This window comes from Tauraco erythrolophus, chromosome 9 (assembly GCF_009769465.1).
Source record: "Tauraco erythrolophus isolate bTauEry1 chromosome 9, bTauEry1.pri, whole genome shotgun sequence".
Lineage (NCBI taxonomy): Eukaryota > Metazoa > Chordata > Aves > Musophagiformes > Musophagidae > Tauraco > Tauraco erythrolophus.
Window position 1 is genome coordinate 5,159,528 of NC_141473.1, and position 142,764 is coordinate 5,302,291.

Below are 142,764 nucleotides of genomic sequence, written 5' to 3' on the forward strand. Positions count from 1 at the left end.
TTATAGCAGGTGATCTTACGGCTGGCATATTTAACTGAAATAATTATTGTAATGCCTATTTGTTAGCCTGGAATTCTGGATTCACTATGCATTGATGTTTGACTGTCTCCGGGGTGGGGTCGGAATGAACTCTTGTTTCTTTAACCTGCGTGTGCAGCTGACCATGCTACGTAGCTCCAGGCAGCCAAATCCAGAAGAACGACAGTACTCATCATGCCTCTCACCTAGATCTAGACCAAGGAGTTACACTTCAGAGAAGACAACTCCTTGCAAAATGCTCTCCAACAACTGTATTTTGATACAACATAAACCGACAAATTTGTGTGAAAATTCTTTGGGAATCGTATAATACATCTTCATCTGCCCGTCAGCTCTCACTTGATTTGTGCCTCTGCCAACAGTTTGCACAGTGGTAACGTAACAGGTAAATATTTATGAAGTACTTGTGATAGCTGTTAACCACTTCCATGCAATTCTCTAAGGGAAGGTCTATCACATCGGTACACTGAATACATTCCGGGGTTGAGGAAAAACATTTCTTCAGCTTTTGTGGAACCAATAAGCAAGCTCAGGAAAGTCAGACAGCTGCTTCTGAAGCAGACCGTGTTTCAAATCGAGATTTGCTTGGTAGGAGGAACTTGAAATGCGTCTCTCACCAAAAGATTTCCAAATAGAAATGCAGTAACATGTTAATTAGAAAATTCTCTACATAGCAAAAGGCTCCCAATGAACAATTACTTTATATTTCGCATAAGCCTTTTCTAACACAATCTTTATACAGGGAAAAGAAAATACAGAAGAAAGAACAACAGCACAGAAAACATCATATAAAATGTAGTGTTTGAGTATTTCCCAAATAGTGGTTACAACTTTCTGTGGAAATCTGCCTCAGACCTTTATCACAAACCAGAATAAAACTAAACAAACCTGACAGATGACATAGTCATTCTCTCCCGGTACAAAAACTGCAAGATGTGGGAAAAATTTTAAATGACAGATTATTAGAGAACCATCACTTGATATACACGATTAGCATTGTATCAAGTCATATAGAAAATTCAAGCACTTTTTAATACATTCTCAATACAGGTCTTTTCTTCTCACTGGGGAAGCCCAGATGCAACATTTGATACTGAAGATGCTGTTCCAAGGCAATAGACCGGATTGACTGGGCTGACTGAAGGCAAATAAAGGGAAAACCCACTAATATAAATACTCATTGTGTATAAAGCAGCTTTGAGTCCTGCCATTAACACAGAAAGCTTCACAGTGTTCACAACACCAGCTCTGCAGCCCTACACCTACTGGTGCAGCCAGCCACCATCAACAGTCCTGTGCCCAGAGTGCCAAACGTAGAAATGCAATTTATGCCAATCCATAAACTCCCATCCCAAACTGAACAGGGGGTGGGGAGCACAGGCAGCTCTTAACAGCTCCCGGACAACAGCACAGTAATTTGATTACTAAACCAACAGCTGCGTTAATGCAGCGATGGAATCGGACTTCAGGGGATGAAACAAGTTAACTCTTCCCAGAGCCAGCGACCAGAACACCTAATGCTCTCCACGGTGGCACGTGCCCTTTTAAAACAACAATGAAGGAAACTCCGTGGTTATAATTCATTTGTGCGCGTGCTCCTCCACAGAGTTTTGTAGACAAAAAGATCAAATACAATACATACATTTCTTTCACAAGTTGTTGTGTACAGAGTACAGCACATAGAACTGAGATGTGAAATATTTACAGCTTTAACATTAGTTAAAGGCTTGACCTTGCTTTTCTGAGAAGAACTGTCAAGCAGCTGACAAGGCCGCTCAGATTGTTTCCTGGAGCATGGCATCCAAGTTCAGACTGTAGGAAATCACATTATTTTGATTTTTTTTCCCGATTATTTTTTCAAATGGGTAGCTGACACAGTTCTACACAAAGAGACAGTTCTTTTACATAGTCCTGGATGTCCAGCCCTTAAACAGTCCTTCAAAGAGCTCTGCACTTTCCACCACAGAGTGTGCTTTTAGCACTATATTAAGTCAGTTAAGTGTTGTTACTCACTTCACAGCCTCATGCAAAACTACAGAAGCCAAGCTAAGACACTGTCTCAAACTAGGAGACCTACTAAACAGCATGAATCAAACCCTGATCTCTGCTGACACTCCTGTTAGCAAAGCAGGCTAAACTGCAGCCACTAAGGACTGCATCTCACATTAGGACAACTCATCACATCCTTCAACGTTAACTCTAGTGTATTGTGATGTGGTTATGACCATTTTAGACTCACAGACAATGCTGAGCAGCATAACTGTAGTTAACTGTTGCAGTGTCTGTAGTCTTAATTATAGTCTAAGAATCTCCCCAGACATTTCAGTTCAGCTGAAGGTAAGCCTGCAAGCAACCTGAAACGCATTAATACTACTACTACTACTAACAACAACGATAACAGTATAGCTAGAATAAACCTTCAGAAATCATCTCATCTACCCTCTTACTCTCATATTTTTCAAAATCTCAAAGCTGTTGAGCAAACTGATATGAGAGGTGCTTTTTTATTGGCATAAGGATAATTATCGCATTAATTCTTCGCCTACCAACAGGCAAAACGTGCATGTGGGGGGAGATATTCACTGAAGTAGTTACTTCCCTTTGAAGCTCACAGCAAGTCAGAAAACTTTTTAAGAGTGCTTTTCCTCCTTGCTTGTTTCTTTGTATAAGGCACTGCAGTCTGTTTTACAAAATCATACTTGTTAAGTGTCATTTACCCTAGTTTTTCTAGAAAATCCTTTAGGAATCTCAGACTAACAGTCTGAGCTCCACACAAAGTGAATCATCAGTGACTTGCAAGCTTTAAAAATAAGATTCTTCTAAATCAGCCAAAACCAGAAAACTAATCTTTCCCTCCCAAAAACACTTGAAACAAATTGCCAATTACAGCAATTAAAATAATTTTTCATATACTAAGCTTGCTGTCTCTTGATTTCTAGTTAATTAGCTCCCCAGCCCTGAAGAGGTTTCCTGCAGTAAATAATTTTAAAGTAAACAGAGATGGATAAAAAAAGCAAATGCTTCTCTGAATGCCCCTCTCTTTTTCAAAAGGAAAAAATCTTTGCGTTTTTGTAGAGAGCCACTAACTTGTGAGTTTTCCAAGCTGCAAATTAACAGTCCCTCCCCAACTCCCAGGAAGGATCTGAGGATTACAGTTTGTAAAACGCATTGAAGATGGAAAGGCCACTGTGAGGTAGTATCACAGCATTCCTATTACCTAGCTTAGATCTCTGTCTTTTTGCAGAGCTACTAGAGCTTTTTTAACCCAATTTCACAAAGATTTCAACTCAACCTTTTCTGAAAGAAGAACTATAAATAACCTCTTAGATTAAAACCCTTAACAGCTGAGAAGGCTGGAAAGGGAGGTAGGTATTATCCACCTTTCAGTACCACAAATTGGGGCTGGAAGGGCTTAATTACCAAGATATACTTAAGAACACGCTAAGGGCCGCTATAAAAATTACTCCAATTACAGCAGCTCCACAGACTTCGCTCCACCTGGGAGAGAGGAAACCATCAGGTCTGTCTCTTTCCACATACCTCTTCTGTACCTCATGCTAATAAAGGGCATCACGAACGATCAGCAGCTTCACATCACGCAACAATTCTGCTGCACGTGTAGAGTCCTTTCTCCCAGACCGCTGAACAGAACCTCTCCCACCACTCAAGCTGAAGATTTGGCTTGTTTTGTTTTCCACTTTGAAATCTCATAGTGGAGACACACTGTTGCGTAATCTGAGGCCACAAAATAATTTCAGCCAATGTATTAGCTCGGAAGTGTCTCAGGCAGAAAGAGATACTTTTAACCCATGATTTGGATTTGATTGTGGAATTGATGATTTCACCTGAATTACACACTTGCTGTCCTGAAACGGGGAATTCAAGGTTTTCCTTATGAGTTTGTCTGTGATGATGCATTCTTATTTATGATTTTTATAATTACAAATAAGCATGTAATTCACAATGAGTGTTCAGTAAAATAACTTCCGTTAACAGTCAAGAAGTCCTCATGGTTTCAGTACTCCTTTGCTAAGCTCTTTGCAATGGTGCTCAACTGGATATTTGAAGTTCCTTCATATATTGTACCTGAAATCAGAAAAAAATAAATTAGAAGGCTATAAAACTACATTGAGTGTATGATGAGAGACCAAGATATTGTTCTAACGGTCCAGTTAGAACATTTACAATTATGAAGTGAATCAAGTTCTAGAAACAGAATTATTATTTACATAAATGTTCATATTTTATTATCTGAAACAACTAAAATACTCTTCTGCTGGTACAACATAATGACAAGCCATTTTCCTGAAAAGCAATTCCTAAATAACCAACAAAAATCAAGTATTTACAAATGCTATCAGCAATAAAAGTCAAAGGGTAATATTGTTAGAAATGTCAAACTGTTAGGTCCGGGGATTATACAAGGAAGTCTTGAAAATAAACTCCACACAGATTCTGCTCTTAAAACCACAGAAAGTTTTTTTCCTTTTTTTTTTTTTCCAACTGGAATTTTCCTAATAGAATGGGACACAATGTGTATGTATTTTATTGGTATTTAATGAAACACTTTAACCAGCCTTACATACACAGGTGTTTAAACCTAAAGTTTTACCTTCTCGTATCTGAACCTTTGAATCAGTGTTGATTACAGCCTCATGGAAAAAAAATCTTAGAAAAAATCGCCAGTCATTCACCCCCAAACTTTATTACTACTGACGCTACAGGAAATACTTGTTAAGAAACCATCACTCACCTATCTTGCAGTCACGATAGTACTTTTCTATTGGATAATCTTTTGTGAATCCAACGCCACCCATCCACTCAATACATTTACTAGTTGTCAGTGTTGCAACCTAGGAAAATAGTTTCAGAGTTACAATTTCAGGATTTGACTTCATGCAGGTGGTAGTAGATTTTATTTTCTGTAGCTATTTAAAGCAAAAAATCCCAGCAATTCTTTAATGGCCTATTTTACATTCCATACACAGACAGAGAACAAGAAACAAGGTAAAAGTACACCCATAGATCTCACAGCAAATCATGAATTACAAGATACTCACTCAGTAGCAGAAGAAATGTTTAAACAGCAGTGAAATAAATCCACTGCATAAAGAAACTGCAGGTTACCTCGGCAGCGTAGTATTTGGCCATGCTGGCCTCCTTTATGAATGGCCTTCCTGCTTCTGCAAGACGCGCTGCGTTGTAGGTCAGCAACCTCGCCGCCTCCAGCTGTGTGGCCACCTGGGCTATCTGGTGTTGCATCCCCTGTAATAACCACAGTGCAAGTCAGGCAGAACCAGTATCTAGGACTCAACTGGAATTTCTAGCAAGAACCATTCTTTTAGCCAAGGAACACGCCTACACTCTGAAATAGAAATACAAAATCTAGATGGACTAGTAATTCTGCACATCTCTGCATCTATGACATCGACGCTGGAAAACCTCTGAGCCTTCAAAGTCTTTTTAGGAACTGCACTCCCATTTTGTCTTTCCCTTTTCCTGGATTCGGGAGTACTGGGGAACTTCTTGCCTGACTGGCCAGACAGGAGGGTCCAACATGAACCTATGTGCACCATGAATATCAAGGAAAATTTCAGCCAAATCTTAACATTCTCCTCGGCTTCACAGAGACGCAGGTAGGTCAAAGCTCTGAGCTTAACCAAAAAAAACTTGAAAAAAGTACCTCTTAAATAAAGTGGAGAAATAGCAAGGTGAGAACTACTTCTTGCTACATCCCATAACCATGAGACAAGAGCTAGGAGCAGCCTAAAAGACTAGAGAATGTGACTGATGAACGAACTCAAAGGGAAGGAAAACGGTGATGAAGCTCACCTCCAAATGGTAGGTATTACTGAAGAATAGGTTCATTTCAGGAGACTCAAACATTATGATGACTGAAAACGAACATTTAGTTGTCTAACTTGCTCCTAGAACACAATGAAATCTTTCATCTTATTAGAGCATTAACACTGCTCCCTAAAATTTGCAGAAATATATATGCAGGTCAAAATAACAAAACGATTCAGCAATTATAAATTCCATTTCCCATTCAAAAGACGCAGTTCCAATAGTTTCCTAGCTATCTGTGGGTGCTTCCTAAAATTTGTATAAATTATGAGTAGCGCTAATGTTCTTTCCCTTCACCCAAGATGTAGGTTTCTTTTAAGAAGAAAATTACTATAGTAATTACAATTATATATCTTCCTTATTAAACTATACATCATTTTTGCAACAAAGAGTCTTTTTCATTTTAAGATACAGATATTATCATGGAAACTAAACGCCTTTGTATAACACAGGAAATCTAATAATTCAATCGGTTTTCCTCATCTTCTTATAATTTCTAGTGTCTTCAGAAAAAGGCCTTCCCCTGCACCTCATGAAAGGGTGTAAAAACTGGAACACATTCAACATACTGTGATATTAAAATCAGAAGAGAAAGGAGTTCCATGTGTATTATTTTCAAAGGCAGTGAACTTACTATCAAGGAAAAGGAGTTATGTTAACAACGTTTTGAAATTTTAAATGATTTATACGGTACTTGCAAAAGCACAGAGCACTGAATTTGTATATTTTACATGGCAGATAAATGCTGATCTGAAATTATTTTGAACAATTCTCAAATATTGGGAAGTAGAGACATGACACAAGGTGAAGCACAAATGATGCAAATCAGATTACTCCTTTTACTGACTTCATCTACTGCAGTAACTACCACTCTCCTGGAGGAAACTTCCCATGTGTTCATTAACAAGTACCTGGAAATCAAATATGCTCTTCCCAAACTGGACTCTCTCCTTTGTATAGGGAATCGTGTGGTCAAAACACCCCTGTGCCAGTCCTAACATCTGTAAGAAATAAGACATATTGAGGTGAATTAGGAGAAAAAAAGCCCCAAACTTTGAGGAATAGCCTATTCCATACTCTTCCATTCCTGAAAGAAGCCTTCTTGCTACAGGCAAAATATTTGTGAACATACTATCACTAATTTTTGAACAAAAGTATGGGTCAAATGTGGTTGCACAAATATGAAGTGTTTCTGGAAAAATTCTTAATTACATGGGAAAATTACTGTAAACTAAAGATCTATACATTCACATTACACTATTAAAGGAAAAATAAGTTGAATGATTATTCTAAGCTATTTCAATAATAAAAATATCTCATTTTATAGAAGACACTAGATTGTCAGAATTAGCAATTTATTTTAGAAGTTAGAAAATCAGTATAGTGGAAGAAGAGATAGCATTTGTTCCAGTATTTTCAATTAAAAAACCAAAACAGAACAATTTTAGAACACCCATTGTCTTTTCACACACTCTCTTCACTCAGCACTCCACATTTATAAAGAAGTAACTCGCATCTACCCTACTGTCTGATTTGTTAGCCTAGAGAAACATTAAGAACTCTGGAAAGTAAACTAGTTTGATGTTTTTTTAACGATCAAATTTTCAGAAGTTCCAAACAAGATCGTAAAGAAAGGACCCTGCCTTTCATATATCTTGGAATATACAGTTATTAGTAAATAAGATCAGTTGTTTCATGATATAACTACCATTCATCTGAACGCATTCTTTCTACCTAGTTTCTTCCCTAGGAAAAACAAAGATAGGAAATTAGATTAGGAGAAGGATCAAACAAGAGGGGGGAAAAAAAAGGGAAATGAATGGCATGAAGAACTATCAAAAAGCAAGGTAACAGTATGTGGTAAAATTGGAGTCTCATAAAACTTTCCCAAGTCAAGCCAGGATCGTACAACGTGGCAGTCAGCTGTCACATCAGCAGCGCAGTGAAACTACCTTTGATGATGTACAACAGGGTATGGGTATTTTTGGACAGACCTACATATTAAATTGAAAGCCAAGGGCCCCAAGAAAATAAAAACATGACTGTGAGTGGATTCAGATGTCTACTCCTTAATCATTTAAGATTCTAGAAGAAAAAAAACACCACAGGAAAATAAGTTTGTGGGAAAATAACAGAAGAAAATAATGCAGTCTGCTGCTCATCAGCCGTATTACCAGATTCGTTGCCTTCTTATGTAAACTCAAACAGATGAACCAAGTCTATCAACTTATATTATCACATATAACAACACATGCAGCTACCCTGCGCTAAAACTATCTGAAACTGCTTTCACAGCCACAATTACATTTTATAAGACGTTCATTATCTTTTAAAACTATTACTACTGCAAAACTGAATTCAATACTACAGGGCTTTAGAACTGCTCTTCTTGTCCATTCAAGTGCATTTCCCTTCACTTGAAGGTGCCAAGAAAGTAGTAACTAAGATATAACAACTTCCTGACCTTAACTTTTAATTAGGTTATACGTGTAACTTGGAGTAATTAAGAGTAAAATCCAGACCATGTATTTTACTGCCAGAACTTCTATATTATTTATATCTCTGGGAACAACAGGGCCCACAGCTCTAGTTTTTAAATGCCATATCAGACTAAGTTTAATCACAGATAATCCTTCAGAAATGACGGAAAAGCCAACCCATTTAGCAGCATAGTATACTGCCATGTGGAAAATCTAAATTTCATGGGGACTATTACTTCTGGTTTGTTTGCAAATTAGGGCAAAAGATAAGGGATATTGGTAGTACAGACACACTACACCCTATATAGCACAAGTACATCCACAACAAAGTAGAAACAAATAAAAGATTACTTTCAAAAGTAAATTAAAAGTAATAAAAGCTTGCCATAAGTCATTTTATTATATGGCTGAACCTGATTTCCACTGAAGTCAGCAGCAATCTGAGATCTAAACTGAATTTACAACAAAATACAACATTTCAAAATAACTCCAAGGTCAGCAAATATTTTCCCTTAATATGCTATAAGATGCAATTTTCAAACACAACAATGAACTAGGATGCTTCAGCTATAAAAAAATCATGCTTATCTTGAAAATAAGTTAACTTTTAAAAATAAGTTGTTATTGAAGTCTCAGTGTAAGGTCACATTTGCCAATCCCATACAATCACAACTGGAAGCATTAACATTACACATTTCAGTGTGTTATATTTTTGTAAAATAAATTTGCATAATGTAAGATAAAAATGTTGATATATTTCAGCAGCAATAAGTTAATCACCAAAGACAAACTAATTGCCATTTAATGTTTCTAAATCTATTGCTTATGCCACTGAAGGAGAATTTTACCATTTACAGTTGTTTCAGTATTTTACTGTAACTTAGGTACAGGAATAGTGACATCTAGTGGCAATTTAGTTTTTAATAAAGTATCACAGAATCACAGAATGTTATCTTCTAAACAGTTTAGCCTTATTAGCTTTAAATATTTTGTAAATTTCAATCCCAATTCGAAGTTTTGTACTAGTTGTACTCAGTATTAAGCAAAATTACGCACCTGTGCAGCAATACCTATTCTGCCAGTATTCAGCATTCCAATTGCATGCTTATAGCCTTGTCCAACCTGCCCCAGGATACTGGTCTCAGGAACCTAAAGAACAAAACCACTCAATTATTCCTGTTCTGTTCTGCTTTGCAATTGCTAGTACGGTTCACAAGTGAATCAGTGTACATGTTTTATTTTTAATGTTCCTCATAAGTGAAGGCATAGAACATAAACCAGACGTGATTCCTAGAACATCTGATTAGAATATTCCCTGGTACATCTGATTATAAACTAATGATTGAGAAAAACTGTATCAAAATTTAAGAAACCAACCCCTCAAGACTTTTGTGAAAAAACAGAGAGGAAAAAGTTAAAATATGCCAAACAATCAGTATCTCTAAGGAAAAAAAAGACCCAACTGTGAATTTAGCTAACATTCTTTCCTTAGATGTGGTCAGGCTCCAATTATACACAAAATACACTTCAATAGCCAAACAACTTGCAATACCTTAACGTTTTCAAATGTTACTGGGCAGGTAGAAGACGCTCTGATTCCAAGCTTGTCCTCCTTCTTCCCCACATGTAGTCCCTCTGTGTCGCGATCTACTATGAAGCATGTAATTCCTCTGTATCCCTAGGATTAATTAAAAATTAATCAAGAACTGTTTTTTTTAGATTAATATCACCAAATGGTGGTCTAAACATCTCATTCCAGTGCTGGAATTTTATACCTGCTGAATACTATATTCCTCAACAAAACAGTGGCACCGTCACCTGTTCCCTCTGTGTCTGCTAATTATGGTTTGACAAAGGCCAGTGATGCCTTCCTATTGAAATATTCCATGTGGAAAACAATCAGAACAACCTTAAAAGTTCTCTAGATAAGACAGGGGACTGGTATCACATACATGAAACAGACAGGAGCGTAGTGCCTGTCTGTACTGGAAATGACTGGGAAGGCCAGTTATTGCCATGCAGTGAAGTTGTTGTTGAAGCTGTTGGAACATATGTCACAGTCAAACAACGGACTGCTAACACCCAGAATTGGTGCACACAGTCACCTTGTGATTCCAGTTTGCAGAGCATTGACATCACTGTCTCTTGACTTTAGAGAAGCAGTAGGAATATAATCAGTAGTCTGAATTCACGATGGTGTTATCAAAAAGCTCAGAGTTGACTTGGTATTCAGACAATGACTTGGACAGGACACTAAATAATGCACGTGACAACACATAGATTGTATCCCCAATCTAAATTCTGGCATCTCCTACATACAGGCCCTACAATCGTCACGTCTTTGAAGCCTTAGACTAGATTCTTGAAGCACAGAACAGTGATTCTTCACAGCTGTCACCTTTTCTTTTTCCCTCTGTGTAATTCTTATTCCCAACGCTCTCTCCTTTCCACCACTCATTCTTGCTTCCTCAGCATTTCCCCCAGCCAGAACCACAGTAGTGTCTCCTATGGACCTTGTAGTACGTTGCATCACACAGAAACGTGAGGTGTTCTTGGCCATGTTTCCATCTCTTTCTGCACCTAACGTCCACAGCACCTCCTCTCACTACAAGGGTGACACTGAGAAGCAGGAAAAGTCCTGTGGTTCTTCCAGAAAAGTTGTGAAAGAGAATGCTGCTGTTTCAGTCTTACCTCAACGACAGCCCATCTCACCAAATGGGAGCTGCTAGTGGAGAGTGCACATTTCAGTACACGATTCTACACTGGTCTGTTCTCTCACTTATACTGATGTCAGCTGTTATTCAATCTTTGAGCAGCACTGACTTTTAATCCCCCTCCTGAATATTTAAAAGCAAATTTCTAACTTTAAGAAGACAATGTATTACATATTTTTAAAACGTTACACTAATACAGAACCAACTCCAGATTACATGGCAATGCATAGCAGTTAACAAAGATAGAAACTGGCTTATCAAATGTATTTTCATTGTATGCAGTACTCAAATCACCCACCAGCTTGCGAAGAAATGAATAAAAATTCAGAAAGCAACACAATCTTCAATTGTTTGATACAATGAAAGAAAAACCCCTCTTCTTATTTAGTCAAAACCTGAAATTTTAATTTTAAAAATAAATATCTTCGAGTTAAGTTTTTAAGAGAGAGATGCTGAAATAAGTTTTAAAAAAATAAATAACAGTTTTAAACAATTTACTTTTCTACTTGATTATAACTACCATTATCAGTATAGTATGTTTTAAAGCCTGCAGTTGACTTTTCTGAATCTACTACCTATAACCAAATCGGCGACAAAACTTGAAAACATCCATACTCAGGTATATTATTTTTTCTACCTGAATATACTTTGCTGTTGTAGTCCTGTTAGTTTTCCAGTGCATGTAGTCTAAGCTCTATTTTGCCTTTTAAAAACAGCAACTTGTCAGGTAAGTCAAAAGGGTCAGAAAGACTTAGACTATCCGTTCTTCCATCACTCAGGATGATACCGATGCATGCTGTGCTCTCCATCTAAGCAATTAGGATTTTGACATTTTTATTTTCCCTTGTGGGAGGAATTTCTTAAATTGCTCAGCAAGTTCTCAATTTTTTGTTGGGAAATATTTTTCAAGGCTTGCTGTCAGCTAGGAAAAAGTTCAAAGAATATTAACCTTTAACATCAGGTTATTAATATAAAATCCATAGTTTCATATATAAGCTGTCACCGAAATGCAACTACTTTTCTGCAACTTACTAAGGAGGGATCTGTATTTGCCATCACAAAGAAAACTCCTGCGTGTTCTGCTAAGCTAATCCACATCTTTGAGCCATTGATAACATAGTAGTCTCCCTTCTTTTCCGCCCGAGTCTTCAAAGAAAAAGCATCGCTGCCAGATCCGGGCTCCGAAAGACAGAAACTGCCTATCTGTCAAGAGAAGGGAAAAATTCAGGGTTTTTTTTACTAAACATACAGGCACAACATGTACCAAAGTCTGCAACAAAAGTAGTTACACACAAGCACAAGCCTCTCAAATTCAAACATTTTAAACCATTGCATCGAAGTAGCTAAGTTTCAGGTATGGAGATTAAGAATAGAAACACTATGTAATTATGTCTCTCAGTCAACTGCTTTAAAGTTCTTTTCCACAGTAAATTAAATTTTAATGAAACAAATAAGCACCTTTCCACTTTTACCTCTCAACTACTGATGACAGGATGCATCACCATCACCACAGATCTCAGCTTGAACCAGTGTTTCAAAGTTCACACATATTTGCCAATGCTGCAGTCACCCATTCAGTTACTGCAAAAACCCACCCCATTAACATTACTTAACTATTAAAAATTATAATTTAGTAAAGTGAGACTTTGACTCACTGTATCTTTAGCGACTCTGGGCAAGTAAGTTCTCTTTTGTTCTTCTGTTCCATACGTGGTGAACAACCTATTCGTTAGTGTATTTTGGAGTTCACATAAAAGAGCTACAGCTGCATCAACTTTGGCCAATTCTTCCACCACCAATATGGTTGCAAAAAATGAAGCTCCAGTTCCTCCATATTCTTCCCCGAGCTCAATACTCATCAGCTGAAATGTAAAAGACGCAATTGTATCGATCTGTTAGTTCCTGTCAACAACCTGTTAGTCCAAGCTGATACTTTAAATAGATTAAAATAAAAACCACAGAACGTATTTCCAGATCCTTCCCCAAAGACCTGTGTTCCTTGAATACTCTTAAAAAACTAACAGTTCTTCACAGAAGCTGACAGTCAATTCGTGCAAGAAATAACTAACATGAGCAGTATGCAGGCCAATCATCACGCTAATTTGATTACATTTTCCAGAACAACTGTAATCTCAACAGAAGTCTAGTGTTTAGAATTGTCATTATATAAACTGACATTCTAAACACAGACAAGCTTTTGGGTTGATAGCAGGAAAGGCTAAAACTGAATCAAGGAATGATCAACAGGATATCTGCAACACAAGTCCCTGTGGTTGCCCAGTAAGGACACAGAGGACTCCTGATACCCTCTTCCAGCAACACTTATCAGAGCCATGGAGGTTCTAGCATTGTATGCAATTATACTTATCCAAATTGAAAACAAAACAAACAAACAAAAAAAAGATGGGGGGAGATAAGGAAGTCAAAGACAAGATGAAGAATATGATATGGGAGTGCGAGAGATGGAAAGAATATTACAGGAAAAAATGGAGAGTGATAACACAGTAAAAAAAGGGAAAGTTGCCCTGCTGCTGATAAATCCAAAATTTGTAATGATTCATTAGTTCATTTGAATTATATCCCTCAATCTTTTAATCTAAAAATCTGAAAAGCGCAGTTGGAGATTCATAAAATGATATAACTTTCTGAATAAAAGATTAAGAAAAAGTGTGCAGACCCCTTGTTCAAACAATCCCTGTATTACAGAGTCTTCCATTTTCGAATTCTCATCCATTTTTCGCACCAAAGGTGCAACTCGCTCCTGAGCAAATTTTGTCACTGTAACGAAGAGAAGAAAGACTGTAAGTATTCCAACACCCTACTTGAAGACCAACATAACAGCAATATGGTACTTCTGACAGGTTATGCACGTATTCCTTGGCTCTCCCAGACAAGTTAATAAAAGGACAAAAAGTTGCCCAGTGGAACAACGCAATGTGCCACAAGGCTCAATTATAATTTCTTTCTGGACTCACCTACAACCCTCTAAACCAAAACGAATACTTCCTCTAAATTCAGAAACTCTGAAAGCATCTCAGCAACACTTACGTAACGTTACTTGACCAAGAAAATTATAGAAAATATTTCAAATACACTCCTTGTTCTTTTAGCTGTGGAGAAATAATGAAAATTGGGGAAATGGGAGAATATTGTCCCCCGAAAGTTCAGCTTATATTTTACACAACTGCTACCTCAGATTAGTGCTTTGAGGTGATAAGACAGCTGCTGTTCCCAGGAACAAAGTGTGCCTGGAATGACAAGGTCTGCACCTGGCCTGATGGAATATGTGCATATCCTTGAGACTGGGAGTAGAGTGGTACCAAGGCTCATCCCTGTTATCCAAGACAAAGAGTGTCCGGCGAAGATAACATCAAGAAAGAGGGATCCCAACTACTTCCTCAGCAGTAAAGGTGAGATCGTGCCCTGAAGCTGAACTTTGCTCATGATAATGACATTATAATATGACTAGAGTCACTCAAGCTCCACCTGAAGGTAAAGAAATAGTATAAAATGGTGAAAGAGAAGGGGGATGTCGGGGAAGAGACCTCCATTGAAACATCTGGGATCAGTCCACAGGCTGGACCTCTCTTCCCCCGCCCCCAACTAGGGATGCCTATTGGGTAAGAGCTCTGTGTTATGCGTGTTTACTTACTAACACCTTGCAGCTATTGAGTAGCATCACTGATCAGTTCTGGTTTTATATTATTCCAAATCAAATCTGTTCTCACAGTCAGTCCCTATCACCGGCTGTCTCTGAATCTGTATCCTGTCACGAGCATCAGTAATAAAATTTGTTATTTTAATATAAGTTTCCAGACACTTTATAATTGATATAATCCAAGGGAGGATGATCCATTGCGCCGCTGGCGGGGTCCCTGAACAGGTCAGGCAAACACCCTCCAACTTAGCGGGCTGCCCAGGGCAGGCAGGCGGGTCGGGTACAAGGGTCTCGTCTTTAAATCTGCAGTTTGGGAAGATGGTCTCAGGCTTTAACATAGGCTATTTTGAGTGCACAAAGTCCTACACATAAGACTGTTTCTGTTTAACTGGAGCCTTTTATAAGCTCTCCCAGATGCGCAGGTCCTCACTCTTTTCACCTCTGCTCCGAGGATTCCTTCGGAAACAGTCTTCTTCGTGCAGGCCTGGCTGCATCGCAGACACATCACATCTGTCACTGGTCCAGGTGTACCCGAAATCTCTGAAAACCAGCTAGAGTAGTTAACTGAAGCTGAACTAAACACTTTAGGAAAGGGCACGAGTCAATGCCAGGCAACTTCACTGCTACGATGGCAACAGTTTTAAACAGCTAATATTTATTTATGCAGCGTACACGGCACTGTGGTATGTGGAACTGTGCTATGGTAACAGGGAAAAAAGAACATGATGTTATTTTCTCGTGAACTAAAGCAGTTTTAACATTAACTATAATTAAATAATGAAAAGAAATTTAAAGCTAAAATTTCTCTTCTGATCAGACATTTCTGAATTTCAACCACACAGATAACAGGTACCCATATTTTTCAGCATCGCCTCCTCTTCGGTGAATGTTTGAAGTGGAGCACAGACAACTCCATTGCTGGCTAGATTTGGCATAAGTTCTGATTTGGAGGATCTGAAGACACATGGAGAAGTCCTCCAAGGAGTCAAGCACGCTGGAAAATTTCTTTTCAGCTGTTGATAATAAACACAGAACATGCAAAGAGTTAAGAGAATTTGTATTTGTATATTTGTACATTTGACAGCAATACACAATTTTACCCAGTGTTTTTATTCAGTAAATGAATAGGAAACTTACATTTGATGTCTAGTTTGAAAGTTTTTTGAGAAGATATAACCCCCGCAGTGTCCTAAAAGAAAATATCCTTTAATTGCTCTTCTTTTAACCCCAGGCAATTTTCTTTCTGGAAGTTTGCTAACACAATGTTATTCTAGAAAGTGTTCACAAACATTAATGTTAGTAAATTTTAGTGTGTACAGCACAATAAACCCTGCTGACAGTATTTTTTTTCACAGATGATTTTCAAGTCTGCTGAAATATTCATAGTAGTAAGTGTATATTTTGATAGTATTAATATCTTCACTAACAAATATTATAAGAGTCAATGTCAAATAGATATACGAACATTTTTTACAGAAGACCTGTCAACTTTAATGATGGATTTAGCTTTCTCCCTGGTTTTCAAAGGACCAGCAACTCCTGTTTCTAAAGCAATTTGATAGCACTTCATCTGGCTTATTGGTGTTTTGCTGTGAAAGGGCATAACTTTTAACAGCACTGTGGATTTTTGTATTTAAACTGAGTTCTTATCCACCACTTAACAATTTTTGGAATAAGTACACATTTCATAGACAAAGTCCTGGCATTTGAATGCCTCTGTATAGTTAATTTCTGTATAGTTAGTCTAAAGCCTATAGTTAGTATGTTGCTAGTACTATGTAACTAATAATTAACATGTCTTATTTGGTTAATTTATTAAAAAAGTAGAGGAAGGAACTAAAATTGAGTAATTTATGCTTAACCTCTCCCCATTCATCCACAATACGAAACAATTTCACATTATATAAAGAAGCACTGATTATCCAGCCAAGAGAGCAGAGGTGCTACAGAGTGTTTTACTACAGGGGGAACGGTGTAAAGTGTATGTGGCAAAAGTCACAAAAACAAACAGAACAGACTGTGGCTTTTGGGATCAAGCCATGCATAGTGATTGTCAGGTGGGTCGACATAGATACTGTGACAGGTAATTAGTTTTGTACCTTGGAAAAATATAAACTACTTGCTCAAGTAGATAACTGCAGGCTTTAGAAAGAAACACGTTTGCCTGCCTGACCTCAAAAGAGGAGAGACAGAAAAAGGGCTTTGCTCTCATAGCTCCCCAAATCCAACTTATTCTGTGGCTAACGTCTACAGGTCAGATCTTTGCGATGGATTTCTGACACTTTTGCTATGTGAGTCTAAAACGTGGAGACATTAATGTCTTTCCAAGACAACTGCTGACAGAAAACCCCAGTAGAGAGACAGCTGTGCCATAAAAATAATGTACCTATAAGCATATGCCTGCCAACATACATTTCTGCCAGCACGCACTCTTAACCCCACAGCGAGCAGCCCGACTGACTGTGCCCTAACCAGACTGCTATTTAGCTCACAGAACGCAGGACACTTTGGCAATGCACACTGTGACAGCAGCATTCCTCAAAAAACGGCAGAAAATTTGGGGTCAGGAAGTAAAAATTCCTTTGATCCTTCTAATAATTCACTCCCTTTTATGTTGGCTTTCAACACTTGTCATCCCCCTGGCTGAAGAACTGATGTAAAAACAGATCTACAGACTCTTTTTGTCTTAGAGACAAGATGCACAAGTCTATTACGGTAAGGAAATTCTGACTTTAGCACACCTAGTCACGCGTGACAAAAAAAAACCCAAACAAACAGTAAGAAGTGGTAATATAGAAAACAAAAATTGCTGTGAACATTCAATGTTCATTCACATTCAACACCCCTGGTCACATAAAACAAGTACTGACTAGTGGGGCTGATTCACAATACAAAGTCTGGATGACCAGTAACGCTTTCACCTGAAGACTATGTTACTGGAGTCACCATAGGTCTTCACAGAAAACCAAAATATGAGTTGCTTTAACAGATTAAAAATTCAAGGCAACCATGTTCTGGAAGCTGTCGGAGAGGAATGGCTTATTTGCAGAACGTCCAGCTATGGTAGGGTCACTGAACATCTAGATGTGTAAGACCATTAAACATCCACCTGCGTAAGTCCATATTCTTCACAAAGTCTGAGAAGGAAAAACCCAAGTATAAACGCACATAGATATTTAACTCAGTATGCTTCCTGAGCAGTTCTAGGATTATAAATCACACATACTTCCTGTGTCTTCCACTACTTCATTTCCAAGTACAAAGAAAAGGGCATTTTTCTTTCACGGTGGCATAATTAGAGGTGAATCACTGAGGACGTTTCAACAGTACTGACCATGAGCTGCCAGGAAAAACACACGGTGCCCTCTTAAGAATACAAAAAGTTTTTGAAAAGCTCTAAGTAGGTACACTCCATAGGCAATAAACCAGTACTGCTGAAACAACAACTGGTAGTACCCTGGGATTACCTCTACTTTTGCTCGATGGCACCTGACACTTGGATGTAGAATTATCGACCGCACAGAGGAACACATCACAAAACAAACACATGCAGAGGACTCTGCTCCATCCAAATGGGGAAATACAGATCTTGCAGACCACAAGAAACAGACAATTTTTCTCACATGCTTTTATGAAAACAGGAAGGTGGCCAAACTTGATTAAAAGCAGCTCAGCAAGGTCAAGCACAGGCACACAGTGCTGTACTGGCTGAGGTGACCTGCCAATATTCCTGGCTAGCAAGTAAAAGCTTTCCAACACCGTAAACAGCTCAGTGTTTGCTACAGGTTGGAGATATTATAGCAGGGCTGCTCTTGGCAACAATGCCAAAGGTGCTGAGAAAATTAGCACTCACACTAACGGTCCCTTAGCTCACTTCCCCTCCCTCCACCTTAGTGGAAACCACCCCAGGCTCTCCCCGCTCCCCATAGCTTTCTCTGGGAGGCTCTTCCACTGCAACCAACCCGCCTGAGTGGCACGAAAAGGTATCCCACCACGGCAGGAGAAACAAAAGAAAACCCTTAGCATTCGTATGCAGACGTGGTTTGATAAACACTTCTTTGATACCCAATTGAGATGGCACTACAGGACAAAAGGAATACTTATAACATGGTTTACCTTGAAAAGTCTTAAAACCAGCTGGCCTCAAGGGATGGGAGCTACATGGACAACATCCACAGGCAGAGCAACAACCCACAGCTGTTAAGTATTTCACTCCAGAGTAATACCACAGTGTAGAAGTGATTTGGTTTTAACTTAACATTTAGATTGAAAAAAACTCAAGCAAGTCACTACATTATTGTTCATATTTTTATTCTTTGAAGTCATGCAGTCACATAGTATTACTAACTTTCAAATAGTTATATAAAGTGCCTGTATGTTACTCCAAATGCTTTGATACTGCTTTCTGCTTCCCACCTCCTCCTTTTTCTGTAGGTAAGGTAATGATTTATGCTGCTACAGGATTCCGGCTGCTTGCCCTACTAAACACATGCATTCGAAAACTGGTCTCTAGGTTGCTGATAACATTGATTTTTTTATTTATCTCAATTCCCACCTACACCTCAGCTCTTTAACAATTAGTTCTTTTGGTTTCCTTCTGTGTAGTTTGCAATCTAAAAACGAGATTTTAACGCTGGTGGACCTGGCAGCAGCATTCAGATATACATAAAAAAAGGCCAAAGCAACATGTCTTCGGAAGCTCACTTTGCTTTCCTTGATGACTTACGCTCCTGCGCCTGTCCTAGCTGGTTTCCAGCCAGCTCCTATTCCTCAGCAGAGAAGCCCTCTCCCAGGAAGCTGGCCTGCCTCACCTGTGGGGTTGGTTTTCTTTATGTCGATTGTCACAACACACTCACGAGTTGCCATAAGACACCAGGCCAGCACATCTTCCCACTCTGCACAGTAAAAGAGCGCGGGTGGCACAAACTCAAGTTTTCTGCTTGTCTCCTTTGTCTTTCGATTGCCTCTGCAGTGACACAAGTTTTTGTCCGCTTAGATAGGCAAAGGAGACACCAGAGCTCTGCTGGCATCTCACAGGCACATCGGCCATGAGCTGCTCCAAGCTCGAGCCGTTTCACAAGACTTGCAAGAACTTTTCTTGGCAAGAAAGTCACCTAATCCCCCCCGTCCATGGAGAAAAAACGAACGGAGAAGGAGAAAAGGGCTTCCCAAACTCAGCCTGGCCCCCGGCAGAACTGCTCCTGCACCGGCCCAGCACACCCCGCACCCCGCCAGCGCCGAGCCGGAGCGAGCGGCTCCCGCGGGGGCAGCCACGGCCCCGCAGCCGCCTCGGCAGCCTGAACGGGCGGTCTGAGCCGCGAGGCGAGGCGGGCTCCCCGCCATGAACCTCCAGCGCCCAGTACCCCCAGCGCCGCCCTGGCACCGGGCGCAGCCGCACCCACAGGCTCGGAGGTACCAGGAGACTCCGGCACCCGGTTACGGAGACACCGTTGCGGCGGGGAGAAGACGGCACACCACCCCCTCGGCCGCCCCGCTTCACCTTGGCGCAGCTCCTCCGCCAACCTCCCGCCGCCGCCGCCATGTCACCGCCCTCCCGCTCCCGCCCCGCCCCGCCCCGCACGGGCCCCCGCCGGCCGGTGCGCGCGCAGCGCGGCGACGCGCCGGCCACGCCCCCGGCGCGGTCTCGCGAGGCCGGGGTGGGCCGGGCCGGGCCGAGGCACAACAAATATGGCGGCGGCGGCAGCGGTGGCGAGCAGCGGCCGCGGCGCGGGGCGGCGGCGGTGAGTGGTGTCCTTTCCTCAGTGCTCCCCGCCGGGAGCGGGCTCGGTGATGGCGGCAGCAGCCGTAGCCGTGGCACGCCCGCCCGGCGGCCGCGGGGTCTCTGCTGGGGCCTCCGTTGGGTGTGAGGGCGGCGGAAGCGCCGCGCTGGGGAGGCGGCTCTCGGCATCCCACGCGAAAAAAAAGGGGGGAAAGCAGGCGGGGGGAGCCGAGCCGCGCCGTCCGGGAGCGGGCCAGCCCGCGCAGCCCCTCGGCTCCTCCTGGGCGTTGAGGCCGGGGCATTCCCGGGTTCCCGTGCAGGGCTCCGGGGGCCGCGTCGCTTCCCGGCCACGCGTGAAGGCGGCGGAGGGAGCGCGGAGGAAACGCGGGGATGTTGGTGCCCCGGCTGGCGTGGGAAGAGAGCGGCGGAGCGCCCGGCAGCTTTCCGTGGCGGGGGTCGGCCCGCGGGGCTCGGCCCGGCGCTGCCATCCCTCTTCCCTCGTGCGGAACTCCGTGAGGAGGAGTAGGAAGGGCTCGGATGGGGTTTGGGATCCTTTCTCCTTTGTTATTTTAACTCATTTGCGTTGGAAAAGATGGGACTGAGACAGAGAGATCCCTGCCCTCTTCCCCTCCCGTTTTTTTTTTTCCTTAATTTCTTAAACGAAAATGGGACGCATACATGTGCTCTTAGTCACGTTATTTTATTCTCTTGTAATTACTGCAGTGTTGAGCACTTACCGTGTGAGTTAAACTACTGATTTTACTGTGTCCGAGTTGTTTTCTTTAGCAGAATTCCTTAGGGAAAATATTTATGACGTGTTTCAGCCTTGCAGATCCCTTGGTGCTTTTTAGACAGTAAACTTAATACACACCGGCAGTGTAATTAATGTTAAATCCAACAGTTGTGCCTGCGTAGAAAATAAATAACTGATGTTCGAGCTGTCAGTGTGTAAAGCTGGAGTAGTGGTCTGTGCAGAAAATGTCCTGTGTAAGTAGAACTCGAGGAGCATCTGGTGTGAGCAGCCTGCTGGATGTGGGAAACAAGAGCTGGTCTGCTCAGGTTCTGATAATTAAAATTGCATTTACTGGTTTGCAGTAGAGACACGGTAAGCATCTGATCCATATCCTCCTTCCCTGAAAAAGGGAACTGCTGGTTGTATAGCTGTGAAAAATACCAGGTAAAACCACAAAAAGTTATTTTGTGTGTACAAATGTAGAGGATTAAAGCGGTGTGCCAGTGGGGCAGTTTACCTACATTGACGTGAAAAAAAAAAAAAGAGATGAGTATTCTCAAATTGGTGAGGTAGAGAAAGGAAGTTTTATGCAGTTGATCCCCAAAATAATGTCTTTTCCTCGCTCAGATTTTAAAAATTTGGTGTAATTGTCTTTAAAAATTAAATTGTCTTAAGTAACATTAATTTTTACATTATAAAAGTAATCGATCAAATAATTTTTTGTGCCTTACACAAAGGGGTACACAGATTCTTCTGTGAAAATATGGCCCTTTAGCGTTGTTTCATGTTGAACCATTCAACATTTAGAATGGTTTAACTTTAAATTGTTGTTTCTTATTATTATAATTTAGTGAAAGTTGCCCCAGTCAGTACTGTACATTACCTTGTCTTGTATTTCTCTTCCATGTCTTTAATTGATATCCTCATATCTTTGTTTTATTGCAGGAGACACCAACAAATGGAACACAAATTAACTTAAGCCAACACAAGGCTGGTGACACCTGAAAGAGGGTAGGGAAAACTGATATGGAAAGATGTGTTCAAAAGTAATTTAATGGGGGTTATAACGGTAATAGGTGAGCACGTGCGGGTCTGATGTGAAAGAACATATTTGTCTGGATGCCAAAAGTGAACTAACACGTGTAAATAACTTTGAAAATACGGGAGAATGTGTTTAAATGTGGTCTTGAACTCAGGTCTTGAGTTTTTGTAAGTCACCTGATGTTTTGTTTAGTGGCTGTTGGAAAATGAAAAGATATTCTTATTGAAAACGTAGCATTATAAATTATTCCTGATTATAATCTGCAGGATTAATAATATGACTGACTTATTGCCCTCTTTCCAACCGAATCCTAAGTTTTGTCTTCACAAATTCGTTGCAAATTGAGACTCTAGAGGCTTGTCATTTGCAGTCCTAGAAAAGACCTCGACCAATGTCTTCCAGTGAATAATTAAATGGATTAAGACTTTTATGCAGGATAGAAAACTAAAATTTTGGAAGAACTGTGAAATACTGCTTTCTATAAGGCTTCTTTCCGTCTTTGCTAATCAGCGACGTTTGGTTGTTTTCCCAACATTACGGTTGCCATAACTGACTTACCCAACTCTGGGATTTTTTGAAGCCACATGTTCACCAGGGAAACTATTCAAATGCTCAGTGAGATGGAGGTGGCTTTCAGTGAGATACATGATGGAGTGGATGCAGTCTTTGAAAAGTTTTTGCTGAAATTGTAATTATTTTAGTAAAACTTATAGCAGTAGAGTGTTAGAACTCATCTTTCAAAACTTTTTTTTTTTTCAAGTTTCCTTCTTAAAACTTATGGGGAAGAACAATGGACTTACATTTCCTTTTTATCCTTCCAGGGAAAGTGGAGAAGCTGTGCTCAGTGCTTTCTATCTGGCCTGTTGGGAGTACATTTTGGAGCATGTTTGCCACTTAGCAGGGAATTAAAATTCAGGTACGATCCATTAAAAAAAAAGGCAAGCTGATTTTGATTATGATGTCATTTTGTCCAATTTGATATTGTCCTTACGTTACTGTTGCTGAAAATGGTTTTCCACAGTAATATGTGTTTGGTGATCTTCTAAAAATAATATTCTTATGGCTGTGGATTTGTGCATTGAGTCATGCTGTATGATAAAAGTAATCCTTCACTTAAAAAACCCCAAAAACTTGTTTTTATGAATGCATTCAAATTCAGTGACGTTTGCGGTTTGAAAATATTTTTCCTTCTAGACGCAAGAGGTTGTAAATGTAAAGAGTTAATATGGGTGAAAAGAAGCCAGAACCTTTGGACTTTGTAAAAGATTTTCAGGAATATCTTACACAGCAGACCCACCATGTAAATATGATTTCTGGATCAGTTAGCGGAGACAAGGAAGCGGAGACTCTTCAGGGAGGTAAGCTAATTTCAGTGCTATCAAGTTGGTTTTTTTTGAGAATAACTGCTCTGTTTACATTCCAGATAGTTATGCAGACTACTACAATTGTATGAAAGCATTTCTGATAGTTGTTTTCACATCACAAAAGATGTGTACGTACCTTGGTTTTAATCAGGGTTTGTTCATAGAATCATAGAATCGTCTGGTTGGAAGAGACCCTCAAGATCAACGAGTCCAACCGTTCACCCTGCGCTGTCAGAGTCCCTAAACCATGTTCCTCAACACCAAATCCACACGGTTTTTAAACACCTCCAGGGATGGGGACTCCACCACCTCCCTGGGCAGCCTGTTCCAATACTTCCCAACCCCATCTGTAAAGAAATTTTTCCTGATATCTGACCTAAATTTCCCCTGGCGCAGCTTGAGGCCATTCCCTCTTGTCCTGTCATTCATAACATGGGAGAAGAGACCGACCCCCATCTCCCTACAACTTCCTTTCAGGTAATGGTAGAGAGCGATGAGGTCCCCCCTGAGCCTCCTCTTCTCCAGACTAACCAGTGTCAGCTCCCTCAGCTGCTCCTCATAGGACAAGTTCTCTAAATCTTCACTAGTTTTTTTGCTCTTCTCTGAACTCGCTCCAGCACCTCAACGTCCTTCTTGAAGTGAGGGGCCCAAAACTGGACACAGTTGTGTCTATTGAAAGACCAAGAGCATGCAGAAGCAAAAGATATTTGGCCTGTTCTTACAGTATGGTAGATAGTATCCCACTGATTCTTGGCTGAAATCTGCTGCATTGTTCACAGCTGGGACAGAAGGTCATCAGAATGGTCTGGATCATCCTTCCGTTGAAGTTTCGCTGGATGAAAACGCAGCAGTGTTAGTGGATGAGTTTGAACGGACATTTGATGGAAAGTTAAAGTGTCGATACTGCAACTACGCCAGCAAAGGGACAGCACGGCTCGTAGAGCATATCAGAATTCACACAGGTAGGAGATGTTTTGCAGTACTTTGCTCTGAGGCATCGTGGTGTTAAGTCAGTGTTGTGATTTGTGTGTGAAGAGTTACTGTCTTCAAGCAGTGTGATCGTTCTTAGAGTTACTCAAAAATTAGAACTTTTATTTTTAATAAACTATTTTTTAAAGATGTGCCATGGTACAAAGGTGTGCCAAGGTATTTAAATGCAAATTCCTACCTACTTTTATTACCACAGACTACTGAATTTGAAGTAACTATATATGGGAGTAAAGTTTGGAATGAAAGCGTCAGTGTAAATTGAAGGGCCTGAAATGTAACTTCTAGTTTTTCCATGCTAATCAGAAAAGTGAAAAACGTACATGCTGCCACGTGGAGATATGTAGGGGCTTTTATTCCTCTGTTGTTTAACTATGAAAACATTCCTGTTTTGTACAGCGTTTTTGATGTGGAAGTACAAAACGTAAGAATAAAGTTTTCCTATTGGTAGGATGCTCAAATGTGAGGGCATAGCATCAAGTAAGGGATCAATGACAGTAATGAAAAGAAAAAAGACTTGCTGTGGCTTGCTTAAGAGCATTTGCCACCGTTGGGTTTATAAAACGGAAAAGCGAAACTCTAAATAAAGGTTAGAATATCCTAAACTGTTTGTGGAGTCAGCTCTGACTTCTTGGCAAATGAGAGAAAACACGCAAAAGGTCCTTTTGAAGTCTGGCTTGGGTGCTGCCGAGTACGTTACACCAATACAGAAGACTTTATGGCTGTTAACTAGAGCAGTAAGAAAAAAAAAATTGTATTCTGAAAAAAATGGAAGTTTTTACATGTTTCCAGTTTGGTATGGACTGTCCCAAAACTTTTCAGTGTTAAGGTTTCAGTGGTCTTGGGTAGGTGGCATTCTGGGGCTCGCTTTGAGGGAAACGTGTTGTTGTAACTTGGGTGTAACTGTGTCTTTCTTTAGGTGCAGTTGTTAGTCGGATTCTCACTGTGCTGTGCACTGGTGCTTCCACATGGTCACTCCCAGGATGTGTTTAGAGGAAGTCAGTGCTTCTCACACTGCTTTCAACAAGGAAAATGTGCAACCAACTAGGAATCTGAGAGTTCTGAGGTTCAGACTGAAGATCTTGTTAGTTCTGTTGTGCTGCCGTGAGCTACCTCTGTGTGTAGCTGTTGCTGTTTTCAGATTCCCAGGGGAAATTTTGTGTAGTTCCAACAGTGGCTAAAGTAACGTGAGTCGTGTACCTGCATTTGACGCGGCGTTAATGCCACGACTTGCCGCAGCTCTGCAAAGCTGCGGTGTGTTTTGGAGCACTTTTTTTGTCTAGTTTTTCATAAAGCAGTTACAGCTTCACCTACCGTTTGCCTCATATGGTATGTGGACAACGAGAGAGATTTTTCCTTTAACGACTTCACTCTGTGCAGTGCTGTTTCTGAGCTTGTGAAATGAGGCTGATGTGGTGGGAGGAACTATACTGCAGATCTGTGAACTGTGTAATTTAGGATGACTTTTAAATGGTACTTAAAGATGCAGAAGTAACATCAGCTTTAAAATTTCATGGCTTTTCAGTAGCATATAGCTATTGCCATCTAAAAACTTGCATCCCCAAGTCCACTGTTACTACTGGCTGGTTGTCAACATGAGCAGATGAACTGTTAGAGCTGTGATGAGAAACTAATTGCTACTAGAAGATGCTGGTATTGAGTGTTTGCTGATTCTTGAGATCGTTTTTGATGGCTTTGGTGTGCATGGAGTTCCTCAAACACAATGACTGGAGTAGTGTGTTGTTACTTAAGTCTAAAATTTATGACATTTCATATTAATAGAGAGCAAAAAATCAAATCTTCCTCCTTTAAATATCAAAATGGGTCAGCATTCCTTCTCGTACTCTGGGAAGTTGCCTACCTTTTGTATACTCTCAGATCTTAGGCTAACAGTTCTTTTGTGTTTTCAGAATGGTTTCTTACCCTGCTGCTGCTTTAGGGAGTAGAGGTCACTAAGTGGCTGGAGCTAGCAGGACAATACCTGCTGCAGATGACGAGCATTTCAACGTGGTTGTAGCATGATATGTACAAAATCGAGAGATTCCAAACAAAAATTGGGATGCTGAGAAACGTCCTCAAAAATCTCTGACCCAGTGGTCGTTATGCAGAAGCAAACATTCCGTGAGCTACACAAATTCTGGTTTTAGAGCAAAGCATGATATTTTGAGTCGTTCCTTATGGTTGTAGTATAGGATATTGTTAGTGTTGCGCCAGGAGAACGGAGCTTTACACGTGGGATGACTGTTGTCCCAGTGCTGCTGCAGATATTCCCGTTACCGGAGGGTGGACACATGACTCATTTCATCGAAGAAACTTTCACAAAGGTGCAAGGAAAAGGCAGCCAAATCGAGGGCGCACACACATCACTACTGCAAAATCATGCTGTCTGAATGATTCCCGATTCAGAAAGCTAGCTAGCAGTGAGAGAGGGACATAGGGGATGTCAGCCCACTCTGCCGTGGAAGAGCTTCAGCGATTTGGATGCACCTTCACGCAGTGAATGCTTTATAGCCAGGTTACTGCTCCAAACAAGTCTGATGCCTGATGAAATACCGGTAACTGTACAAGGGTAACAGTTCTTTTTCCTTAGCAGTCTATTCAGATTTATAACATAGACAAGATCTCAGGCTGCCAGAGGCCTTTTTCTGTACAGTTTCTCCTTTGCCTTTTTACAATACGTTTCGTATCCTTCATTTTAACACAGCACTCCATAGTGTCCAGATGGCAACACCATTTTCCCGTTACTTTAATGGCTCTTCAGAAAGCCCTGCTTTGTTCCTTTGTAGAGACAGGGGACTCCAAAACAAGGAAGGGTTTTTTTTGGGTTTGGTTTTCTTGTTTTTTTTTTTTTTTTCACTTAAGGGCAAGGAGATCCGAGACCTGAGTGTAGTTTTGCTCAGAAGCATGGTGGGAAAGTGTGGCAAAGGGCCAAGAAATGGATTGCATGAACTGTGAAGGCTCCGAGTGACTGAATCAGCATGAAACTAGGGCAGTGATAGCTGACTAGTAGCCTCAGAGCAATGTAAGTAAACAGATGATGCATCCTGGATGACATGCAAGTGCAGCAAGAAGCCTGCCAAAGTAATTATGACCCAGGCATGATCACACAACCATTATTAAGTGCAGTTTACTGCAGAACTAGCTTCATGCTGAGTCTGACAGCAGTGCAATTAGTAGTTCGCCAGCTGAGTTGTATTAGGGGCGTGCAACATGGGATGCAAATCTTGATCTCTGTGTAACCAGTTTAGAATGAAATAAGACCATTCAGGTTGTCAGTTCTTTGTGAATGCAGGGAGTTTGTCTTTTTACAACATTGTTTGTATCAAATATCAAGATCTTTACACGCATATTCATATCTGAATACATACATGTGCTTATGCAGAAATCATGGTTTCAGTTGGTGTAAATAAGGTACTTAGTGGTAGCACAAAAATTGCTCTCTTTCCTCTTGAGGAGCCAGTGATGTAGGGAAAAAAAAAATCTTCTATTCAATACCCCAGGCTGTGATTCCAAAGTGTGGGATGCTAAACATGGGAAGGACTTTCCGCGTCAGCCGCGTGCCATCTTATGGGGCCTGTCCAGTGCTTGCAGTGTAATAGCTGCCCTCGCTGCGCTCAGAGCTCTGGCTTTTACAGTTGCTCCAGATGGATTTTGAAAGATGTGTTGCCTTGTATATAAAGGAGTAGAAAATGCTTCAGAAAACCCCATAAAGGCTGAAGGGAAGGAGCCCACTCATGGTTTTTTGAAGTTTGTTGTGCTGTGTGGCCAGAGAATCAGTTGCACAACAGTGATTTAGAAATTGAGCCGGCGTTCTAGATAGGAAGATAAGCTGATGTTTCATTTCGACACCTGAACATGCATCGAATCCTTCAGGCACTTCTGACATTGTGGACTTGGATCTAAAAGCTCCTAAAAGATCAGCCTATGAAAGGAACGTCTCAAAGCACTATGTTACAAATGTGTTGGCCTGCAATTATGTTTGAAAGTTTTCTAAGTACTTTTAAAATGTTAATGTGAATATCTAAATATAATTTAATAGAAGAGCAAAGTCCTACCTGTCAGAAGGGAGAATACCTGACTGAGAGAGCACACAGCTTCTCCAGGGATTAGCTGGCTTTTGTTTTCTTTAATAACTCCTTAGCTACAGGGTTCTTTTTCAAAATCCAGCTCTTGAGTGGATGCGTGTGCACATGGGTTGTTTAGATGACAGTTCCAGGATGTTTAAAAGTAGGAATGTGTGTAAGATATCGAAAGGATACCCTCCCTGAACGTTAAACCATAGTTACCATTAAGAATGATTACATTGTGGTGGTACAGACATTCCTGTAGCCAACTGCTCCATTCTTCCACCAAATACCCAGCTAAACTTCAGCTTCAGAGTCACTGCAAGTCTCAACTGTTTGATTAGCAGCTCCCAGCTAGCTTTGTTCCCTGAAAAGCCTTTTCCAGGCACTCTGAGATGCTGTAGTATAACCTATTCTAATTTTCCAGGTGAGAAGCCACACAGATGCCATTTGTGTCCCTTTGCATCAGCTTACGAACGCCATCTGGAAGCTCACATGCGATCGCATACTGGTGAAAAACCGTACAAATGTGAATTGTGTTCCTTCCGCTGCAGTGACAGGAGCAACTTATCTCACCACCGCAGGCGCAAACATAAAATGGTGCCTATCAAGGGTGCCAGGTCTTCCCTCAGCAGCAAGAAGATGTGGGGGGTTTTGCAGAAGAAGACCAGCAATTTGGGGTACAGCAGAAGAGCGTTAATTAATTTGAGCCCGCCTTCCATGGTGGTTCAGAAACCAGACTATCTTAATGATTTCACTCATGAAATCCCGAATATCCAGACTGAAACGTACGAGGGTATGACAAAAACAACCCAGAGCAGCGCGTTGCCGAGAGATCCACAAGACCTTATGGTAGATAATCCTTTAAACCAGCTCTCTACGTTAGCTGGACAGTTATCGAGCTTGCCACCTGAAAACCAAAATCCAGCCTCTCCCGACGTTGTTCCATGTCAAGAGGAAAAGCCTTTCATGATACAGCAGCCTGCTGCCCCCGCGGGAGTTTCGGCTGCGTCAGCAAATATTCCTCAAAGTTCATCTCCAACCAGCCCAGATCCTCGTCCTGCACACAATCAAAGGAACTATAGTCCGGTGGCAGGTCCCAGCAGTGATCGCAGTGCCCACACCAGTACTCCCAGCATAAGTAACAGTCAGCCAAGTACTCCAGCTCCAACCCTTCCGGTTCAGGACCCTCAGCTTCTGCATCACTGCCAACACTGTGACATGTACTTTGCGGACAATATCCTTTATACTATTCACATGGGATGTCATGGATTTGAAAATCCTTTTCAGTGCAACATATGTGGGTGTAAGTGTAAAAATAAGTATGACTTTGCTTGCCATTTTGCAAGAGGCCAACATAGTCAACATTGACTGAGAACACGCCTTTGTTTAGTTTTTTAACATATTACAGTATATTTTTCATACTTGCTGAAGGAAAGCTTGCACGTTCCCGTAAGGAATGTTCACGTTAATCAGTTCGACAAAGGAGGCAAACTTATTTCTATGTCGTTGTAAAACTTGCCAGGGAGATTTTTGTATAGGATGTGGTTGTTATTTTATATGTAGCCTTTCAAAAGAGCTGAGAGTGCTATAAGAATTGGAATTCATTTACATGCTTTGGTTGCTAAATTTAAGTTGCTTGCACATTAGTCAACGTTCTAAAAATGTAGAAGCAGAGCGTGTGTCCTGAAACACAGGATGCAATTATTGGACTATTTACTAGGCAAAACGAAATATATTAACCATAAAATATGAAAGGTTAATGCAGTGATGCATATGGGTACTTTGGAGACATATTTATCCTTAAAAACTTACCCACCCTAAACTAGAAAAACAAACAGAAGCAACTTTCACGTACAAAGTCAATTCGATATAAAACTTGCTTTAATCCGTTGAAGGTTAATATTAAGTTTTTGCTTAGTATAGTCTAAACTCTTCATGCTAGGGCTCAAACACTAATTTAACTATTATTTTTAAAACATCACAAAACTAGAATATAACAGGTTTTTGTGAATGAGACTCTGGTAGGAATAGCGAAAGAGTTAAAAGCTTGTCATTCAGTAGTTGTACAAAGGAATAATTAAACATGACACCTCAGTTTACGCTTACCAAAATTTTTACACGTCATTCTTTTTAAAAGGAGGTAATTTTTAAACAGTCATAATAAAGAGCTTGTAGAACTAATATATATTCCGTGAGATTTTTAACTGCCTTAAATTAATTTGTACAGATATTTAAAATTTGCACAATTGGACTTCTGTCTTGCTGATAGAAGTTCTAATAGAAACAGACAAGAGGTTTACAAATTAAAAATCACTCGTTCAGTTTTATCTCGGGCCAGGCCACAGCTGATAGGTTGCCTGTATGTTTGAAAGTTGTATAATCTGGTTTATCGTGAACTTCGGATAGATTGGAAGTCAGTTTGTCTCGTCCTCTCCCCCCAGATTTGTCCTTTTGGTGTACTGGGAATAAGGGGAAGGGCTTCTGGGGTTTGTGAACTGTTCATGCAGTAGGCAAAGGCTTGCTGCTGGCTGCGTCTGAAGTCCTTGGCATTAATGATCGTGGGTGGCAAAGGGTGGCTAAAGAAAGTCCGTTGCACATGTTTGGTTTTTTTTCTGCTGTACATCTTAGAAGCACCTAGGCTAACGGACAGGTACCTTGATATAAACTGCAATAAAACATCCTGGCAAAATTAATAAAAACTCTTTAATATGCTACACAGGAATTTGTAGTGTTTCCAGAAAGTGAAGAACTGTTACTTCTCCCGTATTTAGACATGCACTTTTGCCTTAGTTTGTTTTACTTGAGACAAATTAAAGCTTCCCTTATATATTCCTCTTTTACTATCAGCAGAATACGGCAGCGAATGCGTTTTGTTAAAAGCAGGAAGGTTTGATCCATGTTCTGCAAGCCAGAGGTTGGAATCTGAATAGCGAATGTTTGGCTTATTTAAATTTATATTGTTATGGGAGCTAGAGTTTCCTGAAGCCAATAGGAAAACTTCCAATGACTTCAGTGTAAGATCAACACAGGAAAAACCACCCTTCTGAGAATTTTACCTTTAGAGGTGATTTTGATTTTAATGAATTAGAAATTTGGGAACTAACTATGTTTCTCTCTACCCAACTTACCTACTGTTGAATTTTCCGTGCTTAAGCGACCAGTTGAAGGAACTGGATTCTTGGCTGCACATAATCTTGTAGTAATGAGGTCAGAAATATGCCATTGAAGTATTTCCAGTGTAGTGAAGACGAATGATAATGCACTATCGCTCGTAAAAACACTTTTGGTTTCAGGCCTGGTTCAAAATCCGTTTTGGTGGATTTGTAAATCAGAATATAATTTCTGTCCTTTCATAGTGACGCTCTTCATAATTCCCAAATATCTCTTTGTTGCTTTGTACTTTTACAATTTATAAGGAAAACAGCAACTCTGTGTGCAAAAATATACAGTCTCTTTTATTTTAAGGACTAAAAGTTGACTGAACTAGAATCCAGTAGGAATTTACTGCTCCTGTACAGCTTTTATAAAAACATGACGCTTCCAGTCAGAAAATAATGTAGAAATGAGAGCAGCTCTCTTTTGACCCTGTATTGACATGTCCTAAAATCTGAATTTGGCTCAAATACGATACTACAAACGTTACTGTTAAAGACCATTACAATTAGAGATGCATAGAGGTCATTTTCCTTGCCCTTGGATAGACGATGTAATGTTTCATTCCTAGGCTTTAGCAACTCCAAGGAGACTTCTGAAATGGTGGTGCTCCAAGGAGCACCTTCTAATACTGGATGATGCCGATTACAACAGCTAAACTCTCCTTGGTTTGCAGCTCCCACCTTTCTTCCCCTTGGTACCAGTAGGGAGATTAATTCCTGTGTGCACAAACGTTTAAGATGTTGTCCTTCCATTCCGTTGATGCGGTTTCGGATCCATTAGGACTTTCATTGGCAGTGCCTGTAAACATTATGCTTTTCTTTTTGCGTTGGCTAATGATTTAGAAAAATGGCTTCTGAACCATGATGTCCCTGAAGGGAATTTTAGGTGGGAGAAAAGTTAGGTCACTAGTAGAGGTGGTGGTAGCAAGAGGAAGCCTGCAGGACCTTACTGAAAAAGGCCCTCATTTAGGAGGTGATCCTCTGTTGCGGAGGAGTGTGTGTGCTTAATAATAGAACTCAGTATGAAAAAAAAAAAAAAAGTACTCCCAAACCTTACAAATTGTTGCTCAAATGTATTTGAATTCTGCTGACTTCATACCGTTGTTTCTGCTTCAAAGTACCCAAGGAAAATTACATTAGCCTGAACATCTAGAAACTGTTGGACAGAGATAAAACTGTTGTTCCGTCGTTCCTTGTGCAAGCTCCTGTTGGCAGGTGACATTCTTAGGCAGCAGCAGGCTTCGGTGTTCATCCCTTGATTCTGCAGCCAGATCCGTGGGCAGATCCCTGCTAGGTAATGCGTCCACCCAGAGGGTCACCCCCTGGATTGGGATTCTTCACTTTTCACCGTAATACTGTGTGTCGGGTTGTGCCAAACGGTCCCGCTACTAATCTGGTTCCTTCTGTCTACTGAGCAGCTTGGAAGGTGTCTTTTTGTATGATTTTATACATACTGCTTACTATAATTTAAAGACCAGGAATTAGTACTGGGAAGTTGTTACGGAGTATGATCCTGACGATTCCCTGCACAAGCAGGCCTTACTCGGAGTCAGTGAGAGGTAGTCAGGAATCATGGATGGAGTCCTCGGTTAGTCGGACTTTTCAGATTGAGTTCTCCCTGTGCTACACTGCACTAATTAGTTCTTTTTTTAAAAAAAAAACATTAATTTGTTTGTTTTTTTTTAAAAACCAAATCCTTACGAGGTGGTGATTAGCATTTTAACTTGTATTAACAGGCAAGTTTGGGAATGAGCTGAAATTTTTCCATAGCTTGACTCTGTTAACTTCTGTAGTTGCGAAACATGAACTTTGTGGGGGTCTTTGTTTTGATTGTAATAGATTATTGTATAGATTTGTTGACATTTTTGACCTGCACTATTCATAATATTCTCAATACAGACTTAATATTTTGAGACTGAGTATCCCAATGAACGTGCAAGTATTCGACTGAAGATCTTGGTGGATTATCTCAGTTAATACTTAAACCAACTGTGAAGCAGCTAATAGGGAAAAAGTTGTGGGTTTTTTTCACAGATACAATGTTTAGATGAAGAGGATTTTGACGTAAAATGTTGATTGGCATTTTAACATAAAACTCAGTGCTGGAGGACGTGTTCCAACATTGTTTCCTAGCAAAATGATCTGTTGCTGTTTGTTTTGTTTCAGAATGTTTGGAGGAATTTGGTCCTGGTTGGTTTTTGTTTTGTTTGTTTTTCTTTTTGACGAAGGGAATGTAATTTAGAAGTCTTCACTGGCAAGTTTTCTGTTAATTTTAAGCTTATTTGAAAATCTACAGCAAATGGATGTTCTGCTGCAGGAAATCTGTTCCCTGCTGAAGCATTTTTCATTGAGCAATCTTTGTGTATGTGCTTCGAAGTCCCGGCTTTGTTAATAATATGTATTTCAGTGTAAAGAGCATATTTTGTATGCAAAAATGAAACCTGTTAGAGTTACTGTAAAATAAATTTTGTGTAGTGAATGTTTTCAGATGACAAGGTTAATTCTGAAATAACTTGACTCTATCTAGTGTAGTTCATGTTGTGAAGCTTTGCTTTTGTAAGATACGAATAAAATAACACTTTCTAATTAAGCTTCGTCTTAATTCTTCTTAATTATGTATGCTTCGACAGCTGGAACTGGTGAACTGCTCATGACCAGCTATGATCTAGATGTGGTATGGAAGGTAAGCTTACCTTTTGTTTTTATGTTACAGCCTGCTTAAGTTGAAAGTGCTTAATTTTAGTGCTGAGCCAGGACATTCTTTTACTTCTTTCCACTGTTGATCTTGCACGTTTGGTCATCTTCCAGATTCTTTGTGTCCTCATACTTTTGTTTCTTTATCAAGTGCTTGTGTGCCAGAAAGTAGAGTTTTTATCACGGTAAAGCAGTTGTCACTGCGTGCGGAACTTCTGTCTATGTTGTTATTAGCAACCTTGAAGGCAGCACCAAATGTTAAGTTCCTTTGGACACTGGAGTTAATCCTACGTGCGTGCAACTCTCAAGGGCCTTCGTTTAACTCTAATTTCTTGGTTTTTGTGAAGCTTCTGTCACAAAAACAAGCAGAGAGGCCAAGAGCCTGATCTAAAAATGGGGCTTAGGAACCTGAAGCAGGACTTGACTTAAACTTAGGTGCTGACATCCTGACTTTGGATGCTGTCGCTCATTGTCAACCTGCTTCGTGCTTGAAACACTAAACTCCATCTCACTTGTTCTGATACCATCCCAGGCGCGTATTCTCAAAACGTGCAGCCACCTGTCTGGCAAAGCAGAGCAGATCACCATCCAAGGTGCTCCTCAAAACCTCAGCTGGAGGAAGCTCTGAGAAAACTGATCCAGCTTGAAGTTAGTCCCGCTGTAAGCAGGAGAAAGGACTGGATAGGTGCTCCTCCCAGGCTAACTTTTCCTGTGATGCTGTGAAATTTGAAATCTAAGGATGGTTTGTTGTTGGCTTGATCTTCAAAGTCAAACACTGTGCTAGACTGTATTTCTCTTCCATAATATGGGGAGAAGAGTTAAGGAAGGCACAGGCCTCCAGAGAAGGAAGCCGTATCTCTCAGGTGTTTTTAGCTGTACTATTGAAATCAAGTATTGCATTTGAAACGCTCTGGACTCTTTAAAAAAAAAACCACCCAATGCTTTCTGTGTCATTATTTTGAAATGTATTTATTAACTACATTGACTGCCTCCTGTTGGAATGAAGAAATTACACTTGTAGCAGGGTCAAAACACTGATTTTGTATACAAATCTGGTGTTTCCAATGATTTCCTTGCCGCAAGTCTTCCAGGAATTCTGCTTTAAGTTTGTTGAGTTCTTCTGCCAGGCTCTTCATCTCACTTGGGAGTATGTTTTTATCTAAAAGAAAATTAAAGCTCAACTTTTTTTGTCTAAAGACAAAATTTACAGACTTTGACTCACATTCTATAACTAACTTTGACCAGAATTCTGAAGGGGACTGCCTCGGTTACACCTGCAGGGTTCGGATTCCTTAGCAATTTACCCCAAGGGAAGTTCATTGGGAATGTGTTGTGTGTACCTTTTGCGTCCTTCATTGCCTGAGAGATGATGCGTCTGCACGTCTGATCAGCCTGATGGACAGCACTGGCGGCACAGATTGCTCGATCTGCTTCCTGTCCAGGGTGACCAACAGAAAGAAGAACACAAGTAAACACGTTACATTCGATTCAGACTGTCACCAGCTCTGAAGTGCTCTTTGAAAACAAGGAGTGCATTAGCAGCAACTCGGTGACTGGCACCATGTGTGTCTGCTTCTCTGAATTCAGAGGTGGGTGTGCGTATCCGGGTGCCTGACAGAGTCAGATTCTTTGTGTGAAGAAGGAACAGCAACATCAGGAAGCGAATGTTGTTGTCCTCAGTGCGATGTGACGTCTCCAAAAGACAGTTTTTTTACTACTGTAGTACATGTAGCAGTATTCTTAAAGGCAGTTCGGTGGTTTAACTTAATCAGGTGACAGAAGTTCCTGTTTCAAAGAGGACAAACTTTCCTGTGTGTGCTTGTGCAATCAAGAAACGCAATGGGTGTTTCTCAATTTCTGTCATGCTAGGGCCATGGCTTTAAACTGAAAGAAGGGAGATTTCAATTACATATAGGGAACAAGTTTTTTACAATGAGGGTAGTGATGCACTGGAACAGGTTGCCCAGAGGAAGTTATGGCTGCTTCATCCCTGGAAGTGTTCAAGGCCAGGCTGGATGAGGCTTTGGGCAACCTGGTGTAGTGGAGGGTGTCCCTGCCCATGGCAGGGGGGTTGGAAGTGGATGATCTTTGAGGTCCCTTCCAACCCAAACCATTCTATGATAACTAACTCATCCACCATCAGCTGAAAGAGCTGTGGCTGTGAAGACAAGCAGGGCTACCTTTTGCTCAGTATTTTCCTCGATTTGCTTCACTGGATTTTCCAAAGCAGAGGCCAGCAAACTAATTACCTGCTCACTAAGAAAAGAAACAAAAGAGTAAACCACATTAATCAAACAGTTTCACTGAAGATTTTTCTTTCATTTTGTAATGACACCTCATCACAGAAAAAAAATGTGAGTTTTCAGTTAAATTTATAGGGCAATCAATGAAATAATCTTTATACAACCAGTTAAATGAAAAACAATTACAACTAAAACTACAGCCAATTATTTCAAGTCTTAATGTTTCAGATAATTTACATAAAATTTCAACAACAGTTTAGAAGTACAGTTTGTTCTGAGGTTAACTCTGCAAAGAACAATGGCTGTGAGTTACCAACAATTGGCTTCTGTTGTGTGGCTTCCAAAAATCACCATGCGGAATATTCTTCACATTCTGTTTAGTAAAAAGCTTCTATCCACTTGTTTAGGGAAAACAGTACTTAGTGAAAACCCGAGTGTCAATACAGTAACATACTCGTCCTCTGAAGTGCAATCCAAACTTTTCAGAATGAGGCTGTTCCGTTCCCAAGCGTTTTTCTTGAGATCGGGCATTTCTATTTTTCTTGCCATTAGATATATTGTCTGGTCAGGTAACGGGTGACTTCTGAGACGATTTCTCTGCAAGCAGCACTCAAGCGGACACTCTAAAAATAACTGGCAGAAGCTCAAGGAATCTAAAAGAACATAAACAATTTTACCTTTGAACAGTTCAAGTAAAAATTTGAGAGCGACGTGTACGCGAAAGGCTTTACATCAATGAGTAACTTCTATGCTAGTTCTGAGCCTAAAAAGAATACCAAATATTTTACCTTCAAGGCTGCTCAAGGAGTAATTTCTGAGATCAATTTCTAATATATTGAACTATAATTGAGCTATTTCTAATAATACGGTAGTGAAGTCGATTTTTACTATACTGTAGGAATCTAGCAATTAATGGCAAATGTTTCACAAAAGCACGTAAAGAAAGGCAGCAAAAGCACACCGAGCTTCCTAGAAAGCTGAAAAAGTCGTTACGCATAGGAACAAGGAGTAATTACATTTTCGAGCCAGCTGGTACACCTCGTATCTCATGCTCTGGTAGTAAAAGTTGTCATCCAGGATGAGGTAGAGCGGCCCAGACGTGGTGGCGTGTTCCCAGGAACCGTCGGCGTCGCTTCCGCTGGGGAGAGCAGCCCCTGCCCGCGGCAGCAGGCCAGGAAGCGCTCCCAGGCTGGCCGGGCGGCGGCGGCGGGGGCGGACAGCGGCTCCCCGGTGACCAGTGCCCGCAGGAAGCGCTCCAGGCACTCCAGCAGCTCGCGCCGGCTCCGCTTCCAGCGGGACAGCTGCGGAGGGAGGCGGCGGAGGGGTGAAGGCCCGCACGCCCGCGACCCCCGCCCCGCCGCCGAACCCCCGCGACCCCCGCCCCGCCGCCCGTCTCCCCGGGCCCCGTCGCGCCGCACGAAGGACGCGCCGCGTTGCCGGGCAACGGCCGCCGCCACCGCGCGGCGGCTGGCCAATGAGAGCAGAGAGCGCGCGGCAGGAAGGCGGAAGCCGCACTGACCAATGGGGACGGCCCCGCCGGGAAAGCCTCCGGCGGGATGAGCTCGTCGTAGGTGAGGAGAGCGCAGGCCCAGCCCGGGCGCTGCGGCAGGCGGCGGCGCAGGGCGCGGGCCAGGGTGGACTTGCCGGCCGCCGGCAGCCCGCACAGCACGCACAGCCCCACCGGGGCGCGCCCGGCGCCGCGCGGCCGCCCCTCCGCCGCCAGCGCTGCCCGCAGCCCGGCCGCGGCTGCCGAGTCCCGACCGCCGCCGGCCGCTGCTCTGCGCATGCGCGGGGCCGGGCCCGCCCCCGCCGGGCCGTCATGGCGGCGGCGCCGGGGGCGGTGAGGTCCGTTCTGACCGTGCGCGTGAAACAGCCGGTTTCCTTCAGCTTTATTTTGGTCATAAATCCAATAATACGCTTTAGGGAACGCAGAGCGGCTGAGCGGTCCCGTGTGTGCCCAGCGGTGGCTTTTTTTGACGGTCAGAAATCACGATACTGCCGAGTGTGCCGACACCGGCGATTAGTGTGGAATTGCATTATTGTAATGTGCTTGTTAATAAGGTCTAAACGACAGGAATATTTAGTTGATAATACAAATTTAAGACTCTAAGGAATTAAGGAAGACGACACTTCTTTGGCAGACGCTTCTTGCCCGTGCAGATTCTCGCCTGCAGTGTATTTTGGGTTCTTTGTCCAGCTCTCCTGGGAAATGGCCATCCAAGGGGTTAGACATATTTTCTTGGTGAGCTGATTCCATAATTTGTTCACTCTTTGGCTAGCTCACATTCCCAAAGGTTACACTTGAGCACAGTCGGTGTGTGATGCACTCTTCTGTGTGCAGATGGATTCATGTCCACAGCTTTGTCATTGCCGGTGAGTTTTTCTTGCTGTGGCAGCTCCTTTTCCATTAGTTGGCGTTTTGGCAAACTGTGTAACTGCGTACGTTTTCTTTTAAACTGGTGCCGTTTCTCAGCTGTCATGTTAAGAAGGACAGAAGTTAACTGTGGCTTTTGTGTTGGAATCTGTTTGTAGCAAAGCTCTCAAGCTGTAATAACCAGTAAACACCAAACCGCTGTGAAGTTGTCTAATGGATTTCCCAATTTACCATGTTTTCTGTAACAGCAGAGATGGCTCCTTTCTTTTAGACTCAGGTATGTCATCGACAGGGTTCTTTCCGTAGCTACTGTCCCTGTATGAGGTTACTTTTATAAACTACATAGAATCATGGAATCATGGAATGGTTAGGGTTGGAAGGGACCTCAAAGATCATCCAGTTCCAACGCCCCTGCCATGGGCAGGGACACCCTCCACTACACTAGGTTGCCCAAAGCCTCATCCAGCCTGGTCTTGAACCCTTCCAGGGATGGGGCAGCCACAGCTTCTCTGGGCAACCTGTTCCAGTGCCTCACCACCCTCACAGTGAAGAATTTCTTCCTTATATCCAATCTAAATCTCCCCTCTTTCAGTTTAAATCCATCACCCCTTGTCCTATCACTACACGTCCTTGTAAAAAGTCCCTCTCCAGCTTTCCTGTAGGCCTTTTAAGTACTGGAAGGCTGCAATAAGATCCCCCCCAGAGCCTTCTCTTCTCCAGGCTGAACAGAAGACTGGACAGAACAGTTACAAGACCTTGTCTTGTTCAGAGAAGAACTGAACAGTTACTTGAACTGGAAGGTGATGCAGCTCGTGGGTAATGAGAGGTGGGATCTGGATGCCACCTCTGACACGGTTGCATTGGAGCCAAGGCTCAGAGCCAGGCGTAGGAGCTGTGCCCGAGCCCGATGTGCGGGTACGGCTGCGTTCAGCAGGTGCCAGGGAGGTCCCTGGCAGTGCAGTGCCAAGAGGGGCCAGGAGGCCGACAGACTGCAGACTTCCCCAGAGGTCAGCCCACGTTCTCATCTCCACAGCAGCGTCTGACTAGAGGTGAATAAATTACGTCTGTGAATAACCAAATTCACTTCTCTGGCCTGCAGGTAAGGCCGCACTGCGGAAGAGTCCCATTCCCTGACGCTGTTAGAGATTTAATCTAACAAGAGCTGACCTTCGGGCTTCTGGTTTAAAAGAACCAAGAGGTGAGGTAGAAGAGGCACAGATACAGCCAGAAGCAATTAGCAAAGTAGTGGAATGTTACAAAATCTGTGTTCAGTGCCTCTTGGTATCCAGTCTGTTCCAGAGGTACGTGCTTTCAGAAGGAGTTTTGGCTGCACCAGGAGGTGACCGGAGGACTGCAGTCTCCAGGTTTTTTTCAGACCAGTTACTTGTCAGAGTTGGTTGAGGGTTCCCAAGAAACTTTTCAGACAACTGGTCTAGGCGGGACTGTGGGTCGTTGAGGTCCTGAAGGAACTGCAGGAAACTGGGTTGAACTGGCTGCCTGAAGTTTGGAAAACAGGTTTTGTGAGGTATTTAATGACTTGCGACAACTGGTGTTTCTAAACTGGTTCTTTACCATTTTGAAACAGTTGCTAGCATTATATGTATCTTTAACTCTCTCTGCCTCTGACCGTCCCTCTGCCTTTTCCCCTCCTTCTCCCTAGGAGCATTTACATGTCCCGTTATCCTCTTTTCCATACAAGCAGTAAACCAGCATTTCTCCTTCAAGCATTTAACGTGTTTTCTCTCATATGATGCTGCATGGAAATCATCCTAAGCAGGACACGAGACACCAGGAACCTCACTCACAATGACACAGGCAATGTAAACGTGGCGAACATGAAATAAAGAAGGTTTTAAATGCTACAAACCGTGGACCAGTGAAATGTGATATGGTAAAAAAATCACCCCTTGATGTGGCAGGCTGGAAAAGATGTCACAGAAAATCAAGTCAACGAAAAACACAGATTTCAAAAGGTGGCTAATTATTCAGTATTAAGCTAATGATATTTTAGAACTAATTATAATTTCCTTTTCTTCAGGAAATTCAATACTTAAATATTCAATAAAAAACCTTCACTATTCTCTTGCAGCATTTTGTTTTGATAATTTTTATTTTGTTTTGTCAGAACTAGATCCACAGCCTGGCTCAGCAGCTTCTGTGGTATTTGGCTGCAGAATTCAGAGTTCAGTTTTTGGCTGCTCTAAGTAGCAGCCTGTTCCATCCCATACTACTTACAGCCTGTGTTGACAGGACAGGCAATAAAGCTCACACTTACCCAAACAGAATCCTGTCTAACACATTGTAATTATTTTAAATACTTGGAAATTGAGATGGTTTCAATGTATCAAAAGCCACAAAGTCATCAGTAACTCTGTTAGAGAAAAGGCACTGTCTAGTTTGGATTACTGAACACGAAATAACGCAAGTATGCGTCCATCTTACCTGATTATTATTTCTTGTGTTACGACTTGGTCTGTTATTTTGCTTTGGTTGCTCCACATTGTTATCCCTGAAATAAACCCACGACATCAGGCAAATCCCTGTTTAGTTATCTGCCTTCGGGGGTATGGTGTTTTACAAGGGATGAGGCTACAGCTCAGGGATCTGGATTCTGTTTCTGTCTCCTTCCCTTCCTCGCCTTGACAAATAATGTCCGTGTGCTGTGCTCCTGTGTCCATGCAATACAATTATGGATAACAATTGGGAAAGTGCAATATATTTTGGGAAAAAACACTTGAAAACTGGAGTATCTGGATTAAACTACCTAATAGCAGGGTGCTGGCTATTAAACTGCCTACTCCCACTCATAGCAAGTAGGTCTCTTCTTTGAGGAGGTATGGAATTCCTTGTATAGATAAAGCATCTACCTGGCTTGCTAAATTAATCTGGAGCATGCTCTCAGGTGTTGAAATACCCATTAGTACATGTGAAATACCTTTGTTGTCTTCTACTTTTCCTGCAAAATTTTCTTCTTATTGCATCACGCTTAATTACTGCTAATACAGTAGCGGTTACTATTGGCAGCACGAGGAAGAAAAAAACAAGCAGACCATCCCGAAGTGATTATCTAGAGAAAAAGAATTGAATAATGTAAGACAGTAATCTCGTTTAACCTCACATTAAAGCGTTTTTTCTGTTAAAAACACCTTCCAGTTGTAAAAACTACAATCTTCAAATTGTTATAGATCAAAGCTAGTAACTCCACTGAAATTCATAAAGTGCTGTAATCAGAAGAGTAGGATTTGGCCTTATCACAAGTTCTTTCTGCCTTACCCACCCCATGTTGCATGATATGCAAACTTCTTCCTTTTCCTTTTTTTTTTTGAGAATTCGAAAGCAGACAAATTCATTTTGTATTTGCTTACCCACAGTTGATCTGCACGTCGTCTTTGTCTTCCCAAGATATTAACAAATACAAAACATCTGCGTAGTCTCTCGATGTGAAGGCCGGCAAAACCTCCATTTTCCCTTTGCAGAATTTCCTGGCTCTCGCACGAGCCAAGTGCTGCTTGCTGCAGGCACCTCCTTAACCCCTCTCATTCCTGTGAGACCCTTTCCGTGTATATAAAGGCTGCTGGTTTCCTTCTCAAGCTGTAGTCTTCATCTCTTACATCCATTTTATCAGAACTCTGGTTTAAATACCTAAGTGAATATCTCAACTACCTATTTAAAAAATGTGACAGCAATTCTAAGCAACTAATGTATTGCTTTTTATCTCAGGTGAAACAGAGGTCAAATTCTTGCTTGGACCGACTTCCTTGATATCTGCAAACCTACACATCAGATAATAATGTTTGTTCTTCAAGTCAGTCCCATGATTAAGTGTCCCATGCAGCAGAAAAAAACAGTTGAAAAGAGACTGAAAAACCCCCCATTATTAGTATAGTTTTTGATCAGACACTGGAGCAGAATGAAGGCCAGTTTCACTGTCTTACCCACGTGAGCTGGACCGCTGTCAACGCTTGCCGCCGTATCCCGACTGGTTGCAGAACGGAGGCGCCCATCCGGAATTGCAGTGGCAGTTCCCGTTGTTGTTACACACCTACAGTCGATACAACTGGATTAGTCAAGCGAACAACACCTTTCTGGAAAGCAGCCACTTTCAACCTCCAGTACACGTTTGGAGTTACACGTCAAGAACTGTATGTGGAAACAAGAAATATTGCGTAGTATCGCTTGGAAATAAGCTCTCCTCCTCCATAAGATCCCGAAACACCGAGTGATACTGACACCAGAAGCTTGTTCTCTGTAGAAGTTAATCTTTGTTTTGCCATTTGCCTGCTGTACATTACAGTGCAGAGAATTCAATTTTACAACCTTTGGACTCCATTTTGCTTTTTCATATAGAAAGAGATAAATCGGGAATCACTAGACTGTCCTCCTTAGAGGAATATTTGCTTTTACAACTTGGCAAGCTCAGTAATATTAGAAAATTCCCTGGGGAATCCAGAAGAAATGTCTTCCAGTGTTAGTACTAGGAGGTTTTGCAGTATACTGGCAACATGAATTGCAGATAAAAAAATGGACTTAACTTTAATACAGATCAGAAAACCTCAAAGCCATTTGGCTAGTTGTTGCTTTTATGCGAGGATTTTACACCTATCTCTGTCTTCTACAAACAGGGCATGAATACATCCATCTACTCACCCCATTATCATTACACTTCTGCTTTACGTCACAGCTGTAGCCCAGACGAGTTGCATCAACACATTCAAAATCTACACAGGCCTGGAAAAAGTATTTAGTGTCTTTCAGACCCAAAACCCCAAAAAATCCCATTCTTTTATAAATATACTACATAAATGTATATGTTTACAAGTCTACAGCTTTTGCTTAGATGTCAAGAAAAGGGCTGATAGAACATTCAGTACTTCACAATTTTGTAGCAGTGTTTGTCTCAGATTTCCTAAGTCCGTGGATGCATTTTGATGGAGTAATTTGAAAAAACGATAATGTAGTTCACTGCATCCCAGTTTTTGAAGAGCTATTAATTGTTTGTATGTTTATATCTGAAAAAGCAAATTTTGTGTTATATTATGGCCTATGAATACGACAGCTATGGTAATGCTTTGGAAGTTAAGAACTTTCCAGTTGGTGGAATATATTCTGTAGTGCTGCTGCGATTCATCTTACCTTCTTTTCTCCACAGGCTGTTCCATCATGAACTTGAGCAGGGTCAGGGACATCTGACCCTAAGTCAAAGTCAGAAGACCAGCATAAAACCCCAGATGCATTATTGACAACGCTCCAAGCAGGAAGATTTTGAAGACTAACAGATGTGCACTGGAGCTTGCCGCACAGACTGTGCCTGTGTTGAACGAATGACACTCGGAGACAAGGTGAACAGAAAAAAACCACAGGATCAGTGCAAATGCACCATCCAGTCAAACTTTTTAGCTTGCGTTTCAAGGAAATATCTTTTAATCTCATGCTCTAAGATTTTGTAACAGAACATATTTTTACATTAAGATTTTAGGATTAGCTTTTATTTGCTCGTGACTTACTGAACGGGACATTTCTTGTACACTCCACCTCTCATTCCACAGTTTCCAAACCTGTCTCCTTTAATATTTGCTTTTTCAAAGCATATATCAGGTGCTTTTCGTGCCCCTGTACAAAAAATAGTGAATGTTAGTGTCATTAGTAACATTGAAGGCAGCTACACTGTCTTAAAAATATGAAAAAGAAAAGAAAATGGGAAATGTTTATTAGGAGACTACAAGTCTTTTTACACTAAATTACAAACATACCTTTTCCATATATAGATTCACACTGGGAATCAAAACTCTGGCATACTCCGTAGTAGCAATAGCCTTCGTGTTGTCACACGGGTAACCATTCATGATATAAACGTCCGTCTGGACAGTAAGGCATTGCTTCCATTGCAGTATTCCGGTAGATCGCAGAAATCCATTTTGGATCTGCACTCTGCTCCTGCACTTTAACTAGAACCAGAGAGGAATGCCGCCTTACTTTTATTTTGCACCAGTGGAAGTTCCAACACGAAACAATAACAACTGGGAGCCTTTTGTGATTTTAAAGGAAGAGAAAATAGTTTTTCAGACCAATATCCTAACGAATGTCCAAAACTTCCCTCAGTTTCCTATGGTGGTGGCTATGAAGTTTGTTGAGCTGAGCCTGCAGAAGACTAGGGTGGTTTGTACAAACGCACGAGTGGAAATTAAAAAAGCAGCCAGCTATCACAGACTTTAGGAGAAGCTTGGTGTTGCATGATGGAGGTCACTGCTACTGAGTTCCCGGGTTGCTCCTGCCTCCTACGAGGGATAACACAGGGACGACATTTCATTCTAAACTCCTTGCCAGGAGCCATTAGACACCAATTCTCTGATTACATGCTGTCTACTGGTGAATGTAGTTTGATAATATGAAAATATGTCAAGAGTACTATGATAGCTCTTTTCAAACATTAAAAAAACATGAGTAATTAGTATCAATTTAGCTTAATAAAACATAGAATCATGGAATGGTTTGGGTTGGAAGGGACCTCAAAGATCATCTAGTTCCAACCCCCTGCCATGGGCCGGAAACCCTCCACTACACCAGGTTGCCAAAAGCCTCATCTAGCCTGACCTTGAACCTTCCAGGGATGGGGCAGCCACAGATTCTCTGGGCAACCTGTTCCAGTGCCTCATCACCCTCTGAGTGAAAAATTTCTTCCTTATATCTAATCTAAACCTCCCCTCTTTCAGTTTAAAGCCATTGCCCCTTGTCCTATCACGACTCGCCCTTGTAAAAACATAACCTACCTTGCAAACGTTCACCAGCACAGTCCCTGAGCACAACTGCGATCCAGGCGTGAGTTTGCAGGTTGCAGCATCACAACAAGGGTTAGAACATTCCTGAAGAACAGCCACGGATAAGGGCACACAATGGTTTATTACCTCGCTATACAGCTAGGAAAATACATCATCACACCGAGTGCACAGACAAACCACAGTTTTAATGCACTGTCTCTCTTGCATGTTCTGAGGTTGAGGGACCTTCTGCTCTGACAGAAATGAGCACACAGGCTGGCTGTATTTTTTTACTACGAGTCTCAGAAAAACATCTGGTTCGATGTGTTGTGGCACGGGGTATAGGACAGGTTTACACTTTAAACAGGACACTAAAAGAAGCAGAACACTTTGGGTTTTAAATAGCACTTCGTATCACCCATTCCCATATCTTATTTTTCCTCTACACTAGCAGTTCGATGTAGAGAACATTGGTATCTTCTCATGACTTGGAAGAAGGCCTGCACAATGGAACCAGGGTTTGCTGACAGCCTTTCGGTTTGTTGGTGTCTTTTTGAAACACTTTATTTTCTAAAGAACAAGTCAATATATCCCATTCTTTCAGGGACATCTTGACAACGCAAATATGACCAACAAAAGTAGTTTTACCTGTGGGCTAAGCTTAAGGGTTACAGTTTAGGAAATCCGTAAGTGCTCTACAGATGAATATTCTCTTTTATGTAATAGAATATCCACGTTCCTAAAAGCAGCACAAAACCCAGTGGTGGTTCCACATACTCTGCACTGAATGAGCTCCTTTCTTAAGAGTTGGCTCAAAGTTCTGTGAAGTCCAGTAGCCCTTAACTGAGTTCATATCAAAATGAAAGTATGATTTCAGGCTTTTTCTAAAATTTACCTTCATATTGCTTTCAAAAATGTAAATTTACAAGGAACAACACCTCAGATATTAATGTGAATCAAGTATACCAAAAGGCCAGTATTATATAACAAAATATCATATCATATCATATCATATCATATCCAAGAAGTATCCAGTTGAATTTCATTCATTACCTGCGGTTTGCCGCAGTCGCATTCCTCGTTGTTATCGACCACATTATTACCACAGACGGGTTCTTGTAACACTTACTTGTTTTGGGAGGATTTATAAGGCAGTTTCCTCCTCCGTTTAGAATAAGGTTCTCAAAATCATCAGCGCTGCAGGTGCTGAAATTCTGGATCCACTGAAAAGCATAATGTTATTTTTTGTTAGAAATATTTGCTTACAGGAAAAAAATACCAACTCAAGCCCTTAAAGTACTGTCATCAATAATAATATCATAGTTTTGAAAAGTTAGGAGATCATGAGATACTTCATTTTTACTTTATTACATTAGATTACAACACAAGAAGAGTTAAAAATACTATGTATAACTTTCAGAAGCTGAAGAGACCATCAGATTCTGGTGTCCTATATAAACAGATTGTAGGAATTCTTTGTCTGTACTGAGTCTACAAATTCTTGATTAAAAAATACTTTCCAGAAAGACATTCACCGTAACTTGGAGTCCCTAAGAACTCAGGAATGCATCTTCTTGTAGTAGTTTTGTCCAGTGTTCAACTACCCTGGTTTATTAATACAAATGTGAACAGACAAAATAATATGATATTTTCTTTTAAGAGGAAGCCAAAGAGCAAATGAACTGAAAGAAACATAGGCTGAGAGGTTTTGTTAATTAACTATTAAGAGAATCTGTGTGAAGGATGCATGTTTGCACAAACCCAGTGAATAGACGTAAAGCATTCTCAGCAGGGTAAAACAACCAGCAACACATTATCGTTAAAAAAAAAAATATAAGGAAATCCAAATAAGTTTTTAGGAATGCTACAAATAAAGAATGACTGGATTGGAAAACAGATAACGTTTCAAATAAATAAAAATGATGTCAAGATCTGAGTCAGTGAATTCACCTCTGTGATTAAACGTTTCAAACTATTCCCCGTTCACAAAAGTTCTTCAAGATTCATGGAAATTTCACAGCATATAAGGCATAGTCACTGCAGATAAATAACAATTATTAAAGTAAAATAACTAGAAATCTTACTTATCTGTGCTGTGCATGATATACGATGCGGGACACCTTTTGTCGTCATGTTTCATCCCGAGATTATGCCCCAACTCATGTGCAACTACTGTAGCATGATGTAACACATGGTTGTGATTCAACTAACAAAGAGAATCAGTGTTAAAAAAAATTGTGAAATTAAAGAAAACACCATGTTTCTACCTACTGATTTACTCAAGCCATAGAGCTCTCAGAGGCTACCAAGACAGAATACTAAATTGTATTGCAAAGTGAAAGCAGCAAGAACAATTTGTCACTGCTTATCTTCAGGTAGGGCCAGATTCTGCCACTTTTCCTCTTCCTTCCATTAGATCATATTCCGAATAATTACACAGGTAATCAGTCACACACTGATTTCAACGGAGTCTTCAACAACAAATGTACTGTTAGAGAACAGAATCTGGTTTTGAGATTGTCCGCCATGTTGTGGCATCCATATTGTAAGGACAGGAACCTCTGGAGATGCTGGTTCTGCCCCCAGGGTGAAGGAGAAAAAAATAGTTTCTTACCAATTTTGCCAAATTTAAAATTTTTGCCTGTTTACAACCTTATTGTGGAGAATTCCAGACACTTGAGAATATAGTGCATTATGTTCACTTCTGTCCACGGAAAGAGCCGAGAAATATACATTATTTTGTAGCTGCGTTCCCATCCCAAAACCACTGTGGTTATGAACTTCAGTGGTATGAGGATGGGCTTTCTTGTGCAACTTTGAGTTAGATGAATTACAAAAGGTGATAAAAAAATAATTACAGGACTAAATCAGCCAAGTGGTTCGGAAGTGATAAAGAGAGAAATTAGGAATGCTTCTTTTTTTTTTTTTTTTTTTATATCTAAGTATAAAAATATCACAAATCTTTACAAAAGAAACCCCATGAAAGAAACCATACAACTCCAAGTCTAGTCTCCAAGACTGGGGTGACTTGACCAAACAGGCCAACAAAGTGCACATGATTTATGAGGATGTTCCGAAAGGTACCTCTGTGGAAACAATATCTGGCAATAGCAGTATCTACAACGCTGGGTTTTGTAGATGCCCAGGAGAAAGCCTTCAATTGTTCAGATACCTCTTTGTCCCACCAGCTATCTATGATAGATAGATATCATAGATATATCTATGATAGTTAGCAGCTCCCATGTTGGTTTCTTCCATTAACCACAACATTATGTACTTACAGTGCTGATTGACCCTCCCTGGACTTGCGAGCAGACGGTACCCACAAAAGCCATTCCAAGGGATCCATCGTACGAGCTTCTACCTCTGCAACAAAAGCAGTTTGAAGTTGTTGTTGAAAGGGGCTGAAAGTTCACAATTTCTGCTAAAAGACACTGATGAGTTTGAAACAAACACAGCAAGACAAAATTTGGTTTTCTTGAAGTCAAGAAGAAATTTATCACCATATCAGGGTTTCACTGTAATTAATATGAATATCTGAATAATATAGCTTGAAAATAACGATCAATCACCTATGTCTGCTGTGTCAGTGCTTCTGAGTGCACAGAATCACATGATGGTTGAGGTTGGAAGAGACCTCTGGAGGTCATCTGGTCCAATCCCCCTGCTCAAGCAGAGCTACCTAAAGCCACCTAGATACGATTAACTGTGAAGAATGTATTATTCTTTCTTGTCATTTTTCCAGGTTCAAACAGTTTGTAAGTTGAGTGAATTTTACTCTGGTTATGTTTTCATGCGTATACAAACCCTGAATCATATCCAGTAACAACACTGGCAGCGTGACCAGCTTTCCCAGTGAATGAAGACTTACATTATGAGGTGGCTAACATCATTTCTCGAGCGTTTAAGAAGATCGTTCTGTCTCCAAGAAACAAATCTACTCAGTACGTCTCCAGCGGAACTATCCGTTACAGGTATGCGGTTTGCATCTGTCCAGATCTCTAATCCAACCAAAACAATCTGGATGTTTAATGCTCTATACATCTGAAAAAAAAGGTAATAATTATTACTGTCCATCAGTCTGTTTCAGCTGAATTCTGAAAGATTACATCACTACTACTGAATAAACAATAAGCTGAACATAGTGAAGAGACAGAACTTTATTTTCTTTGAAACTAAGTATAAAACATATTTATAAACTAGAATAAAAATATTTATAATTTACAAACTAAATATAAAATAATATTTATAATACACAATCAAATAAGGAAAGAACATATGACTAAAGGCAATCTACTTCGTGAAGGTACATAAACATATCTTTCAGTAGTAGAAGTTGGAGAGTCCACATTCATTCCTTTCGTTAGCTAATTGTCTTGAGGAGAAACTGGGAACAGATGATCAGAGAGCTTACGGAATTGTTCACAGTGCTGACAGTTTGCTTAATAAAAATCTACAAACATGAGAAACACTTTTTCTGGGAATGTAAAACGTTCTGGAGACCTCATGTTCCTCAAGCAGTCAAAGTCTGGGAGCACACAGAAATGGTTTAAAAACATCTTGCATTTCTCCTGTGCTTGAACCTCCACAAGACTTGTGCACAGACTCGAGATGTGCCTTGAACGTGTTACAAATCACTGAATAGCTTCCAAATACAGTTTCAGATTTGTGTTAGCTGTTCTTTTGAAAACCATGATCAAGTAGAAACTACTGAATCTAGGCAACTTATCTGACCTACCCCATCGACATAATTAATCAGCTCCACTGTTTCCATTTGCACTGCAGCAGGATCAGATTTCTTCAGCAAAAACTGTAAAACACCATATGAGAATGTCAGAGAAAAAAATTAATGAATGAATAAAATGTATTTAGCATCGGATGAAATCGTTACCCTGTTGTTATCCACAACCATAAATAATTCCACGTAGCTTTTCTGTGGCAAGACAGCTCGCTTCTGCAAATGAAAAGCACAATAAGTCAACACAATAACTAATGAGTTCAAGGTTTTTTACTTATGTTTCTCATGATTTTAATTTCATACATTTATAAAACGATGCATTTTTTAATGTGGCCTCAGAAGTCAATTTGCCTTAGATTTCCACATAAATATCTACACGTCAGTAATTATATCTGGTCAGACACTGGGGTGCATGAGCTGAATGGCAGCTTCATGCCTTTCGTGTCATACCCACGACTGTCTCGGGCAGAGCTCCGCTCTTCTGCTAAGGGATTGTTCAAGCTATGTTAAATTCCCACTGTTCTTCTGTTTCAGGATTTCTTTAGTACTCTCACCAGAGTGGGGTCCATGAAAATTAAGGCAACAAGGAAATGGCCTGCCAGGCCAAACCCACCTGCAATGATATCATGCCAAATCAAGAGCCCTGGAGACCCTTGGCTGCTGGACCAGACTGAGGAGATGGCTTGGACTGCAGCTCTCAAGAGAGAAACAGAAAGGTATTTACCCTCAAAAGCTTTTCCCTGCTAGAGGTACTGTTTGATAAAAATGTGTCTTTCACAGATTGCTTCACAAATATCTTCTCGTGATGAAGGCTGCCATTCAGCACCCCGCATTGGAAGGGGATACCTGCATATCTTCTAACTGGTAAAACACGTGTTCAAATGTGCTGGACGTGTTGAGCGGCTCCATTCCATACCATTTGCCACCAAGGTAGAGAATTCCTCTAATAATCATGAAAGAATGAAAAATTATTCCAAATTTTTTCTTCGTGGTTATGAGTAGGTGAGTGAACGACAGCAGAAGACTTAAAAACTATAATTATTCATACCACTATGTTGAAATAAATTATTATTATCTTAGCTTATCTTAGTATAAGAGGTAAGTCCAAATGCCCAACAGGATCTTAAAAGATGAAACAGAAATTATTTAAAATTCTTAATGATACATAATTTTAGGATCCTTGAATCAGTTACCAGGAAATCCAAATTGTTACTGAATGAGTCTGGATTGTGGGTACGGAGCTGATGCAAAGAGTCTCTTTTAGTCTTTATCTCCAGTCTCACTCCTAGCCCCATGCAGCTGCACTAATTTAGTGTTTTAGAAAAAGGTATCTTCTAAACAGAAAAAAAAGGTTAAAAGCAATCACCAGGGTGTTTATGAGGGCAGCAGCAGCACTGCACTGCTGAGTGCAGCTAAGTGTAAAGATTTTGCATTTGCCCATGGCTCAGAAACACCTGGTATATGCCCATTTGCTGTACCAAAGCCTTTCAGAAGCTATTATCTTGTTCTCCAGAATCTCAAAACAGTATTTAGAAAAAGAACTCTCTAGTTAATATCCTATAAAAGCAAATCCTCAAAAATGTGAGTTCAAGGTAACCGAAGGGTTTGAGTCTGTGTCAGTTTGCAGAACAGCCAATATGAAATATCTGTTCTGCCTAGTGAGATCCAGTGTTACCTGAAATATCAGTGCATCAACATTTTATTCCTCATTTAAAGGAATGTCAGGGAATGTCATTATTCATTGTGAGTTGCGTCTCACTGTGATACTATCTGTGAAAGATATATGGGTGAACTTTAACCCATTTGCCTCTTCCTGCTTGTCAAAGACATCAAACTGAACAAGGCTGCTACAACTGCAAGTACATCCAAAGCTCAGCTGAAGAGCCAAGCTCAACAAAAGCCGACACGCTCCAAGCACATTCCGAATATCTGCACAATTTGCTGTGCTTGCCGTCTCGTTTTGCCAACTCACATGGACCGATTCTGCAGGGAGACACCACCATCTTTTTTGCACTAGTCTGGCCCCTTTGTTTCTCAAATAAATGTAATTTTCTTGTATTTGAAACATAAAACAATTGTTTCAAATTTGGTCAAAACTTTTTGCACATGAATGCTTTTTCTTTTGAAACATGCCCATTCATAAGATCGAATTTTTCGCAGGAGTGTGTTAAGTTTAGTAAAAGCTTCATCAGAATTTCTTCTACAGAGGTACCTCTGGTCAAGACATTCACGTCAAGTAACAGAGGCCTCAGCCCATGCCCGTGTTCTGCCTGTATTTGGATTATGCTCTCTCGCATATTATCTTTTCCTGTGAAGGGATTTCGAAAAAGGGGAGAAACGTGGTAGTTGAAGGAAGATATTAAACCTCTGAAGAGTTTCAGCTTCATCAAAAGGCAAGATATAAAAAAAATTTGCAAGATAGGATGGTGTTTTCTCTCCAGCTGTATGATGAATAGCAACTGTTTTTTTACTGTTTTACTTTGGTACTGCACAATGAATTGTCCTGAAATAAAAAGCAAGAGGTGGTACCTAAGGCCATCACACGTGCTAAGAGCGAGCATTGAGTCGGTGATTCCTTCAACAGTGCCGTGATAATAACAGTCTGTCTGAAATGCAACAAAACCACATAATTAAGGACAAAATCAGGTGGTTGCCTTCAAATGTGAACTCCTTTTCTAACCAACCGTTTTTTTTGCATGACATTAAGGCTGGCTGTGACAAATTCACAGACTTTCCTATTCTAGAAGTAATCCCAGCCTTCTTGGAGTAAAATGTTCCTGAACATGAGTAGCTACAATGGCATTTGCTCCCTTGGTTCTAGAAAACCACCAGCTTTTTAATTTAACCCATCCCATCTTTTAGCAAAATCTTTTCATTTATGTTGCTCATTGTTCTCAAGGAGCCTCCTCTCAAAGGCTGATCTCTCTCCCATGCACAAAGCATCCAATTAAGCCGCACCGAGCTCATATGCAGCTGAGAGTTGAAATTAAATATAAAAGCAGCATTTGTAAGGCTTGTTTGATTCAGGAGCTCAGAAGTGTAGAGCTTTAAGGCTGCCATTGTACCTTTAACTGCGTACTGTGCAAAGGCGGCCTAATCAGGTAGCTCAAATTCAGTCTTGGCATAATCTCCTGGCATCTCCTTTCACACCTTGGAAAACGGTGATGCTGTTTCACCATAAACAGCCCACTCCTTCGTAAGACACAGAACCTCACATTTTGTGTCAGTGGTAACCGTTAAACAGAAATGCTACATATGTGAAAATTCACAGAAGCCTTTTGCCCAGCAAATACATTTTTCTTCCGTGGATACTTTATGTGCATCTTCCTCTCCTCTGCCAAAAACGTAACTGATTTTCACTGTTCTTTTATGAGATACGAAGACACTCAGAATTAATGGTTGTGCACTCACTTTTGCTTTCAAAATATGGTTAGATGCATATACATCCTTGTTATCATCCTCGGTTCTATCAAATTGTTAGTATGGCTTCAATTCAACTGGCTTCCCTGGTTTGAGGAAACTCTTACACAAAAGGGGAATTTTATTATGTACGATACCTTGGTTTTTGATTGTGTTGCCTCCAGTTTCCCATTATCCCCATATGTATATAGGATAAAGTCTTCACTAACAAGTTTTCTGGAAGCAAAAACAAATTACTGCTCTTTTAACAGTCTAGAAGGCAAGAAATAAGTCAAGAACCCTAGTAAGTACTACATTCTGTTAGCAGCACACTCATGCTAAATGATTATCAAAATCCACAGACATGAAACAAAATACCTCCAAAATGAGTGGCATTATTTGGAAAATAAGTTATTTTGAAATATTTTAACTGAAATATCCATAGAGTAGGATCTGAACAGACTATGTTATATCAGGGCCTGGACTATTACGGGCTCAGGAATGAGGAACAACAGTAAGAGACGAATTTTTTCAAGTACAACACCACTAACAACCCTTCCATCCCTGCTACTAAAGAACTAATTTTGAACTGAATTCTAATTTCTATAAAGTTTTTCTGAAATCTACTATCTTGTGGTGCTGATAAAAAATAAGCAAAATAAATTTCTGCACAACTAGACAAAATATTATTCCTATATCTGCAAGCTAGTACCACAACAGAGACACTATTTAACAGAGTCATTTTGCAATTACTACAATCAGCCACTTAAATGGTTTCTTCTGAATTTTTTCAATATAAAACCACTTGCTTATATTTTTACACTCTGCATACTATATGAAACTACATCCCAAGATGGAATGTTTTCTTGGAACACTCTATCACATACTTATTTTTCTTCAGTTTTAGAAGGTATGTTCCATTTCTAGTTTTAATTGAGTAAGAAAGATTGTCTTCTGAAGGCTCCTGAAAACAGAACAAAAGATATCACTGAATTAGGTGATTTTCTACTTGGTTGTGTCAGTTCCATGTTTTCTTTGACAGGGGAAGTCCAACTACTGCATATGTCTTAAGTATTTACCAGATTTACAAAAACACATTACTAACCCTCATACATTTCAATCTCAGCAGCAGACTCTACATTCTTTCCTATGGAAATTTTAAGTTCTACTAAGCTCTAAATTTTCATGTAGAAGACAGAATGAAAATGTACATAAACTACGCAAGAAATTAAATATGTCTGCCATTAGAGATTTCTAGAGGGGAATGTAAAAATGCAGTCTACAGAAAAAAAAGAAAATGAAAACTTGCACTAATAAAAGAACAAAGAAAGGATGTTCTGGAAGGTTTAATGGGGATTAGGGATGGTTGGACTCGATGATCTATAAGGTCTTTTCCAACCTAGAAATCTATGAATCTATGAATCTATGAAGTGCTCAAGGCCGGGCTGGATGAGGCTTTGGGCAACCTGGAGTAGTGGAGGATTTCCCTATCCATGGCAGGGGGTTGGAACTGGATGATCTTTGAGGTCCCTTCCAACCCAAACCATTCTGTGATTCTATGATTCTATGTTAGTACAGCTAAACCTGGACTGCCACCCTATAGGTCTACAGGCTCAGGAACAAATGGTCCTCAGACGCTGGTGGAGAGGAGGTAGGTGCAGCTTGGATGAAGGTGGCCAGACTGGGTTCCCCAAGAAGGGCATGGCCCATATTTGCACTCTTTGCCCCACGACCACATCATGTTTCGTGACACTCCTTATGTAAATCACCGGCAGCCAGATGAACAACTCACAGATTCTTCCTTCCTCAGTCGGTTTGCACAAAGATGACTCATGCGATTTCATTAACAGTTCCTTCAGTAATGCAACTCGATATCTGCAACAAAGCTAAGTTACCTCACAACTGAAGAATTCAGGCTCAGATATTTCTCTTTCAACTCATTCATTTAACCTGTGCGACTCTGTGGGACCATTTCTGTAAAGTGAGCAGCAGCCCTTTGGGTGTGACATGGTTGAAATCTCCTGGTTATCCAAAAACCAGGTACAATGAGCAGAAGAACACATGCAGCATGGATGTTAGTTTGAGTTTGAGTTCAACATCTAATCTGAGTTGGAGGAAGTGGAAATATTTTCATGTTCCTTCCCACTTCTGTCTTACAAGGCGATTAACAGGACTAGAAGTTTGAAAGCCATTGACTAGAAGTTTGAAAGGCATTAACTTAGAGTGAAATCACAGACCTTCGTGGCAACAAATTTAGTCAAAACTAGTTGAAAATACTAAGAATGTGAAGAGATAGTGCAGGGCACATGTCTTCACAAAAATAATCTCTATATACCATACGTTGTGTGGTTTTGTGTGAATATAGGACAGTATTGTGAAAAACAGCAATGTCAGAAGAAAGAATCAGATAGAATAACAAACCTCATGAGAAAATGGGTGATGTTTCTCTCTGCCTGTCAGACTGCGAGGAATAATTATTTCTAATGTAGAAAGTCTGGATGTCTGTTCAGAAGATACATCTGAAAATAAAGTTTGACATTTCTAAAGAATCAGAAAGGATAAGTAAGATGTTAACGTTGGCATCTGCGCAGTGGTGATTGCCGAAAAAACATTCTGATCCAGCCGTAAATGGAAAAAGAGTAATTTCACCAGGACAGGACCTGACTGCCCATGCTCAGTTTGATCTACTCTGTCTCCACCAGAGCTCTTGGATTATGCTGAGGAAAGTGACAAACCCCAACATTTTCATTCATAGCCAACTTAGACTTTGTTTCTGAGTGGTTATACTAAATATATTCGGCCTCATATATTTCTTTTCAACGTACAGATATATTTTCAATGTGCAGAAATGCTGTTTGGACTTTATTCCAGGTTAATGACTACACCAACCCCAAAACAACTAACGTAAAGTGCTAAAACCTACAAATTCAAGCAAAACTTTTCTTAAACTAGCTGTCCAAAACTAGCTGGCAATCTTGGCTTTAACTTTTCTTCATTAGTTACAAGATAACTGGTCATTCCTTCAGATAGACATTATCACAACAAATTAACTACTGTTGGCAAAAAAAGAATTATTAAAAAAATAATCCTTCAGCCAATATGACAGTAACATCACAGAAAATCCCAAGAACGAGAAAAATTAAAAAAAAACCCTTAAACCTCCTGTATTCAGTGCATATTTTTATGTTAATGAAGAGAGAGTTCAGGAATGGTCAAACCGATTTAAAGCAAGGTAACTTCAGTTTATATCTGGGGTCTTCTGAAGCATGCAAAGAAAAACTATCAAACGCTTTGAACACAATCCCAATTCTCACACTCTGACCTGGATTATTAACTTTGTAACTTTGTCCATAATTTTCAAAACATTTTTTCCTCCATCACCTACACTTTGAACCCGGTGCAACACAGAAAACTTATGCAGCTGCCTTCTGTGTCCATCCACCTGTCCCCTCAGAGTAATTTTTGAAGTAGCTGGCCAGGTAAAATCTGTTGTGCAAGAGATGCTAACATCTCAGACAGAATGATGTTCCTTCAAGCTTTGGGAAGTCACCTCAGTGGTGTCAGGAAGACTGTGCTGGTCTCCAACTCTACAGCAGGGCTCTCTGCTCATGGACGTGTAGTACAATGGTGGATCCAACTTTGCCAGAATGTTTCAGAACTTGCTAGACAGAGAATTGGAGAATATTGTGTCTCCAGAAGAATAAATCCAGTCCCTAAATACTCTGAGGAATGTTTTTCACTGGTTACAGAGCTGTTTGCTGTGGTCTTGCTTTCTAGCTATTGTTAAGTCCTGCATTTGCTCATCTTGTCCCTCTTGCTCATGTCTGCACTTCCTTCTGTTCTTTCCTCAATTAAACCAACTCCCCCTTCAGCCCTCTCCTTCCGTTTAAATCCCTTCACTGGTGTTCCTTTCCCCATTGCCCTGAATGAGGAATACTTACAGTTTCGTTCTGGATATAATTCTGCCACATGCTGCATGCAAACCTCATGAAAAATGTTTGGTTCACCACGCTGCCTCCTGCCATTGTCTAACACTGCGTTTCGTTTGGTCCAGCTGAAACCAACTCTGTCCCAGCTGAAACCAGGACAGACAGCCAAACCTTTGCAAAAGGTTTGTAGCCTTTTACATGATACCAGAATTACTTCCAGAACATCACGCTAATGCAGGTAAAGATACCAAGTCTGCTGAGTATCAGGTTTCAGGTAAGAGTTTTATAAAGACAAAAACAATCTCCAGTGACTTTTTTTACAATTGTGTGAACTTGAATTCATCTTCCTTTGTCTCGTCTGCTCATCAGTCTGGTTTGAGCATTGACTTTGACCAGCAGAGACACAACCACTGCTTTTAAACAGGTTACAGAATCAACGACATGGGTTTTAACAACAAAAGTGGTTTCTTCCTTCTTGACTTGTTCTTTCATGAGGAAACAAAGAGATTTCTTCTCATTTAAGTAGTGCAAAGCCACCCTCAGCCTCCCACATTTCCGTGAAAGGAATTCATAATTGGAAAGAAGCCACAGAACCACCCATTCAAAGCGAGGAGGAGGATTCTTCGGTGTAACAATGATCTCTACCTATTAGATAACATCAGAATTTTTAAAAGCTAGGTGCAGGTAGCATATGTTTAACATTAAAGACCGCCATTGTAATCAAAATGTGGAAGTCGCTATTAGCAAACAGGTCTGCAAAGAATATTGGCACTCAATATTTACTCCTGACTTTGCTCCTAATTTCCAGGAATTTTATTATCTAAATCACAAAATTCATTCTGTTTCGTGAGCTAGAGTGTATGCTGAGCTAACAGTGGAAATGCAGTTGTAGCAATTTAAATTTTGACACCTGAAAGCAAGAAACCATCTTTAATGCAAGTCATAATAATATCACTTTCTAAGAAATATTTCAGGTGTTACATCCAAATCTAGAATCTGAAGCCAAATCATAAACGGAAATGAGTTAATGAAGAATTAAACCAAAACTGTAGGAATTTCCCTCACTTTACTTGGAGATCAAATATTTTTGTCCAGTCTTTACTGTCGATTAGAGTGACAGTAACTACAGTTGTCATAACCAGTATCCTGTATGGAATATGATGTCTACATACCTACTACCTCCTGGAGAAAGAAAACACAAAGAGCTCAACTATAAAAAGCTTTAACCTGTAATCTTTTCCAGACACATTTTTCTTGGACAAGATTTTCTCAATTAGCAGGTCAGCTAATAGCCTAATACCTGGAGAGAGCAGTGATTCGATTTGAAAGGTATGCATCATTACGACCAGGATCAGGGAATACAAGAATACCTGGAGAAACTTTCTGAATATGTAACAAAACCAAAAAGCTTACCTTTTATCCAAAAAGGTTTTCCAGTTAAAGTTAGTCCAAAAGTGAACAAAAGTAGACTGTGTTTTAACATGACTAGACTTCCCAGAGAAACTACTACAGTATCCAAGCAGACACTGTGCACCTGGCTCTTAGCTGGAGAACTAGAAGGACGAGAACCGTCTGCTCCGTCCGAAGGTAAACAACAGAAAAAGCACTCCGATACTTCATCTCTGCTAAGGAAACGGGAAGTAAAATTTAATCCATTAGGCTTGCAAAAAAACTGGTTAGACAGCTTAGCGCAAATAAAAAGCAGCACCTTCTTAGATGCTGATTGGAGAATCCGTGCCAGGATCAAAGTGACTTAATTTAAAGGGCTTTGATACCACAGTGAAATCATACGACATTAGAAACATAAAATATTGGTACCAACAGATAAACGTTTAGGATGTTTATACTGGCTATTGTCAGCTCAGTAAAAACCTCTAGCATAAAACAATCTGCTCTGAAATTTCACCTTGTTCTTTGTTTTCCATTTTTTCATCTTTCCTTTAAAAATATCAAAACCACAATGCACATAAACACACGGAAATCCCCCAAACACATGGAAATCCCCAAAACGGGGATGTTTACCCAGTCCCTTCTATGTTAAAGATAGTTCTCCTCACCAAAAGTCTGGAATTTTGTGCAGCTCATTGCTCTTCCAGGACCAGAATAATCTTCTGAGGCATCACGCAAACACATCGTCACAAAAAGCAGAAAATAAACGTTTCTAAAACTGGATGCACTCACAATGCATTCCAGAAGTATTAAGCACATTCAGAAACTCAAAAAGGAAACTGATACAACACAGTTCTTATGCTAAAACATTAACATTAATTATTTTAATCAATTCATTAATTTAAACAGAGCAAATCCTTTTTTTTTTTCCCCAGTGCCAGTAGACGACACAAAACAATGGCTCAAGTGAAAAAAAGCAGAGATGCCAGCTGCATTTGTAATATCAGCTTATACAAAGCCTATTCGAGTCCATCTTCACGTTTTACAGACCTAATTAACATTCCTCGGCCGAGCACCGGCTGGAAGAACTCGATCTCCCCGGGGCTGATGGGCCGCAGTGCCAGGAGCAGCTCTCCCCGACTCCAGAAGCTGGGATCCTGCTGAAAATTAAATGAACCCAATATTTTATTGATAGCTGCTCTCCTACACGGCACACTATTAGTATGCGACTCGGGAGGGAGAATGGCGCTGCTCCAAATATTGCTATTTCATCAAGGGCCGCAGCACTGACATGCCAAAAGCTTTTCCATCTCTCCAACGGAGATTTATTTCATGAGAAAAAGGACTAACACCGGGATTTTGGTAGTATATATATAGATTTTTGGTAGTATCCTGGGCTGCATCCAAAGCAGCGTGGCCAGCAGGTCGAGGGAGGGGATTCTGCCCCTCTGCTCTCGTGAGACCCCACCTGGAATACTGCGTTCAGCTCTGGGGTCCCCAGCACAAGAAGGACATGGAGCTGCTGGAGCGGGTCCAGAGGAGGCCACAAAGACGATCCGAGGGCTGGAGCACCTCTGCTATGGAGACAGGCTGAGAGAGTTGGGGCTGTTCAGCCTGGAGAAGAGAAGGCTCCGGGAGACCTTATTGCAGCCTTCCAGTGCCTAAAGGGGCTACAGGAAAGCTGGAGAGGGACTTTTTACAAGGGCATGGAGTGACAGGACATGGGGCAATGGATTTAAACTGAAAAAGGACGGATTTAGATTAGATCTAAGGAAGAAATTCTTCCCTCAGAGGGTGCTGAGGCACTGGAACAGGTTGCCCAGAGAAGCTGTAGCTGCCTCATCCCTGAAGTGTTGAAGGCCAGGTTGGATGAGGCTTTGGGCAACCTGGTGTAGTGGCAGGTGTCCCTGCCCGTGGCAGGGGGTTGGAACTGGATGACCTTTGAGGTCCTTCCAACCCGAACCGTTCTGTGAATCGATGATTTTCGCACACAGTGGGTTCATTTCGAGACTGCCCGTGAGGTCGCCGCTCCCCTCCGTGTCAGCCCTCGCTCGCCGCGTGCGGACAGGAGGTGCGACGTGAGGGGGGCGAGGAGATCTCCACAGGGCTGCTCTGGAAAAGCAAGCCAGCTCCGGGGGCGCACCGACCTCGTCCCGCCCGTGGTGCCGGCGATACCTCAGGGCGGGTTCCCGCCACACTGCGCGGCGCATGCGCAGAGCTCCCGCCCCCGCCGCCTTGCGCAGGCGCCCTCCGCCCGGCGGCCGCCGGGGACGGTCTGTGGCGCCGCCCGATCTGCCTCCCGCCGCTCGGTCCCGTTCGCGGCGTAGCGATGGCGAGCGGCTGTGCGGCGGAGGAGGCGGCCGACCGTCCGACGCCCGCAGGAGCCGTGCTGTGTGGTGGCCCGGCGTGCTCCTGGCCCTGCGCGCCGCCGGACGGCCTGGCCCGGGCGCTCTGCCTGCGGCGGGGCGTAGGCGCGGGGGAGGCCAGGTGAGGGGGCGCGGGGGAACGCGCCGCCCCGCCGGCTCTCCTCGGCCGGCTGCGGGCGGCGTGAGGGGGGGGCCCCGCCGCTGGGCTTGGGCGGCGGGCGGCGGGGCGGGAGCGGGCCTGGCGGGGCGACGCGGCCGTGACGCTTCCCCCCCCGCAGCACCGAGGCCGTCGTGGTGGAGAGGACGGCGGCGGCGGGGAGCGGGCGCCCTGCGAGCTGCGCTGGAGTGGCCGGCCTGCCGGCGCGCGCGGGGGGAAGATGGTCGCCGTCTGCGTCCTGAGCGAGCCCGCAACATGGAGGGTGTATGTCGGCGAGGAGTACTGCGGCACCGGCCGCGGCGAGAGCCTGGGCGCTGCCCGGCCCCGGGGTGAGTGGCGCCTCTGGCTGCGGGCACCGGGGGGCGCCTGGAGGGGTGTCGAGAGCGGGGGGAGGTTGCTCCGGGGTCGCTAACGCCGTCGAGCCCGTCTCTTACTGGCCACGGCGTTCTCTGTGTGTCGGGAAGGTGCCTGCTAGGAAAGACCTGTGTCTGCCCCGCGAAAGCCGTCCAGTTCGGTCTTCCGTGAAGGTCTGTGCGAAACTGGTGAATGGGCATAGGCACTGCGGGCGCCTGGAGTAACCCTGGTGTACTCCTGCAGTTACTGCTGGCTTGCACAAATGCTGCCTCTTCGTTAAAGATAGAAGGCTGCAGTTATGCTAGTTACCTTTTTGTTCCGCTGTAATTAGTGAAACGTTCAATTCAGCAAGCTGTAAAGTGCTGCTCTGAAACTCTGCTGTGTAAGACTGCACGAGTTAGGACAGCTGCAACTGTTCTGTGTTGTTTAATCTTTCTGAACAGCAGATCTGTTCATCGCTTCAGCAGATCTCTCTTAACCGATGTTACAAACCATTCTTGGCTCATAGATTAGTCATCTCACACTTTAAGAGCAAGAGAGAAAGTAAAAAAGAAGGATTGTTTTCCGCTTCGTACTTCCTTCTGTGCTTTGCTAGGGGAAGTAAGAGCAATGTCTTCTCTTTTGTTTTTAAGTTATTACATGGCACATCTGCTGCTTAATTAGCTAAACAAACATAGCTGGCTCAGAGTCTCAGGGAAGATGCGTGAATAACATCCTGAGCCTCAAAAGCTTCTCTAGTAGGTAGTGTACGTATGCATACAATTTCTTTTTTTTACATATGTATCCAGTAAGATTCAATACAAGTTACATATAAGCATTAAAACCCTATACCACATTATAAATGTGTTCCAGTCAGTCTTGCTTCTTGTCTAGATATTTACTGATTATTTCTACTAAAGAAAAAAGTACTTTTATATAATGGTGTCACAGCTCATTTATTTTTATTTTTTTTAGTGAAACTGAAAAAGTTACTTTATACAAATAAGTACCTTGAGTTTGAATGTCCTGCAACCTCCTGTAGATTAAGGTAGGGAGTCAGAGTTGTTTTATTTGTGTTTTAATCACTTATTGACTAAAATTGCCTTGCTCTTAGTGAAATTATTTTTTATACTCTTCATCACTTCATATGATCACTTAAAAATCTGTTAGATGGTATTGATAGCAGAGTTATCCTTTTGAATTTGTGTCACAGTTTCCTTCTTATGAAGACTTAATATTTATATGAGAAAGATAATAACCTCTTAGAGGAAAAAAAAACAACTTCATAAACCAGATAACCTGCAGATAATCAACAGTCACTATGTAATCAGAATGGTTAACTCTGATGTGGTTAAATAACCTAATGTGAAAATCTGTATGGTCACTGCTCTTAGTGCTTCGAAGATCAAGGCCTGATTTATCTTTGGGTCATGCAGGCACCTGTGTTCCAGTCAGAATTCTTGAAGAGTAATAGCAAGGAGAAGTCAGCTTAATTTCATAGAACCATAGAATGGTTTGGGTTGGAAGGGACCTTAAAGATCATCCAGTTCCAACCCCCCTGCCATGGGCAGGGACACCTTCCCCTAGACCAGGTTGCTCAAAGCCTCATCCAATCTGGCCTTGAAACACTTCCAGGGATGGGGCATCCAAGCTTCTCTGGGCAACCTGTTCCAGTGCCTCAGCACCCTCTGAGGGAAGAATTTCTTCTTTATCTCTAATCTAAATCTCCCCTCTTTCAGTTTAAAGCCATTGCCCCCGTGTCCTGTCACTCCATGCCTTGTAAAAAGTCCCTCTCATAACTTTCCTGTAGGCCCCCTTTAGGCACTGGAAAGCTGCAATAAGATCACCCCGGAGCCTTCTCTTCTCCAGGCTGAACAGCCCCAACTCTCTCAGCCTGTCTCCATAGCAGAGGTGCTCCAGCCTCGGATCATCTCATGGCCCTTCTCTGGACCCGCTCCAACAGGTCCATGCCCTTATGTTTGGGGGCCCCAGAGCTGAATGCAGCACTGCAGGTGGGGTCTCACGAGGGCATAGTAGATGGGGAGAATCAAGTCCCTGGAAAAAAGTTCAGCATGTTTTTCCCAGGACTCAAAGAATAATACATACAAAGAAAACATGGAACTATTTTTTCCTGACAAGAATATTTTTTTTCCTTCTTGCAATAGCTGCTCTCCATTGGTGAGAAACAAAGACTACTCATCAGTAAAATAATTGTACAAGTGAAACAGTGTCTGCAAAACTAGCAACTGATTTTCCTTCACTAGGCTCAAGCATAGATCTAGACAGAGTGCAAACTATAATGGAGTCTATGGGATCTAAGCTGTCTCCAGGTGCTCAGCAACTCATGGACATGGTCCGATGTCAGCAGAAAGTAAGTAATTGTGGTTTTCCAAAACCAGAAATAGTACTGCTCTGTGGGCTTACCTATTGTAACGCTTAAGCATGCTCTAATCTGATTTGGTGAAAAAGATTTTTGATTTTTATTTTTTTGACCTAGACTTTCTGCCATTTAATCCTGATTTGGGTATCGCCACCCTTAAGTAGGGAGTGCAGTGAGTAAAGATTGTGTACTCAGGGAATCACTGTGCATACACCAAGTCCAGAGTTAAGAACTCTGTATCATCATAATTTTAAACTTCATTGCCCCCCTCCTGTCTATTTGTTTATTTCTGTTGTCACGGCTTGTCAAGGATGGTGGGCATGTTCCCTGTGATGTCTGGGGTGTAGGTAAATGGGCTGGTTTGTCCCCTTTGTTGTTATTTTTTGGAGGCATGTCACCTTCAGCTAAAGGGAACGTACTCTTAGAGAGCATTTGTTTGATTTGTGTCCTAATCGTGCAAAGTAGGCTATTTCAACAGAATCCTGAATCCATCTGGTGTTAATAACTTCAGTCTTGGGAACATAGCGTGGTGAAAAATGAAGTCAGTAAAACTCTTCTGTTACTTAAGAGGACTGACAAGATAAGTAACACTTAATATGTACAGGGGAAATATTTTCCTGTGCTTTTCCCTAAGAATACAATTCACAACTACTTTTAAAATCTTTACATCACACTAGTAAAATGCTATAATTATTAAGAGTTATGAAGTATGTATTGTTACTGTGCAATTTCCAGTATATTTTAGTACTTAAATATTAACCATATTGTTTTTCTTCTCATCAGAACAGTTTACCTCTTGGAGACAGCCTGAATTGGATCTTTGGGAAAAACTCAGACTTTGGAGGTGACCGTGCAGTAGATGGATTGCAAAGTGCAGCTGTTCAGACACCGTTAGATCAATCAACCAGTGAACCTGTGCCTGTTAAAAACCATTTAACGAGTGGAACAGTGTATGAGGACTTATGTCGTGATTCGAATGCACAAGTACCTGAAAGAAGACTGACTTCTGATTCTCAAAGACTTACTACCCAGCAAATACAGTTGACCTCAGAAATAATTTTAAGTTATGGCATCTCTGCATATGCAGGAACAAGCAAGCAAAACCTCAAACGTGGCTAATCCACAGGTGCTTCTTCCTTTTCCTTCAGAACTTGTGCAGTCAAGTAAATCATCTGCGCTAAAAGACGGCGATAGACGGTTTGGGTAAAAATGAAGTGGACCGTAGAGGAAGGCATTCAGTGTGATGGGTAAGTTAGCTTTGGTACACTTACTGAACTAGTAGTTTGACTGTATTTATTGACAAGTTTAAAAAATAAAATACATAGTATAACATTTATTCTCATTAACAGCACTAGTGAGTCTTATGTAGTTGCGAAGGATGTGTGGCGATGAACATGATTATAGTTAGTTTTTCAGATGATCTGCTTGAACATAGTTTTTTTCAGCAGAAATCACAACATAATTTCTTGTTACTAAACTGTTTGTGTTTTGCTTCTACCTTTTATGGTTAAAAAAAAAGTAGTATGGTCTTTCTGCAATTTCATATACATTAATTTGTCTTTCTGTACTACATTTTCATTTTGACTACTTCTACCTCCTAAGTTCTTATCTCTTTCCTTTTTTCCACACTGTGCCACAATCTTTCTGTGTACTTAGTGTATCTCATCCCACTGATCTTCCCTGTTTCCTCCTCGTTGGTTGGCATTTAGAATGGAAACTTTGTAGTAGTAGTAGTGCACTCAGTTTGACACCTAAGGAACAGCAGTGGAAATGGTGAGACATAGGAATGTAATGTAGGAATTGGGGGTCTAAGAAAGGCTGAATATCTCCAGCTCCTGGGAAAGTGCAGTTTTTTAAGGAATGCAGGTGCAAAACTATAGAATTGCGTAGTTTGTATAACTCTTGAAACACTTTAGCTGAGAAGAATAAAGCCTGCCATGCTGATAGAATTTGAACTCCGTGTGCTCTTGTGTGGATTTTGTTACATGTAGCTAAGCTGTCTAATGTGTAATTATGCCTTTGAAGAACTAAGGTTGAAAGATGATGACTATATACCCTTGTGTGTTTACAAGAATTTCGAGATTTAAAACGTGGCAGGCAGGCAAGGTATTTCACTTGTGCCAAAAACCTAATATAATCCAAACTTTGTTGTCTAATAAGTGAGATTTTACATTTAAAAGAAGTTTGAGTGCCCAGATCTCTCTCATGCCCCTTATCATTAAGAAATAGGTTATACTTATTCTTATATTTGCTCTTTTCACAGAGTAGAACAACAGCCTATTTGCTCCTATTTGGAAAAGATCATCTCAAAAAATATGGATCTGATGGAGAAAAAACTAATGGACTATATTGATCACCAAATCCAGGCTCTTCAGACGCATATAGATAACAGAATGGTTCTCTTAATGGACTTGGTGCAGAACTCAAAGCCAAACAAAATTCCACAGGAGCACTATGATTCCAACGAGGGGCTCTCCAATGGGGAGAGATAGGTGCATATAGATAGAGGACTTCAGCGTAAGTACTTCAAGGGCAATTATGCTTTACAAAGCTTAGTATTTATGGAGTTATAACTGTAAAGAACCTCAGTGTTGTTCACTTGCATTTTGTTACTGTAATTCTATCCAGTATTGTACACAGTTGTTAGTTTTATGGAAGAGCTGAAGAATGTGTGTGTTTTCCTAAACATAAGAATTTTGTATGCCCTTTGTGGCTTATTTATTTAAAGAACATTGCTAAAAGCCATATGAAATACAGTTTCCCAGTTTCAGTTTGAACAATGGAGAAGTACTCTAAATAAACTGAGTTACAGCTTTTTACCTACATGTAATCGGTTCGCTTTTTTTGTTGTCTTGATTTTTGATGTGTAACACGTTACTGGTAGAACAGAAAATGGCTTCCTTGTACTCTTGATTTATTTTAATAGCACTCCTGGTGAAGATGTTTATTACTCCATCTGTAAGAGGAAGGGTAGTACTGGTATTGCGTAACTTTATCTGTTTAAGGAGTCAGGTTTAGAGAGACAGGCTAACTGGAACCCCAGCCTGGGTTCTTTGAGAGCGTTGCTGGCTGTACAGGCACCCGAGTTAGGAATCAGGCTCCTGAAGTGGCATCGAAAAGACTGTCGTTATACCTTTTTCCTCCTGAGTTGATTGAGCCATGCAGGAACAACTGAAATGAACATATACTTGGCAGACTTACATTTATCCGTGTTTTGTTGTCCTGAGAAATACAAGTACTTCATTCGTGGTTCCTCTCAAGGGGACCTTGTTGCCAGATAGAACGTGCTGGGGTGGGATCTGCTGCGTTTCCCCAGCCTTAGGCCTGAGAAATAGCCTTATTCATCGTATTTACTTCAGCCTGTTGGGATCTGTTCTGCTGTCGTTTGGAGAGGCAGAAACATGACTCGAAGTCTCTTCTGTGGAAATTCAAACCTCGTTCTGTTTATTGGTCTTTGAATTCCAGGGCCCACCATTTTAACTTGGACTGTATAGGGACTTTATGGTAAACTCCTTAAGTTGGGAGCACAGATACTGGTTGTCTTGGGTGTCTCAAAAGGCATTGAGCAAAAGCTACTGATGGGGCAGCAAGTGTTGACTCAACAAGCAGCATAGGCATGTACAATTCAGTACCTTGTCTAGTCTACCTAATATTTTCTTCTTCTCCAGGAGAACTGATGTCTTCTGAAGAAGCAGATTTTGAAGAGAGGATAACTTGCTTTGAACAGACACCTCACAGTTGTCCCTCAGATTAACTCATGCCAGGTGCAGTTTCAAAGTGATTCAAAAAGATGAAAAGAGAATATTTTTAAGAAAAAAGGACCTAAATTATCTTGTACTTTACAAATCAATTTGCACCTGTAAAATTAGTTTTTAGATGCTTTCTAAGAAACACCCTGAGGTAGACTCTTAATATTCCTTTTCAACTCAGTGATTTAAGATACAGTACTAGCTTGAGAGGGTTTTTTTTAATTACAAAAAAAAGTTGAACTGTGTTTGCAAGAATTGTATTCCAGTGATCTCAGTTTATTGATTTTTGGTTGATTTAGATTATTTTTTTTCTCTCCCCTCTTTGAGTGACAAATCTGAATAGAAGTTGACACAAATTCCAAAATATCCCGAAGTAGTTAATACGAGTTCTGGATTTTCTGGTATCCATATCCTTCCTGGCGTTTGTGATATTTTAGTATCACAGCTACCACTATGATAATATTTGAAATTAAAACCACAAATGAAAGAGTGTAGAAGCTGTATTGTTGCAGGTTCGGAGTTTCTTCAGCTTCTGCTTTAGTGAGGGATTCTGTATAGAGAAAAAGTAAAGTATGATGTTTAAAGTTTTGAATATCTTGTTATTTCAATGAAAATTAAATAAGCGTTTCTTCAGATCCTTTTGGTTCTGAGGGGTTGACCCACACTGATTGCAAATTCCGAATCTGTAGTACTGTAGTACTGAAGAGTTGTAAAAATTTGTAGTATATGAATCATGCAGTAGAGCATCACAGTGTTAACAAGTTATTTGGTATCACTTCAGCCAAGCAGAGCTGTCTTTGTCTTTAGATCCGGATAGATGCGAGAAATATTGCTGGGCAAAGCTGGGCAAAAAAGGAACTTGTCACTCTAAACCTACACCTTCTAATGGTTTACTAGCTGATTCTTGGTAAAACTCGTTTTTTTTTTTTTTCTGTACATTATGAAGGATACAATGAGAATTAATCTATGTTTTGCAGTACTTTGAGTGGATCTATTTGCACTTGAATCCTCTTCATGTTACAGGTGTGTCTAGTTTCTGGCATATGGATTCATATGAATTTCTTTCACTATTGAAATAAATAGGGGCATATTTAAAATGCTACTAGCGTTCAGAGAGGTTAATAATTTTTTATTTAAAAAGAAAATATGCTTATTACTATTAAGAGCATGATTAATTGTAAATATTTCTTAGGTATGACACCTGAAAGCATGCGGCACAATGTGCTTTTCTCAGGTGAAGCTTTGGGCTCAATAAAAGTTGGAATAATGAGCATAGTGGGAGTAACAATACAAGCTTTTTAAAATAGCTTTTCCTTATTTTGTAGTCTGTTAGCGCTTGCCACTCATCTACATCACTTTAGTACAATTTGACTGCAAATTGTACTAAAGAGGATGCTTAATTGTCTTCTAAACAGCTTTGCAGCTCTAATTTAAAAGCATGGTGCTTTTGATTTCTGCTCCAGTGGTTGTCCTCTTCATGGTTTTGTTCTAAGAGGCAACATGTGCAGGGTGAGGATTTAACCTAGGGTGGTGTAAGTCATCTGTTTATCATCTGACATAGCTTTTCTGTAGTACCAGCTAGTAAAACTGGGTGAAACTGAGTGGACTATTGGAAGATACACAGGTTATAACAAAGCTTGACTATGATTTAGAATGTGCTTTTTAAGTAGTCTGTGGCTTAAGAAATGAGCCCTGCTACACAATGTATGCTTCATCAAAAAATGTCACATTTGAACATCTGAAATCTTCTGCTACCATTCATAACGCTTTCTGAATACCTAGTCAGATGCTGCACACACTAGTTTCATAACTAGGAGTGAGTGCTTCTCTACCTGCACCTTAGTCCAAAAGGCTGTCAGTCTGTCAGTTCGAAAAATACTTCTGTGGTCTCAGGAAACACAGACTTTGTTCAACCTGTTGCTGTGATGCCATGTGAATTACACTAGTTCATCACTAACTTCTTTCATGAGTGGAAAGAAGGTAATAGATTTACACCAAGGAAGAGTGTAATCAGATTCTTAATTCATGTATTCCTCTCACCTGAGTGGTCAGCAGACCTGAGATCTCTCTTCAGGCGAATGGGCCCTACTACGGTGTGAGTTTTCCACGTGTATGAAGAAATGGCTCTTTTTTGCCTGGAGATACAGCCTTCGGTACAGCGGGAGGTGGTGGTGTTGCTGTCACAAATTAAAACATCGCACTGGAGATAAACTGATGAAAAGCTCTGCAGGAATCTGAAGGCATTAAATTTGAATCTTCCATAGTGTTCAAGTGGTGGGTAGGTTACCACAGTGTCATCTTTATTGCAGCTGCAACAGAATTTACGGATCAGTTAAAGTAGTCCACATACAGCAATCATTCTTGCTAACTGCTGTTAACTGTAACTACAGAATTTAACTAGGGCATTATTCTCACATGTGGGCGTACAATGATTTTTTTTTTTTGTCTCCCCAGTGCTATGTGATGCTTGGTTTTTCTAGCTCTATTTATGTAATGCCTTTAAATTTCTATGAAATTTAGCTTCCAACTACAGCCTACTAAAGAAGATAAGAGGAAGAGAGCCAAAAATAAAAGAACTACGGTTGGCATTTAGCTTATATTTCCTCACGTATTAGGAGATGGTAATAAAATTAATATATAGTCTCTCACCCGCTTCTGATTAAGTCATATGTTGGCGATCCAAAATCAGGCTGTGGAGATGCTATACAGGTGTCAACAAACACCAGAAGATTTGGGTCAGTGGAGTGAAGACTGACTTGAGCAAAAAGAGTTTGGTTCAAGTCTACATAGTACGGGGACTGGCGTACAGGCTTGGAGAATGAGTCTGAATCGTAGAATGACATGCTGACGTTGTATCTTCCCACAGCGGTTGTGTTTTGGATTACGTTATTTTTTGTTATGTAAATGACTTCTACAGTTGAATTGTTTTCCATTTTGCATTTCGCAATAATCTGTATGTTCTTTTGACGAGTGATAATGTTGCCAGTTGCATAGAGGGAGACAGTGTTGGTGTAAGTGATGCTCTGACCTTCATCCTGTGAAAGGAATTGTATGAAGTGCTCAGTCGTGATTGTGTGAGCAGTGCAGTTGAAAGTAATTGCACTGAAGTTGTAAAGCTGCCTAGCTGTATCAGAGGCTCAAAGTACCTTTGAAACGTGAAACAGGTTGCAACCAAAAAAATGTTATCAGCCCTCCTCTTGTTTTTTCAGAGTACTGGACCAACTTGTGCAGCAAAAAGGTTAAGGAATACTGCATGGAGTGTGGAAAGTACCAAGGCTACTCTTCAGTCACCCCTATCAAAACAATGCTATGAACTAGCTCTCGAGAATCTTCACCTCTTAGTTTTTTTTTCCCTTTTCTTGTGATTCCAGGATGAGTGCCAGCTGTATCACTTGTAAAAAATGTTTGATACCTAACATCGTGCTACCTCTGATTACCTGGGTTGGAGAGGGAATGAAACCTTTGGGGTTAATTTGTGTGCATTCTCCTGGACTTCCTTTGAAAGGCTCATTGATCATCAGGTTCTAAAAGGGGAAAAATGTTCTTTCTACTTCAAGACTGGAAACATGCAACTGGATGAGCCAAGTGAAAGCAAGTCTGCTGTTAGCTTATTCACATGCTACTCATAAACGGCTTTTACAAGCTCTTGTCAGTCATAAGCTATTGTTAGCTGATTCTCATAACTTTTTTCCCCTTTACCTTTTTAGTTGTTCCACAGCTGGCTAGTGGGAAGGAAAAGATCACTGAATCTGTTGTAACTGGTCTGCAAGATGGATCGTTCAGCTGTAGGTGAGTTTCATTATAACCAAAGGAGGCCAGATAAGACTTGCTCAGGACAATTTGCATGCTATCTGAAGAGCATGTGAGCGATGCTGCCATCGAAAGAGAAAATAAAACACAGAACAAGAAACATTACCACAAACTGTGCTGTGGTTACTTCTCACTTGATCCTTGAACCTCTTACATGATTCTTGATTTGTCAGAGTCTGAAATGGCTCAGGAATGTTTGAGGTCATATGGAAGTTGGAACAAAATTTAATACTTGACTTCAAAAATGTTAGATAAGCAAACCCATGTAAGACTTGTGCTGAAGGTTTAATTTTAAACCTAGTAACATAGAGTGAATTGCAGCCTTTATAAAAGGGAAAAAGAGTCAAAGTGATAGTGCAAAATGATGAGTGAGGAAATTGATTTATGGCAGATGTCGAGGCTTTAGAGGCTTCCTTTCCACCTTGGTTAATGAAAGGTGAGCATGCAAACATACACAACCAATAAAGAAGATGCTCCAGCTCTAGGGGAGAAGAAATTAGAACACACTGAAACCCTGTTTGACTAGCCAGTGCAGACTGTTTTCCGGAGTATTTGGAGTATTTTGTTCCTGACAACAAAACTAACCAGTCAGAAAAAGTTGTATCTTTACATCTCTAGGATGGTAATGATGCCTGCTTTGTCCAAAAGAAGGAAAAACTCAAATTTTCATTGGTGCTGGCCAGAAAAAGGACCAAAAAGCGAGAGAACGGACTTTCTTTTGCAGATGGGTCAGGTAATAACTTATGCTCTATAGGTGAGGCTAACGTGAGAGTTCTGTATGTAAGAGGGTTAATGACTACCAAGAAAAAGGCTGAAATCCTCAGTGTCAACCATCAGTTCTTTTTGATATTTATGAAGGAATAATCATAGGTGAGAATAAGAAACGGCCTCCTGTTCGTGTAGGAGGTGTACTTACTGTCGGGCTGCACAGGACCTGGCAGCGGAGCACTGGTGTACTGAGCAGAAAACCCTCTGTAGGAGTTGGCGTAGTCTGTAGACAGCACAACTGTCATGATGTTTGAAGAAGACTCAAACGTGGGCTGAGCACGGCCGCATACTTTGCCTATTAAGCCAGTGTTAGTGGTGGGGCCATTGTAGACTGCTGTGAAGTCAAATCGGCAGTTTTGGTCTAGTTCCAGGCTGCAGACAGAGGAAAAATGATGGCAGGGAAATCATAGAATCATCTGAATGTAGAGAACATTGCTAATACTGGATAGAGGATCCAGTGAAGATAAAGTGAGGAATTCCAGCTGACTGAATGAAAAGAATGGAGAATAAAAGAAGACTTAAATAGAAATTATTAAAACCCAATAAAACATGGAAAACCCTTAAAGGCAAGCAATACTTAGGAGCGTGATTCTGCTCCAACTGAAATACTGAACATTTTGCTATTGCTCTCAACCCTAAATCAACTGTGTTTTTATAGGTATATATTGAGAGAGATATATACATATATATAGTCAATATATATGTATATATATGTATATACATATATATGTATATATATTGATTGCTACTTATTTACTGAAAATAACCACACATTCAAATACATATGTATAAAAATAATCGCATATCTTAAAAGAGCTTTTAAAGTGCAGAGATGACTTCTGTGGGTCTCCGAAACGTCTTGTGTGTGCCACCAGAGGAAGACTCTTGCCGTTTTAGCAGTCTGCGTGAGAGCTTGTCTCGGCACTTGCCGCCCTCGACCAAAAGCGCCAGCTGTCCTGTGGTTGGTGGGTATCTCCACAGCAGCCTCTCTGGTCCTGAATCAGCAGGTGGACCTTGGCTGGGACTGGTGAGAGCAAACGCCACACTGTGCAGAGTTCATCTCAGAGGGCAGCGGTCAAGGTAATGATTTCCTATAGGATCCTATACATTCCATACTGAATTCTCATGCAGTGTTTTGCAGGCTGAATATCTTGAGAAATGTTCTTGAAGATACTGCCCTTTGAATTCCCTTGGTCTTGAGACTTTCCTCTGTGCACAGTGTTGACTGATGCAGGGAAAGCCAAAAAAGAGCTACCAGCCCACTACATATGGGAGACCAACCCTGACAACGGCCAGCATGGGTCAGGAAAGTCCATGCCAGTGCGGCTTCCTTATGCCAATGCATCTGTTGGCATTTATGCTTGGAGGTACTTAAGCCAGTGCTACGCTATCTTCTTTGCCCAATAACTAGCAATACTGAGGAAGACACAGTTTGAGTAATGTTTGTTTTTATAGCATTACTTATATATTTATTTTATAAATAAAAGCTTTTTTTATACTGATGGATTTAAATTCAGATCATTCAGGCTAGCTTAAAATGGACCTACACCTCATGGCTAATCACCCGAAACACTTTCTGCGTTCACTGGCTGTAGCTATAGGATAGTGTACAGCAATGTGGAACACATTGAGATTACTTTTATCTTGTTTTAAAAGTATATAAACGTTCTAAAAGTTTGAAAGCTCTTCCTGTGTTTAAAGTAATGCCTTTAAACAGAATGAAAGAAGAGTACTAGACCATTAGGGTATTTACTCACAAAAAATCTTGAAACTTTAAGTTTATCTTCGAGTTTTTTGCTGTTTGTATGTGCCAGACGCAGTATGTAAATTCGGGGTAAGGTGCTGGGTAGTTGGGGCTGGTAAGTGTCCCATTGGGACCAGTTAATTGTCCCCCACAATTTTCTATTTCTGAAAAGAAGAGTAGATACGTTGTTAATATTAATGATATGTATAATGAACCATTAAAAATAATTAAATATCTAAAGTTATGTAGCTAGCAGGATTGCTTCTTTAGGTTTCCATTCTTTTGGAAATGATTAAAGGTACTAAAAATAGAACTGTAGAGAGTTTCAGATCGTGTGGATGTTACAAAACGAAGCCTGTTGTCACTATGTTCTACCTGCAAGGCACAGTGTAATGACATCGAGATGGCTGTAGATGAGTTAACTTTGATACCATGAGCAATTCAGTTACATCTACATTTCATGTAAATTAGGAGCTATCTTGAAAAACTGGTAACAAAGATGCTACACCAACCAAAAGAAACCCTGAGAGAAATCTATGAGGCCTTGGTCATGATCTATATGGGAGTGCAAAATCTTCAAGTTTGAGAGAGGTTTTACTTGGTAGACAAAAGCAAAATAAGTCGGTTGAAACCTCAGAAAGACAAATGTGGACTAGAAGTAGGGCACAATTTTTCAGCAGCAGTTTAACGCTGGAGCAGCATAAACTAGGATGAGGTAACTACTCTGTAAAATGGAAGCTTTTAAGAGCTTAATACCATGCCACTCATATCAGCAGGAGCAAAGGAACTGGCTGTAAGGTAAGACTGATTTTGTCCAAGCTGTTCCTACCTTTTAAGGAAAAAAAAGTAAGGAGCTTGTTGAATAAAAAGCCTTGCTGACTTCTGTGACCTGTGCTTGGCAGGAGTTCTGGCTAAATGGTCATGTTCTCTTTCTGAGTAAATGCTGTAATATTTGCAAACTGAGCAAATTTAGTAGAAATCTGTAAGTAAAAGTGGAGTCGCATATTTCCTTCTTTGCAATCTTTTTTTCTTTTTGAGTAAAATTGCATTTTTTAGGCTCTCCAGCAAGTGCACTATCTTTTTGCTGCCTTCCTTCCCTTGATTTTCCCCCACACCATTCTCTAATGGCTGAAGAACTGAGTGAAACTAATTAAAGATTCTATTAATAGTCCCTAATTGCTGTCCTAAACTTTCCCTTAATGGGAAACTTTCTTTTAACGGTGCCATTCAAATGGTATTTAGTGACTGCATGAAGTTCTTACTTACTTGTTTCTGGTGAAAAGAAGTAATAGAAGACAAAGAAGCTGCGTGTGAAAGCCACGGAGTTTGTTCTTATGAGAAAAGTTAAACTGTCTGAAGATGATTGAAGCACTGGGACTGCATCAGTGTCGTTGCATATTTGTCCAAGAAGAGGTGAATTGGTTGAGGGACCATCGTATACTTCAATACTTTCTGTTTCACAGCTCGAAGAAGGAGCAAATCTATTGAAAAAACATGATGAGAACTACCGAAGCTCACTGATGGAGTCCACAACACAGATTCAATACAGGGAAATATTTGGGGGCAATATTTTCATGCTGTATTCTAACAGAAATGAAACAGTACAAAAGCATCTGGAGGAAATACTTACTTAAAATAGGAGAAAATGAGCCTGATAGTTTGATTTATGTTCCTCTGAATTTGCCAGACACAGTTTGCATTTGCATCTAGTTCAATCTTTAACGCTTTGTTGAGCTGGTTAAGTGAAGCACCGCAGCGAGGTGCACCTGGCGAAGAACAGCAGCAACAAAAAGCAGCTTGCAAGCATCCCTGTAAGTTTTCTCTTGCAATAACTTTTCATCATTCACTGTACAAAGAATCTGAGACAGCCCATCATGGAACAGACATGCAAAAGGTTGTACTTTTTTTTTGTAATTTAGATTACTGCAGTTTATGAAAGAGCCAAATAGTAAAGGAATATTAGAAAATACTTTTTATCCTTGTATTCCTCGTACCGGAGAAAAGGGGGAGTTAGGGCAACACATATCACAGGTGAAGCCAATGGCAAGTGTATAGGACACCTCAGCAACTCTCTTCTGCAAGGTTGTCATCAAAAGAACCTCCTGTCTTCCTTCTACACCGATTTCCTAAACATCATTGAATCCAGTTCCAAGTTTCAGCCCTTTACTTAAAAGCGTTTGGGAACCTGTGCCCAGGGAATCAAAAAGGCTTTTCAGATTTGAGCTTCTAAAGGACAGTGTAGGATTACTGTATATGTACTGCTGCATACAATTCTGATCCTCCATCTCGAAAGGGGAACTGCTCAACAGGAAAAGCTTCGGAGAACAGCAGTGAAGATGATCAAAAGTTTAGAAGAGCTTCCATAAGTAAATGGACTGGAACATTTCAGATCAGAAAGATAACTGGGAAGGAAAGGAGGTGCTGGAGGTCCGTAAATTTATGAAGAGGGTTAATATGAAATATCTTCTTCCAATACAATAGCTCAGTGACCTGGGATGAAACCAGTAATCTGTGATTTTGAAACAAACAAAAGGAATTTGCTCTTTGCTTATGAGTCCTTGCTTGCAGGGTGATGGGGAGTTAAAGAAAACCAGCAAACCAGGTCAAGTCCATGAAAGAAAAAGCTTTTGGTAACCATTGAACACAAAGATAGCATTTTCTCTCTGGCTCAAGAAGTCTTGAACCCCATTTGCTGGTGACTTGGGAAGTATTATGCAGCCTTGTATCTGTATTTTCGCCTGGGCATCCTCTGCTGAGTGTTACTGGGTTCAGGATGCAGGCTGAGCTGTACTTTGACTCAGTTCTCTTCTGGAAAAAACCCAACAACCTAACCATGGATGACATCACTAAAATCACTTAATGAATGTTAATAAATTATGAAGTAGTTGCAGAAGTGGCCATTGTATAGGAAACTTCAGAAAAACTTTATAATTCAGTTTGAGCATAAGATCTCCTTTCTACTCTAATATTAATCTAAAACTAATGGTCTAAAACAGCAGGAAGAATTTCCTAGACAGTGTATGCAGTCCCAGATGAAACAGTCGAGGTTTCAAATAACTCCAGAGGGAAAAGGAGGGTTTAGGAGAGACCTTTCTTGTCTCATCTGAAACCTCCCAACTACAAGAGCGTTACAAGGTTAGTTTTGCCCTACCCTCCCTCTGCATCCCTCTGGACTGTTCCTGTAGCCTGGCACCGCCAGAGCAGCTCTGCAGCAATATTTTGTTATGCTGCAGCAGCCACCCACCATTAGTCACATAAATTGCTGATTTGAGCACAGAATGGTGACCCCAAACGGAGCAACAAACAACTCACTATTGCTTCTGATTGAAAAAAGGACCAATGAACAAATCTTTTTTTAAAGCAACCGTTTCCCAGTTAAGTCACTTTATTCCTGTTACTCCAATACAGTATTAATTTATAACCACAAATTTCTATTCCAGAGTTAGAATATCTTCAAAATCAAGTTCTTAAGTTAAAAATTTGCAGTAGGGAGTCACATACTACAATTTTTTTTTTTCATTTACCAATTTTTAACACTTGCTGACACTTACATGTGTTAATATTGTGCAGCAGTGCATTAGAATAAGATGCACTTTCAGAGATATGTTTAACATTTTTCCCTTCAGTTGCCTATAAAATACATATTCTGCAAAAATTGATAAAATTTCACAGGTGAAAAAAAGACTAGATTTTCTTACCAATGGATGCTGTTGAGTTGTCTTCAGCGAGAGCTAGAGCAGCTAAGAGAGGCAGGAGGAGGAACGGTCCGAGCGCCTGCATTTTGATGGCAGCTGGACAGGTTCGGCTTTTCTAACTTTTATACCCCCTGCTATTTCATAATCATCTTGTATTACGTGGTATCACGGAGGAAGGGATTAATCTCTCAGTCACTGTTTCTTTTTAACAGATATAAATGAGAAAGTAACAGGTGTGCTCTTTTTTTTTTTTTTAATGTGGACTGCATGGAGTGAGTTTAACTGTGGTTTTGTCAGCTCTTATGGGTTCAAAACGTTTTTTCAGTTGATTTCATTGGGCATCTGATCAGGTGTGTTGACATCAGTAGGAATGTTCTGGAAGGGATTGGCAGACTCACTTGGGAGACACATTCAGCAGTTTGCCCTTAGCACTGCTCAGCAGGAGCTTGTTTTTTCCCATCTTCATTTTGATACCTGTCCCTTTAGGTTGCACTGGGCAAATAATTCCCTGTCCTTGCTGAGGATTCCTAAGGTTGTAAAGTGTAATAGAGATGATATGAGTAAAAATTTCCTATTGCTGAAATATTTGTGGTTGAACAAGGCCAGATTCGTGTTAGTCACGCATTTAAGAGATTGCACTGCAACCGCTTTGTAGATAAAGCTTTCTTAGTTCCACAGTAGAAGGTGCGGAAAAAAGGGAATCATCCTTTCCTTCCCGAGAGAAGGAAGCAAGCACGGTCCCAAGAGCCTCAATTCCTTCTAGCACAAGCCTCATGAATATCTGTTCCAATATATTTACTCTACTTTGTCTTTCCATAAGGACCAAAGGTATGAAGTCCAGCGTATTTCCAGCTGCAGCAGCGGATACCCAATCTTTAAAGCTTCTGGAGGTGGTGATGGCGCCGGTGGCACAGATGTGCTGTTACCCTGGCCTTGGTTCCGTGTGGTCCCGGCCTGGCGTGTGAACAGCCAGGGCTCACGCAGGAGCCTGGCCATGTGATTCTTTCCAATACGGAGAGCAGGTATCCCACACCTGTGCAAACAAGCGTTCTTCCCAGTTTACTGGAGAAGTCAAATTGCAACACAGACCACCTTGAAACACATCCAGGTACTTTTCTTTCATAAAAACATTTTTTTGGTACAAAACTTTATTTTTTCTTTTATAAACAAACTGAGACAGGATGCATCTGTAATGATCCTGTATTTCTAATCTCAAACCTATGCCTTCTTTAAAAGAATTCTGATTTTTAACTCCCTTTAAGGATTTTGAATGCAACTCTCTTCATCATGACAACGTACTTAGACTGCCTTTAAACACAGAGGCATTGATTACGTGTCTAAAGATGTCACATAGCATTTGACTTCCTTTTAGCTTCTGGAAATGCTAAATTTGCATTTAGTCTGTATAGCCTTTCATTTCTTAACCCCACACACATACTTGCAAGGAATTTTCAAATGCTAACATCCATTTTGTGTGCATTTAATGTGCCAACTGGTGTGTGGAGCCCTGCCAATCAATGCTGTGTCTATCAGAACCAAGAAAATTATGCCTCTAGCTATGATAGCGTGGGAATTTACTCTGGTAAGTTACAGGTTGGAAGTCAAACTGTTTGGAATTATTTGTATATGAATGATTAGTTTTCCTGGTTTTAGCTGGGACACTTAGCTCTTCTTTTTAGCAGCTAGAAGAGCTCTGTGTGTTGGTTTTACTCAGAGGCTCGCTCTGAGAAGAATGTTGATAGCAAGCCGCTGTTTGTAGTTGGCACTGAGATCTCAAGGACTTTTCAGCTTGCCGTGTTCTTACCAGTGTGCAGGAGCACAACAGGATAAGGGGGGAGCATAGCTGGGACAAGGGGTCCACGACTCTCCTTACGATTTGTACTTGAACTTAAGATTGAGGGCCAAACTGGCCAATTAGTATTCCATATCATGCAATGTCATGCCCAGTATAAAAGTGAGGGTCAGCTGGAAAGAAGGGCTTTTGCCCTTCTGGTACTCTCACTTTCGGACTCTCGGGGTGTTCTCTGTCTTGGGGCCTCCTGTTCGTTTGGGATCGCAGTATCGGGTTTTATCTGTTTCAGGATTGCAGCTTTGGAATGAGACAGGACTCGGTCAAGGGGTGGTGAGCAATTACACTGTACATCACTCCTTTGTATATGTTTATCCTTGTACATATCTCTCTCTCTCTATATATATTGGTAGCAGCGGTAGTAAATTGTTTTTATCTCAACCCACAGGTCTCTTTTTCTTTTTCCTCTTTGATTCTCTCCCTCATCGCTGGGGGTGGGAGAGGGGCTGTGTAGGGTTTAGTTGCCGGAGTGGCCTAACCCGTGACATTAGTAAATTTTTTTGCGCTGGAGTTGATATTAAGGGACTGGACCCCTAAGCAGTGGCCCAGTGTTTCTGCAGGGCTGAGCCCACGCTGGCTGGCAGCTACACCTGCACAGACAAATCGCTGAGCAGCTGCATTGCTGTTCCCTGTGCTACAAATCTGAGTGTTCAAACTGTTTTCAAATCTTGTGTGTTAAGCCCATGCTCAGGTGGTGTGATGTGTTCACATATCGGGTGATGCTGAAATATTAATCACAGAATCATGGAATGGTTTGGGTTGGAAGGGACCTTAAAGACCATCTAGTTCCAACCCCCCTGCCATGGGCAGGGACACCTTCCACTACACCAGGTCACTCAAAGCCTCATCCAGCCTGGCCTGCTTTGAATTCCCTCTCCTCAAATATCCAACAAGCCTTCATGAAAGTCCTTTAAGATGAGGATGAGTGTAGAAAAGATGTTTTAAAATAGCGGATCCTTAGAACAAATGAGCGTGCATTTTAGTACAAAGGAACAAGGATTCAGCTGTTGTAACATGGTTATTTAAAGGCACTTTCACTGCCTGCAGCTGAGTGCAATAGCATGAAAAATGTGATTTCAAGCACTTTACATCATTACCTGTGAGAAGCAGAGCAGCAGGGTTGTGTGATGGAGTTTTGTATGAACTCAGTATGATTAGGAAATACTCTGGCTCAGGAAGGGCAGTACGGTCCTGCAGGATGAGGACTTGGGCAGTGAGCCTGCTCAGCCAATGCCAAGGCTTAACCACCAGGTAAGAGATTAGATCTTGGAGCCTTTGTGGGAGGTCTGCGTGATTTTGGCATCGGAGAGCTGACTAAGTTATTCATGGAGAAGCTGAGTTTCAGTATGACTGTAGTCCGCTTTTTGAAGGGATTTCATTTGAACAGATATTGAAAGAGAAAGATGAACCAAATGCTTATAATGAAGTATACTTAGATGTACAATTTTTTTGTAGTTCTGATCTCCAGTAATAAAACCTAACATATGAAAAGATTATAATAACTCTGCAATACCTATAAGCTATCTCAGTGCATGTACAATATTTTTTCCAAATATTTTTGAGTTCCTATGTAAGGTAATTGCTCAGACATTGCTGATTACAAGGGATGCTTATCCTTTGATTTATGTCTCTTCCTGAGCTCAGGGAGCAGCACGGTGATGGGTGTATCTGTGAGGCAGGTTAATCCTCCATAAATGCTCAGTATTTGAGCTATTTGGTGCAATGGAGAGAACTGAAAGAACTGTGAGAGGGAAGTGATGTCTTCATAAGAAAAATAAGCCAGGTAATCCAATTACTCTTTGTCACTGACAGTATTTACTGAAGTTTAGGATTTTACAAATCTGGAATATAGATCCAAAATATCTGAAATTAAGGAATACAAGTACAAATAAGATTAAAATACCTTTAGATTTACACCCCCTAGTATATTATATTTTTAGAAATTAGTAGCAGATGTGCAACACACTAATCATGTCTAAAATGATCAACATAATGTTATGATTAGAAGAAGTGTTACTGGGGCTGTTATTATTTGGAGATGATAATACTAATGACACTGTCACTCGTGCTTCTTTTGCCTCTTGTCCTATAGCCCCAGTAGCTTTGGTAAGAATAACTGTATCTGTTGCACGCTGATACTTCGCACCGTAGGCAAACTCTTGAGTATATGGGACCTCTGAACTTGAACTGGACAAGATTCTTGACTGGTGAATAGTAGTTCCCACAGGTTGGGTCCCTTACACACCTGAGCAAAGAAAAAAGGAAAAAAACCCACATAAATTGTCATACAAAAATTGTGACATGGTCACCAAGCCCATTTGGTTAATTGATTACAAGAAACTTTCCTTCAGAAATTTCTGTGATGTTAATCATGATTCACTATATGAAATTTAAATGTGTGTGTTGGTATAATATGTAACACAATATATAAAAATATCACACACTTATGTAAATGTATAAATGTAAAACACCTGATAGAATTTTAAGTATGTGAGAAATAGTTACTATGTAGGCTGGTTGTCTTTCTGAAGTTATTTTTTATTTCAACCTTAGACTTTCTGAAGAGCTATGAAGAAGCAATTCCACATCCCAGATAAACAAAAACCCCTTTAATCAGACACTTCATCCTTCTCTAATTTTTTTATGTAGTTTGTGAAATACCTTCTGAGAATATACCAATTCTTCTTCCCTAGGAGAATATTATGGTGAATTAAACATAAAAAGCCAACTAACAAAACTGTGTGGTTTTGTCCTAATAGCTAGTTCATTTAAAATCTTGCTGCTTCTTGCAAGCGAGTGACCCAAATGTGTTTCAGGACTGTGTTACCTTTGATGCAGGTATTTGTTGTTGTCCATATGAAGTCAATCATATATGAGGAATTATTTTAAAATCGTTGTTGAGTTATTTTCCTTACCCTCTTCTGACTAAATTAGATGCCACAATTGTAAAATCATGAGGATTTGGAGACACCACACGTGTGTCTCTAAATAGTATCAGGTTTGACTCTGTGCTGTAGAGGGTAGCAGGAACAAACAAATACTGGTTTGGCTGAACACTGTATGGTTAAGCCCTCACCGAGTTTGAAAAAGATGGTGAGTCATAAAAGGCAAACTTGACATAAATCATCTAGACGGAGTTTCCTGGTGTGGAGACTCTGTTACTGAGTATCGTTTGGGCACCAGCGTTCCTGCGTGCTTTGCAGTCAAGATTTGACAAGAGAATGTGTATTTCTGCTGTAGAAGTTGCCAGAAATGGATCCTTCCGCTGTGTTGGAATAGGTCATGGCTTGATGGGCTATGAGTTTAGGGCTGCAAAGTATGGCTAAGACCTTTTCCTGAATGTCACTACAACGTCAAGTGAGCTAAGGGGTAACAGGGCTCAGCTGTCAGTGCTGGGAGGATCCCAGTCCACCTGAGGTGGCCCAACTGAAGGTCCCAGCTGAGGACATCACTGAGTTGTGAGAAAGTCTGCAAAGCCATGTGAGATGAGAGGTGAAATTACTGAGGAATCAATTACTGTTGATTTGGGTTCAGTTAGTACCTCAAGGACTCAAGAGGGAAAACACCAACATGGAGAAGTAGAAAGTCTTAAAGGGAAAAAAAAACCAAAACATGGAGGATGGCAGCTGAGCACAGTGGAGAGTCTGTTTCAAGGAGCCATGGAGGAAGACCAACCCTTCCTTGCCTGTCACCTGGCCAGCAAAGGCTTGTTGGGAATCTCATCGATGTGGTGAGCACGCTAACGCCCATGCTCTCTGTTGTGTGTTGGGGTGAAAACACCAGCTGTACATAACCCACTTGCATAGTCTTTGTTTTGGGCACCTTTAGCTGCCCACAAAGCAACCTGATGAGGGAGGGTTATGAAAGGGAAGTGGGGCGGGGAAGTGCCTGAAACAGGGAAGGTTGATAATATTGTATAATTTAGAATTATGAACTTTTAGAAACATAATTTTGTTGTAGTGTAAATAAAACGTTTGTCTGTGCTGTGGATGTTCCACGTCAACTTCCCAAGTCCTGGCATTCACATAGCCATGGGGTATCATCATCCAGTAACAATCTGTAAAAATATTTTTGAAATTGTTTTACATAAATAATTTTGATAAAGTCTTGGCATGTGACAATTTCAAACACAAATGTTCCTACCAGCCTTCTTGTGCCACAGCCTTTGCATGAAATGTGAAACATGGCATGGGAGTCACTCCCTGGCCCACATCGGGAGTTGTTCAGGTGTCTGTTCCCTGCAGGGTAGCCTCTGGCATTGGTGCAAGGTCTTCTGGTGGTTACTGTTACGAAAATTCCCTTCCCTAACTCTTATATCAATCAGTCTTTAGAGGATGAAAGTGTATTAACTTTGTTAATGAATATTAATTCACACTATAGGCTGTAATGTAATGAGGTAGTGGAATTTTACTGGAGACTCTGGTATTGTTTATGCTTAAGTAAAACAAACTGGCCCTGGCAAGAAGGACTTTGCTTCATGGAAGCTTAGAGCTGTCCATGAAGGATTCCTCTGGACAGCCAAGATAATGCCAGCATCCCAGCCCCTCTGACATGTCATTGAAAGCTTCCCAATATCTCCTGATGCCATAGATCAGTAACTCCTGCAAGGCTGACTCCAGGGATGTCTGGATCAATAGACAGGCAGCAAGAACGCTACAGAGATAGGGTTGTTTTGTGAAGTTTTACTATGATTAGTAATCGGTAGCATGGGTGTGAGTAATTAGTGAAATTGTGTTGTACCTGAACGCTTGGAGAGTGTAAGAACCCAGTGCAAAACCGCGTTCGGGGTGCCCCAGTTTGGCTGGGACACCTCATGAATAAATACTCACCCTTGTAGTTTTATACTTTGCATCCCAGGTCTTCTCGGTTGGCAGAGGCCAGTTAAGAATCTTAGTAACATCACCTGTATGTATCTAGGCAGATAACTAAGGCTTCCTGGGGAAGAAGAAATTTAATGTTAATAAACCATATGTAAGCATAGAGTAAAATGCAGCACATATTAAATACTAGTATGCTTTGCAAATGTGGGCCTTGCTACTGTACCTGAAAGTAGCACCTGAGTGGAAAGGAAATACACTTCTCTCTCTTTTAATGGTACACCATCAAAGCTCGTTACTCCATCCTACAACTAACTCCAAGATTACACAAATTAGTGTGTCCATCTGTTCTCTTGTGGGAAGAGCGCGAGCTCCCCACGATAACGAGCTGTTTCTTCACCTCTGAGCCCTCTGGAGCACAGGGACAGTGACTGGCCAGCAGCCTGGCATGCTACAGGCAGATGTTTTAAATGTGTTATTTTTCCATAAATGGTGCAGACATCAGCCAGCTCATCCCCTTGACGCTTACCACCGAGGATGGTTGGGCTACCAGCCGCTGTATCAGCGGTGTGCGGTCCCTGGGTAAGCTGTGGCATCCCCAAGTGCTCTGCCTGCTCCCGGCCTCTCCTGCTTCTCTCTTTCTTCTGCACTCGGATACCCTCTGCCATAAAACTGCCAGGCTTTCCCAGCTCTCATCTCTTACCCAGCCTATACTGCGCTTGAGAAGAGAAGTCATTAAAAAGAAGAAAGAATGAGAATACCTTACCTGGGATTGTAGGTGCTCGGTTTGGTATTGACAGGGCTTTTAATGAAAAAAAAAAAAAAACAACCCCAAAAAAACGAAAAAAAGAGAGACTGAATGATGAAAACATGTGCTTTTATGCAGTCAATTAATATACATTGCAATCAGCTGGATGCATTAAGACTAGGAAGTGTTAGCAGCAACACTTCTGAGGAATAGAGTTGTCGTGAACAAAGGGCTTGAATACTAAAGATGACATATCATTAGCATTAACGGGAACAAGATTTAATTCTGTTTATTCCTTTGTGTAGGCAGATAGTCCCATGCTGAAATGCATGCTTTGCATCTGAAGTTGTTTCCTGTCTGTTGTCAGCACAAGTATGTATGTTTTATTGATGCAGCTGAGTGCCCTTGACCAATGTGTAGCTGATGGGGCCAGACTGTAAAAGAAAACCTTAGTCTGCTGTCTGAGCATCTGAGGCAGAATGTTTTCAATCAATGAACTGAACTTGCTAATCAGATTTTTCAAAAGATAAATCCCATTGTAGAAAAATTTATCTGATGTTCAAACCTGATACCACTGACTATGCCAGATTGATTTCCACAGACTCAAATTCCAGCAAGGATGCAACTTTGGAAAGTGCAGGGAGGCAGATGTTCTAGGATTGAGATGATCTAGAGCAAATCTGAATTTATAATGATGTAGTGTCTGCCCCAGCAGCTGCCCCTTCCCTAGTGCTTTCATCACTGCAGGTATTTATTTCTTCTGTATGAATACCAAGAGCATTTTCCATCCCTTGATTTGTATGGAAGCCAGAGGAATGATCCCTGAAGTTAACAGATCCATGAAATGATGCACACAGTGGAGAGAGGGAGCCATGCCAACACAAACAGATCACGATTTTGATGGATAACTGAGGATGTAAACCAGAGTAATGCTGTGTTACTCACCAGTGGTAATGGCAGCTGGTTCAGGAGTTGGAGAGGCTGATAAAGTGGATGAGTTTGTTACTGTGAGAAGGGAAAATAAGAAATTAAACATTGTTCAGCATTAAATACATTGATGACTCACATGAAAATCAGTAAACTTCTCACCATGGTTCAATAGATGACCAAAAATAAATACCTGTATTTTCAGCTGTTGTGGGCTCGGTCGGGACTGTCAAAGAGAAAGCAAAAGCCACACTCCAGTATCTGCTCCGTTATGGTGTGAGCAAAGCCAGGACTATTAACGGGGAGGGGATCAGTAGTTTACTTCCAGGATCAAGCATTAGACCAATTCTACTAAAGCTAAAGTCACACCTACCTGCTGCTTCAGGTGTCGTGTTTTCTGCAGGGGCTGATCCGAGACAGGAGAGAAAACGAAACTGCGGGCTGGCTGTTGTCCCAGCACTGGGAGGGTGTGAGGGACCCGAACCACAGATGAGTGAGACCTGCAGGTCTCGTCTGAGTGGCAGTCAGCCACAGCACTTGGAAGATGCTGCCGCTGCCCAGACATGTGTTAGCAAAGTCCACCTGGAGGGTGAGCAGCCTCAGTGGGAGGAAAACATCCCCACGCAGGTGGCCTCCAACAGCCTTCTGACCTGCCACGTGAAAGGCCCTGGAAACTTGTGGGATATTTGCTAAACGATAGTTTTGGTGCTGGGACATACCGAGATAAAGTTTCGTCCTCCCCTGGATTTCAGTGCTGTTGTAAAACATTATAAATGCTCAAACCCATCTCTCTACACGTGATACCCAAGGATACACAGTCCTCTTCCACAATATGCTGATCTCTGGGGAAAATGATCCTCAGCCATGCAGCTAGCTGCCACCTCTCCCCACTTCATGCAAGAAAGGGAAGGTTTTCTACTTTTTCTTTGCCATCATTCTCATCTATACTGTAGTGCTGCCTAAAGGACGAACACGACTTCCCAGAGCCAACCTTTTCCTGGGATACCTTGCAATTTAAGTGATATAGTTTGGGGTTGGTTGTTGTTTTTTTGTGGTTTTTTTTTTTTTTTTTTTTCCTTCCTTTAAATAATGCCTGAGTCAGCTTCTTTTCCCATCCTTGCTAACTCTCTGGCATAACAGATGGTTGGCACAGCATCGTTTCCCCAGAATAGTAACAGATGTATTTCTACAGACCAGGCTCATTTCTGAGAGCTGGGTACTTAAGGAACACTCCACACATTTATCTCACTTTCAGAAGGAAAGGCTTTTAGAGATCTGAAGTTCCAAATTAGTTTTATGGGACTGGAGTGTATTTTTCTTTCAGAGAAAGAAATCAGAGACACCGCCAACACCATAATCGAGTTCTTCCTAGTTTATGGCTGTCATAAACTGTACCAAGTATACACACCTGTCTTACTCCTCAGTGGGTCAGTGATTACAAGGTTCTCATTTTGGGACATTTTGCTGTCACCTGGTAGCCATTTGCAACCAACTAATGCACATCCATTCAGAATGAGGGCCATGTTTCCTAGGATTCTCTTTCTCCCTAATTCCTTTGCGCTGATCATCATCAAAGCTCCTTCCAACAGAGTACCATGCTTATCATTTGCTTCTGCAAAAGTTGACTGTAAAGAAACAGCAGCAGCAATGTTCTTGGCTCACTTCCCCGAGATCTAGGTCTAAACTTCTACAAGACTGCCAAACGTGATTTCAGGGGAAAAAAAAAATATAATTGAGACAAAAGATGATTAACCTGTTGATCCAGGCTTTGAGTATTGACCAGCAACAGTGAAAGCTGTTAGATAAAACATGTAAGAATATTAGCTACCTAAATCCAGGTGGAAATAGTGAGAAAGAGACAGATTAAAAATTCTAGATCCAGAACCAGACCTTGTCTTTAAAACGGCTTTATAAGGAGGGAGGCATCTTTCCTGTTAAAGTTTTGAAGTAAATGAAGTATTTCAATAATCTGAAATATGAACATCGATCTGAAATTTTGCGGGGGAATTTTTCAGAAAATAAAGGACTGATTAAGTAACAGCCTCAAGAATTTTTAATATATTCTTGTGGGAGTGTCTACAGACAGCTGAACGGCAACTTTTTATTTTCAGCAAATTAATAAAAGAAGATATTATTTGTACCTCTTCAAAATCAATGCTTTGTGCTTAGTTAAGCGTAGAAGATAATCAAAGGAATCAGTGAGCACTTAGTTTTCCTGAGACTTTAACACAACAGTTTACCTGCAGTGTGTACAAATGCAAGTAATGAGATTATTCATTAGAGGTGCAGAGGAGCCTTTTTTTTTAACCCTTTAAACAGCCATCCCTGTTATACACAGTGTGCATAAATAAGATGAAGTTGTTTGCTCAAATACTTGGTTGAGTAGACGTAGGAAAACCAATTAGTAGTCTAGTTCCATAGTAATTCTTAGGAAACCACGTATACACCACGTATTAGGTTCCTTAAGCCCACCTAATAGTCAACAGATCACTCAGTCAAGAACTTCACGTTCAACTTCTGAAAGCCAAGCCAATAAAAGTACATCTTGAGGGACCACGTTCATTTCTCAGTTTGATGGGTGCGTGCAAAGAAGTGCAAACTCCTTTCGATCAGCTGAGATAAAGCCCAGTCTGAGTAAGTAAGGCAAGCAGCAAAAATCTGGTCAAAGCTCTGTAAACTATTCTTCAAAGTAGGAAAGTTTTCATTTCTCTCCTTTTGAAAGTGACATGACTGGCACGAAAAGAGTAGAAAAACACCGACTGAAATTTCTCCTTCGCTTCGCTGAAGATTTTTCTAAGACAACATTTGTAGAAATTAGGGTGGATAGATCTCGAACACGAAAATATTGTTCGAAATTAGGTTAATGGGTGGAGCAGCAAGCAAACCTGCATGACACTGTCCAGTGCTGCTACCACTGACACTGAGTCACAGCTCTGAACTTCCAACAGCATAGATAAGACTGTAGAAGACAAGGAGCGTTAAGAAAAGATTGTAAAGAGAGGAATTGTCAGTTGCCTTGCTGATTGTTTATCATGTTATGCAGCATCTCGGACTAACAGATGGTATGGGTGTTTAACAGCCAGCCACGGCTACCGTACCGTGATGAGATCCTCAGCCCTCACCATGGAGAGCTGAACAGTAGAGACAGAGTGGCAGAAGGAAAGGCAGGATCTGCGCGCTTCTGGAGGACCGGTGAGAATTCAAAGTTCAGGTTGTGTCTGACCGTTCCTTACCTTTGCTCGTGGGAGATAGTGGTGCTGGAGTTGTTAATGGCTCAGGACTGTCTGTGACTGGGGCAGATGTGATCGAGTCATCTGTATCCGTGCCAGAGTAATCTCCTGAAGCTTTGAAGGAAAAAAATGATAGAAACCATGAACAATAATGACCAAATATGAATATGACTCAGAATTAAATTTTTGGTTCAAATGAGAATGGGGATAATGGGACCACTGAGGCACTGGAGAGGAGTATAGGAAAGGAACAAGCATACCAGGCATGGTCAGGTTTGTCTCCTAGCCACCACCTGTTTGCAGCTGGGGGACTTTCTGAGCCCCAAATGGTGCCTTGCGTGGTGATGCAGGACAGCAACATCCTTGCTCCTACACAACGCGAGGCACACAGGTTGTGTCTGACCGTTCCTTACCTTCACTCGTTGGAGATGGTGATGCTGGAGTTGTTAATGGCTCAGGACTGTCTGTGACTGGGGCAGATGTGATCAAGTCATCCAGATCCGTGCCAGAGTAATCTCCTGAAGCTTTGAGGGAAAAAAAGGATACAAACCATGAACAATAATAACCAAATATGAATATGAATCAGAATTAAATTTTTGGTTCAAATGAGAATGGGGAAAATGGGACCACTGAGGTGCTGGAGAGGAGTATAGGAAAGGAACAAGCATACCAGGCATGCTCAGGTTTGTCTCCTACCCACCACCTGTGTGCAGCTGGGGGACTTTCTGAGCCCCAAACGGTGCCTTGCATGGTGATGCAGGACAGCAACATTCTTGCTCCTAAACAGGGTGAGGCACACAGGTTGTGTCTGACCGTTCCTTACCTTCACTCGTTGGAGATGGTGATGCTGGAGTTGTTAATGGCTCAGGACTGTCTGTGACTGGGGCAGATGTGATCAAGTCATCCAGATCCGTGCCAGAGTAATCTCCTGAAGCTTTGAGGGAAAAAAAGGATACAAACCAAGAACAATAATGACCAAATATGAATATGACTCAGAATTAAATTATTGGTTAGAATGATCTAGATTTGTCATTTTGCTAGGAAAGTGTGAAAATACAGGCAGGTTTGTTTCAGAGAACAAACATGGACTTACTTCATTCTTGTACTTCTACCTCAGTCTGTATTGCCAGGTAATACTACAGTAAATAAATATTTAATATTTGGATTTTTAAGCTGCTTAGCTACTGGAGAATGAAGCAATATGTTCTTAGCTCTCTTTATTTGAACTTCATTGCATAGATTTTCCATATGGTATGGCTTTCCCTTAGCCCCGTTAGACTTCAAATTGATTTTCCATCTATAACGTTGTCTTTGTAAGCTGAGCTTAGGATTCCTGGTGTAGATACTGCCTCAGTCTCTTTGTTTATTGGAGTGGATGCAAAGGAGGAATACAGGAATGTCGAAGGAGCTATGAAAGTGCTGAGAAAATACATTATTGAAGAGAAATATCAATGTTCTTGGTGAGGGAGTCCAACAGAGAGAAGTGGGCAAGTGCAGAGAAGCAGCTTCTGTACTGTGCCAGGTGGTGGCATCTCCAATTTAGGATTGGGAAAGAATTGTCAAAGATGATTGAGTCTTTAAGGTGAAGATGTCACAATCTGTTTTAATTAGTGATGCTCTTCATGGTAAAGTATCCACTTTTGCCCAGACAAAAGCACTGGTATTTGGGCACTTTTGCTGAAGCCTAGATGATTCAAAAAGTGCAAGCAGCTTAAAGCCCCAAATTGTTCATAATTACGTAGCTCCCAAACTTCAAAGTGATCTTCATAAACGGAATAAATAACAAAAAAATCAGCAAGCTGAAATGCAATATAGACAGGTGGAACGGGATGCTCATTTAAGAGAGAAAACATGCACAAAGGCAAAATCATCCTTTCAGCTGGCACGGAAGGACCACGGAAAAAGTGGAAGTTGGTAATGTTAACCCTGCAGTGAGCCAGTCCAGCCTCGGTCTTGCTCTCAGGTTGATGCACAGGAGCTACCTATTCTCCTTGGCACTAAAGACACCTCGGCTGCTCAGTCGGTGATTGCACTTTTAAGACAGACAGAGATAATGGGAAGAGCTTGGATGACTGAATCAAGAATGTAATAGGCTTGAAATCATGAGCTCTGAGGAAAGCTTTAAACAGCTGAAGGTAGTTTATGTGGGAAGTGTCTTTCACTATTCTGAAGAGGGCTCTAAAGAGGATGGCCAGCAGTTCCTCTGCTCCCTGGAGTCCACAAAGGGCTAAACCAGCAACTGTGGGCACTACAGAAAATGTCCATCAAGAAAAGAACGGTGAATATAGTTTCCAATGCATTGTTTGGCGTGTCTTGAAAATACCTGTCAGGTTCAGGGGCAAAGTACAGGCTGCATAGGAGTTCAAAGCCTACTCGTGCTATCAATTTGTGTTTCATTAGCAGAGGAGGTAGGGCAGCGTGTGATGGATAGGAAGGTCCCAGCTCAGCTAGTGACCGATGCAAAATGGCCCCGTTTGATGAAATTCTGGTCTTGAGATTTTTTTATACTGAAGAAATTATTTCCTAGATTCATTAAAATGGCTCATTCATTAAAAACTTGCAAAGTGTCTTACAAAATAGATACCAGAAGAAGAGTTGCCCCAACAAAGAGAATGGGAAAAAGGTGGAACGTACGCACACATGTTACAGCATGACCAGCACTGAAGAAAGGCTGGACCCAAGCTCTGTATAAGTGAATTTCCCCTCCCCAGTGGGGACCACTGAGCTGCTGGAGAGGAGTATAGGAAAGGAACAAGCATACCAGATATGCTCAGGTTTGTCTCCTACCCACCACCTGTTTGCAGCTGGGGGACTTTCTGAGCCCCAAACGGTGCCTTGCATGGTGATGCAGGACAGCAACATCCTTGCTCCTAAACAGGCTGAGGCACACAGGTTGTGTCTGACCGTTCCTTACCTTCGCTCGTTGGAGATGGTGATGCTGGAGTTGTTAATGGCTCAGGACTGTCTGTGACTGGGGCAGATGTGATCAAGTCATCCAGATCCGTGCCAGAGTAATCTCCTGAATCTTTGAGGGAAAAAAAGATAGAAACCATGAACAATAATGACCAAATATGAATATGAATCAGAATTAAATTTTTAGTTCAAATGAGAACAGGGAAAATGGGACCACTGAGCTGCTGGAGAGGAGTATAGGAAAGGAACAAGCATACCAGGCATGGTCAGGTTTGTCTCCTAGCCACCACCTGTTTGCAGCTGGGGGACTTTCTGAGCCCCAAACGGTGCCTTGCATGGTGATGCAGGACAGCAACATCCTTGCTCCTAAACAGGCTGAGGCACACAGGTTGTGTCTGACCGTTCCTTACCTTCGCTCGTTGGAGATGGTGATGCTGGAGTTGTTAATGGCTCAGGACTGTCTGTGACTGGGGCAGATGTGATCGAGTCATCTGTATCCGTGCCAGAGTAATCTCCTGAAGCTTTGAGGGAAAAAAAGGATACAAACCATGAACAATAATAACCAAATATGAATATGAATCAGAATTAAATTTTTGGTTCAAATGAGAATGGGGAAAATGGGACCACTGAGGTGCTGGAGAGGAGTATAGGAAAGGAACAAGCATACCAGGCACGGTCAGGTTTGTCTCCTAGCCACCACCTGTTTGCAGCTGGGGGACTTTCTGAGCCCCAAACGGTGCCTTGCACGGTGATGCAGGACAGCAACATCCTTGCTCCTACACAACGCGAGGCACACAGGTTGTGTCTGACCGTTCCTTACCTTCGCTCGTTGGAGATAGTGATGCTGGAGTTGTTAATGGCTCAGGACTGTCTGTGACCGGGGCAGATGTGATCAAGTCATCCAGATCCGTGCCAGAGTAATCTCCTGAAGCTTTGAAGGGAAAAAAATGATAGAAGCCATGAACAGTAATGACCAAATATGAATATGACTCAGAATTAAATTTTTGGTTAAAATGATCTAGATTTGTCATTTTGCTAGGAAAGTGTGAAAATACAGGCAGGTTTGTTTCAGAGAACAAACATGGACTTACTTCATTCTTGTACTTCTACCTGAGTCTGTATTGCCACATAATACTACAGTAAATAAAGATTTAAAATTTGGATTTTTAAGCTGCTTAGCTACTGGAGAATGAAGCAATATGTTCTTAGCTCTCCTTATTAGAACTTCATTGTATACATTTTCCATATGGTATGGCTTTCCCTTAGCCCCGTTAGACTTCAAATTGATTTTCCATCTATAACGTCTTTGTAAGCTGAGCTTAGGATTCCTGGTGTAGATACCGCCTCAGTCTCTTTGTTTATTGGAGTGGATGCAAAGGAGGAATACAGGAATGTCGAAGGAACTATGAAAGTGCTGAGAAAATACATTATTGAAGAGAAATATCAATGTTCTTGGTGAGGGAGTCCAACAGAGAGAAGTGGGCAAGTGCAGAGAAGCAGCTCCTGTACTGTGCCAGGTGGTGGCATCTCCAATATAGGATTGGGAAAGAATTGTCAAAGATGATTGAGTCTTGAAGGTGAAGATGTCACAATCTGTTTTAATTAGTGATGCTCTTCATGGTAAAGTATCCACTTTTGCCCAGACAAAAGCACTGGAATTTGGGCACTTTTGCTGAAGCCTAGATGATTCAAAAAGTGCAAGCAGCTTAAAGCCCCAAATTGTTCATAATTACGTAGCTCCCAAACTTCAAAGTGATCTTCATAAACGGAATAAATAACAAAAAAATCAGCAAGCTGAAATGCAATATAGACAGGTGGAACGGGATGCTCATTTAAGAGAGAAAACATGCACAAAGGCAAAATCATCCTTTCAGCTGGCACGGAAGGACCACGGAAAAAGTGGAAGTTGGTAATGTTAACCCTGCAGTGAGCCAGTCCAGCCTCGGTCTTGCTCTCAGGTTGATGCACAGGAGCTACCTATTCTCCTTGGCACTAAAGACACCTCGGCTGCTCAGTCGGTGATTGCACTTTTAAGACAGACAGAGATAATGGGAAGAGCTTGGATGACTGAATCAAGAATGTAATAGGCTTGAAATCATGAGCTCTGAGGAAAGCTTTAAACAGCTGAAGGTAGTTTATGTGGGAAGTGTCTTTCACTATTCTGAAGAGGGCTCTAAAGAGGATGGCCAGCAGTTCCTCTGCTCCCTGGAGTCCACAAAGGGCTAAACCAGCAACTGTGGGCACTACAGAAAATGTCCATCAAGAAAAGAACGGTGAATATAGTTTCCAATGCATTGTTTGGCGTGTCTTGAAAATACCTGTCAGGTTCAGGGGCAAAGTACAGGCTGCATAGGAGTTCAAAGCCTACTCGTGCTATCAATTTGTGTTTCATTAGCAGAGGAGGTAGGGCAGCGTGTGATGGATAGGAAGGTCCCAGCTCAGCTAGTGACCGATGCAAAATGGCCCCGTTTGATGAAATTCTGGTCTTGAGATTTTTTTATACTGAAGAAATTATTTCCTAGATTCATTAAAATGGCTCATTCATTAAAAACTTGCAAAGTGTCTTACAAAATAGATACCAGAAGAAGAGTTGCCCCAACAAAGAGAATGGGAAAAAGGTGGAACGTACGCACACATGTTACAGCATGACCAGCACTGAAGAAAGGCTGGACCCAAGCTCTGTATAAGTGAATTTCCCCTCCCCAGTGGGGACCACTGAGCTGCTGGAGAGGAGTATAGGAAAGGAACAAGCATACCAGATATGCTCAGGTTTGTCTTCTACCCACCACCTGTTTGCAGCTGGGGGACTTTCTGAGCCCCAAATGGTGCCTTGCATGGTGATGCAGGACAGCAACATTCTTGCTCCTAAACAGGGTGAGGCACACAGGTTGTGTCTGACCGTTCCTTACCTTCGCTCGTTGGAGATGGTGATGCTGGAGTTGTTAATGGCTCAGGACTGTCTGTGACTGGGGCAGATGTGATCAAGTCATCCAGATCCGTGCCAGAATAATCTCCTGAATCTTTGAGGGAAAAAAAGATAGAAACCATGAACAATAATGACCAAATATGAATCAGAATTAAATTTTTGGTTCAAATGAGAACAGGGAAAATGGGACCACTGAGGTGCTGGAGAGGAGTATAGGAAAGGAACAAGCATACCAGGCACGGTCAGGTTTGTCTCCTAGCCACCACCTGTTTGCAGCTGGGGGACTTTCTGAGCCCCAAACGGTGCCTTGCATGGTGATGCAGGACAGCAACATCCTTGCTCCTAAACAGGCTGAGGCACACAGGTTGTGTCTGACCGTTCCTTACCTTCACTTGTTGGAGATGGTGATGCTGGAGTTGTTAATGGCTCAGGACTGTCTGTGACTGGGGCAGATGTGATCGAGTCATCTGTATCCGTGCCAGAGTAATCTCCTGAAGCTTTGAGGGAAAAAAAGGATACAAACCATGAACAGTAATAACCAAATATGAATATGAATCAGAATTAAATTTTTGGTTCAAATGAGAATGGGGAAAATGGGACCACTGAGGTGCTGGAGAGGAGTATAGGAAAGGAACAAGCATACCAGGCATGCTCAGGTTTGTCTCCTACCCACCACCTGTGTGCAGCTGGGGGACTTTCTGAGCCCCAAACGGTGCCTTGCACGGTGATGCAGGACAGCAACATTCTTGCTCCTAAACAGAGTGAGGCACACAGGTTGTGTCTGACCGTTCCTTACCTTCGCTCGTTGGAGATAGTGATGCTGGAGTTGTTAATGGCTCAGGACTGTCTGTGACTGGGGCAGATGTGATCAAGTCATCCAGATCCGTGCCAGAGTAATCTCCTGAAGCTTTGAGGGAAAAAAAGGTTAGAAACCATGAACGATAATGACCAAATGTACATGTGACTCAGAATTAAATTTTTGGTTAGAATGATCTAGATTTGTCATTTTGCTAGGAAAGTGTGAAAATACAGGCAGGTTTGTTTCAGAGAACAAACATGGACTTACTTCATTCTTGTACTTCTACTTCAGTCTGTTTTGCCACATAATACTACAGTAAATAAAGATTTAAAATTTGGATTTTTAAGCTGCTTAGCTACTGGAGAATGAAGCAATATGTTCTTAGCTCTCTTTATTTGAACTTCATTGCATAGATTTTCCATATGGTATGGCTTTCCCTTAGCCCCGTTAGACTTCAAATTGATTTTCCATCTATAACGTTGTCTTTGTAAGCTGAGCTTAGGATTCCTGGTGTAGATACCGCCTCAGTCTCTTTGTTTATTGGAGTGGATGCAAAGGAGGAATACAGGAATGTCGAAGGAGCTATGAAAGTGCTGAGAAAATACATTATTGAAGAGAAATATCAATGTTCTTGGTGAGGGAGTCCAACAGAGAGAAGTGGGCAAGTGCAGAGAAGCAGCTCCTGTACTGTGCCAGGTGGTGGCATCTCCAATATAGGATTGGGAAAGAATTGTCAAAGATGATTGAGTCTTTAAGGTGAAGATGTCACAATCTGTTTTAATTAGTGATGCTCTTCATGGTAAAGTATCCACTTTTGCCCAGACAAAAGCACTGGTATTTGGGCACTTTTGCTAATGCCTGGATGATTCAAAAAGTGCAAGCAGCTTAAAGCCCCAGATTGTTCATAATTACATATCTCCCAATCTTTGATAGCCCAATATTTTAAAAACAAAGATTTTAGAAGCTGGATTCTATCTTCACTGAGATGATTAATTAGCAATTGACTGATCTTAAACTTTGTACAGTTATTGTAATCTTACCAATGTAATTGATTATAAACAATTTTCAACACTGTTATTATTAGATTTTACGGCACAATATCCGTTCCTACCGTCAGCTGTGGAAAGGACTCCTGGAGCTGAGGTACCATCATTTCTTGTAAGTGGGGTTGGTGAAATGGATGGTTCTGGAGTATTTTCAGAGGCTGCGAGAAGAAGAAAGAACCACAGAAATGAGAGGGAGAGAGAGCATTCAGGTGAGGCTGAATAACTGCAATAAAATGGCTCTTGATGAATTTAATTGCCTTCAGGCTTTGTGGAAAGGAGAGTCTGTCCACATCCATGACATGGCTCAGAAATAGGGCTGAAAAAAAGGGTAATAAAGATAGTAGGTATTTCTGACTGCATTCTTTTACTACTAGAGATGCAATAGTCATTTGGAAAGATGCAATGGTCTTTTGGAAAGATGCAAAGTGGCCATTGTTGGCGGAAATAAAGACCGAGATTTGTCTTGTGCTTTGGAAGTGACTTTCAGCACACAGGTGTGCTCACAGTCCTTGAGGGTTGTCAAGGTCCCTGGAACAGACAGTATCTCAGTCCCTGCTGGGCTTGAGCTGGGTGCAGAGGAGTTATCTGTGGAGGTGGCCAGAGGGTTAGGAAATGTGTTATTGAACAGAAACACTACCATGTGAAAGAAGAGACATTTCAGGGATCTGTGAAATGATTAATACTTCAGGCTTCATGGAAAAGAAAGTCAGTTCCTTGGACTTTAATTTTTGGTAATGTGACTCATAATTACTAATGGGAAGATGTTCTTCTAAGTGAACTTGGGAGACTGATGCCACTGGTGCACCTCTCAACAGGGTATAAACACACCTTTTTTCATTCTACCTTTGCACTATCTTAAGAACCAGGAAAAATTAAGAAAGATTATTAAAAGAATTTAAGGTGAAGAAAATATCTAGGTAAGAGTGCCTTAGATGAACCAATTGTAAAGATCTCACCTTACATATATGCCATTTTGATAACCGTACATGCAGGTAGACTTAATCACATGCCCATTTTCCCTCCAACCACATTTTCGTATGAAAATGAAGATGGTGTTGGTCATTGGCTCTTCCAAGGCTAATCAGATGCAGAGTTAATAAATATTTTTACTCAATTCCCAGTATTCCTCCTGTCTGCTCTAAACAAATTGCATAAATTACTCAAAATTTCCACACGACATTTGCAGTTTGTTTTTTGCCCTTGCCTTTGCCAGTAGAAGTCAGAAGTTCTGTGGTAGATGTCACAACGGTGCTGCCTGTGGAAAATGTTGATGTAGGAGTGGAAGTTTGGGGCTTCTTTGAGGATGCTGGAAGTTAGAGGAAATAAATTAGAGGACTGTAAGGACAGTCATGAGAACTGAGACACTGGTGAAATAATTTAAACATCAGATTTTGTGCAGTGCTGGGTTAACACACCAGACCTGAAGTTCTGATAGTGCGAGTGACATTCCTGTCGATTAATGGCCGTTCTAAATGAACTTCAGAGATATTTGCCAGTGGTGCCATCAGTGCAGAAATAGATGCGCAGAGTATACAGCAACAGTTCAGGACTGCTATAATGTGTTTTTGCAGGTTCAAGTCTTGAGAAGAAATGATTTTGGGAACCGCTCTTTCACTTCTGGGCTACATACGATCGAAAATTGCATTTTAGCGTCCACTCCTCTGAGGCTCTGTATTATGAAGAGCGTTAGTAATTAACTCAACACTGAAAAACCCCAGGAAACGTGACTGAAGTCTGTACTTTAAGAATTCTAAGGTGCTATGATTATTTCAGGAACAGGAAAAAAAAAAACAACAGGAGTCAGAAACTTAGACCTAGAGTGCTAAGGCTTGCCTTATATTTTCCCTAATTAGTAGATGAGTGGCAAATACAGTTCCTCTGATCAATCCAAAGAACAGAAATAATGTTACAGTGGATGAATAAATGGTGATTTGAAGCAATAACTAGTAATTTGGAGCAGGTATCTTTCTAGAATACTGTCTTCCAAGGAGCTGTAATCACACTGTTTTCGAGTTAAGAAACTGTCTCTGAGCACTTGGAGAGACTGTGAAGAGCTAATGGACTGATGTCTCAAGAGCCCTGCCTTACCTGTCACTGCAGCCGTGGAGCGTACTGCATCTGTGAACATAAAAAAAAAAAGCAGAAATTTACCTTTATTGTGCAGTTATATACGTTTCTTCAAAATAGGCTGCTTCTAGCTATGCAATTGTAGTTGTTTAGCAAGAAGCTGAGAAGTCCTTAAGGTCTCAGTGCCAACTATAAAAATCAGTGCACCGTCAACATTCTTCTTGAAACGCATCCCAGACTAAGACCAAAACACAGAGCTCTTCCAGCTGCTAGAAAGAAAAACTAACTCTGTCCCAGTCAAAACCAGGACAGTAATCTTTGATTTCAGGTATGTTTATGCCAAAAGTATTTATTTTTATTTTCCATTCAGACATGCCTGGTTCACATCTAGATATGCTTCTATCTCCTTTTAACTGGTTGCCTTTCCTATCTTGGGAATGGCCTTTAGTCAGATGTTGACTAAAGCGGTCCTGAACTAGCTTCTTTTTGCCATTTTCATACCCAGTGCTTGCTGGTATTTTGTCCAGGACATCCCTTTGCTCCTCAATCACGCAGACCAGCCTAAATACAAGGAGTCTCCACATGCACACAGTTCAACTCTAGTCTGATTTCCAAAGTCTGCTTATGGTCAACAGGAAAATCCAAAGGGATTTTTAAGAGTGCATAACTTTTTTTTTTTTTCACCTGAACAGATGACGCTGACGTCCTCGTTGTGTCCACAGTTATGTTTTCCCCAGCCAGCATGCCGACAGTCCCAAAGATAAGATTCGGTTCCTCTACACTGCACATTATCCAGGTGGATGTGTCCTCTGCCAGGGCCAAAGTAAGAGTTTCCCAAGACAGCAACAACTCGATCACAATGAAGCTGTCTGCATACAACGCTGCCACTCTTCTTACTGAAGTAATCATCACAGACCGTCCCCCATTTGCCATCATGGTAAACCTCAACCCTCCCGGCGCAGCGGTCCCCTCCAGACACCAGTCGCAGTTTGGGATGTTCTGAAACAAAAGTAACAATTGACAGGTAAACATCTCAATTTGTTTATCCCCAGGAAATCTAAACTTCTTATGTCTAAGCTTGCATCCTCATCTGTGCAGGGATGGGCTGCCCAGTGTTGGTGTGTCCCCAGTACCCGGGGCTTACTGGGGAATGCTTGCAGTGTGCAAAGCAGTACAGGGCAGGGAGCTGAACAGCGGAGCCCAAATCAGTGCAGTTAACTCAGCCCTGTTCACGTGGCTCTGCTGCATACAGGACCTGAACTATCAGGGTAGGTTATCGTTACCTAAGCCAGGGAGATAACCAGCTCACGCAGAGCTGGCTTGTGTAACACTACCAGTGTGCCAGGTATGTTCACACACAGGAGCATGTTTCATCCTCTTACCTTTGGGTTTAAATTTGTCTTTTATCCATTTTGTAATTTTCTTCCATATTGAGTTGTGACCTCCAGAGTTTGAGCCTCCTGATGAGTGCCACCAGGTACCACTTGCTGTGGCAGATAAAAAAAAACACATTAGCATTGATGTAACATATCACAATTCTAGGTATGTTTTATGTTTTGCTGTGAGATGGTACCTGGTATGTGTTGATACAGAATTAGATACAGTAAGTGTTGGCATGTGGTGTGTTTTCGAAGTAATCCTGTGGTTCCTCCTCATGTCTGGAAGGACTTGCTCATTTCCTCGTAGTTCAGTGGAAGATGACTATAGAGGACCTTACTTCATGACAGCACAGAGAGCCAAAGGATCCGACCCCAGAAATCCTTATGTACATCCTTCACCTCTAGTGAAGACGTGGACTTCTGGAAGCTGAGCTCTGCCAAATTTCACTGGGGCAGTAGAAAGGGTTACTTATCTTTGCCATACGTGGTTGCCACAATAGCAAGGGAGGCTGTGGACCATCTCTCTGTTGCAGACCATGACAGTTGCTTTGACTGACAGCACAGCACGTTAGCTTAAACCACTCTCTTTGCAAACGCGTGCTGGGGTCTGCATGGGAAGCCCAACTTTGTCTAGCTCCAGAGTGAAGAACATACTATGTACCACTGAAGGTATTATAAAATGTATGTTTGATTAAACTGGACCATGCCATCATGGTTCACATACCAGAGGATGAAATGATCTTCCAAAGCTTGATACAAACATGTAGTGTGATCATACACTTCATGTGACTAAAATTACAAATCATGAAAATACCTTTGAAAATCTACATATATTCACTGAAAGAAAAAAGGATTTAGGCTGCCAGGAGTCAAAGCAATGTTTTCAAATGTCAGCTTTTGAAAATAAGAGCGTTTTGAAATGCTCTTTCAGAATTAACATGCTCTGAAGACCTGTGCCTGATTCAATCACTAGAACCAGGAGAAGTTTCGTTTTGGGATTTTTTTTTCTTTGTTTTTCAAAAAAAGACACTCACTTTCACAGACTTTTACTCTTGTGACTATAGCAGAGATACTAAAGTCTTGGGTTTACAAGACACGATCCTAAGTGATTCTTCCAGTCAAAATTAATCCAGCCTACATCAGGTCAAACCAAACCCAAAAGTGAACCTATTGAGTAAGAACAAAGATTCTAGGGTTGCTGAAGTGCTGGGATTTGATCACCTTCTTGAAATACAGCTTAGCCCTCTTTGAAGCTGAACTTCCTTCTGGGCTGTGTTTGCTCTTGTCTTATAAATCATCCAACATAGCCAACCCCTTAATCTGCACTTGATGAAATTAAGTCTTTTTGTAAGGGATTGACAAGACTTTATTCATGGTGCCCATGCTGACAATTAAAAATCAAAGGATCTCATTCAAACTAGCAAGATTATAAGGAAGGTTTGGGGTTATTTTTCTTTGAAATTTGAAGGAACATGACACTGCAGTAAAGTATATTTCCTCTTGGGTCTGGCAGGCTGCTCCATGTTTCTTTTTCTCTCTTGAGATTTTTAATGCACAGTATAGAAGAATTTAAATTTGAAACTAGAATATTAGAAGAACTTTTGGAGAGCAACTTCCCCAGACTATTCCCCGTACAGAAGAGAAACAAAGAAAATATTCTTTAGCTTTTTTTAGTCTATAACATTCATGAGTTACATTTTGAAATATAACCTAAGATCTGAATCTTTGAATTAGAAGACAAATTAAACCATCAATTCTATGGTACAAAGCTTTTCAGCAGTATTCTAGGAGACACTTTGCTGCCACTTCCCAGCCAGCTGTTTAGTAACTAATTCTGTCTGCAACATTTTCGTGCAAGTATGAAAAAAAATTTAGATGCAGTACCTGGTTCAGATAGAAGAGTAGCACTTAACAGAAGCAACCAGGTGAGACTCACTTGAAGATTCATTTTCGTTGCGGTTGTCTGTTCTAACCCCACGCAATTTCAGAATTTATACCAAATGAGTTCTGGTTTACACCAAAGGTGTGTGCTGTGCAATTTGATCTTTCTTCCTGAACTTCCAAATCAATGCCAAGGAAGTGATTTACTGAGTATTTTCATTTCACAGGGTACATCCAGACATCCGGATAAGTAGATCCAGATCATAGCACTGTTCCGGACTGGCTACCGACATCTTCCCAAACACTCCCAAGGCACCTTTGTGGCCGTGTGTTGGTGCTGTGGTTGTTCCAGGAAGCAGTGATTTACTTTCAGAGATTAGGCTGTTTGGTAAGGATTCTCGTATCACTAGTTAAATCGGTTTCCAACTGACAGCCATACTGAACTGGATTAAATGGATATGAGAATTGTGCCAAAAGATTAGCGTCCTAAAAATGTCAGGAAAGTCTCAACCGAATTCTCTCTGTCCACCACAGGTTAGTCCTGTGAGAAGCAATTTCTATACTTTTTCATATTTCTCTGACTCCTCTTTAACCTGGGGCTAGATCCCTCCAGCATGTTTCAGATCTGCAGTTATCTCTCACTTGCAGCCTACAGAGCAATAAAACAGGTGTAAGAGATATTGGCCAAGGCATGGTTGGGTGAGAAGAACTGCTTTGGAGGTCAATAAGGGCAATTGCTGAACTACAGCAACCAAGGAAACGGAGCAAGATCGGGCCAGAAAGCGCTAAATTAAGCTAAAACTGTGCAAGCCAAGGAGTCTGTATGGTAAAACAGAGGGGCATGACCAGCTGCCATGCCCCATTCTGGGGAAGACCAGTACAGACCAAAGTCATGGGGCCCCATGCAGTGATCTACACCGATTTGCTGTGATACCCAAGAAAACGGTTAGCACTGATGGAGCACAATAGGGAAAATCCAAATGATCCTTACGAACTGGGAGGTTGCCAAAGGGAGTTAGTCACCTTTGTTGCAGTACTATAAATACTGGACAAGGTGAAGGCTCCACTGGCCGTTTATGCCCTTCTTTCCATCTAGTAGTTTCACAGCAGGTATGTTTCTGGCCAAACTAGGCTGAGATTTTCCCCTTGTCTTCAAAGGACAAGCACATGTGCTGTCTGACAGTCCTGTGTGTTACATCTCTCATAGACTAAGACTGCACGGATCCTAAGGAAGGGGAGCCTTTGTACGTTAGGACCTATGAGACATACTTTTGGATTTGTGAGATGTTATGCAAAAGAATTGAGGCACACTGTGTTTTTCAAGTGAAGAGGAGAAACTAGAAACACGTTTTTGTTCTGCTGGCAAGCAATATACAACCATAGGATGAGAGGCAGAAGATACAGTAGTACCAGTATAAATACAAATTAATAAAGTACTAGGAGAAAGCATGAAAACAAGTTATTGTGAAGAGGAAATACACAACAGGTCATGCTAGAGATTACCCTTTGCCACCTGTTTTCATGTTATCTTTTCAGATTAGGTGACTTGCATGAAAAAAGGGAATCCCACTTGGAAAGGCCATGCTGTACAACTGGAAAAGATTTGCCTCTAGCAACGTCATGGATCTAGGAGGATCCCTCCAGCCACACAGTCTTCTTCCTGGCATGAAGTGCTGGTGTCAACACCACAGTGGCCTCTGATACACCAAAGGATGCCTCCAGCTCTACTTCACTCTGTACTGTGAGGGAGAAGATGAGTCCCAGCTAGAGAGAAGGAAAAAGCAAAGCTAAATTTTCTTAGCTGATTTAAAAAGGAACATCAATTCTTTCTGTGAATGCTTTTCTTGTTTTCGTAGCACGATACAATGTGTGGTACCTGTCTAGATATCCATGTTCTTACCTTCACAGTACCTTCTTGAGCAAAACCAGTCACGTCCAGTATCTAAACTCCTGGTTCTGTGTGTATATTACTTGAATTCAGTGTCATTTCCTGACGTGACTAAGTGGGTTTATAGTAGATCCTTATCAATGTGTTCCTATCCAAGTAGCTGTAAACTGGGCCTGAACAATATGGTATGTACAAGTTTTCTTTCCTGACAGCAATTAAGCTGTTTCACACATTTTTCACTTTTGAATGAAAAAGAAATTTTAGAAACAGTCCAAAACTCCAACAGAAATCTCATGAAGATTTTATTCTCAAAATGACAAACAAATTTGTTGTATCTTGTGATTTGATCCAGATCTAAGTGCTCTGGATTTAAAGATTTGGATCTGAACAATGTCACGTAGAAGGCACCAAAGTCTGATACGCCTGTACCTTTTCAATACCCTTCGTATCCGTCTTACAATGAAAGTATTTCTTCGGCTGCTGCTGGACTTTAAATAATATTGTCTCTAGGAAATGTAAAGTCCTGTACTAACAGCTCATGTGTCAGTCTGGTGACTCAGCCAAACAGCATGCTCAGCAGCAGCGCTACTTGTCCAAGAAATCCCATGCAGCAGGAGCATGGGTGTTAATGGAAAGAGGGACCTCATTCACATTATTTAGTAGGCACCTGATCTATTTATGAACTAAGCTTTTAGTCAGTGGCATTTCAGTGCACCTCTACTTGGAGCCTAGGTATAGGGATAGGAAGATACGAGGAACATGGCTGTATGCAAATATCTTGAACTGGAAGAAGCATCAAAATTTGCTTTTTCAGCATTCCTCAGTCTATTTTATAAAACAGATCCCAAAGAAGACAGTAGGCCCAGTGGACATACAGAGGGCTAAGGACTGCACTACCCAGCTCTTGCCCAGTGAGGCTCGATCTCACCTTGGGCTATTTTACACGTATAGAATCATAGAATGGTTTAGGTTGGAAGGGACCTCAAAGATCATCTAGCTCCAACCCCCCTGCCATGGGCAGGGACACCCTCCACTACACCAGGTTCCCCAAAGCCTCATCCAACCTGGCCTTGAACACTTCCAGGGATGGGGCATCTACAACTTCTCTGGGCAACCTGGTCCAGTGCCTCACCACCCTCACAGTGAAAAATTTCTTCCTTATATCTAATCTAAATCTCCCCTCTTTCAGTTTAAAGCCATTGCCCCTTGTCCTGTCACCACACACCCTTGTAAAAAGCCCCTCTCCAGCTTTCTTGTAGATCCCCTTTAGGTACTGGAAGGCTGCTCAAAGGTGTCCCTGGAGCCTTCTCTTCTCCAGGCTGAACAACCCCAACTCTCTCATCCTGTCTCCATAGCAGAGGTGCTCCAGCCCTCGGATCATCTTCGTGGCCCTCCTCTAGACCTGCTCCAGCAGCTCCATGTCCTTCTTATGCTGGGGACTCCAGAGCTGAACACAGTATTCCAGGTGGGGTCCCACGAGAACAGAGTAGAGGGGCAGAATCACCTCCCTTGACCTACTGGCCACGCTTCGTTTGATGCAGCCCAGGATACGGTTGGCTTTCTGGGCTGCCAGCGCACGTTGCCGGCTCATGGTGAGCCCAAAGCTAACCAAACCAATCCTGTGTGGCTAGAACCAGCAGAGATGACAGCAGGGCTGACCTTTGTGGTCTTGGAATAGCAAAGCTGTTTCCCAGAACATCTTCTCAAAGAACTCTACCAAAATTCCCTCATAGAAAAGCAACAGCATTTGTCTGAAGTGAAATAGCTTTGTGCTGGAGGTTGGGTGTTCAGCTTTCATCACGCAGTGATGGAGCTTCGCTGCACTGGCACAACTGTCCCTCCCTGGAAATAGCTTCTTCCAGCTTTTTCTAACTATATAGGAATTTCAGCGTGTATTTCGTATTGTGAAATGTGAACACACAGAGGCCTGTTCACGCAGAGGTACATACATTTGTATATGTGACATATTCTCCAGAGGACAACTTCTGCTAAGGGGCAAGTTCTCCATGACATCGTGCTGCTCTGAAGCTCTGACCGGCCAACTTCTCCAGCATTTTCAAACAAAAATAAGCTCACCAAAGGCATTTAAACATCTAATTTTCATTGGAAAATTAGTGTTATAATTTCCATGAGGATCTGGACCTAACATGTTAGAGGCTAAAAGCAATGCAAAGCTGTTCTAGAGGCTCCTACCACTGGAGGGCAGCGAGGCACTGTCCTTAAGGATCCACATCTCTGAATGAGATGGTGTTTTTGTAGGGTCCATAAAGACACCCCCCGCTTTAGCAAATATCTTTAAAAGAAACATATGCAAAAAAAGACAGCTACAAACAACAGGACAGATATTTCCATTCCTTACCTGAATCCTGCCAAGGTTGGAGGAGATGTTTCTATCCAAATGGAGATGAGGAGAATCTCTGCCCCACTTCAGGCTTCCATCTATTTCATCTTCCCTACAGTTTGTCACTCGTTATCACTTATTGAGCTTGTAAACCATAACACCTGATAGCTCTCATATCTAATATTTGTAAAGAATTTCACTGAAGTATCTTTGAAGGCATAAACTAGGGCTGCCTGCCTTTCTCCCATACATGTATTTCTTGCATAAATACTTATTTGTATTTCTTTTTCCCTGAAAAAAAGAACTTACTAATGTGTGTGAGCTCACAAAATGGTGCACTTTTTTCCGTGCAATAGTAATGTATTTGTTATTTCTTTAAGTACACTTACTGCACTTTTGAGAAGATTTCTTATGCAACAAATCCTGTTTTTTGCTGAAGCCGTCACGTTCCCAGCAGTCTGGTAATGGCCATGTCTGGTGCCCTCCTGTAGTGGAAGTGTTTGCAGTTCCCTGCAAAAACAGCCCCAGCAACTCTTGTTTAGTGGGGCTCTGGTAATGGACCAGCATGGCAAAACCTGGATCCCCACACAGGTGAACTCATCTACTCCTTCGGGGCTGACCTGTGGAAACAAGAGGAATATGTCTCTTGTGATGAAACACCATTGGTAAAGACCTGCTTAGCTGTTTAAAAACTAGTGTCTTTTGAAGCACAATGAAAACTGATTTAGTTAAATAAGGACAAGCCAAAACATTTATTTTAGAAGAAACATCATGCATTGTTTCACCAGTTTTATCTTTTGTTTCTAAAAGCAGAGAAGAAGGACCAACTTCAGAGGAACTTTTGAGGTGTTAAGATGTACATGTAAATGAAGATTCCTTACTTTTTCTACTTTGGAAAAAAACCAGGGAACGAACATGGGAGTTAAATAATATGTTGTCAAAGAGCGCCAAGGTGGAAGAGATGCAACAGGAAAAGCCAGCAAGCAGTCCTTGCTCCTGTGTACACACATATCTCTGCCTGCCTGATGTTAGCAGGGGTCTGGGTGCAAAGTGTCTGCAACAAAGGATGCTGAATAGGTGTTGTACAGCTTTGTGGTGCTATCTGCATTTGGAAATGCAATATCCTGTTGAGGTTTGGAGACCCTGGGTATGTGCCTGGTTGCTTGCTCCTGTTATCATAGAATCATAGAATGGGTTGGGTTGGAAGGGACCGCAAAGATCATCCAGTTCCAACCCCCCTGCCATGGGCAAGGGCACCCTCCACTACACCAGGTTAAGGCCCATGATGTTGTATATTCACTGCTGCTGTTACCCATGTCATCTGTATGAAGCTGTGTAGTGCCCTAATATAAGTTGCTTAGCCATCCAGATGTACTCTCAATTTTAATTAAAATGCATATTCTTTCCATTTGTTTTTTTTTTCCATGTTTTCTCTCTTCCAGCCATCCCACTGAATTCAATCCTGATAAGTTCCAAAGTGAAAGGTATTTTTGCACACTGAAGAATGTACAGAGAAAGGCGAAGCCCAGGTGAAGTAAATCACATCCCAGATAACATAACCTTCAAACAGGTTCCCCGCATTTATGGTGAGTTTATTGGTAGAGCAACATGGAAGCTTTACATGTGAAGCCATCTTCTGTGGACAAAACTGAGTATTGAGTGCTGGGTCTGGATTCCTGGTCTCGAGGAGAATTGGCTTGGGATAAGGATGTCACCATCCAGCATCTGGAAGCCCCAGTCCACCCCCGTGAATCCTGCGAGGGAAAATCTTTGTCAGCGGTGAAGGCCATGCCAATGTAAACGGGCAGTGGTGATCTTGGCTCTGGGCACAGTTCGACAGGTCATTGCATCCTGTTACCCAGCTAAGGCTTTGTGTCAACACAACTTGCTTATCTTGGCCTGTGCTGCTTTCTTGCAGCTTTTCCTGCTTTTCACGTTCACCTGGACAATGGTATAGTCCTAATAAAGAGGTTTTCTCAGATTCCAGCGAATCCCTTCAATCTCAGCAGGTACCATGAGTAGGGGTCACACAGAGTACCAGCAGTGCTGGTGGCTCTTTCCAGCACCCTTTAAGCAATCTTTATTAGAAAAATGGAAGTGGCCTTCTGGTGCTTTGGGGGTGCCAGGGAGTGAGGTTTGACCAATACTGCCTTTAAATGTATTTTACCTAGATTTCGATAGTAAAATCAATACAGTAAAAAAAAAAAAGAGATTAATGATTGAAGCCCACAGTCTACCCAAACACTAACCTCATCAAAGTTTGGTTCACTCAAGAAATAAGATTCATTTATGAAAGCTACTTTTCTGTTCAGAGCTTTATCTCCTAAGGTTTTGGGGAGACCATAACAGCTTCTCAGGATTTTGATTCAGAGATGTTGCTACATAAGAATAATCAATACATTACTGATTAAAAAGTGCACAGAGACAACACAAAACCCAACACATAAATGGCCAAATCCCAACTCAATCAACTCCCAAATTAAAGTCATCAAAGTTCATATCACGTAAGAGAAGAGAGAAGTGCCCGGACCAATGTTTCCACTGATTTTGATTAATTCATTCCTTCTGATACTCCTTCTCATGAGTAGTGTTCAATTAAGAGAAAAAAATTGATTAGGGAAATCAAGGATATTTTATGCAATATTAGAGCCCTAGTGAAGGACTTCAGTAGCGCCCTTGCATAGTTTCTGCCATCCATCAGCCTCAGTGGCACCTCTGAGGGAGCAAAGAGAACGAGTCTGGCACTTTGAGTTTCCTCAGAAAATTCATGTGACAACACTCTGGGTCTGGATTCATAAGGCAGCTGTTAGTGAATATACTAGATGTAGGTGCAAAGCTGCATCAAATTTTGATATGTATTTACTGGAAATAATAATGATAAATAGAGCTGATGCTGATTTAGCTTTGTTTCATTAGTTACTAACAAAAGGTGATGAAATGAGTAATTAACAATAGGTGTGAGAGCTACCAGCAAGAGGTGCTTCAGTGGGACATCTTGGAGTAGCACCTTCTCCTGCCCCATGTGCCTGTCTGCTCCAGGGAACGGCGCTGGGCGAGAAAGGTTGACAAGGCATGACTGTGCTCTCCACAGGAACCATGTGAAACAGCAGATATCCTATTTAACAGTGACATTTTGGGCAACTAATGCAGTTAGAGTCTTGATATGGAAAAAAGAAAGATGAGTAGTAAGCAATGTCACACAATGGAAGCATTTATTACTCATTTATGGAACCTTATAACCACATCAGTCAATGCACGTGCTTTGGGTTTGTATGGAAAACATTTCTGACTATCCCACCTTCATGTATTAGTGTGAATTGTGCTGAACTCCTAGTCAGGAAAATGTTTCTATTAGATCAATCTCCTTGTGATCAGGTTTATTTTCAATTTATTTACATACCTAATTGTTTCCAAGCATGGTAAGAGAACTAAAGCACGAGGCTGCTAGATTTCCAGCGGAATGCCTGTAAGGTGAAATTACTGCAGGAAAGATGTATTGGTAGATGGGTTATGTAATGATATTATTTTCTAAAGAGTGTTTTGACATGAACAAACAGCACTGTTAAGTAAGGTAAAAAGGCATGGGGTGATATGAGAGAATAAGACAAACACTGCTTCTCTGAGGAGCTGTGCTCTCCAAGAGAGGAGACTGTTAGGGATGTAATGTGGACCCCGTGTATCTCTGCAATAGAGGATGCCTAGCTTCCCTTTCCTGACTCCAGATTGAACAAACCTCCTGCGTCGATCAAGTTAAAGTTTGTCTCACAGTTTTCTTGCTGGGTACATCAATCCTAGTAGACTCTATAGAGCAAAGAGAATAGAAATAGGTCGTATTCTGCTGCTTCTAAGGGTCAAGGACATGAATCACAAAATACTCAGCCTTGTGAATCTTGGATAAAATTCTTTGGAAAGAGGCTTTCCTCATCATTCCTTGTTGAGAAATCCAGTTCTCATGGAGACTGAGGATCTGTAAAGTGAAAGTGCCTCCTGAGATTTCTTGTAGATGCTTCAGCAACTTACCAGCCTTAACGGCAACGTGTGTCTTCATCCCCTCTCCCTATTCCGCAGGCTCTGTAAGAACAACCAAAGAGAAAAATGATGAGTTGAGCTGGCAAACAGGCATGAGATACATATATTAGGCCTGAAGTAGTCCACAGAAGTGAAGCAAGAAGTTATTTTGCATCATGGGCTCAACTCCTAATGATTTTTCTGTTATACTTCAAAATGCTTCTTATGGGAAATTCTTGAAATGAAAAAAATAAGGCACCAAGTACCCGAACAGGCAACACTGACATCTTCACTGCGGCCACAGTTATGTCCTGAATATCCATTGTGGGAGCATCACCACACATAAGCTTCATTCCCTCAGCATTGCACATCGCCCAGGAAAACAACTCCAGAGCATTCCCCGAACGGGGCAACTGCTGGTGCAGAGGTGGGCTGCCCACACCCAAGCTGTCTGCAGATGCCCTGAGCATCACTGATAGCCCAGAAATCATTGCAGACCATTCCCCAATGTCCTTTGTAAAAAAGTTCAATGTGTCTCACATTGATCTCCACCCTTCTTCAGCCACAGAGATATTTCTAGCAAAGACAGAGCAGAAGTCAATGACGTGCTGCCCTGACTCTAACCTTGCCCTTGTGCCAGGTGTAGGTCTGCATGACAAAATGGACAAGAGTTGAGAAAAAGCTGTTCTGCAGAAAAGGGCCATTCATGCAGCCTGACATGGTGCTTGGAGCAGGCAAACATCCCTCTGATGCTACGCTGTACTTGCACCATAATTAAACAATAAGATACAGAGGCTGTTTTTTTTCCAAAGAATGACAGAATTTGTTCTGTGCAGGTTCAGTGAGTCTTCGGAGTAGCACAACTCTTTCAGGAAGGCTGTGTTCCCTGAGAACCACTGCTAAAGAGTCTAAGCAGGCACATGTGAGGGACACTTTGCTCTTCTGTGATGAATTTCTGAAAGTATGGCCAAGATTTTCATCTGCCTGTGATGTGGTGTGCTAAACAGTGAGACAGGCTAAGGGAGCCTGATTTTCATTCAGTGCTAAGCTCTGAATCGCAGATCTTACACTTTTCCAAGGTGATTTCCCAACATTTGGGTTCTCTGTAATCCTCTACATCATTTGATGAACTACAGCGTGGAACGTTTCCATCCTCTTTGAATGAATGTTGTCTTTTTCCCTTTGCATCAAACAAAAGCAAAATGTATTTACCAGTAAATACCCAATTCTTAGAAAAATCCATTAAAGAAACAGTAAGAGTTACCAGATGCCCAGACTCCTCTAGAAACAGTATTAATTACTGCTTTCACTGTGGTCAAAATATACTACATTTTCAGTTCTTCTCATGCATAAACTACTGAAAAAACTAAATAAGATATAAATTGGTAATCATTTAAACAGGAAGTTGCTTAGGCTAGGGAAAAACGTTTCAAGACAGAAGTGACTGAATAAATATGAAATTGAAATGACCAGGTATTTCAGTTCCAGTAGAAGATGCGAGAGGAGGAAATAGACAAAATACATATTTTAGTCATCACAGTTTCTGTAAAATCAGCTATGTTTTTAAAACACAATACTTTACTCTTCTTTGCAAAACCTATTTTTGTTTCAAAAAGTCTTCAACAATGCCTTAATTAAGGTCTTAGTAACACGTGTTCTGAAAATGAACAAAAATTATGAGAAATTATATAAGGACACGGAGCTGTTGGAGTGGGTCCAGGGAAGGGCCATGAAGATTATGAGAGGGCTGAAGCACCTCTCCTATGAAGACAGGCTGAGAGAGTTGGGGTTGTTCAGCCTGGAGAAGAGAAGGCTCCAGGGACACCTTTGAGCAGCCTTCCAGTACCTAAAGGGGATCTACAAGAAAGCTGGAGAGGGACTTTTTACAAGGGTGTGTGGTGACAGGACAAGGGACAATGGCTTTGAACTGAAAAAGAGGAGATTTAAATTAGATCTAAGGAAGAACTACTTCACTGTGAGGATAGTGAGGCACTGGAACAGGTTGCCCAGAGCAGTTGTGGCTGCCCCATCCCTGGAAGAAGTGTTCAAGGCCAGTTTGGATGAGGTTTTGAGCAATCTGGTCTAGTGGAAGATGTCCTTGCCCGTGGAAGGGAAGTTGGAACTAGATGATCTTTGAGGTCCCTTCCAATCCAAACCATTCTAGGATTATGAGCTGACTTTCGTCACTAGCAACTTGAAAATCAGTGGCAAACAGGGTAAGACTTTACAATATTTTCACCATCTAATAGACATTTTTTAAAGTTGCTAGGGTTCAATTTGAGTAAAGACCTAGAACAACCAGAATTCAGAGCACGGCACTTCCCTCTTCAGAGAGATCTGACCCAGCCCTGGTTCCTTCTTCTTGCTCCCTACCTCTGGGCTGCAAAAAAGTTGTGACTCTAAACCTTTGGATTTGGTTTATCTCGATTACCTCTCTCAAATAAATAGTCTGTAGGCACTCAATAGAAAGTTTGTCAACGTGAAGAATGCAGGATTAGGACCTTAAATTAATGAAAAGTCTCCTGTGTGAAAGCTTGTTGATTCTGTAAGAGCGAAATGTGCCTCAGGGTTGCTTTTTGGTTATCCTCCCTAGTCTTGGTAGTAAGCAAACAGAATTGGTTCATACAGATTACAGGTTATTAAAATAATGGGATGGTAGTATAAAAGTATTGGATGGACTCTGAGTGACACTGATTAAAATGCTCTAAAAGTTTTTGAATCTTAGCTGGATGGAAGTTTGCAATGACAAATATTGATTTAAAAAAAAAAAAAAAGAGGAAATTCTTTGTGTAGTAAAGAGCTTTGTTACTGTTAAGAGAGCCACAACACTAGTGAGAACCTTTGTCAATGTTTTTGAGAAACTCTAGAAAATTAGAGTTCAGGGGAGCAATTTTCCATGTGACAAAATTAAAGAATAATTGTGGCTCTTCATGGCAAAGCAAAAATATTAGCATTTACATGAACTAATGACACTGGCATCATGGTGGCTGTCACACTTCTCTCTATACCATCCCCTGTTAGAACATTCCCATAGGTAGTTCTCCCCTCCTCACTGTGCATCATCCATGACAATTCTACTTGTGCTGTGAGTAAAGACAACATCTCCTGAAGGTGATACAACATATCCACGAGCCTTCTGGTTACAGGCAACTTCTGCATCACTTATATCCCAAGACTAATCACAAATGGTCCCCCAGATACCTTTGTAAAACATGTCAATATGGCCTTCACAGTGGTTTCATCCATTCAACAACCTCACTGACATTTCCTTGAAAGGAATGTCAAGAGAATTTCCCTGAACCTGGGCACTTTATGGAAAGACAGAATCATGCAGGTTGGAAGGGACCTCCAGAGGCCTCTGATCCAGCCCCTGCTTGGAGCAGGTCCAGAGCAGGTTGTTCTGGGTCATGTCTAGGAGAGCATTGAATACCTCCAAGGATGGTGATCCCATAGCTTTTCTGGGTCCCAGTTTCAGTGTTTGACCTCCTCATGGTAAAAAAAAAATTATTTTGTGTTGAATTTCCTGAGTTCTGACTTGTGCCTGTTGCCTGTTGTCCTATTGCTGTGCACCTCTGAGAAGAGACTGGCTCCATCTTCTCTGCACCCTCACAGTAGGTGACTGTAGATGGCAATAAAATCTCCCCTTTACACTCTTAAGTCTGACCAAGCCCATGTCCACCAACATCTTGTACATCTTGTACTCCAACCCCCTCAACATCTTGATGACCCTCTGCTGAACTTGTTCCAGGACACCCTTACCTCTCTTGTATGGGGAAGCCACACTCTTGTACTGGATGTAATGCTGCAGATCTGTCTCACCAGCGCCGAGTAGAGGGCCAGGATCACCTCTTTTGACCCGCTGGCAATGATCAAAGGGCACATTGTTGGCTCATGGTCAACTTGTCCACCGGGAACGCCAGATCCTTTCCTGCAGCACTGTTGTCTATCCAGCTGGCTCTCTGCCTGTACTGCTGCACTTCATAGGCTTAGCTGACACTTACTGTCAAAGATATTTTTTGCTAAGGAGGAATTAAGGTGGTACAAAGCAGGTTATAAGACAGGCTTCCATGCCATTCTCATTTCAGGAGATAGGTATGAACATATGTTTTCAGCCTACTTGGATGTTCCTTCTTTCCACAGACTCTGGGTCAAGGCCATGCTCCTAAAGCATGTACCTACCCTATCTGAAGACAGGGATATTCCTGAATAATTCAAGCTCTGCAGCACAGCACCCACAGCAGTACTGCTCTGAGTGAACATTAGGTGCACACTTCCATGTAGCTCGGTACATACAAAGTCAAGCCTAATTTATCCAGGCTGAACGTTTACATGGATGTAATTTGGGGAAGTTCTTGACTTTGTTAAGCAGGAACAGAATAGAAAAGCTGGTCATCTATTCGAGATACCTGGACTACACTGGTGTATTATCTCATCGTGACAAAAGGATTTCTAGAATTTCCTCCTTCATAAACTGTATATTGGTACTAAATGACTATACTAGGCAAAAATTACTTCATCAGTAAAATCAATAAAGATACATAGGAGGTGAAAATTACCTGGAACTTCAGACATCAAAGAAGCTGGGGAAAAAAAGAAAGAAAATAATGAGAAAGCTCACAATTTCAACAACTTGCGCTAAAAAAAATGAAGATAAATTATCTCTTTACCCACATTTCTAGAAAAAACCCACCACAAACCAGCTTTCAGTACATTGAAATTCTGTCTTTATAAGCTTATTTACATTTTTAAATGCATAGTAGAATGGATTTTGCAAATACAATAACGTCTCATGAAAGATGTTTTTCTACATCACATAAGGACATTGCTAGTTAGTTTCTCTGTGATTCTTATGAAAAATCAGTTGAATTAAATCTGTAGTTACCAAGTGATGGGAATGAGAAGATGGGTAAGCCTCTGAATGACATTATAATCTACAAAAAAAAAAGGAAATGTAACTGTCCTACTCCTTAGAGTTCAATATTTAAAGATTTTGAGTGTGGAGGCTAATATGTGTGTTATAGTACACTCTTAAGAAGTATTTGGTGAAATACAAGGGAATAGTTTGGGGATGAGCTTGACAATGATTTTGGTAGTTTAGTTCCCTTTTGCTGAGCACCAGAATCTCAGTCCAGCAGAAGTGTATAATATGCTATTGATCCCTGATGTCAATAAATCAGAAGTTATCTGCACAGTTGACACCAGCATCTTCCTGATGAAAACAGTCATTGACGAACCATCTGTTATGGGAGCACAGCGGAAAGGTTTGCCCCCTTGGCACTGCATCTCATCCAGGAGGATTTCCTCTCTGTCGTCACCAAAATGAGCTTCTCCCAGATCTGCAGAAGATCTGTTCTACCCGTTCACTAACCTCAGGGATGATTCTTTGGAAGATGAAAGGAAATTATATCAACTATTAGAGCCCCTCAGTCTCAGGCCATTGGGAGAAAAGCTTTACAACAGTGTTCTAAGGAGATGGTCACTAGGGAAAGTGTGCTCTAACCTCTGCTGCCCACCAGACTTGAGTTCCTGTGGTTTGGGGCCTGATTTTAAAGTGTCTTCCAAGGGTGAAGTGTCCTTATGACAGTTGCACAATGTTAGAGTGACATGGACACAATGCCATCATCATCTAGTTGGTACTCCAGCATGTCATACTGTGTTTTATTTGGCCAGCAACGGACTAAACAAGGAAGCCAGTGCTCAGAATAGTGCAGCAGAAGGTCATTCTCTTCGGTGATTCAGTTATCGAGGTAAAAATTGAATCCATGTGGCCCCTTAAGGATTATTATTGCACTGGGTGCCCGTATGCTGCGTGGCTTCCAGCTGAAGATCTGTGCAGTGAAGACCACTGTGTTACCCCTTTGGCTCTGAACCACTTCCAGATTATTACCCACATTGATTAATTTTATTCACAAAGCTCACAGAAACCACGTCGCGGACAGACACCTCTCTATAAAGAACAGATCTGCTGACCCTGGTGTATCCAAAGCAGGAATTCAGACCTAGGCTGTGTCTAACCTCTAGGCTATGACTAACCTGCTACATGCATGCTTTTACTCAGCTCACCATGCTTTTACTAACTGCTCTTACCTGTTTGCTAAGGTCCCCTTTCATTGTGCCATTCTGTTTTTGTCTAAGCCCTTCCAGTGCACTAAAGAAAAATTATTTATCATTATGGATTTTTTTCCTACAATGCATTAAAAGACAATATATGTGTTTTCTACATTACATTAAAATAAATAATTAAACTATTTGATGACATCTTCAGTTCTCAAGCCTGTTAAACACTCATGATATCTACTGGTTTGAGTGGGCTTTGACACAGGTTACAAAATTTCCCAATACGGATTTTAGAGGAAAACACAAGAAGGAGGGAGATAGCACTGAATAACTTAAGGCACAGTACCTGCCCTCTGCAGACACCCTCCGTGCAGCAGCAGCCTCCAAACGGCGGTCAGCACGGGACTCATGTCAACTGGGTTCCCTGTAACGCTGATAAAACACGTTTCAGAATTTATAATCATGTGAATTTAAGGGGGTGTGCTCTGCAGTTTGACCAGCCTTATTTTTTTTTTAAAGTTAGTGATTTCATACAATGGAGATACTTTTAAAAACATTCTCTTAATTTTTTTTGGCCCGAGTTTGTTTAGAATAGCTCGATTTTTCGATTACCTTAATTATTGTTTGAAGCCCTTCTCTTCTACAAGACCAGAGATTAAACCCTCCCCTTGGCATATCCAATGGCAGCCACTGGCCCAAGAGGAATCAGCTGCATGCAGCCAGGGAGAAAATCAGTGATGCCAAGTGAAAATTGATGGCAGACTTTTTCCACCTCTCAGTGTCTCTGCTGTCCCGAAGTGGAGCTGGAGGTGGCTGTGTTCCCCTGTCCCCTCACAAACCAGACCCCCAACCCTGGGTCCGCAGTGGTGGCTCTGCCCAGGGTCCAGCACGGTGGCTCTGTGGGCTGAGAGGGTTGCAGAGATTTACAACATCTCCCACCCTGGCCTGCTTGTGCTGTCCAGAAGCCTGGACAGAGCAAGCCCCAGCAAGGAAAGCCCTATCTGGGGAAAATCTTGGGGCAGGGTTGCCATGAGCCAGCTGAGGTTTTAGCCCCATGTTCTCAAGGCTCACACAGCCATGCCCTGGGCACCTGGCATTGATTGGGACAATGGGCCACCTTATCTACTAGGAAACAAAATGCTTTTTTTTTTTTTTTTCAAAATACAAATGCCAGAAATCCCCCAAGAGAGTACAAATTCTAAGTCTGTATTTCAAACAGTTAATTTTCAGCTTGATCTGTAAGTGTCATCCCAGCTGTCATACTTCACAGCCTTCAGGAAGAATCTCATGTGACGCCCGGATTAGTCCTTGCAGTGTTGGCAGAGAGCAGCCCGCTTGTCTTCCTCAACAATGCATTCCTTAGAGAAATCCAGTGAACTTTTATGAAACAAAGAAGCCTTGTTCCACACTGGCAAGGATTGCATCAAGTGTTTACTCTACATGCACAGTGTGCAGCTTTCGAATGCACGCTGCCCAAGGGCTCTAAAAGAAACTGAAGCAACAGGTTTTGCCCACCCTCCTGCAACTGGGGCTTTGCAGTTGGCTTTCTGAGCCTGTGACTAGGGATGGCAGGATCCAGCATTTTGGAAAGAAGGCCTGGCTTTGCTATAGTAATATTAAGTCATGCTCCTTGCCATCTCTTTGCATGGGAGAACAAAGCCCTCACATCAGCATAACTCAATTTTCGTCATATCTCATGCAAAACAGCTCTGTTCAAATCCAAGTTTAGCAATAGAAGATGGTGGCAAAGCTTCAGAAACACCTCAGCTTCCCCAGCTGAACCTTTGTAACCAGATAACTTCAGCAAACGAGGAGCCCTCACGTCAGGGTCTTTTTGTGCTAGCAACTGGCCACACACAGAAGAAAACTCAGTCTTTGTACAAAGTGCCTAATTTTCTCAATGCCTAAATTAAAAAGCAATAAGTAGAAGGATTGAGGGGGATAAGGTAAGGAATAACAAGATCTTGACATGCACTAGGAAGTTACCTGCATGGTAGAAGCACGGTCGAGCTGGAGGGAAAAGAAGAAGTCATATGGAAAAAACATAACGGACTTACTTTGTCCCCATCAGCAGTAGATGGGTTTCTGCTGGACTTTCATCCCCATCCTATCGGCCTCCAAGGGTACCAGGTGACACTCATCTGACTGCAGCTGTTCAAAATTCACATTTTATCTACTCTATCTAGTCACTCACACATCTGCAGAAAAGTTCCTTAGGCTCAACAGGTTTGCATGACTATGAGGACAAAACACAGCCTTCACAGAGAAAGAGAAGGAAAGGGAGAAGCCATCTTTCTGAAACTACAGTTTCTGAAAATTGAAAAAAAAAACCTACAAAAAAAGATGACAGTCATTCAGACTTGGCAGGCTCTTTAGAACAGCAGCAGCCCAATTAATTTCTACATTACAGCCTGTGACTAATTCACTTATTTCAGAAAGAAGAAGGGAGAATCTGCTTGGATGAGTATCAGGTGATTCAGGGCAAGACAGGTGATCCAAGCGTTATTCTAGGAAAGGAAAACAAACCTCAGTCCCAGTGGTCCAGCTGGGTCACTGACAAGTTTCCTCAGCTAGGTAGGACTTCATTAAAATATGCTTTTTGAGTCACAGTTCTTGAGCCTGAGATAGAAAATCTCCTAAAATACACAAGCTGCTGTGAGAATTTTAATATCTCTTTATTTTTTCCCAGCTAAACTGCCAAAACAAATAAAAATTAAATTTAAACCAAAATGAAAATAAAAGCAAGCTACCATAATAAAGAAAAACAAAACAAACAAAAAAAAAGAAAATCTCTTCTCCTTTTAACATAAGGCATTTAACAGAAATTGTGCTAAAAATTGTGCTTGGGTTTGGGGATGTTGTACAGAAAAGTACTACAATTCTTTTTATCTTGAGCTCGTCACAAAGGGTAGTGGTGGGTCAGACTCAAGAAATGCATTTACTGTTTCCTCTGAGTTTGTTAAGTGTGGTGGACAATTCGCCACCCAGCTGCAGTGGCTGGCTGCCTGGTTGCCCATTCAAGGTAGATTCTAGTGCAATCTGTTAAAAAAGCTTGCCCGTGGTTGGTAAGTCTGATAAAGTTATTAAAAAAATTAGTTATCAGTCAGGTGAAAATGATGTCCAGAGTATATTCGTTTAGTTATTTAATCAGAATTTGGTGCAAACATTCAGTCTTGGGCGTTAAAGGACACCTCAACCAGAACTGTGAGCAGAAGGTTATGCTTAGTTGCTTAATTCAGCTTGAAGGCAATGAGTATCCGTGGGCTTCTATGGCAAAGGATGGGGAGAAAGTAATGAAAACAAGAGAAATTGTGTTTCTTATTCATACCCTGCAAACCCAAATTAGCATTTTTTCAGTCTCAGTCTACATGGGGATTTGTTATTAACAACTGGAAAACAAATCTACTTGCTAGTGAGGTAGAAACAAACCAATGTTTATTTATACCCATTATAAATATTTTTATAGTATGTTCCTGGAAAGGACTACAGAGTTGAATTATCTGCCTCATACTCCAAAATTAGAATAGAAAGATAAACAGGACACCAAAGCACAGGAAATTCAGCATGCAAACAAGCAAAGAAGAACTGTGTTTCTGAGCTTTGCTTTAACCCCAATGCCGGCCAAATAAGTTGCACGATAACACTGGGAACAGCACAATGGCAGGATCCTACGGAGTCTGTACAATTTTTTTACCAATCTATGAATCCATTCTTTTTTCATTAAAAATTCAAGTGTCACTTCAGGAGCGATGTTCTGAAATGTGCAGTTTTGTCAGGGTTATGAACACTTGCAGCTATATGGTCTGGATATACGTGGTGTAATTCAGTCATTATCCTGTCCCGACACAGCTCACACTACATAGATTGACACTTGTAAGAGGTTTTAGCATGATGCTGCAAACAACGTGTTTATTTGGTGCTGAGATTGTTGATTGAGTACCTACTGCTGAGTGAACAAGTACATATTGCACGGTTGAGTAGCAGCAGACACACTAGGAAGAAATTAAATAATCCAATACCAAAGTCAGAGAGTTGTTCCAAGCAAAAACCTGCAAAGTGATGATGCTCTGAGGGTGGAGGAGGTGATAACAACGAGCCTAACTGCAGCCTCCAGAAAGCTCACTTAAAAAGAGCCAAGGAAGTGGCCTCCACGGGCTCCTGGTTCTTGACATCTTTGTGTTTGCAGGCACCAGGCTTCACTATGTGGTTGGAATAACACTGATCCCACACAAAATGGATAAACAAAAAAACCCCAATCAAAACAAAAGGCCAAATAAGCAATTTTAGTTTTCACATTTTGGCTTTAATTCTCTGTATTTTCAACTAGGGCATGAAAGGCAAAAATCCCAGATCTTGCTTTTCATGTTTTCATGCACCAAAGGTAAATGTTTGTGTGGGATTTAGCCGTTTACATTCCCAGCGTATTTCAGCTTCATTTATGAATGCATGCAACACACTCTGAAAGGCTGGGGAAGTCCTGAGAAGCCAAACTCCTCACAACCACAAAGATAAAACCATGGGAAAAAGTAGAAATTAAATAATTTTGTTGTGATCAGCAACCAAAAATCTTAAAAACTGAACAAAACTCTTGCTTCTGGAAAGCAGATATGAAGTATCTTTCAACATTTAAAAGACATCTTGGTGAGACTTGAAACGTCTCCTGCCTGAGAGTCAATCTCTTGGATGAGATTTATGGTTTTGGAAGGCTTCCAATTGATTTGACAAGCCTTTAGATCAGGTTGTGTGATTCAGCCTTAAACATTGCAAATAAAACACCTTTAAGAGCTCAGTATCTTTTGAATTTGGATTTATTTAATCTAGAAAAGTGAAAACTTAATGGAAAAAACATGAATCTTCAATGAGGTAAAATGCATCTAAAGAGAAAGAGGAGAAAATGACTCTCCATAGCCAGGAGGGAAAGGGCAAGGACTAATGTGCTTGACCAGCAACAGTGAAAATTGAGGATAGACATTGTGAAAAGCCTTTTTGACAGTGATGCTAATTTCTTTAATGAGTCTCATTAAGCATGAGAAGTGATTACCTAGGCAAGTTAGGGAAATGTCTGTTGGGAAGATGTTGGGCTGAGATGGTGGTGCTGAGGGTGCAGAAGGAAGCTCCAGCTAACGTGGTTTTGATGCTCTGGGTGAGCAGAAGTGCTGTGGCCCAGGAGGAGGTGGGACGGGGTGGCTGGCGCGGAGGATGGAGGCAGCAGCAGGGACATAGTGGCTGTGTGGGAAACTGGCTGTGGTGTTCATGGGGACAAGTGCCACAACGTGGAGCAAGAAAGAGACGAGCGCTATAGCAAGGATCTCAGGAGCAGGAGATGGGTGTCACGAGGAGGCAACAGAAATGGGAGGAGAGAAAAGTGCAACAGTAAAACGTTTGGGGAACTTTTTCTAGACTTCTCAGGGCATGATTTCTCTGCTCTGTTGCTTCTCAGCTTTACAAATATATCTATCATCACTGAGAAACCAAGGAGTCTGTGAGGTTTGGACTCTTGTTTTAACTTTGCTGATAGATTTTTACTATTTTTTTTACCTACCCTTTTTGCAGTTTAACTCCAGTAAAATGCCTTGCTGTAGTCACACACGCAGAGATGTGCCCAACAGTTGTACAAGACAGAGATACCCCACACCTCTTCGCAGCAGTATGTAGAAGCATTTCAAAAGACAACCGATGGACAGAAAGTTGAATACTGGAGGGAAAGCTTTCTTTCCACTAACAAGGAGAAACGCGCTGGCTGTAGAGGACAGTTAATCCCCACTGGCATGCAGAAGAAGCTCCTGAAGTCCTCACCTTTGGGGGCACTGTTGGAAGAGCAGCAGATGTGGGCCCTGCTTGGATAGGAGAGGATGCTCAGGGACTCAGTCAGCCATCTGCTTTGGAGGGAACACAGGGATGGGGAAATGTGGATGGACAGGTCCTTAGAAGTCCCCTGAACAATGCGGGTTGTTTTGCTCTTGTTTGTGACAAGCAGGAGAAAGTAATAGAAAGCAAAAGAAAAAGGATTTCTAAATCAAGAGTCAGCAATTTGGCTTTCCAGGGACAGATATTTTCTGTAAATTTGCATGTGCAGAAAGAAAAAGAATGAGCTCATTCCTTTTAAAGCCTTCCTTAAATTCCCACATTAAGATATTTAGAAATTCCCCATGTAGTATTTCAGCAGCAGGGGCTCAGTCCATCACTTGGTGAATTTTTAATCCGACAGACCACACTCTTCAACACAGTAAAACATTTGTTTGTATTTTAATCACAGAGACATTAATTTGAAAGGCAAACTAGAATTACTCCTTTGTAAACATTCCTTCCTTTCATTTTAAATTATACTACTCACATAACCGATTACTCTAGCTTGGAGATCTCTGCATTGTTTAGATCAGCTCAGCTCTATTATTGTTTCATTGAGAAATTTAGCATTAAAAGCATGCTCAAAATCAGTAGAATATTGTACAACCACAATTCCAAATGCCATGGTAAGATCAATTTTCACATTTCCTTTCCAGACATGACCTATTACTTCTCCCCAAATTAAATCTTCCTCCCTTTAATAAACCTTGAAATATTTATTGGTACCTTGTTTGTGTTTTCTCTCCAGCTCATGAAAGGCATTAGATCAACGGTCTTAGAAGGATGTGAGAATTAAAGAGGAGAAAAATGATAAAATGATTGTACCAAACAACTTGTGAGATGAATGTTGAATTTATTTCTTAATCATTTAATAGATGTTAGGATTACGAAGTTATTTTAAAACATTGTAACAGGCTAGGATTCATTGGAGATAAAGACATCACAGCTTCTTACAAATGGCAAATACGTGACTGTCATCAGTGACGTTTGCCCCGTAATCCTTTAGCAGATGTTGCTGACCTTCCATCTCACATTATCCCACGCGAGAGCGGTTTCTTCAGTGCAGGTCTTGCGAGAAAACCAGCAAGAACGAAAACGACAACTGCCAGGATGGCAACGGCAGCAACGAGCGGAGCGAGGGGGTTGTCAGCAGCAGTGGGAACCGCCTGGGGAGGGGGTGCAGAAGAGTCCAGCCCTGCGAGCGAAGGCAGAGGGGGTTTGATCTTGATGTATTAAAGATCACGGCACAAAGGGCTGATGCATTAAAAGGGATGGTTCCTAGATGAGAGTCAGAAATAACCCAACTTCTTACAGTTTCATTGCTTTAAATTATTTGAACAGGCTTTATGTTAGCCGGGATGGCAACTTAACTAAGCAAACTGCATGAGTAGAAGACAACTGAAGGAACTGAATGTTTCTCAGGAAGGCTGAGAATTTACTCCCAGCTGGCCATCATTTACACAATCAGATGGGAGCTAATTAGTTCAATGGAGTTACAGCACTAAGACGGGTTACACTAATTCCTTTGGGACAGCCAAAGAAGTTAGAGCTTTTACACATGCAGGTAAAAACAGGAGGTTTGCAAGCTGTTGAAAGAAGAAGAGACATTTAGATGAGCCAAACAATCCCTTCCTTTTTATAATGAAGTTAGCAAAAGCAGATTTCAGCGACAGGCGTCAGAAAGGCAGAGCTTTGGCTTTTCATGAATCCTTAGGCAGTTTCAGAGTAAATACGAGAGATATTTATACGACTTTACCAGTATTCCTACTCTGAGCACCTCCTTGTCGAAGCTGAAGCGGTCCGACCACCACGCTCGCTTTTTCCTCGGCAGAACTCGTGTCTCTCTTGGACCTGCTGGCACAGCCCCGGTAGCAGCGGGAGGAATAGTCGTGGAGCCTGCACACCACCAGCTCGCACCGCAGGTACACCGACGCGTGGTGGCTGATGAACTCAAAGGCATTAAACTTGAACCGGGCGAAGTGGCTGTAGGGGGAGTTGTAAGTGACGTAGGAAGAATCTCTAACGCATCTAGAGAGAAACCGAAAGAGAGAGTTAGTGTTCGTGGAGTCACACACGTACATTCCTGCAAAAGTACAATAGGTTAAAACAAATTTATATCATAGCAGGTGTGAAGAACACAAAAGGATAAAAACGCAAATTTATGGTATAATGAAGTCCTGTGAAGCAGTTAGAACATTGACTACTCTTTTTTTTTTTTCCAATAGAAGGAGACTGTAAGTAGTGAAGAGGGGAAAACAGACTCATTAATGTCGGTGCTGTACGAGGCATTAAAAAATGGATCTAATGCTTGACCTAGTTTTACTAAAATATTTAACACTTAGGACCATAGATTCCTGCTGCCAGTTTTCACTATCTCATCTACCTCACTCCCACTACTTAGAGTTTTGCGTGTAGGTCAAGGATGAAGTAAGAGAAATGAAGTGCTAGTAAGGTTTGAATGTCATTTCTTATTTCCAGGCTCATACTGTAAAAATTAAAAAAATCAAAGACCCCTTCTAACAGTCTGTTGATAATGAGATCTGAACCAATTCGCATTGGCTTTATTCTTTAAACAAACGCAGAAAGGGTATTACAGCTATGCTTCTAATGACTTGAAAAAGCTCTTACCCATCCTTGATTATATCATAGGCCAGAGTGTTGAAATCACGAGGATCAGGTGATGCCACACATGTGTCAACAAACACGATCAGATTTGGGTCAGAACTGTGAAGATAAGCTTGAAGGTACAAATTTTGGTTCAAGTCAATGTAGTATGGAGATTCTTGCACTTGCCGCAAGAATGATGAGGAATCATAAAAAGTGATGTTCACGTCATATCTTCCAAACTGATTTTCATTCACATCTATAGTATCTTCAGCCACATACATGATTTGCATCCATGTGTTCTGTAGCATTTTGCAGCTGACGTGTAAATTAATATTCTTTTTCCTCCTGATTATGTGCCCAGAAGATGTAACTTTGATCGTGTTGGAATAGTTGATTGTATCATTGTTCTCCTGTTTAACACGTAATTTAAAGTGAGGAATTGCATTTTTGTCGTATTCTAAGATTTGATAGAGTAATATGCAATTTAGAAATGTAGATTCATCTTAAACTCTCAACCAAAAAGCTTGATGTTGGTCTTTCCTGCTCACACATTGTAAATAAACTTGCTGAAGTGTGTAATTAAACAGAAATCAGTGGAGAAAAACTCTTTTTTAAAACCAGGGCAGACCCAACTTATTGAACATCAGCACATAACAATTGAGTCATGCCCATTCCTCCCAGGTCTCCATGACACTTAAACACTACGTCTACTTTAAATCACAGGAGGTTCATGTGGCTTCCTCCCATGCCTTCCTCCTTGGAAGCTCATTTCTATTAAGCATGATGATTCCCAGAGGCATGGAAAGCTAAAAACCTCCGGGTCTCTTTGGTTCACTTAGCACTGTGGACCACAACGGCCCTTCCATGACTTTTTTCAAAGCAGGTCCTGTAATTCAGTGCTCACAACGGGAAGCGTACCTCTCGTATCGTCCCACAGCCGTCGTAGGGAATGTTGAATATAACCTGGTGTGATGTGACTGTTGGTTCACAGCGACCGTCGTTCAGGGTGACCATCGGTGCCGAGTAGCCTTGAGACTGGAGATAGTCTCTGCTAACCACCGCTCGCATGTAGTCTGGCAAGCACAGAAGGGCTGGCAGAAGAAGATACATATTAGTGACTTTAGGAATTTTTTTAATGTTTAAAGGTTGTAACTGAACCAAGTGCCGTATTTTTTCTTCATTTAGAAGGTAGGCAGTTCACGCACCGACCTGTCATATTTCATCCACATCATTTCTCCCTAACATCTTCAAATACACACAAATATTTATTTTGCAAACAAAAGCAATAAACAGGCTTGTCTGTTGAAAAACTCCGACCGGGAACTTACTAGTGTTGTGATCTGCTGGAATGGAGGAGTAGTGAGCCTGAAATCCTCGGAAAGCGTCTCTAGAATCGCTGCGAAAGCGGACGGTCATCATGTTTGAAGAGGATACGTACGTGGGAAAGGAACCAGAACAAAGTCTCCCAAGAAGCAGGGAAGAGTGTGGAGGCCCGTCATAGACTTCGACATAGTCATGCTGGCATCTGCCGCTTTGCATCCTGGCGAACAAATGTCAGCACTTTGTCAAATACATTTCAGAAACTCTGATTTAACTGCCTAAAGTGATAAAATCTTTCAGTACTTCAAGTTTTCACGGCAGAGGTTTTATTCATTTTGTACGTAGCTGGAGCAGAAAATCGTGAGCAGAAAATACTACAGTAATTCAGATTTTATTCTGGTCTTCCAACTGCTGGATGTCTTTAAAATTGAGAAGGTTGCTTGTTTCAAATAAGTTTTCAAACTTCTCAAGTAGGTTTTGAGTTTGTTGTTTGCCCGGGAAATCAAAGCTTTACTTACGCAATGTCTCTAAATGTGAGCATAACGCGGAAATTGTTCTCTACTTGTATTTCCCACACGCAGTCAGCGTTGTTTGGATAACTTCCAGGGTAGAAGGGACTCTGCAGCACCCCAGAGGAATTTGAGAGTGAGCCACCACAAAAATAAGTTGCTGCAGAAAGAAATGGAAAAAGAATTTACTTACAGTAATCTCTACAAAATTGGTGCTTGAGCTGTACGTGTCTCATCTGCAGGTGCTGAAAAACAGGTCTCCCACTGACTGCAGGTGATGTTCCGCATGAGCCAAATCGAAACAAATATTTGGTTTTTGCTTTAGGTTTGCTTCCTTGTTGGATTTGGGATCCTCTGTCACTTCCATGGTGTCAGACCACCCTCTTCAGGCTGGGCTGGTAACACCTTGATGCTTTCTGCTCTGGTCTCTCTGCACTTGAGGTCTGATGCTGGGAGGTGTCATGACAGTCAAAATGGAAGTACCGTCCTGAACAAACAGCATTCCTATCCTCTGCTGCTTCTCTTTATTCCCCTAAGGACTTTGGAGGATAAATAAGTTGCAAGTCTTTTAGGAAACTTTGTACTTTTATGGTCTTAGACTGAAATAAGCACTCCAGGCTGCTGGGCCAAGTCTTAAATATATCTCATTTCTCCTCTAAGCAGACCTGCAAAAAGCTTTCATGTTCCTGCCAGCATGAACGACATTTAATTCTTATGTTAAACACACAGATAATCCTAAAAGTTTCCTTATAGGAAGGAAAGCACAAGCTCTGAACTTAATTCCTATAAGATGTGACACCGAAAGGAAACAACCCCCCATTGTATATGCCTGCACAGGGACACCTGGCAGTGCACCACGCTCCTCCCCGCCTCAGGATTTTGGGATTCTTGGGCTATTCCAAGGTTGGGAGCATCAGCTGTACTGAGGCACTGCCTCTTCCTCTGGTCAGACTGGACAGGCTCTCGGGCACCTTCACTTTCATACTATTTTCTATGGTGAATGGTTGAGCTCCAAATCTAAAATTTGCTTTCTGCGGCAAAACCAGGGGGCTGAAGACCGTAACAGCTCTAGTACGCAGAAGACCTGAAAATTACACATTGAAGTACTTGAACACCACCCTGCCAGTGCTGAGGTACGTGGTCAGAAGTTAGAGATTTAGACAACACTTCCCAAGCTTTGAGCCTGCTGAAGAGCCAGTGAGGAAAAGACTTGGCCACAGCCAACCAGCATGACTGCAAAATAGGCATCACTGAAATGCAAGGGGATATCACAGCCTGGCTAGGAATTATCATGCAAATTTAAAGTGTTATTGCCATAGAAGTGAAAACTAAATTAAAGAAAGCCCAACAGGGAGATAGCCCACGAATAAGACAGAGGAGAGGTGCCACAAAAGAGCATTACCTGATGGAGGTGTCGGGGTGGCCAGAGCAGCTGTAAGTGTGGAAGAAGAAGAGCCACAAGTGAGATGTCTTGTTCAGTAGAGGCACAGACACGGCCCCACCTTGGGGTATAGGGTACCACGACGGCGATCGTGACGAAAACGGGATGGGGACACAGGAGACCAAGAACTCCACTGTAGAGCTGGTGGCCTCTGCTACCCACGCACCTGCGCAGATGACACTGGCGTCCTCTATGTGCCTGCAGTTGTGCACACCCCAGCCATTGTGCCTGCACATCTGGAGGGAGGGCTCGTCCCCACTGCACTGCACGTCATCCAGGAAGATGGTCCCAGAGCCAACGCCGAAGTGTGCGTTGCCCGGGGCGGCCACGGGCTGGCCGCAGCCCAGCTGCTGGCACACCACCTGGGCATCACGCAGGTCCCACAAGTCGTCACACACCGTCCCCCAGCTGTTGCCATTGTACACCTCCACGCGGCCCTCGCAGCCGTTCCTCCCGCCGGACAGCCGCAGGCTGGCACCTGGGACATGGCATGTGGCACTGGGTTAGGGTCCTTCCAGTCCAGCACCTGATGCTCCCACCTCCCCGTTTCTTTTGGAGTTTTGGCCACAGTGACCATGAGCTGGGTCAGTGCAGACCTGAAGGGACCAGGGGTGGATAGTGACGGCGCAAAGTCCCTGGGTGTGCAGAAGGCAGATGCACAATGAGCACAGATCTGCTGGGAGGCCCATGGGAGATGCCTGGGGGTTCTCGGGGCTGGCTGGGCTACTGAGGCATTTGCAGAAAAATCCTTTGCACGCCTTAGCTGTGGCCCATCCCCTGAGGAGGACCACTCATGCACCCTGGAGATGTTTGAGTTCATGGGACCTGACAGGGTGCCTGCAAGGGTACTGGCCATCTTGGCTTGATGATTGCAAAGCCACCACCATGTCCTGGCATCAGAGCAGCAGCCTGTTTCCTGGGCTGCCCCATAAGGCATATGGGATTGAGGGAATGGCTTACTCTCATCCACATGGCACCTGCTGCCCCACAGCTGGGGGTCGTGGGGTGGCTGGCAGGGCAGGGCTGCAGTCACCACTGCAGCCACCTTTCTACAGTGACTTAGCTCCTCCCTGGTAGCAGCCCCCAAAACACATGACATGTTGTTGCGGGCAGAAGAGAGCAGCAGCACTGCACTGGGCAGGCTCAGGTCAGCATGTCCCCTCTCCTCTCCTCTCATGCCAGGATATGGGCTCGCTGCAAGGCTGGGAACAAGCTGGGTGGGCATGAGTTACCTGTTGTGTACAGCCATTCAGCAGGAGGGGTTGGATGTGTTAGATGTGCAGCTGCAAGGAAGAAGATGAGGCTTTGAGAAACTTGGTCCAGTGGAAGGTGAACCTGTCCATGGCAGGAGGGTTGGAACTAGATGATCTTTAAGGTCCCTTCCAACCCAAATCATTCTATGATTCTATAAGATGGGTTGAATGAAAGGGCAGCTAATGCAGCAGGCTCTTGGTAATGGCCATGGCAATGGCAGTGAAGCTCTCCCCTACCATCCCCCATCCAGACACCAGCCTGACATGTTGCCAGTGCTGCCCCATCTTCCCCATGCTGTGATCCCACAATCCTACTCTCTGCCACTGAAATGAGCACCTACAGCTGCAAGTGTGGAGAGCCTGCTGTGCCCTCTGTGTACCAAAAGAGCTTTTTTGCCCTAGACATGCTTCCAGCACCAGGCAGCAAAAGCCCCCGGAACCTCGTCACTCCCCCAAGAGAGGGAAGCATGGCTGCTCCCAAAGGAGGGCGCCCAAAGCCACCCGGTGGGATCTGCGGGAGAGCTGGTGGCCTCTGCTGCCCACACACCTGCGCAGATGACACTGGCGTCCTCTATGTGCCTGCAGTTGTGTGCACCCCAGCCATTGTGCCTGCACATCTGGAGGGAGGGCTCGTCCCCACTGCACTGCACGTCATCCAGGAAGATGGTCCCAGAGCCAACGCCGAAGTGTGCGTTGCCCGGGGCGGCCACGGGCTGGCCGCAGCCCAGCTGCTGGCACACCACCTGGGCATCACGCAGGTCCCACAAGTCGTCACACACCGTCCCCCAGCTGTTGCCATTGTACACCTCCACGCGGCCCTCGCAGCCGTTCCTCCCGCCGGACAGCCGCAGGCTGGCACCTGGGACATGGCATGTGGCACTGGGTTAGGGTCCTTCCAGTCCAGCACCTCCTGCTCCCACTTCCCTGTCTCTTTTGGAGATTTGGCCACAGTGACCATGAGCTGGGTTGGTGCAGACCTGAAGGGACCAGGGGTGGGCGGTGACTGAGCAAAGTCCCTGGGTGTGCTGAAGGCAGATTTGCCCTGCCCAGGGACCTGCTGGGGGGCCCAAGGGAGCTTCCTCAGAGTCCTTGGGACTTGTTGGGGCACTGGGGCATTTGCAGAAAAACCTTTTGTACACCTTACTGTGGCCCATCTCCTGAGGAGGACCACTCATGCATCTTGGTGATGTCATGGACAGAGGGGAGCCACAGTCCTGCACTGGGCAAGCTCAGGCCAGCACATCCCCTCTGCTCTTCTCTCCTCTCCTGCCAGGATGGGGCTTGTTGCAAGGCTGGGAACAAGCTGGGTGGGCATGAGTTACCTGTTGTGTACAGCCATTCAGCAGGAGGGGTTGGATGTGTTAGATGTGCGGCTGCAAAGAAGAAGATGAGGCTTTGAGCAACTTGGTCTAGTGGAAGGTGTCCCTGTCCATGGCAGGAGGGTTGGAACTAGATGATCTTTAAGGTCCCTTCCAATCTAACGCTTTCTGTGATTCAAAGATTCTATAAGATGGGTTGAATGAAAGGGCAAGTGAATGCAGCAGGCTCTTGGCAATGGCCGTGGCAACGCAGTGGAGCTCCCCCCTACCATTCCCCATCCAGACACCAGCCTGACATGTTGCCAGTGCTGCCCCATCTTCCCCATGCTGTGATCCCACAATCCTACTCTTTGCCACTGAAATGAGCACCTACAGCTGCAAGTGTGGAGAGCCTGCTGTGCCCTCTGTGTGCCAAAAGAGCTTTTTTGCCCTAGACATGCTTCCAGCACCAGGCAGCAAAAGCCCCCGGAACCTCGTCACTCCCCCAAGAGAGGGAAGCATGGCTGCTCCCAAAGGAGGGCGCCCAAAGCCACCCGGTGGGATCTGCGGGAGAGCTGGTGGCCTCTGCTGCCCACGCACCTGCGCAGATGACACTGGCGTCCTCCGCATGCCTGCAGTTGTGCACACCCCAGCCATTGTGCCTGCACATCTGGAGGGAGGGCTCGTCCCCACTGCACTGCACGTCATCCAGGAAGATGGTCCCAGAGCCGACGCCGAAGTGTGCGTTGCCCGGGGCGGCCACGGGCTGGCCGCAGCCCAGCTGCTGGCACACCACCTGGGCATCACGCAGGTCCCACAAGTCGTCACACACCGTCCCCCAGCTGTTGCCATTGTACACCTCCACGCGGCCCTCGCAGCCGTTCCTCCCGCCGGACAGCCGCAGGCTGGCACCTGGGACATGGCACATGGCATCAGGTTAGGGTTCCTCCAGTCCAGCACCCTGTGTCCCCAGATGGACCCCTACAGCAGGGAGCCTGCATGGTTGCTTCAAGGCCAGGGATGGGACTGATGGGCTTGAATTACCTGTTGAATATGGACTGTTTATGATGGGCACTGTAGCTATGGATGCAAGTGAACTTTTGGTGTCTATGAAAAATGCTCTGAACACAGTCAGTGCATGTCATGCACCCTGAATTAGCCCGTCTTCAAGGAGCCCCTGTCCTATGGCATTTCTTGTCATGCAAGAGGTTTTTCATTCAATTGAAATGACTATCATGACTTTTCTATTTCACAGAGCCGTGTCCTCCTTAGGCAGGACCCACAGGACCACTGAGGTCTAACTCGCATTACAAAACATTTGATGCAGCAGTTCTCTTTTCCAGCCACATCCCAAATCCCAGAGCATGTCTAGGAAATAGCTATGGCACTACCCATGCAGGAACCAGAGGGCTGAAGGCAGAATGATCCCCTGTCTCAATCCCCACAGTTGCAGTGAGAGCAAAACCCTTCCTGAATACTTTCCTTCACCTGCAATGACTACAGAGGTCCTAGACCCAAGCCTCAGCCCCTCAGTTTACCAGCTCTTCTCCATGCTCTGCTTGCATCTCTGTGGACTTGGATGCTAGGAATGACCTAACTGGAGTGGCCCATGGATGGGAGACCCTCCATTGCAATCAGATCTGGGAAGAGAGATCAGAGGCATTAAAGAGATCAGTGAGTGACAGTGGACAGGGTTACCTGGCGTGCTGCTCTCTGTGGTCGTCTCCACTAGTGAGGACGTCTCTGCCGTGGGGGTTGTTGGTGCCATGGTAGTTGCCTCTGCCAAGAAGGACATCCCTGCTAGGAAGGTCACTAGTGGTATGGAAGTCACCTCTGCTGGGGAGGTCACTGGTGCTGTGGTGGTTGTCTCCACTAGGGAGGTTGTCTCTGATACAGGTGTCGTTGGCTCTGTGGTTGATTCCACTACAGAGGTTGTCACTGTTATGGATGTCGTTGGTCCTGTGGCAGTCGTCTCTGCTAGGAAGGACGTCTCTGCTACAGAAGTAATTGGTGCTGTGGTGGTTGTCTCCACTAGGGAGCTTGTCTCTTGTACAGGTGTCGTTGGCTCTGTGGTTGATTCCACTACAGAGGTTGTCACTGTTATGGATGTCGTTGGTCCTGTGGCAGTCGTCTCTGCAGGGAAGGACGTCTCTGCTACGGAAGTAATTGGTGCTGTGGTGGTTGTCTCCACTAGGGAGCTTGTCTCTTGTACAGGTGTCGTTGGCTCTGTGGTTGATTCCACTACAGAGGTTGTCACTGCTATGGATGTCGTTGGTCCTGTGATAGTCGTCTCTGCAGGGAAGGACGTCTCTGCTACGGAAGTAATTGGTGCTGTGGTGGTTGTCTCCACTAGGGAGCTTGTCTCCACTGTGGAGGACATTGACGCTGTGACGATTGGGTCTTCTAGAGTGGTCATTGGTGCTGTGGTGGTAGTCTCCTCTATGAAGGTCGTCTCCTCTGTGGAGGTCATCTCCACTATGGAGGTTGTATCCAGTGTTGAGGCTGTTGGTACTGTGGAGGTTGGCACTCTAGTGGTCTCTCCTGTGAATACAGGAGAAAAACACCATCCACATGAGGACCGTGCTTGTGCAATGGGTACATCTGTGTGTTAGCTACAAGTCCAGTTGCTCAAGAACGCAATGAAATCATGACAAATTATTCTGATGGCATACTCCATCTTGTTGACTGGGGTCAACAGAGAGCATGGAGGTGGGTAACAGCCAATTGAAAATTGTTCTTGAAAGTGCTATTTCCAGATGGTGACAACAGGAAAAGCACCTGTTGTGGCACCTGCTCCCAGCCACAGGACACCACAGCCTAGATGTGGCCAGAGGCTGTCCTCCACAGGCTCCTGCCATGGAGTCAGGAGCTGTAGAATTGCTGGCAGCAGGAGGGCTTGGACCTACCACCATCACTGATGCCCTTCTGCAGAGGCAGGTCATCCCCAGGACCAGCCTGGCAGTGGTCTTGGGGTGGTGCTTGGCGCAAGGCCAGGAGTGGATCAGGCCAGCATGGATTACCTGTTAAACATGGCCAGTTTGTCGTAGCACTGGAGCTACGAATGCAAGCAAGAAATAAATGGCACCTAAAAAGACACTGAATATGGCATGCTTGTGGTAATAGAAGTATCAGAGCAAGTTTTGTAGTTTTCTTCCAAGTTCTGATACAGCTAACATTTTCTTCTAGCATGAATTCAGCTCTCTATGCTCTTCCTCCGAGGAAATGTGGAAAACTGCAATATGTATGAAACACCTGAACAACCTGTTGTCATTGGCCATGTCTCAGTTCATAACGATCTGTTGTTGATACAGGAGAAAGTAACATACAAACGAACTACCTTTTCTTAAAAAGTAAGGGGAAAGCAAAATCAGAAAATGGCAAGGTACTCAAAATGGATGGATATTTGTAAAGGAAAAGAATATTAATGGACCCAAACTTGATGGAAAACTTGAAAAATAAAAAAAAATGCAAAGGGAGTTGCCAGTTGTGGTGATTTGGATTGTGACATTATTATTGCCCGTAAGGAATGCATTAAGGCTTGTGATACGAAGATGAGTTTCACCTAGCCCCATTCCTCCCTGATGATCAGATCATCGCTTACCACACAGCTTTGCCTCTAATTTTGATTTGTTTCCTTATTCTCTTTGTCACTGCTGGGTGATTAGATAGAATAAGAGTTCTGCGTATTGCAATGTATGTCTGATCCTTGGATTTTTTTAGTTGCTTTGCATGGAGTGAGCAAGCACAGTTTGTATACCACCCTAGTGAGAAAAACATGAGTCCATGCTGGCTCTGCAGGGTCAGTGGGGTGAGAAGACAGGGTGGCTGGAGGATCAGACTTCGCTTACTGAGAACTGGTCTTTTCAGAGGGACTGTGCCCTTCCACAGATAGGAAATTCTTCATAATAAAGTAGAAAGAAAGATTAGACAGGTATATGTATATATATCTGGTGTATCTGGTATAACATTCCACCATATGTCTTGAATGGATGAAATGTTACCTCAGGGGGAGAACGTCTGCATACCCCCATGCTGACATGTGTATACTGGGTGCAATTTATAGCAAAAGTATTAAGAAAAGAAAAATGTGACAGCACCTGAACAGACAACACCAGCATCTTCATAGTGGGCACAGTTGTGTTTCCTCCATCCAGCGTGACTACAATACGACAAGGAGACCTCATCTCCCCTGCACTTCACATTGTCCAGTAGGATGTCGCCCGAGCCTTGGCCAAAGTAAGCGCTTCCCATAGCTGCAATGGCCTGGCCACATCCCAGCTGCCTGCACACAACCTGGGCATCAGCAAGGTCCCAGAAATCATCACAAACTGTCCCCAGCCGTCCTCTGTAGTAGACCTCAACGCGACCTTCACATCTGTGCCTTCCATTCACCAGCCGGAGACGGGCCACTTTGGGAGAGAGGGAATTGAGCACAAACACAGACAGACAAATAAGCTGGAAGTGACCTCAGGAAGTCATCTATTCTGTCCTCTTGCCCCATCGTTCATCGCAGGTGCTTGGCTAGCCCGATATTAAATGCTTGTGAGGACAGAGGTGACAGACACCTTTTTTCTTCCTCTCCCAAATCTCAAAATCAGCTGCATGCATTTTATGCGAGATTTCTACAGAAAATTTAGACAGCAGGCTAAGCACGAACTATTTCAGCAAAAAGGGAAATGTTTTAGTAATAAGAAAAGCATAACAGGAAAGCAAAAGAGATAAAATGAATTTCAGTATCTGAATGAAATCTGAGTAAACTGTATTAAGAGAACAGGACTAAATTTTTTTTCACTTTATTAACAGGAAGAAAATGGCATGTTTTAAGAACATATTTCGTATTTATGTATTTCTTCTATTCATTGTTGTCAAAACGTTTTATGCTAAAGAAAAAGGAAACGTAGCAATTTACATTGAATCCTGCTGGAATTTAGGATGTGCAGCACAGCTTTCCTGCCCTCAAGCTGTGTCTAGAAGCACGTATGAGTAGCACTAATCCTACGTGATGTACAAAGCCTCTGCTGACCTGGGTGTAGCAGAGAAAGCAGAGTGGTGGCTCAAACAGATCACTGAGGCTCCAGGGACTCAACAAGATGCAGCTTGGATAGCCAAGACCATGGCTTTTTCCTAAACCTATGCTCGTGCGGCTGCTACAGAATTAGGCTAGATGAATCTTTCAGAAAAACTACAGAATTTCAGAGAAAACAAGAGTCGTTCTTTGTTTTTCTCCCTGGTTCATGCCATTTAACTAGAATTTCTCTTTTTCTTCTACAATTTTTAGGAGGATTTTAATGACCTAGAGTCCACACATCACAACCAAATCTTGTATTTTTAAGAGTAATTTTAATGGAAGAATTCCACTAAGTGTTCAACAGAATGGACAATGGTCTCAACAGGATTATAAAAATTTCAATAGGAATCCAGTGGCTTTATTTCTTATATACCAGTAAAGTGTTATTAGAGTTTGAAATAAAGAAATATTTAATAACCTATCATGTATCCATCTGATAACTGCTGTTAGAGTGTATTCATTGAGGTAAAACCCATATGCTCTCCAGTTTGAGCTAGCTTGTTCATAATTTAGACATTCTGCAGGGAACAGTATAAAAATCCTGATTTTAGAGATCCATTTTTTGGTGAAGAAGTTTATTAAAGACTTTACCACTAAGTGTAAGCGAGCAAATAAAGGTTGTAACTTAGGATTTGCAGTATTTACACTTTGGAAATGAAAACATGCACACTGCACTCGTTATACTTTGCGTTTCTGCCAAATACATATTTAGCTTGGTATTAAGCACTGAATAGGTAATCCAAAGCAAAACAAATCTGAGAAGTTAACAGCTTCAGCATTTCTTCACTGCTTCTAATTCTTTTTTTGTTGGGCTAGAAGGACCGTCAAGACAGCGTCCAAACTAAATTTGTCCCTATTTGTATGCACTGAACTGCCAGTTCAAAGGGAGAAGCTACACAAGCGACCCTTGACTTATGTCTGATATGTTTCTTCAAATATCTGTTTGGACATTTTTGAACCATACTCATGGGATTTTTGAGAAGCGAAACAGCAAACCTGGCAAAACGTCAGAGCAGGATTAGGAAATTAAAGCTGATCTAAACCAGTTTTATTTGCTTTCATTCAGGGTCTGTCATCACTGTGAGAGCATAACCATCCGCTGGGCATGTAATTAGATAGGTTGCGTCCTGCCTCACACTTTGAAGATGTCAAAAAGACAAAAGCCTGTGATTATACAAGTACAGCACTTACTCTGATCCAGGAGACAGAGGCAGGGGCTGGAGAATGGAGCCAAGAGCAGAGAGAACTGGAGCAGCAAGAGTGAGACAGCTTATCACCAGGCAAGCAGAGGACAGATGAGGAAAACTGGATGGAGTGGATGATGGCAACATAATTTATCATAATGATGCTTAAAAGCCAATTAGAAAAATCATTGGCAATTATTCTAGGACATACATAGAACTATTTAGCTCAAAGACACCTACATCACACAGGAAATAGAAACTAAGCATGTAAAGAAAAAGGCAATGACTAAAAAAAGGCTGAACTAAGTGTTTCATGTCTTTTGTTATTTTTATATGTCCCTCATTTATCCACAGTGTTAGATTATGAAATCTAACATCTTGTTATACTTCATTAAATTGTACGTAAGATCAAGAAGAATCAAATAATATGAGCAATATTAAATATTATAAATATTATAAATTTTATATAATTTTATATAATTTATATATTTATTTATTAAATATTATAAGTATATATATGCATGCATATACTCAGGAATAAATATATATATTTAAAAAAAAATAAATTATTCTATAATTCTTAGATCAGATTTCTAGAACTGGAAGAATGACTCATTCATAACATCCTTACAGCCACAATTCTCGCAATGATACAAGGCACGAAGACAAGCATGACCCTGTGGCAGCAAAATGAACTCCTCTAAATGGTTTAAATCATTGTTATAATTCACTATGATGATTAGTTCATAACTTTAGTAGAACAAAACTGTGCTATCTCTTTCACCCAATTTCCCCTTTAATCTTTTGCCCAAAACAATACCAGCACAAACGTGACTTCAATTCGCGGGATCCACAGGGAGGATCCCAAACAGTCTTGACAATTTCTTTTATGCACCCTAGAACAAGTCCAAATGCTTTACCTGATTTGGCCTCCAGAACTGCTGGACCTAGCAAGAGTAGCCATGTCAAAATCATAGTGGTACCCATCTCACCAAGTGCTTTGGCAGAAAGGACCGCCAGAATATATAGTCTCTATTTCTGAAGGGGAGTGGCTCGATAGGTTTCTCTTTCTAAAAAAAAAAAACGATAAAAAGAAAACACCACACAGTCCTGTGATCTGAAACAAAAATATGTTTGATTTGTTATTCAAGATTTTGTAACTTCCTGGGTTTTGCAGAAAGATAATATGTCAAGAGTAACATTTTCCACTGCCTGGAAAGAAATATTTATGCTACTATAGGTTTCACAGTCATCTCACTGTACAAACTAAATAAGCTCTTAACCAGACACTTTTCAATTCTGGCTGATGAATCTCAGTATTTTTCTTTTATGAGAAGATTCCTTGACAGGTCTAAGGAAGGCAATCTTGAAACGTAAATGGATTTCCTTCAGTAAAATAATAAAAGAGCTTCATATTTTCATCCCAACTAGTGAAACAAGTCTCACTGGGACACCATGAATTTTGACAGGTTTGGCACACTCAAATATAACGTAAGACCTGGCAGCCCTGTTCAAGTGTGGTTGGAGAGTCTCTGAACATAACCCACCAGAACTGTGGCTGTTGCTGAATGCAACATGAAGATAACGGAGAGACACTAAATCAAGACTGTTGCATCTCATCAAAATTGCTAGCTCCATCAAACCATTGATTCCTCTGCCATCAGTAGCAGAGCCAACAACGAGAAGGTTAAGGTAGGAGGTGGCTGCAGGCTCTTGGTGGACATAGGAGCCACTGGAGAGGCAGCATGGTGGAGATGTGAGGAAAGGTGGTCTGGGCTGAGCTACCAATCCAGGACCTAGGGAAAGGGAGCTGGAGTGGCACCAAGAGGAGCTGACTCGAGAGAGGAGTGAAATATTGCTTGCTGGTTTTCTTGATCGAGAACCACAGCAGTAAGTGGAGGGGACCTCATACCATAGTATGTAAGTGATAACTTTGCCCCAACATGTGGGTAATTTGCTCCAGGTAATTAAGGAGAGAGACTGAGCCAAGCCTTGTAAGCAAATCACTATAAGCTATCTGAAGAGCCTTGAAGTTGAAGCCAACACCTCCAGCCCCAGTAGGAACCCGTTCCTTTTTGGCACTGTGAAGTTCAGGTCAAAACTCTACTCACTGAGAGACTGTTAGATTGCAAGAAAATGCCAAGAGAATCAGGGTCGGCTGATAACTTTTTGTGAAAACTGTGCAGAAAAATCAGTGGATTTTATGCATAGTTAAGTAAATTACAAAAGTTGCATCTTAACTTTATTCTAAAAATTCCTTTGATCCTTTGAACCATCAAACAGCGAAAAAAGGTTCAGATTCTATTAAGAATCTTTCTTAATGTATTCCTTGTTTAATTTTGCACGGTGACAATTACAGCTGTGCCATTCTTTGAAAAATGAATCCAAGGCGTTTCCATAACATGAAATAATGCTTAATTCTCATTCACCACTCTCTTGCCAGAGTGATTGCTTTCCTGTGTTTCTGTGTTATAACCATCTAAGGAGAAAAGGCTGATGACCACCCTAACACTGAAGAGCCACAATACTACCTCTACAGCCACCACGACTTGGATGGCATTATCAGGAGCTAAAATTTGTGGCAAAATTGTTGCCATATACAAATTTATTACCTCCAAGGGCAGTTATCAAAGATGACGACTAAAGTCCAGGAGCCCAAGGTAAAAACTACTTAGAAGGTCTTCCCACAAAGGCTGGCATTATTGGAGTAGAAGAAGGAAGTGCAAAACACAAGAGGCCAAAGATGATATTGGAAACCTTGAAAGTGAACGTTGAGAAGAGTAAATATCTTTCTTCTTTATTCAAACAACCACTTTCGCACAAGAATGAGGAAATGTACACGACACCTGGTATTCACTGTTCACATTCTTCTGGTTTTGACATCTTGGCAAGAAGCAGGAATAATCCAGTATATTTGACTGACCAATCAGGCTCTGCAATCAGTGAAGCAAAAATAAGTGATGGATAGCAATTCTTTTCCAAACTCTCGTAATAACTGAAAAGGGTGGGGAAGTAGAGGAACACGAAAGTGATTCTCAGATGATTCAAGAGAAGAAAATACATGTCTAAATAAACAATATTGATTAATTAGTTCTTCATTAATTAATTTTTTTACTACAAACTTCAAAGATCTAGAAATTTCTAGAGATCTTGATTATCAGACAATCTCTCCAGAGCAGGGATAGATAAATGTTATGTTCTGATTAATTTGAATTAATTAATTAATGCAAATACCACACAGCACATGTTTTCATCCTTGCCACTGGCTAGGTAATTTTCTCTTGCAGTGATACATTTTTGCTCCCTAGAACTTCTGGCAGCTTGAAGTGTTTCTCAGCACCTTATTCTCTGAAAGAAGCTCCATTCAGCTTTGAAAACTCTTCTTTCTCTTCTACTGACTATTGTTAGGACAATTCTGCAGACATACTGAGTTTTGTGAGGTCCAAATGAAAAGCACTGAAAGGACATAGAAGATTAATCAGCTTTCACCTGTGACTATAAGAAAGTATCTAGACTGGAATGAGGGTATCCACAGACTTCTACACAAAGAAACGAATCCATGTTTGAATCCATGTGTTGAAGTGTAATGAGATAGATTAGTCTGATTTATTGAGTTCCTTGACGGCCTCTTAGGCTCCGTTGCATGTATCATGTGAAATATGCCATTGCAAATCAATTTGCATTTGTTTAATTGTGAGGATGCAAGTGGATCAGAACTGTCTGCCGCTGAGAGCCAAATCCATTGAATTTACTGGTAGAAGCTTTCCTGAATGTGGTGAGGCAGGAGGTGGGAGGGAAGGTTCGTCTCAGAGACATCATTTGCCTGGCACATGTACTTCAGAGTATGACCCTTTCCTCATCACCACGTCCAGTTTTCTTGAATCCTGCATTTCCATAACACTTGTGGGTCAAGGAAGGTGGCAGGAAATAAGGAGGATAAGTCTGAGACACCAACTACTTGAAATACTAGGTTTAGGATCTTTCTGCTTGTCTGATCACAATAATATTCTGAGACTAGAAGTAGAAAAAGTGCCATCATGCTATGCCCTGAAAAATGGTGGGGTGGCACAACTGCAGCAGCAAGGCCACAGCAGGAGTGGAGGCAAGAGAGAAAACAGCATGTTTGGGAAGAGCAGAGGGGAAGGTCCTCTTCTAGAGAGGTAGGAAAGCCCAGATCCAGGAAAGCCTTCACTGTGCTGAGCAGGTCGCTGGATTCCTCCAAGCCTGGATGATCTCTGATCCACGCAACAGGACTAGATGAAAGGCAGGTCAGCATTCTGGATTGCTCTGCCCTTCAAAGCTGGCCGTAGGCAGAGAGGACGGGAGGATCCTCCTCAGTCCTTGTTCCTCACGTGTGGACAACAAAACTCACTTCCACTCTCTGAGGGCAATGCCAGTCCCTGCTTGTATGATCCCTTCTCCACAGCACGGCGAGATGATGAGATGCCTGCCTGGGGTCATCAGGAAAAGGCAACTTACAGGAATAAATGGCACAGGCCATGATTCCCGTCAGAGCTGCCCACATCCTCCTCGTCAGATCAGGATGTGGTCCTAGAGTACAGCTCACCTTTCTTACACGTCACTGCTTTATCTCTGGCTCACCTCACACCCGGTACCTTCGGCTGTTCCCGATGAGATTTCTCTTTCATAGCTGGCTAGAAAACAGGAAAGTCTAAAGAGCAGCATTTCTCAATCAAATACCAGTGACCTTTCCACTTGTAGTAAGTAGCTTTTTCCAAACAGGTTCTTCCTTTATTATTGTTTTTATTTTGTTTCCACATGGTGATAGGAGACAGGTCACACTTCCTGATGGCAACTTACGTAGAATCTCTCTCCTCCCTCCCCGTTACAGGTGTAGAAATGCGTAAGAACGAGAGCAGAAGTCATTGCTTGGCAAAGTCACTTTGTCAGAAGCCACGTTCTCCCACCTGATAATGCATTAGCTGGGTGTTCAGACATCCAGATGGTTATTTGCAGGTCCACAAAAAGAAATATTGCTCAAAAAATCTTATCTTTCCCGCTTTTTTTAGTTA

At 41.9% G+C, this 142,764-nt stretch overlaps 7 protein-coding genes across 9 annotated transcripts; 2 read left to right on the forward strand and 5 right to left on the reverse strand.

Moving 5' to 3' along the window:
• Nucleotides 1-1,719: 1,719 nt before the first annotated feature.
• Nucleotides 1,720-20,280, reverse strand: ACADSB (acyl-CoA dehydrogenase short/branched chain). 2 transcript variants are annotated; one of them, XM_086616316.1, is made up of 11 exons: nt 20,239-20,280; nt 15,592-15,751; nt 13,758-13,858; nt 12,736-12,942; nt 12,113-12,283; nt 9,919-10,044; nt 9,423-9,515; nt 6,798-6,887; nt 5,167-5,304; nt 4,793-4,892; nt 1,720-4,125 (listed from the first exon to the last, which is right to left on the reverse strand). In XM_086616316.1, exons 1-11 carry the CDS (start codon nt 20,278-20,280, stop codon nt 4,055-4,057), a joined length of 1,299 nt encoding a protein of 432 aa, XP_086472442.1. In that variant the 3' UTR covers nt 1,720-4,054. The 2 variants fall into 2 exon arrangements, with proteins under 2 accessions (XP_086472442.1, XP_086472443.1); XM_086616317.1 differs by lacking the exons at nt 15,592-15,751; nt 20,239-20,280 and adding an exon at nt 14,733-14,756.
• Nucleotides 20,281-20,451: 171 nt separating this feature from the next.
• On the forward strand, nt 20,452-32,162 carry IKZF5 (IKAROS family zinc finger 5). Of its 2 annotated transcripts, none has more exons than XM_086616639.1 (6): nt 20,452-20,479; nt 22,136-22,201; nt 23,054-23,148; nt 23,427-23,590; nt 24,376-24,558; nt 29,075-32,162. In XM_086616639.1, the coding sequence occupies exons 4-6, from the start codon at nt 23,458-23,460 to the stop codon at nt 30,016-30,018; spliced, it is 1,260 nt and encodes a 419-aa protein (XP_086472765.1). In that variant the 5' UTR covers nt 20,452-20,479; nt 22,136-22,201; nt 23,054-23,148; nt 23,427-23,457; the 3' UTR covers nt 30,019-32,162. The 2 variants fall into 2 exon arrangements, with proteins under 2 accessions (XP_086472765.1, XP_086472764.1); XM_086616638.1 differs by lacking the exon at nt 20,452-20,479 and adding an exon at nt 21,236-21,634.
• A 3,287-nt stretch (nt 32,163-35,449) lies between these two features.
• Nucleotides 35,450-38,528, reverse strand: PSTK (phosphoseryl-tRNA kinase). Its single transcript, XM_086616797.1, has 7 exons — nt 38,262-38,528; nt 37,878-38,043; nt 37,759-37,842; nt 37,197-37,395; nt 36,657-36,755; nt 35,840-35,949; nt 35,450-35,658 (listed from the first exon to the last, which is right to left on the reverse strand). Exons 1-7 carry the CDS (start codon nt 38,526-38,528, stop codon nt 35,453-35,455), a joined length of 1,131 nt encoding a protein of 376 aa, XP_086472923.1. The 3' UTR covers nt 35,450-35,452.
• A 2,357-nt stretch (nt 38,529-40,885) lies between these two features.
• Nucleotides 40,886-59,420, reverse strand: LOC104384225 (disintegrin and metalloproteinase domain-containing protein 9). Its single transcript, XM_086616798.1, is given in 31 exon segments — nt 40,886-40,948; nt 40,950-41,036; nt 41,559-41,625; nt 42,052-42,183; nt 42,499-42,503; nt 43,056-43,079; nt 43,081-43,158; nt 43,764-43,844; nt 44,250-44,424; nt 44,621-44,726; nt 44,867-44,929; nt 44,932-44,971; nt 44,973-44,984; nt 44,986-45,088; nt 45,899-45,918; nt 45,920-45,976; nt 46,925-46,989; nt 46,992-47,094; nt 47,822-47,843; nt 47,956-48,077; nt 49,153-49,237; nt 49,743-49,915; nt 50,610-50,681; nt 50,763-50,825; nt 51,334-51,461; nt 51,464-51,552; nt 53,139-53,215; nt 54,167-54,245; nt 54,896-54,972; nt 56,430-56,527; nt 59,351-59,420. Coding segments are annotated over 31 exon segments (2,436 nt in total).
• A 2,235-nt stretch (nt 59,421-61,655) lies between these two features.
• Nucleotides 61,656-67,381, forward strand: C9H10orf88 (chromosome 9 C10orf88 homolog). The gene is given in 13 exon segments (XM_086616783.1): nt 61,656-61,813; nt 61,971-62,004; nt 62,007-62,182; nt 63,158-63,182; nt 63,184-63,237; nt 64,348-64,405; nt 64,408-64,553; nt 65,346-65,592; nt 65,595-65,624; nt 65,627-65,700; nt 65,702-65,785; nt 65,787-65,809; nt 66,826-67,381. Coding segments are annotated over 13 exon segments (1,338 nt in total). The 3' UTR covers nt 67,055-67,381.
• Nucleotides 67,382-68,688: 1,307 nt separating this feature from the next.
• Nucleotides 68,689-78,413, reverse strand: CUZD1 (CUB and zona pellucida like domains 1). Its single transcript, XM_086616448.1, has 9 exons — nt 78,332-78,413; nt 76,264-76,399; nt 75,900-76,114; nt 74,647-74,797; nt 73,038-73,261; nt 72,011-72,183; nt 70,961-71,346; nt 70,352-70,620; nt 68,689-68,861 (listed from the first exon to the last, which is right to left on the reverse strand). The coding sequence occupies exons 1-9, from the start codon at nt 78,411-78,413 to the stop codon at nt 68,689-68,691; spliced, it is 1,809 nt and encodes a 602-aa protein (XP_086472574.1).
• A 46,380-nt stretch (nt 78,414-124,793) lies between these two features.
• Nucleotides 124,794-138,718, reverse strand: LOC104382752 (scavenger receptor cysteine-rich domain-containing protein DMBT1). Its single transcript, XM_086616799.1, has 11 exons — nt 138,652-138,718; nt 135,577-135,888; nt 133,178-134,020; nt 132,076-132,391; nt 130,729-131,060; nt 128,990-129,406; nt 127,497-127,647; nt 126,987-127,198; nt 126,577-126,749; nt 125,680-126,068; nt 124,794-125,079 (listed from the first exon to the last, which is right to left on the reverse strand). Exons 1-11 carry the CDS (start codon nt 138,716-138,718, stop codon nt 124,794-124,796), a joined length of 3,498 nt encoding a protein of 1,165 aa, XP_086472925.1.
• Nucleotides 138,719-142,764: the final 4,046 nt, after the last annotated feature.

Coding starts and splice junctions, on each gene's coding strand:
- ACADSB (XM_086616316.1), bottom strand. CDS start 20,280: ATGGCGGCGGCGGCGGGAGGTTGGCGGAGGAGCTGCGCCAAG. Junction 6,888..9,422: donor GAATAGGTATTGCTGCACAG/GTGCGTAATTTT, acceptor TATTTCTTACAG/ATGTTAGGACTGGCACAGGG. Junction 4,126..4,792: donor CTATCGTGACTGCAAGATAG/GTGAGTGATGGT, acceptor TTCTGATTTCAG/GTACAATATATGAAGGAACT.
- IKZF5 (XM_086616639.1), top strand. CDS start 23,458: ATGGGTGAAAAGAAGCCAGAACCTTTGGACTTTGTAAAAGATTTTCAG. Junction 23,591..24,375: donor AGCGGAGACTCTTCAGGGAG/GTAAGCTAATTT, acceptor CATTGTTCACAG/CTGGGACAGAAGGTCATCAG. Junction 24,559..29,074: donor GCATATCAGAATTCACACAG/GTAGGAGATGTT, acceptor CTAATTTTCCAG/GTGAGAAGCCACACAGATGC.
- PSTK (XM_086616797.1), bottom strand. CDS start 38,528: ATGCGCAGAGCAGCGGCCGGCGGCGGTCGGGACTCGGCAGCCGCGGCC. Junction 37,843..37,877: donor GGGGCTGCTCTCCCCAGCGG/AAGCGACGCCGA, acceptor AACACGCCACCA/CGTCTGGGCCGCTCTACCTC. Junction 35,659..35,839: donor GGCAATGAAGGACGCAAAAG/GTACACACAACA, acceptor ATTTTCTTTTAG/ATAAAAACATACTCCCAAGT.
- CUZD1 (XM_086616448.1), bottom strand. CDS start 78,413: ATGCAGGCGCTCGGACCGTTCCTCCTCCTGCCTCTCTTAGCTGCTCTA. Junction 76,400..78,331: donor CAACTCAACAGCATCCATTG/GTAAGAAAATCT, acceptor GTTCTTCGCCAG/GTGCACCTCGCTGCGGTGCT. Junction 74,798..75,899: donor CTTCTTTTCACCAGAAACAA/GTAAGTAAGAAC, acceptor TCTTCTTTTCAG/AAATAGAAAATTGTGGGGGA.
- LOC104382752 (XM_086616799.1), bottom strand. CDS start 138,718: ATGGGTACCACTATGATTTTGACATGGCTACTCTTGCTAGGTCCAGCA. Junction 135,889..138,651: donor AGTTCTGGAGGCCAAATCAG/GTAAAGCATTTG, acceptor TCTCTCCCAAAG/TGGCCCGTCTCCGGCTGGTG. Junction 127,648..128,989: donor GTGGTACCCTATACCCCAAG/GTGGGGCCGTGT, acceptor TTCTTTCTGCAG/CAACTTATTTTTGTGGTGGC.